Below are 131,805 nucleotides of genomic sequence, written 5' to 3'. Positions count from 1 at the left end.
TCTATGAAACTTAATATCAAATATTAATGATGACATTGTAATCCAAGAAGTCATTGGTCAATCAAGGGATTCCTAATTTTTGTCAGGTGTCGAAACATGTATTTCAACTATAATATAATACAATTCACACAATATTTTGCAAAATGATTAACGTAACCAGTAGGCAAACATTGTCTGTAGTGAAACAAGAGTCTCCGTTTTGAAGGAAATAGAGTCCGTGGTGGACTAAGGGACCCATGTTTTAATGTTTTAGCAAGGTCAAAAAAAGTATTACAATTTTTTCCACAATTCATCAAAGTGCAGATCCTAACCATTATTATGTAATTAATCCGATTTTGCTTGTACAACACAACACAATGGTGTTGTTGGATTCTCGATAGATTCCTTTGTGCGTAAAAAAATCTTGCATACTGGAAACTAGTGGGAATCATTATGAAGCATGATTTATAAAGGGCTCCCTTAATCAGTTCTGCAGAGAGGCCCAAAGCTGTTGTTAGTCATCAATTAACATTATCGACCTGTAAATATCAAGTAGGGTGAAGGCACATAATGGTTCGGATCCCACTTTAAACTGTAGGTCCAGTTCCAATTAGCCTTAGTGTGCATAAAGTGGATGTAAAACACCAAATCAATCAATTACAATATCCAGTAGGTACAGTCCCTACTAGCCTATTTATGTTAAACTTTATATTCTTTGGCAACTTGGAAAGGTCATTATCGAAATATCGCTATTTGATGTTGCTCGAAGGTTTTTTTTTTGTTCGTTGCAGTTTCAAGATACTATCCCTTTTCTGTTACTTATAGCTTTTGGGGGAGGGGGGCAAGTGCCTCTGTGTACCCTACCATAATATGTGCCAATGCGACACAATATATTAAAAATTTGCCCCCTCTAGGATTGACTTCGCCCCCCCCCCCACAAAGAATTCCTGGCTACGGGCCTGATTGAATAGCTTCTTTGGTTATTATTTACATGACAGCTCTTCTCATTGATTGACGAGAAGATTGAAAGGATGTGCAGGGGAGAAACGCCTGTCCTGTAAGTCGTACATTATATTTTCAGCACAATTTCTTAACACACGCACATAAAGTAAAGTAACAGTGCAATTGTTAATTAGTGTTGGCTACCTACGAGATGTTCAAAGTATTATTTTCGCGGACGATGTTTCAACTTCAAAGCTAATAAATCTTATCTTGCACTCAATATTCAGTGAAGCAATACTTAGAAACTGAGTTCCGATTGTGTAAAGGTTTTTGCAAGTTGCATACGTGATGATACGGAAGGCGAGTGTGGAAGATAAGGCTGGAGGTGCAACCACAATTTTTTATCTGGAGGGAGAAAGTACCAGGATAAACGTACCAACAATAGTAATAGTAATAATAATATCATTAATAATGGCATTGTTATTACTAGTGGTAGTAGTATCAAAGACGTTATTATCCTCATAAATTACGCAAAAGGGAGGTAGATGTCTGTGCTAAAGCATTTATTTGGAACAAACGATTTGAAATATTTTTTCAACACCAGAAATTTTACATTAGCTAATAATTGAAAACAAGCACACAAACTGTATTTTTGAATGGCACAAAATGAATGATAAATACATGCCTAAGATATTTTTTTGTACATATAACATGTATAACTCTCATATGTTTTACGCATATGCAACATGGAGCGACATAAAATAAGAAAATACATATGCAAGATGCTAACACTAAATTATGTACGTATTCAAAGTTTTTTCATTACATATATACAAAACATATTATTTCAATACATCACATTATAAAAAACAATTATATTGCGAGCGAAGCGAGAAATAAAATTTTTTGATCCAATTTTTGCAATTTAAAACAATATTGATTTAATAAGGAACAAATAATATCACATGGCGCCAAGGCATTTTCTCTTTCACATTTTTTTTAAAAATTAGATTATTTGGCGCCCATGGCCGACTCCCGACGCCCCCTAGCTACGTCTCTGAACTTGACGAGACTGAGAAAAGCTGGCACTGCAAGCAAAGCGAGCAAGAAAATTTTACGAAATGTATTTTTATTTGTATAAAATTTGAAATAGAAGGGGGCAATTTCTCCTCTGTGCCCCCTGCAGGTGCCTTTGGCCATCAATGTTTGACCCTCCTAGAATTGACTTCCGTCGAAGGTTGGGGGACAATGCCCCTGCCCTCCCCTGTGGTTGCACCACTGAGTAAGTCCGAAATTTGGAGGAACAAATTGAATCAATCCTGCTACAGCAACTTTTTGGGAAGCGATTATCACTTTATTCCAGGCGATTTTCTTCTATTATTATTGCACGTGGCAAGAGCACAAACAGGTTGATTTGTTCTCATTCTACCGGCATTCAAGAAAAAGTGTGTATAAGTAAATAATCGACCAATTTATCTCAAGCTTCCGTATACGATAACGAAGTAAGTTCCATTCTGTCCTCTTAATGACGTCATAGCGCGCACAGAATCATGGGAGAAAATCTCGGAACCTCGGGAATGGCCTACCTTATAAAGGTACCTTGTGACCAACTGATCACTTCACGTCAATATTTTGCGATAGAGTGGCCCATAGACATACTACTACAGAAGTCACATAAGTATGCGGCGGCGCGTCCACTTCTCACGGGTCTTCCACAGATTAATAAGATCGCTTACTTCCTATCTCTCCTTTGTAATCTGTGCGTATATCAAACCGGGAATGTGGAGCCAGCATATTCGCGGATCCCACTCAGTTCAGCATAGGAGGAACAATTCTTGCTTTTGATTGGTCGACTTGGCGGAAGTGACCTAACACTTGTCTTCTGCTGGTATTTTGAAAGGAAGACACGTATTCTGCAGCCACACGATGTATTTGTCGAAAATGTAGCCTAATGAGAATTGTAAAATGTACACTATTTTCTAAAAATTTAATGAAAGTGCGTATTTTTATTCTGATTGTACGTTCATCGGAAGATAACTGTAGCTAGTAGAAAATAAAATCCATTCATTTAAGTCGTAAAATGTATCTTTAAATATTCCAACTTAGTGAAGCTTTGTAAGCAAAATAATTCTTGTACGTCCTTTGATTTGCGTTTCATTTTTCTATCTGCGAGAAAGCAACATAAATATACTTGGAATATTTTATCAATGAGTAGTACTGTAAATTACTGGAATAATGCCTGCTTCTGGCAAATTTGAATATTTTGCAATTCCAATGCCAAGACACCTACAATGTAAATGAAATCAACTGATTACAAGTTTCAATGTAAATCGTGAGATGGTACATAATTATTTGTACATTTTTAAAAATCAGCGACTTCAAAATATTTATAGAAACCTTGTATAAAAATGTTCCTAAAATTTAATGAAGTTTATTTAGTGAATTCTTATTCAGAATTTGTACACAATGGATAAAAACTATCAAATACAAATGTGAGCATAGCTCATAAGTTGTATGTTTCATTTGTAGGAGAAATCTTACACATGCATCTGACTACTTATATTTCTCCTTGAAAGTGATAGCTATATGTAAAACAACAAATTCAAAATGAATAAAAAATGAGCATGTCAAAGATGCTAGTGAATTAAAAATCATTTCTTGGTAATATATGAGAAAGATCAGCTTGTTAGACATATGACCTGAACGCTAATAAATAAATAAATAAATACGAAAATTCAGCGTGAATGTTTTCAAGATTTCACTTTCCATTTTGTGTTTTTTTCACTACTTTGTATTAATTAAAAACTTCCAGCAGCCCTAAGAGCTCTCGAGTGTCTTTTTCAAATGTTGATTTAAAGCTCAGACTGGCTAATCGTCACTGAAATTGGCGTTCCTTTTTGGATCTTTAAGTCCACTTTATGCACAGTAAGGCTAATCAGATCGGGACTGGACCTACAGTTTAAAGTGGAATCCGAACCACTATGTGCCTCCACCGGGTATTGAAATCGGGTGGTGACGCTACCACTGCACCATCAGGGAGGCCCTGTACCTAGCAGGAATCTTACCTGAGACCATTTGATTACTACACGTATCTATTGATTGATTGATTTGGTGTTTTAAGTCCACTTTATGCACAGTAAGGCTAATCGGGACTGGACCTACAGTTTAAAGTGGGACCCGAACCACTTGTGCCTCCACCGGGTATCGAACCTGGGACCCCTTGATTACAAGGCGACGATGCTACCACTGCGCCACAAATATCTATTATTTGTCCTAAGTATGACATAGCATAATATGTTTGCAAACACAAACATTATTTATTTCATGTTATCAGTTGTTTGAAGATGTAAACAAAAATAATTATGGTTTCCAACATAGCCTGCCCAAAAATCAAGTAATGAAATCCCTATCCACTGAGATATTATTGTTCAATATCCAAATCAGAATATCAATAATAATTAATCATGATAGGGCTTGTACACTTCATAGAAGACAAATTTTAAAAAAGAAAATGTGTTTTAAAAGAAACATATGTAGAAGAATTTTTGTATTAATACTTTGTAATTACTTGTAGAGGGATTTTAAGCAAACTAATTTGTTTATATATGGACATGCACATTGAACAGTGCTCTTAGAATGAATAATTTTTGTTACACCTTTGCTTCATGTGCAATGACAATCATGTCAGGCATCTTCCTCCAAATATGTAATGATGATACGTTAACATCTCAGCATCATGTGCTACCAAGTAGTAGTGGAAAGAAAAGTCTTATGGAAGTAATCGCAACCTTTGGAATCGATTCACTTTTATGTAGCTATAGTTCGTTACAGAGTTCCCTCATTACACAATCTTTCAACACTGCATCTCTTCTTGTGTTTAAACTTAGAGACTCCCTATCAGCACCATTTGCAGAATGACATCAAATATCTATACAAAATTGTCAATGGCAAAATTCCTTGCAACACACACCTTCAGGAATTCCACTTTCGAGTGCCTATGCACATAGGACGTATCACAAATATATTTTACACAGAAAAACCTACACTAGATATACCTTTCAGTCTTCCATCACGTGACATGCTTGTAAATAATCAAGTAGTGTTACTTATTTTTTGATAATTTGTCAATCATTTTTGTGATATCCTTAATTTTGCTCTTTAAATTGTTGACAATTTCAGTGTAAAATGGCTATCCATGCTGTATCGAAAATTTTCTCAGTAAATAAATAAATATGTATTAAATAGCATTTCCCACATAATTGTAAACAAATTTAACATTTGAACTGGATTAAAACAGGGCCTCCACAATGGCACAGTGGTAGCGTCGTTGCCTTGTAATCAAAGGATCCCTGGTTTGATACCTGATGGAGGCACATAGTGGTTCGGATCCCACTTTAAACTGTAAGTCCAGTACAAATTAGCCATACTGTGCATAAATGGACTTAAAACACAAAATCATAGATTAAAACAGAACAGTCATATTTCAACAACTTGAATATTATCTCTGCCTCTTTAGGTTAAATATTGTTATGTGAGGACTCAGTCTGCTTTTCCTTTAAAAGTAGACCATGTCCCGGTATAAAAGTACAGTTCAATTTTTCTTTATATATTTCTGCATATGTAAAATTGCAAGTTCAAGAAGTGGCAGAGGTTACAGACAGAACTTTATATATATATATAAACCTCACTTTATGTATTAAATCAGGGTGGCTACTCTACGGGAATTATGCATGAATTCTGCTTGAATTTTTCACCGCAGATGTGAAAAATTGTAATTTGTATTAATCCAAATCCCATTCAATTTATACTAATTTATAAATGCCCTGAGGCAAGTTTCACCGTTCATCTTTATCGAGGAAGGGGGAAAAATATGCATGGAAAATAGAACAGAATTCTCTCAATCCATTTACTTTGTTAGTGTCCTTTGCAGAATGACCTATGTGACAGATGAAAGATTATTGCAAGATATCTTTAAGTTTATTAGGTAATTCGAGTTTGAAATTCTCATACAACTAACAATTTCTGGTAGGTTACTATATCTTGTAACATTTGTGACTTGTGTTTGTAGATGTATTTCAAGTCTGAGTATGTGAAATAGCAAATGTAAATTATTTTAAATGTATATAAACCATTTAATTGAATTAGACTTTTTGGATAAGTTTGAATCACACGGACTCTTTGTATTGTTAATATATTTGTGTGGATGGTGAGAGGCGGTAATACGTAACGTTGAAATAGAGAAAACATCTTCTTGTATACCCCTGAATTTTTTGAAAGTTCGTCTTGAAAACTGGCAATTATAATTGAATTTTATCATGTTCCCAGAGTAGCCACCCTGTAAATGTATCCATGTTATAGCTTGTTAATTATTTATTTTTTTTACTTGTTCAACATACCAGCGACCATTACCTTACATACCAAGATTGAGAATGGTTTCTCCAGAGTGTCTGACATGCCACTGTTGATTTCTATTTTGCAACTGCAACTACATAATTTCAGAATGTCCACAAGTACTGGAGGTTTATTACCTTCGTATTTCATAAATTTTTGTTTTTGAATAAAAAAAACTGATCTGGAGTCTTATACAGAATCTATTTGGTGAACAAATAATACCATGAAAAGAAGCATGCTAACGGTAACGAATGTTAATATTCAAATATCCTGCTTCATCGATTTGAACTTAGAAATGATTCTTATCTTGGATAAAAATGATTGATTTTAATGTGATACTTTAAGTGGTTCTGCTGTCTTCACTATATTTTATTTTTTACACTTGTTCATTAACTGAAAAACTCCCACCTAAAGTTTAAAAGAGATAATAGCAAAGAAATTGCATTTTTTCGATGGTAATACAATGTGTGTGTTAATGATGAACATCTTGAAAATACTAAGCCATGCAGAAAAGGCATGAGGATGGAGAGCACAGAAGATTTTATATAAAGAAACTTCAAAAGATAACAAACTCTACAGACCAATAAACTTCATTATACATTCTTCATATATTTACATATGACTTAATTTAGCCTCTTCATGAAGCAAAGTTAAGTTGACTCATGATCCACCACCAAACGTTCCAGTCAAGTGGTCAGGAGTGGCATGTTGAATTGTTTCTACATGTAACCACTGACTTTAGTGTTTGTATATGCCTATGTTTCAGAGAATGGTTCTGTCTCACTCTTACATGGGACAAGATGGAAGCAAATACAGTACACTACCCAGAAAACGGGAGCAGAACCAGTTTCTGAAACATTGGTACATATGGAAACTAAAGAGAGACTTCACACTAAAATGATGTGTCACTTGGAATGAATAGCAACAATTCACACTGATCCACTGCAAAAGCCACCATTGGATTGCCTCATCCTCAATTGACACATGTTGCTTCAGTGTAAAAAATATCCCTAAAAAAACAAGCAATGCAAAGTCCCAACCAACTTTGTCTTGGTTGTTTTTATGGTGTTAATATGTGATGTACAACCTTTTTGAAATAAATTCCCCATGCCCGTCCGTAGCTTCCATCACAAGGAACAATGCCTTGCCATCCTGAATGCCCTTTTCCACAGGGCAGTAACATAAAAGCCCATAGTGCCCATCTCAAAGCACATCATCTCGCCCGCAAGGTCGACACACACACACAGAAAGTTGGTATCTATATTTATTTTCTACATCTCCTGCAAACCAGAAGAAACATGCATGCCTTGTCCAGGTTTGAAAGTCAGCATCCCTGGTTTCACAGTGCAGAATAGAAGAAACAGCATGCCAAATACAATTTGCTGGTATTACAAACATATGTATTGTTTAACTGCTTGCTCTTTTAATGCACTGATTTCTAGTGCTGCTTGTAGACATACCTTCATGACCAGTGCTTTAAGTGGTTTCAGTCAATAGCCAGAATGTCAACCCCAAATGAATCAACATGAGTACTACTACTAATGATGACAATAAATATGGTGATTGGTATTGTTATTATTATTGCATACAAAGTAAATATAAACACAAACTCGCACATCTGTTATTTCAGAAAATTTAAGTTGTCATTTGGATTATAAAAGACAGCACTTGCTATTTATAATATTTTTTCCAAAATTTCCACACTGCTTACTGACGAGAGACAAATTTAGTACAAGAACTTTCTCTTCATCTATTGTTTGCAAAATATAATGTAACAATAGACAGACTTTTGTAGTGTAGTAAATAAATAAAATGGATGACCAGCAGGAACCGAGTTCTGGCACAAAAGTGATTTACCAGAATGGAGTTCCAGCTCACTTTAAGCCCTGTTCATGACATGGCATTGTAAAAGACTTTCTAGATTTGTATGCATCCATCATTGATTTCAAATTTGAAGCATTATGCTTAAGTAAGAAAAACACATGTTTCTGTAACTCAATACAAAAGAGGATCATTTGCACTACTTTCATTTACAACCTAACAAGACTGTTGCATGGGTGTATTTAATCCAGGATCACTTGTGTGTATAATTGTTACAAGTGCTCAAAGTGTAACATGGAAAAATTTCCATAAAGCATCCCTCAGTTTGGATAATTTGCACAGGCATCTTTCCACCTATTGCATTGTTTCCATGTTGGTTCATACAAGCACCCTCCTATCCCCAAGCATTGAACCAACCCAGCTATTAATTTCCACTTCAAGCATTGATGATAGGGAGACTCAGGAGGACCACTAGTGGCAAGATATTTTCTATCTTATTTTCCATCAATCTTTGTTTCTATGATTACAATTATTATGAATGGGAATGAACGGCAATTTATAGTAGATTTGATTGCTGAATATATTAGGTGATCACATTTCAAAAGTGTCACTGAAATTCCCAGGTTTGAGTCCCAACCTGTTCATAGATGTTCATTGTGGGTGTGTCATCATCAGTTTCATCCAATAATCACTTATATATATATACACACACACCTAACGGCGAAAGAAACAGTAGGCAAATTGTCCACCACCATTTTCATTCGGTCTGAATTACACAATGTGATGACAATGAATTGAAATAATGACTTCAATAAGCAATGCCTGCTTCGAACCAACATAGTTTCATTCCTTAAAACAACACAGGATGTAGAATAAAGAAGTAATGAAAATGGCAGTGGACAATTTGTCTACCATGACTTTGCCGTTGACTGTACATGTAATGTATATGTATCGCTAGTAACAACCTACCAGCTGGGACCACATGCTATATAAGCAAAGAACAAAAAAATGTAGAACTAAGTAAACTTTTCCCCAAAAATATTATAATGTTTAAGAAGAGTGGATGTACATTTTATGCATAAGTTCAGGATGCACTTATTTTTTGGTTGTTTTTTTATTTTCGTTAGTAGTGTGAATTGGAATAGGGGTATGGGTAAAAAGGTAAAGTGCTCCCCTGTGCATAGCACCATGCCATGAAGGCGTATAGGGGGTGTGGGGGTAATGCCTCACACTTTCTTGATCCGGTCGTAAGTGGGGGTGATGTGAACAGCATCACGCCCCTGACCACCTTTACCCCCCAGGGTTTCCTCCAGGTACCCATGTTATTCGACGCTGGGTGGGCGCCGCGGCCGCTTCCATCGTTAGAAAAGTTCCCGGATTTAAACCGGCCGAGGATGGAACATGGGACCTTTAGCATGATAGTCAGACACGTTACCGACTGAGCCACCGCGGCCACAGTCTACAGTAATGGGGAATTAATTATTTTATTGGGTTATATTTATCAACGTGCGAACGTAAGACATTTCAAGGTGACAAAAATTAGCATTTTAAGTTAGGTATACACTTATACTAAAATTCTAACACACATTGACACAATCACCAAAGCCGCTGAAATGCTAACATTTTATCCACCCCTTGACAAATGACCATCCTAATTAACACACCCAAAGAACATGAGACGGAACCCTTTAACTGGTTTATTGGACTTCGCATACATGACCCCCTGTAGTTTATCTTTATTTCTTGATTTGGTTTCACTTTGTTTATTTTACGTCACTTTCATCCACAACTTTGGCTAATCACAAAGGTGGAGATAAAGCAATAAAGGGAAACTTCTGGAAACACATACCTGTTATCACATATTCTGAAGTGTAATTGTTTGGTTTGCAATAGCGAATTTCTTCACTCGACAAATGCATACCAAATGAAATTAAAAAGATGATAATGAATATATAATAAAAAATATAATACTACATCTCCTCATTTTAAGAGAACAAATTTTGTCAAGGAGACCAGGAGATACTCCCAGCTGTTCCGGGAGCAAGCCTATTCATCTCATGACACATTATCATTGTTTTCACACTCAATGTGTTAAACACCAAACCATTACACCAGGATAGCATACACTAACCCTGGGTATATGGAGTGTTCACCACTGCTGTTTAAATCAGAAATCTATTGAAAATTAAAGTTCTTGTCTTTGTTAATTTAAAAATATTGACTGGATTTAATGAGATCTGTCAAATGTAGTTCTTTTATATATATATTTGGAAATAGATTAGTTTTTCCAATGGTAACACTTATAATAATCTTTTAACTAGGTAAAAATAAATTGTATGACTGCTTTTTTATTTGCACAATTTATGACATCATTTGTAAACAAAATACCATTCTTGTTCTAATGTTAGTTTGGTATGATATATTTAACCATAATATTCAAAATTAAGAGCATGCCTAATTTAGAAATTGAAACCAGACTTGAATACCACACTGTTAAAACAGATAACGGATAGAACTGGTATGTGTGTAATAAATATATCCTTTGCGGCAGTTTATCTGGCAATGGCTATGGTAACATGAATGAAATGCTGTTTAAACCTTCATCCTATTTTATACTTTGTACTTTATATTTCCTACCACCTAGGTAGCTATGCATGGTGAGCAGTCAAATCACAGCCTCGCTACCAAACTTCCCTTGCTCGAGATCTAGCCTGCAGATGGAAGTTACTTTGTATTCCTTAATCTTTTTCATGTGATCACCATTTCATCTTCATCACCACTATTAGCCAAAAGCGACAGAAAATCATTATCAAGTGAGAAAAATAAAACTACAATGCATTTATGTTCCCTATCTGTATTGTGACTGTGACCAATAAATGTTAAATACTGAAATACACAATGAACACACATTAAGAAACAATCATGTCTTATATTTGTTGAGAATTGTAAGGAAGAATTCCTGGCTTCACAGCCCACAGTGGAAGAAACAACTCTCCTAATGGGATTTGGTAGTGCACCATTAAACTTAAAACTCTTATTTTGCACCATTTCATGGTGTTTCACATTGTAGACATGCACACAACATGAATAGGCATTGTCTATGCATAATAATATAATAACATTTTTTTGGTGGTTTTCATTTTTCCTGCAATGTTTCGTCTGGTTTCCCTGAACATTTTCAAGCTTACATCAAAATTAAATAAACACACACACATTGCTAGCCATTCTACACTTCTACATAGTGTGCTACACTGTGTATCAGAAGAACTTTCCATGTACAATGTTTTCACATCAAAACACAACAGTGATGTTTATTTTTTTACTTAGAATTAAATTTTTAAGTGGTTTTTATTTTTCCTGCAATGTTTCGTCTGGTTTCCCAGAACATTTTCAAGCTTACACCAAAATTAAATACACACACACACATGGCTAGCCATTCTACACTTCTACATAGTGTGCTACACCGTGTATCAGAAGAACTTTCCATGTACAATTTTTTCACATCAAAACACAACAGTGATGTTTAGTTTTTTTACTTAGAATTAAATAACAAAGCTCCCCACACGCATGCATGAACTGAAGCTAAAACCACGGTACTAATCTGATATTCCCCGGACAGATTTCTTCATTTTTACACAAGAAACTACTTACAATAATAAGTTCCTGTAGCATTGTCTAACATCTGGAAGGTGTTTTGTGTGATGTAACGGATTCCCCGGACAGATTTCTTCATTTTTACACAAGAAACTACTTACAATAATAAGTTCCTGTAGCATTGTCTAACATCTGGAAGGTGTTTTGTGTGATGTAACGGATTTCTTCAAATTTAAAAGTTTTGGGGCTCATTTGAGGGCAGGTGACTCCGGCCAATGTCTAACATGTCTTTAACAGGGATTCTAGATAAAGCCGGGGAGCCGGGGCTGCGGTAGGTCAACTACCCCAGGGGCGGAGCCCAGAATTGGTGGGAAATTTGGACTCAAAAATTTCAAACAAAAATAATTTTTTAGTTTAAATTTCCCACCGATTCCGCGACGAAAAATGTGAATACACCTTAAAGAATGTTCTGCGAAGCAGATAGGTAAGTACACATGTCAAAAATTAACAAAACGAAGAAGTTATAAGTGTCCGGGGAATATCAGATTTTACCAAAACTGCCTATCAGGCATATACTGAACAAATTAGCAAATTGCTTTTTCCAAACTTGAAGCTTACTTCTGCACACATTTCCAATATTCTAAATGAAGTGACCAGGTTTCTAAACTCCACATGTGCATAATCTACCTAACCTGGCCTGTTATATGCATACCTGCACTCTCTAGTTGTTAGCACGTATCAAGCTTACGTCAGTTTGCATTTATTTTTGTTTGGGTCACAAGTACTTCTACTTCTGCACACCATGGGTTTGGAAAAATTGCCACAAGGTGTTCCGACATTCACTGCTACTGCTAATATGTCACTTGACGTAGGTATGAACGTGTACTTAACACATTCCCAAATGCTTTTGTTGTTAGGTTAGACAGGTCAGGTTTAGAGTTATTAGCGTTAAAAATACTTCTGTAAATACTTCCAATACCTGATAATCATAATGAGATTTGCGGTATTCAGCACTTTCCACTGCCCCATATGTTATTCTCAGAAACTGGTGAAAATAGCTCCACATGCTATCCTCACAACCTGGTGGCAGTAGCCTCATATACTATTCTCACCACCTGGTGAAAATAGTCGCGACCTATGTAAATGCATTTTCCATCCTTCTATAAAAATTGTTAAAATGATTACACAGTCAAAACTTGGACGCATTTTAGTGTAAAAATAGCAAGAAAGAAATATTTAAAGGATAAAATTAAAGTTATCAAGAATACTGCTTCGTACTTAACGTGTTTTTATTTTCTGCACATTACACCATTACAATATTTCTCTGCTGTATGAAACTAAAATTTAGCAGGTGATAAAGAATTTCATGGTTCACTTCAAATGTCTACGTTTTCGCTTGTATTGATTTTTTTTAAACTGATATATGCTGCAATTTTTCCAAAAAAATCGACAAACACCTTTCGTCATTATTGTAAACTATTATGTTAAAAATACATACAGATATCCTTCTCGCTTTCATTTGCTCTTAACTCAACTAGCACTATAGTTTGTTATATCTCCTGTTTACAGTACGAAAGTGACTTTTTTTGTACACACTACACACAATGTCCACCGTTGTTACATTAATATATATATATTTTTAATGCATACACGCATGTTTGTTGTTTATCAATTCGCATTATCCATTCAATTGTTTTTTGTGTTGGTGTGACGTCACATCCGCAAAATCAGCCAATCGGAGAGGAGAATCAAATCACCTATGCTGAACTGAGTGGGATTGGCATATATGCGTGGAGCCATCCTACGGCTGTTTCGAAACGTAAAGCGTTGTCATAGCAACCTCTCCGCCAATCATATCTTACTCTTGGCAGTGACAGTTGAATGCGTCTCAGCGCAATGATCCGCTCACCCCACCCTTCCATTCCTGCTTTTATTTTCTGCTAATAATTCGGGACATATCTCGTAAGGTCGTATTAATTATTTTATTTAAGTGCATAGAAATGTTCTACAAGGATAAATACCATTGTTCAATTAATGCATGTTACGTTTGAATGATTTCTACATCTAAGTTACGAGATATACAGAATTAGTAGCCCAGAAGCACAACATAGGAAAATAATTTCAAGTTCCTGAAATTCCAACACGTAAATCATTCCGTTGTGCATGAAAAATGGTCCGTGTATTATCTGTGGTAATAAGTATCTTTATTTCGTATTCTCCCTATTATGCGTTATTTTTCTGATATTTTGGGCAAATCGCGATTTTATCTACGGCGATTACTTTGTTCGTAGATCAATGCGTTTTACCCCTCCCTCGTCGTTGTTTATTTAGCGTCGCAGTTTTCCAATTTTAGGCTAATCGCGACGATGCTATGAAAAATTGATAACACAAAGAAAGCTCTAACAGGGATTCGAACCCAGGACACCTGCATTAACTGAACAATGGTATTTATGATTGTAGAACATTTTTATGCACTTAAATAAAATAAATACTACGACCTTACGAGATATGTCCGAATTATTAGCAGAAAATAAAAGCAGGAATGGAAAGGTGGGGTGAGCGGATCATTGCGCTACCAAAAGTGTTCTAAAGGGCGCTCGAGCCATGTTGCAACATTTCCCAAATTGTCTCATTCTCTTCATAACAATTGCTGCACAGTTTAACGTGGGTGGCAATGTGCAGGATACAGCACACTTAATATCAGCAACTGTTTCTGGTGCTGTCACTGTAATTTTCTCTCTTCTGTAGGCCTACCATATTCAATCGCTAGATGTAGACACTTCTGATTTACCAACGTAGAAAATTCCATTCATCTGTCTATGGCACCATAAAACGAAAGACAAATGCATTCACTTTCTCTGCAATTGATATCAGTGGAGTACCCTGAGAGGGGGGAGATTTGATGCTGAAAATGCCAGGGATACAAAAGACAGAATTTGAAGGTTATGTCTCAGGAAATAAGAATAAATCATAAAACGTATATTAAGAACTACTGATGGAACATTAGCGCTATTCATCTAACGAAACCATTACAAATCGGCTGGCGGCTTGTAGGTATGAAATACACTGGAATAAAAGATATATACGTAAATATAGTCAGTACTTGTTTTCCAAACTTAACCACCATCCTAAGAAAATTGGGGACCTACAAGTGAGTAGCGTAACCCAGTCTGGGAAATCTCCTATAACAGCTGAGGGTTCGATGTGCTGACCCCACGTCACCCCATTACTGGCTGAAAATCTCCACACCTCTAGGTACGGTTGTGGGAGGCAGAATGGCAGTCAGTTGATAGGCCAAGGACCTTCCAGGGCTGTAGAGCAGTGGATCTCAACCTTTTTCAGTCGGGGACCCACCTTGAAGGATATTACACTTCATGGAACCCATAAGATGGGAACAAGCGGAATTACTTTGTAGGCGTGTGCACCCAGTTTATAATCATATATTTGCTCTTTTACAACAACACGGCCTGAATTTATATTGTTAAAACAATATATCTAAGTAATTTAATGTAATAGGTTTTTAAGACCCAGTTAACAAAGTTTCGAACCCCACTTCGTATCGAACATAGGTGTCTCACTCATGATAATTTGCTGCAAGGGCTAGACCATCCAATGCGCAATGTCTAAATGTTAAGTGATTGGCTTATTCCTACCTAATGTGTAGATTATACTTTCCTCAAACTTTTGATCTTACCAATTATTGACCAGGTTGGGAGATAATGACAGCACTTTAACAAATGTAATTACCTTTTTGAGAAGAGCAGGGCTCTTATACTGTCTCTGAGGAAGTTCGTAGTTTTGTGTATGTCCTTTGCAAGTCTTTATAACATTCAACTTTTCTCAAGGGGCTCTTCACACCCATTTTTTAACTCAGGTATGGGTACGATACCTGGTGGAGACCCATAGTGTTTCGATCCCACTTTAAACTATATGTTCAACCCAATTAGCCTTTCTGTGCATAAAGTAGACCTAAAAGAACAGTTCAAACTCGAGTAAGGTTATTAGATATGAGGATTCTTCCTCACATACCTTGAATGGCTCAATATAGTCATATATGCCTACAAGTCCCAAAATTCATTTCAAGCATCTTACTTCCAATTACATATTGATTTGATTGATAGATTTGTTGTTTTAAGTCTACTTTATGCACAGTAAGGCTAATCGGGACTGGACCTACAGTTTAAAGTGGGATCCGAACCACTTGTGCCTCCACCGGGTATCGAACCCGGGACCCCTTGATTACAAGGCGAAGACGCTACCACTGTGCAATCGGGGAGGCCCCACTTCCAATTATATATATATATAAATCATATTGTTAGCATTAAACATATGGAATATAGAGTAAAAGACTATAAGAAACCCTACATCAATTAATTTCCACTGTATTGAATATTATCGTAATATTTTTAATGACATTTCATGAGACAAACCATTGATAGTCATACTGATAGGTTTCTTGGTCGGACACTCACTATGGTGACATGTTATACTTCACCAAGAATGAATTTACTGTTGAAATACTCCAGAAGAAGAGAACAGTTTCAGAGTAAGTACATTACTCTTAATGATTTAGTACCCATACTGTAAAAATGTAAAACATTATATTCCATTGATAATAACAAATGTAAGGGAAAATAAACAAACATTGTTATTTAGGTATACATATATTTATTGAATCACTAGTAATTAATATATTTTGCATAAGGTATGATGATCTCATTGAGGTTCTACAGACTTTCACTGGAATAAAAGTTACTGAAATTATTGAAGCATCATTAACACACTCAACAAACATTTCCATAGTAGGTTCACATATGTACAGTCTCAAACAGAAAAATGTGTGCATTTTATTTCCTTTAATCAAACTGTTCAAATATTTTACAGGACTGTTTAGATGAAAATCATATCATCTTTTTTCATCCACCCTGCTTGGAATATTTAGTGAAACATTAAATACATTTGTTTCTAACATCCTCAAGCAATGTATTGTGTTGTTAGGTGTTATGTACTTTAAGCAAAATTTATCTCTAAAGCATATATTTTTTTAATCAAGAAAAGGGAAAATACCATTTCTTATGCATGAGCCATAACTGATGACAATGTTATTCCATAAGAAATGCGATATACTTACTTGGTTCTACATCTGGGTATGCATCATGCACTAACTTATTTCTATTACAATTCATAAACATTTTCTCCGAAAAATTGTCTCTACAAACTCTGTAACTTTTGTATGTTTTGTGCCTCAAGTCCTTTCGTCATATTTTCTCGAACCATATCTCAGCTCTACAAGAGAAATAAAAGATGAAAAAATATTTTAGAAACATATAACTATGCAAGACAAAGCATTCTGCATTTTATGTCACTCAAGAAAGATAAATTCCATGATGCAAGAACTGTTTGTGAGCTAAGGACGAAGCGTGTCATCACAAAGAAAAGATACTGAAAATGAATATGCATTAGATCACTATCTGTATCTGTTGAATAGAGTAGTGTCAAATGTATAAGGGTCCATTCTATGATAGCTCCTTCAACTATTGCGGAAAAATCTTATGTGCTTGCCACCATTCAATTGATTTATTTTTACTTAATTCTCATTCTTATGGTACCATACAATGTGTGGCAATGCAAATAAAAACATATTATAGATATTGCACTAAACTTCCTAACATATGAAGCAAAGTTTTACCACATTATTTTTTAGAAAGAGTCACTGAAGCTTACTGCCTAACCTACAAATGGCTAAAAATGCAATTTTTGTCATTGAATGGATCATGGAATCTACTCCCGGGAGTGCTTCCAAGAAAAATGTTATGACACAACATATTTCTGAAGAAGATTAACTACAGGTATAATTAGATGATTCCATCAACAAAATACATTATTATTAATAATAGGAGCAACATCCATAAATCTGTAGTGTTGGACTAAAGCACATAGATTAAAATGTGATTTGAAACACAAAATCTTCCTTCCGTGGCACCAGTGAGAAAGGATTGTTCTTTACATAACACATGTGTAAATGTTGGTAAAATATTTTAAGTATTTTAAATATATATAAAAGGTTCAAATTTCGTGTGACAATGATTGCTAAAATTCTACGATAGGAACAGTTACCTTAGGTTTCATCGCTTTAATATTTACACGTTTTTTTTTATCTCCTGTACATGTTGACAAAGTTTCATATGCTAGATGAAATAAACTTCATGCAGTAGCGAATAGGAGCGCGATAACTTGCAACTTTCTGCATTATAACATTCACAAATGAGCTTTTCTGAACCTCAAATAAACTTCAAGTTATTCCCACTATTCTCGTTGTCTTCCTATCATCTTATGTAACTTATAAATTGCATTAAGTTACAAAATCGAACCTTTACCCTTTCAGAAGTTTTTTTTAACACATGGCCTTTATTTAAATGAAGCAAAATACAGAATACGAAGACATGCTAGGAATTATTCTCCGTGGAAATCATAGGTGGAAACTAAATTCATGTAAATGATTTTTACATAAATAGCGAGCATAATTCATAAATAACTAACCTTTTAGGATTTGACGGAACACGAAAAAAAGACAGCTCTGGATTCCACTTCTGACAGTTTTTATAATAAAAATCTGCACAATAAGCCATTGTTTTTATTTTTTGTTCTTCTACATTCTTATTAAAATAGTTAGTGTACGTCCATGACAGATCATATGGAACGATGTTACGTCATGTAGAACTAGTGACTTTAAAAATACGATTTTTCTTATACATGTTTAAGAAGGGAAAGGCATTTAATAAAATACAAAATCACGTACAAGTGATCATCATTGATTAATAGATACATAAACTAAATTTTTAATGAGAAAATTATGATTTAGCATCGATGGTGGTGCCGACTGGTAGCTGGTTAATTCATTCATGAACAAATGAATTCCGAAATTAACCTTGTTCGGATTTTTGCACCAGTGCGGGGGCCTGGGTCTTCTGTATTACATACAATACAAGACCAACTTCGTGTTCTGTCATCATATGAGCAATTGTGTACGTTGCTAGTTTGATTCCCCTAGCATAAATACACAGTATATATATTATATATGCCAGTGACGTGCGGTGATGTCGACACTTGGAGTAGCAATCAGTGGCAATCAGCACGCGTTAATCCCACCCACTTTCGAAAATCCAAAACAAGTTAATTTGACTATTAAGCCAGAGATCCCGCGTTCGAACCCCGACCTGAGCATGGGTGTTGTTTGTGTTTGTCCCTTCATCAATTTTTTCGTACCATCTTGACGATTAGCCAAAAGTGTAGGAAAAGCGAAGTAAAACAAACCATATGAAATAATCAATCAATGATTTGATTTATGCTACTTAGCGTCGCTGTCACATTTGGTTAATCGCGAAGATGGTACAATACAATTAATGAAGAGACAAACACACAAAAAAACACCCACGGTCGGGGTTCGAACCCGGAACTCCTGCAGGGCGATTCACGAAAATGACTACAAAATCGAGTCTACAACGAAGTAGTAGTTTTTAGTAGTAAAAGATGTAGTAAAGTGCGATTCACGAAACCGTCTACTAAGAATCGACTACATCTTTAATTGTCTACAGAGCACGGCTACAAGGAAAGTGGTGAACTTGGCGAAACTAAGCAATATCTATGGAAATAATCGATATTTTAATCGATTGTTGTGCTATTTCCTTAACATTATCGATGCATGTCGTACTTCGAGATTCCGAAAGTTGTTTGTTTACGCAGAATGCACAGAAAACTAGTTTAGTTTGTTAAAACTGCGAAGTAATCGTAATGTACGCGTAACCGAAAAGTAATTTGTATAAAGTGAAAATACTCGTTGAATTAAAGCAATGGACATTTCCACTCATTTTTTTTTACAACAATTTTAAAAACTACACCCTGGAAAAATGACCCCTGCAAGTTCTCGCGTTTCTCTGCGTCCAGTTTAAGGCAGAAACGAGACTTCCAAAGTTGCGAGGCTAGCGTTGCGCTGAAAACACGCCGCCGCCATGTTACTACGTCACTCCTTAGGGAGAGCTAGTTTGTCGTCTGCTTCGAGCGTCCAGTTCCGGATGGGTAACCCACGGTGAGCGAACACGTGCAGCAGCAGTTTTACAAATCTGTACCGATTTAAATAATGGAAGAAGGAGCGATAGGAGAAAGGAAAGCTATGCTTTGTAATGATCATTCTTCTATGAAATATCCGATCTGCTCACGTGCAAGATAAATGAAAGGGTTCAGCTGTGTGTGTGTTCTCAGGCCATGTAAAAATATTGCTTATAAAATTGGTTGCTGACCAGACACTCAAAAATATTTTTTGAACTTATATTTATCGATATTTACCGTTACCTATGTAGTGCAAAATAAGAATTTTCACATTCTTCACTTTATTTATAAAACCTATTTAACTTTCTTTTCCATAAAGCAATTTCAGTTTGTGTTCCATTTCTCTTGCGCAAATTATGATCAAATATTTTTGTGCAGATAAGAGAATACACTGAGAAGATTACATTAGTTGCACAGTACATATCTATACTTAGTTTATGTATAATTATTACAAGGAAATAATGTGTTTAACCATGGGCGTATTTAAGGGGCATTCAACGGGTCCAACCCCCCCTCTTTTTTTTGGTTCACTAAAATTACCAGTTTCCTTGTTCTATCCGCTTGTTCATAAAAAAAAAATCCTTCGGACTTATTTCATTCTCTTAATTAGAGACGTATAGGACGGGATACGGATGGGAAGGAAATTTTGTAATTCCACACACCAGATGGGACTGCAGACTAATATCTGCAATTTCCTGATAGTTTCGGAATTTCTGCGATAAGAAACTGCATTGAGACTGTCAAATCAGTTATTTTTCACCCTCGAATCATATTAAAGAAATTTGGTTCTTAAAAACGTAGTGACACAAGATGAACAGAAAAGTATCAATACTAATAAGTAGTGTGACTACGTACACACAACTTTGTCGAGTCCAGCACCCCTCCCCCCGCTGCTCCCCAACAAGCTTCCCGCCAGCAGTGTCCTGGATTTTTCACTTACGAAATAAAGCAATCCTAATCCCAAAAGTTGATCCATCCCTCCCCCCCCCCCATGAACTATATATACGCCCATAACAATATCCCATACTGAAATGGTACGATATAATTATTTTGAATTTTGTACTGCGAAAAAAGCCGCCTCATCTAGTTACCCCGAACGCATTAATTGGTTGGTTCACAACTTCACCACTAAGGATCCTATCGAGACGAGACATGGCAGCCTTGGTCTCGTTCTCGTTGAGAGTTGTAAATGTCTGTCTCGTGTTTATTTGTAAATGTCTCATTGACAGTCTCGTCTCAATTTATAAACATCCGTCTCTGTTTGAGAGGGCAATTCTCGTTTTCGTCTCAAGTCTCGAAAAATATAGAATTAACAATGTATGCAAATACTTATCATTATAAATACAAAGAAAATAACTTTCTCAATATTTTTTATTATTATTATTATTATTTTGACTCCTCGTTTCGACGGTACAGCCCTCGAAAACTGAATATTATTCTGCTTATATATGCAAACCAAACTGCAGATTCAGAATTACCAGGAATGAACTGGCGTTGTAATTATTATACACAAAATTCATGACTTATCTGAGGGAGTCGCATGTTCCAGGTTTGACTCAGGACCTGGACATGACTGTTTCCTTGTGAGTGACAGTTCATTGAACTGGAAATTATTACATGGGAGGATGTTTGCTCGAGACTTTGGGGACAGCTAGAGGGATGCTTCTATTGTTAATGTTAGTGTTGCTCACGACACGAGGCATGTTCCGTCTCGTCTCATAAAAGGAGATGGGACAAGTGAATGTTTTCGAAATGAGATGGGACAGAAGAAAAAGTTCGTCTCTTATCGTGGCAGGTTGGGTGATACTTTAGATTGTGCAGTTGGTGGTAGTGTGTGTGTGGGGAGGGAGGGTGTACTCCTGCACCCCGACTTCGAATACAGCTTGTAGTTATTCATCTTCATTGTAGCGATTAGCCAAAAGTGGGTAGAAATGTGATCTTAGAGATGATACATAATAAATTAAGCATGCGTTCTCATCGTTGCGGTTAAACAAAGTTAACGGAAAAGCGACGTAAAAGTAGGCTAAATACAAACATTTGCAATATATATATTAACTGAAGAAAACTGTCATTTACTGCAGGAAATTTAAAAACTCACCGTACCTTTTTATACCGTATCACCTCTTATATTGCAGAAATTGGTGTTTAAACCAGTGTGTTCTAAAAGTATTATCTTAAAATTTGTGAAGAAAATATTATGACGAAAATAATTGTAATTCCAGAAAAGGCATTCCTATAACATTAAGTTAGAACGAACCTATGTATTCGCAATAAACAAGGCTGTTCACGTGTTCAGCCATTGACTGTTACAAGGTTTGCTTTGTCACCCTAATGGGGAAAACCCTCTACCGAGTGGCTGAATTATAGTAAATACTGCTATACTGCTAGGGCATAATTCATCTCCAAGAAATGGAGCACAGATTTTTGCACTGGAAGTTGTAAGATACTTGTATTACACAGTAACAAGTGACTTTGCTGTCGCTTCCGCGGCTCATGCTAAGTTGACGGGACGAGCAGAAGCCCCGCCTGCACGCATTTCTAACGTAGCCGACGAAAAAGACCGGCCCCGAAACACAACCGTGACGTCAGCAAGTGAGTCTTGTAGTAGGAAATATGGCGCGTGTAGTTTCAAATGCCAGGAATTCAGTATCTCATTAATTCATTTCTTCAGTAGTAATAAGGTAAGTTATTTGTATTTTGATATTTTTTACGTATTCTTAAAGCATCATAGAGCATTAACATTTATGTAATTGTAGAAAATTCAAACATGTTGAAATTATATATTTGTAGAAAAAGCCAACACGTTGGCTACCACGTTATTTCACGTTTGGCCCTAGAATGTGTTGTAAATATTTAAAGAAATGTTGTTAATATTTAAAGTAATATTTTCTCTACCTAGTTGGAACACATTCCAAAATGACAATTACGAGTGTAAACGATAATTCCCCCAGTTATCGATATTTTTGTACTCCTAAGAAATGCATTTAGGGTACACACTGTATGACAGAGATAGATAGTGGTTTGTGTAAAAATTTAGTAGTCCTACATGACACAAAAATGCTCTATAGCTACTATGAATTTTATGCAATTGCACTACGTGTTTTCATTTATATTAGTGAATTTTTTTAGTAAGTTTGTGTTTAATATATCTAAATGTCTGTGAAAATATACATTACATGGCTAGGCATAAAATGATCACATCTACTCTGTTCCATAATGGTCCACCCCAGAAAATTACATATTTGATAATTCTTTAATGTATCAAGAAATGTGTCTCCGATGTATGAAACTGTTACCCTTTAATGTTGTTGTTCAGCAATAGTTTACAACTGTTCATGGAAATATAAACATTTGTTACAATTTGTCATTACTCAAGACTAGAATTAACATGTGATGGATTCCATGTCAAATCACGCAGGCCATGACACCCACTGATTCAGACTTGTATCTGTTCAAGGTTTGAACACATGCAAATATTTTATTCACAGTCCTCATAGTTACTGAGAAACAGGAGGCTAAAGTTTCAGAATTTTGGACATATCAGCCATTGCCGAGGTCATAGCAGCAAAATGCAGTGCTTAACGTGAGAAGTCATATCTTAGTGAAATCGACTTCTCGCTAAGACATTTTTTCTGAAGTCCATAGATATGTGTGTATGTATTTCATAAAAAAAGTCCCCAAGATTCCTTTGCTGAGAGTGTCAATATATATTGTATAGCATATAGTGTTTATCTATTGTTTTTTCGGAGTGACTTTCATCACCAGGTGGTGAAGCTAGCTTTTGAGCTATTTTCACCAGATTTTAAATTGCCCATGTGCATGATCTACGGTACTAATTTACTATAATTCAAACAGAATTTTACACAAGAAACTACTTACCGTAATAAGTTCCTGTAGCATTGTCTAACATCTGAAAGGTGTTTTCGGTCATGTTTGAATATCATAGTGGAAATATTTTTTTTTTAACTATGTTTGCCTAACCTAACTAAACCTAACCTAACCTTACATAATGCTTCTTGGGGATGGAACGAATTTTACCAAGAAACATTACGTAATGTTAGGTTAGGCAAACATAGTTTAAAAAAACAAAAACAATTTCTGCTTTGATACATACAGACATGACAGAAAACACCTTCCAGATGTTAGACAATGCTACAGGAACTTATTACGGTAAGTAGTTTCTTCTGTAGAAATTAAGAAATCTGATAGTCCCCGGACACCTATAACTTTTTCGTTTTGTGAATTTTTGACATTCGTACTTACCCATCTGCTTCGCTGAACATTCTTGAAGGTGCATTCACGTTTTTTTGATGAAAGTAATTGCAATTTTTTTTTTAACAAAAAAAGTGTTTTTGGAACTGAAGAACGTACGTTTCCGCAAATAATTTGTGGGGCTGTGTGTCAATGGTTCGTGGGGCTATGCAAGAATGGTGTGTGGGGCTACGCATATTTTTTTCGAAACCAATTTTTAACTATTGTAACCTATACGTGACCCTACCTAACCTTACCGGAAATGGTTCGTGGGGCTATGCGTCAATGGTTGAATTTCCGCTATGAAACATTCCCACATCACACAAAACACCTTCCAGATGTTAGACAATACTACAGGAACTTATTATCGTAAGTAGTTTCTTCTGTAAAAATGAAGAAATCTGTCTGGGGAATATCAGATTAGTACCCATTTATTTTCATGCAGGAGACTGGTACTTTTTTCTGCATGCCATGGAGTTGGAAAAAGACCACAAGGCAAGGGGGGCCCCTCCTCATAATTCTGGAAATAGTTAATGAAATTCGAATGAGGAAATTGTGACTATATTTTACAACACAATATGTTGTTTTCTATGACTTACAGGCCACAAGTTACAGCAATTATTAATATTATTATTATTTGTATCAGGGGTACATTTAAGCTTAGTTATTTTCACATGGATTTAACTATAAAAAACAGCTATTTTGACCAAGAATTAATGTTAGGTGTACTGTTATGCAGAGTATATGTAGATATACAGAATATGGACATTTCAAAGGTATGTAATTTTTTTAAAATAACATAAGTAGTAGTAGTAGTAGTAATAATTACAAAAGTAAAAGCAGTAATAATAAAAGTTGCTATGACTGCCCCCCCCCCCCCCCCCAGAGGAAAAAATCCTGTGGGTGCCCTTGCCAGAAGGTGTTATGATATGGGATACTAATATGTCACATGACACAAGTATGAAGGGGTATTATGTTTGTAACTGCTTTTGTTGTTAGGTTAGGTTGGGCAGGACAAGTTTAGGGCTATTAGCATTAAAATCACTTCTGTAAGTACTTCACACCTGATCATGTAGTCTGTTCTTCAGCACTTTCTGCTATTCTCATTAGGTGGTGACAGTAATAATAGCACCCACTTTTCATTTAAAACATCTTCTTACCAGTAATTTCAGCAACACTGCCAACTAATATAATAAAGTACAATGTTGTGGTACGATTAGGGTAATGACTTTTGCTAGTGAAAATAGCCACATAAGTTGTTCTCAACACCTGGTGAAAATAGTCGCAGCCTTTTTTTTTCTCACATTACTAAATTTGCATTAACAGCATACGGCACATCAGTTACCATGCCAGTGCTGTTTTTAACTGATGCTTAAAGCTTGTTCTGAAAAGTTATGAAATAAAAGTAGTACGGTTTGCATTGCTTATCTTAGTAAATATTTAAAGAAGTTTTATGTACATGAATATGTGAATCACGTGATCAGAATCTGAGAGAGGAAAAAGTAAGTTACGTGCCTAAACATACTTTTGTAATGAAACATCATTTTGAAAGCACGTTTATCTTAATTAAAATTATACAGCATATAAAATACCATACACATATATCAGTCAAATAAGATGAGGCCCATGTGGAGATAGTTCTGTTTCTCTGTTGTTGTTCTTTTAATTTACAAATGAGTCAAGCTTTTTGTGCTTCAACAGCACAAAAGAATTGTCCATAACTGTTCTTTTTTAGACTGAATGAACTTCAAACGACACTTTTAAAATTAATTCTTGGTTTGCATGCATGGAAAACAGTTTTTTTAAATTATATATATATATATATTTGATATCCCAATATCACTAATTTTGCCAAAATAATGCTTAAATACAAAGTCTTTTCGGAAAAGTAAAATGGTAATAATGGTAAAAAGTAATAATGGTTGATCCTGGAACATGACATACATCTTCATTTTCTTCAGGAGGCCAGTGAAAGGATCGTATTAATCCAAAGGAGTGCATAAATTTGACTTCAACATCATTTTCTGCTGCAACTTTGGAGAATGCTAATCCAAGAAACTGACTGTGATCATGCACACACTCAACATAAGAGTTCGTGGTGATAAAAAAATCTGGATCAGCACCATTTGTTTTGTTTCAATTAAATTTTGGCCCGGCGCCTACCCAGCGTCGAATAACATGGGTACCTGGGGGAAACCCTGGGGGGTAAAGGCGGTCAGGGGCGTGATGCTGATCACATGACCCCCACTCACGACCGGATCAAGAAAGTGTGGGGCGTTACCCCCACACCCCCTATACGCCTTCATGGCGTGGTGCTATGCACAGGGGAACACTTTACCTTCTTTACTTTACTCTGGGGAGAGTAGTGATAAAAACCTTTTGTTTCATGGATTGTTTTTGCAATAGAAATTCTGTTGTGTAGTTGTTTTGTGTGTATGTTAGGGTTTCCTTTTTGCCAGTCAGAGTTGTATGTTTTCAGTTCTACATTTACAGAAACTGAAACATCTTTCTGCTGTATTAAATACATCACCATGCCATCTTGGAAGGCTTTCTTTGGTTTCTAAATGCTTAACCACCCCACGAATGCCATCTCTTATTAGAGAAAAATGATGATGCACTTGAAGAAGAATTCTCACTGTGAAAGCATATTTTTTTGCAATTATTTACTGTCCAGCACATTCAACACTGAAATAACATAGTTTTCGCCACTTGGAAAATGGCCTCGGTGCAAAATTAAAAAAAAATTAGTCTCCTGTTTCTCAGTAACTACAAGGTCTGCAGAAGAAAATTATTGCATGTGTGCATACCTCGGTAGTGTTAACAAATATACAAAATTTAATTTAAATCTGAACCTGTGCATCATTCCTCAGATTTTGCTGGGTGATTTGATTTGGAATATGCCATATGAATTTGTGAATGAATCTGAATCTGCACACCATTCTGCACATAGCCTAAGTTAATTAAATTGAATGTTACTGGAATTTCAATTCCTGTGCAATGGTAAAATGACCATTAAGATGGTGTCCAAATGTTGTTTTTTTTTTTAAATATTATGAGTTCTTTGAAAGAGAGTCTTTTCATGAGCTGTAGGTGGATAGTTTGATTACTCAGAACAAGGAATATTAGCCCCGTCTACTTGGCTGCACTTTTTGACTGTTTGCACCGAAGCATCTAGTTGGTTGCACAGTGCAACACCGAGTCATCTAGTTCATTGATTTGGAGTCAAGTAGTGTATTTGGTGTCTGCACTACCGTCTGGACCGGTGTATGTTTGGTGTATGGTCACGTGGTGCATGCTATCTAATAAAATTACCGTTTAAAGTAGCAGACAGGCATTTGTTGAATATTCTGAACTTGAACACCGCTTTCCGTCTAGTTGGTTGAATGTCATATCCTTGCACCACCATTACACCAACCTGACACTGGATACACCTGAACTGCACAGAGTGTCAAAAAGTGCAGCCAACTAGATTGTATGATTCATGTGCCATGTAACAGTTCTTGCTTCTAAAACTACGTAATGTATATTTCGAAGCTACATATGAGCATTTATTTTTGCTCTCGGCCTGACCTCTTTTGTTAGGTTAGGCATGTGAGTTTAAATTCTGTTATGGATTTGTTTTGTAGTGTACTCCGGTTTCACAGTGTTAGTATGTGTTTGTTGTATGTGTTTGCATGTAATGAGATACTCATGAGTAAAGAAACAGTGGAACTACTCCAGGTTACATGAGGGTTATTTAAGTGGCCACATTTCAGGACCAAATGTCTTATTTGTGATTTTATGCACCTGTACACAAAGCATTAAGATCTGACAATTAAAGGAAAAAGATAAGAAATGTTAAGTTGTATACTCGGTCACAGGCTCCACTGGAAATGAGTTCCTTGAACTGTAGCAAGATATATTTACATTAAAGACAGTTAGCTACTTCATATCATAGCATTCAACTTTAGGTTTACACATGTGAATGTCCAGGAATACATGATTAAATGCAGTGTGATAGAACTATGGATCATTTTTACCTTAATCACCATTACTGGGTGTACTGTCTGGAGTCACAGGGTACACAACATGATACCCCACGAGGGGACAAGAATTCACAAGGCACCAGTGGTGCAGCAAAGATTGTATGTATATTACTTTTTATTTGTTTCATGATACTCCTCCTTATGTGTACCTCAAAATTTTATTATTTCGCGCGCAGTGTGAATTAGGGGGGGGGGATTCCGTGGGATTTCCAACCACAAATAATTTTATACCCGACTAAAAACAACAACTTATTTTTATCCCTGCCAGACATGTTTATATCCCCCTTAGTTTATTTTAATGGCTTGTAAGGTATACAAATTTGCATACCCCCCCTCCCCAAATCTACCCTCTAAAGTGAAATTACAAATATGTCACTCAGTGGCAGGCATATTGAAATTGACATCAAAATTCATACTGAGTTGCATCCCCCCAAAGATTATAGCTTCATTCGCAAAGTGGTTTCTAGTATATATTAAGTTCATCTACTTTCATCAAAATTAGCCATACAAAAGGTTTCACCAGCACTGAAAATGAACCCTCTCTAACTCTTAAAACTAGATTTAATTTTATTATTTGACCACCTGTAGTGGGTTTGTTGCTCATATATGTGGAGATGTGGCTTTATAGGCACTTTTGAAATTTATATGCAGAATTAAATGCCCATTAATGGTAATTTTGTAGTGGTGGTGTATTTCAGGCAGAAATCATGGTATACTTATTGGTTTCTTTCAAGCATGATAATATTTGCAGTACTTATAGTTTTTAAGCACTACCATTCAATATCGCACATCCAATAGTAATTTTATATTCTGCATTATACACCAAGAACTTGTGCTTCTCTTTTTCTTGTCTGCCACACCGACACCTTTTGCGTGGCAGAGAATCACTATTCAAACATATGTTATTAATTATATTTAATGCGTGTCATTTTCAATATTGTGCAAATTAATTAAAATTTTCATAAGTTATGCCATATGAGGCCACAAATTTTGGAAGAAATCCTAGAAGGAATTGTTTTCACATTTCTACAACATAGGCATTTTATTTTGTGTGCAGTTATAATACCATTTATTGGAAATGTGAAAATTCATTCCAAGTGAACATTTTTATCTTTTGCTAGATTGTTTATGATTAATATGAATGTTTCAACTTAATGCCTGCTATCTTCTGCAGGTTTGCATCAATTATGCCTAGACGTTGTAGTGTGGCTGGGTGCAGATCAAATTATGATGGTGAAGGAGAACATGTAACAACATTTGTTGTCCCAAAGACTGAACCACTTCACAGCCAATGGCTACGGAAAATTCCTACAGACTTAACCAAATTAAAGTATCCAGTGGTGTGCTCAAAACATTTCCACGACTCCTGTATTGTGAGGGTAGATAAATTTTTAGTCAACGGTGAAATTAAAGAATTTGAAAGGAAAATACCAAAACTGATAGATGGAGCATTACCTACAATCTTTCCCAATCTACCTTCATATCTCACATCCAACCCAAGTTGTAGTCGCCGACTTGTTGATGCAGAAGAAGAAAACTTTCAACGAGCAGTTCAAGAGAGTTTGGTTGATTACAGGGTACATATGGAGCAAACCACATTTCATACCCTATCAGACATAGTTTCATATCTTAATTCACAAGAAAACAAGCTGCAACAGAAATGGCTCAGTGTCACACAAAATTCCAAACTGCATGTGTGTTTGTACAAAATTTGTGATACTTATCCAATTATTGTTGGTTGTATAGTTATTGAAACAGACCTTACATTTGACTTGTATGTCAATAAGGTAAAACTCAAGAGACATAAATTGCCCAAACACTGTGATAAGATCTGCAATGTGTCAACACTTGAAGTTGTTATGGGATATGTGGAAGAACATATAAATGATCCTTCGAAGACAGAAACTCTCATTGCATTGATATCTGAACTGGAATCAAGGGAAACATTTTGTGAAAGTACTGAGTTGCAATTCATTGTTGAACAACTAAAATTTTCCATGCAGGATAAATATCAAAGATGGTATTCCAACCAGACACTAATTTTTGCAGCAGCAGTATATGTTCATTCTAGTACAGCATATAATGCATTGTTGAAATCTCGGTGTTTATTTCTACCACACATTCGCACACTGCAGTCAATGGTTAGTCAGTACTCTTTAAATGGAAATACAATTTCAGGCAGTATCAAGTATTTGAAGACAAAAATGAAACATATGAAAGATCACGAGTTGCTTGTAAATTTACTGATTGATGAAATATACATTGATCCTCAACTCAGTTTCAAAGCGGGCTCGTTATATGGCTATAGTAACTCCAACCCTGAAAAAATGGCAACAACTGCTCAAATTTTTATGATTTCATCTTTAGTCTCATCATACAATGACGTGGTTTGCATTGTGCCAGTGTACAATTTAACAGCAGATTTTCTGAAACCGTTATTACTCTCAGTCATAACAGAAATTGAAGGCATTGGTTTCAGGATTATATCTATAATATCAGACAACAATGCAGTCAACAGAAAAACTTTTGAACTGTTTGATGACAACAAAACTTTACAGCCATATATTAAGCATCCTTTAGATGAAAGTAGGCTACTTTTCTTCATATTCGATAGTGTGCACATAATTAAATGTGTTAGGAATAATTGGATAAATAAAAAGGAGGAGAAGACCTTTTTATTTCCTGACATGGAAGATGAACAAACTCTCCGCAGAGCACAATTCAAGCACCTTGAAGTGTTGTATGACATGGAGAAGAATTCCTTATTGAAATATGGCCATCTGCTGTCAAACAAGGTTTTGTACCCTTCAAGCATACAGAAGCAAAATGTGAAACTTGCCTTAAGCATTTTCCATGAAAAAAACATTGCTGCTTTGAAGTGTGTGGCTAACGATCATCCAGCAAGATTTCCAGACTTTGAAGACACTTGTATATTGCTACAAATATTTGTGACATGGTGGAAAATTGTCAATGTTAAAAGTGCATTTGAAGGAAAACGCTTCAATGATGTGTATCGTGAACCCATCAGGCAAGGTAATGATATGCCTATTTCATTTTTGAAGAAAATGTCATTGTGGCTAAAGAAGTGGAGGCTATCTGTCCCCATTGCAAATGCCTTAACCTCCCTGACATTCCAGTCTCTAATAACCACAAATGATGCTTTTGTTGCCATGATATCATACATGTTTCAGCGATACAGACTGGATTATTTGCTGTTAGCAAGTTTCAAAATGATGATTTGGAGGGTCGCTTCGGGATGTATCGCCAAATGTCAGGATCAAATTACTACATCCAGTATGTGCAAGTATTGGAGAATGAACGGAAACTTCGATTTAGAAGCAATGTTCTACTTTCCAGCAAAGAAGGAAATGTCTCTCTCAGATCTTTGGCACCAGGTGAAGAAGAACATAGATGTGATGTAGTAGATGTTGATATTTTCTTGGATGTTCTGCATGAAGATTTGTCACTTGAAGTTGTCCCAGATGATCTGATGCCTGTTATTACATACATTGCTGGCTATACAGTGAAGAAGAAAACCATGGGGAAGAAATGTGCTACTTGTACATCTTGGCTACAAATGGATGGAAGTGTTGAAGTTCCCGAGGTCCCATTTTCTCTTCTACATGCATTGGACCGTGGGAAATTAAGGCTTCCAACAGAAAATGTGGTGCTTGCTGTGTCTATTGTGTGGTTTCTACTTCAACAAATAATGTTGAATCATCATGATGATTTTTGGAGGTGTGAAAGACAGATGGCTGTTTTACATAAACTATCCTGTATTCAGATAACTCGCTCCAACTTGCCTGTGCATGACACATGTGACTGCAAATTGTCATTAGGTGTACGTCTTGAGAATGTTTGTTTAGTAACATGTAAAATTTTGTTAAACAATTATGTAAAAATGGAAAATAATAAGAGTTGTAAGAAATCTCAGTGTGGGAGAAAGATACAGAAATTGTGTCCAGTATGAATTTTGATAACTTTTGTTATGTAATTCATGAAGTGTAAGTGAAAATTTTTATGTACTTATGTCTTGTGACCTACAAGAATTGTCATATTTGTATTGTATTCTACTTTGTTAGTTATTTGTAGTTTTATTAAGGGACTGTATGCTTTTTTTTCGGTTTGCACTTAATTTCTCCCAACATAGAAAGTGAAAATGCTCACATATATTAGATACAAATTTAGGTTATACATCCAATAATGTATTCTATTTTATGTACAGTAAACCTATAAAGTGCAATATTCATAATTGAAGTACAATATTAAATCACAGTATTGAACTACGTGTCCAACAACTTTATAAGAGACTGAGAGAAATTACTTTCAAGATTCTCACATAATGTGAGTAATAACTCTCATCAACTTGTGCATACCTCAGTTTAGTTTATTTAATGTTTAATTTTGAACTGAATGTAAAAGTATTGTTAACTGCAGCACACCTTTTTTATTGATGCATGTATTCTGTTTCTCTTTCGATCATAATGTATAGTATTTTGATTTTGGTAGTATCGTTTGAGATGTTTCAGGTATGAATGTTTAGAAAACTACTGTGTAGCCAAATGGTAACTAGTTTGCTTTACTTGCTAACTTTCTCTTTATTTTGGGGTTTTTGAATAATTTTAATATTGAGAATATAATTGTCAGTGGTAATATTATGCAATTCATTTAACATCTTTTGTTATTCTTTTTCTGTGGATTTTGAACAAATTTAAATTTCAGAACGAAGTTTCGAGATGTCACCAATGGCATTCAGTTTGAATTTAATTTCTTTTATTTAAATGAGAGTTTTTCTCTTCCATTCTGACATCAATATATGTAATGTGTATATTAATTAAGATGAATATAAAATAATATAATTTTGCACATGTTTTCTTTAATGTATTGATACCCTCTTCTACATTCTGTCCAACATTTGAAATCAAGAAAACTTTTGGAAATCATTCATGTCAAGTACATCTGCACTATGTGGAAGTAAAGATGTTATTCACTGGACGTACATGCTTTCATGAATATTAATAGTTTTTATTTTAGTGTGTGTACATGTTGAAACCTCAATAAGTTTGTCATTTACCATTTTGTGTATCCCCTCCCTCAAAAGGCCATATATCATTAGGGGTAAAAATTGAACATTTGCAGAATATATTGCCTAGTATTCATTTACATCTAGGTGTAACAACCTTTCTGTTTCAGGTTCTTATAAATTTCAGCCCCCATCAGATTGAAAATATTTTAAGTGAAAATTCACATGTGGCTCTTAGTCTATGAAAATGTTAATATGAAGCCAGAGATGTTGCTATAATCTGTATCAACTATCTCTGGAGCAAGGCTGCACATAGCAGCAGAGAAGGGAGTGAGCAGAGCGAAGCAGTACATGCTGCTGGGAAGCCTTGTAACTGCAGCCACTTTCCCCCCCTCCATACAATTCTGTTCCTGTCACATGTTCATTGGTCTTGTGCATAAATTTGTTTTTCATTTGCCTGCTCCAGAGATAGCTGGGACAGGGTGTAGGTTAGGTTCAAATATCAGCATGGGTATTCTTTGAGTGTCCCATCATCAAACTCCACATATCACATTGCAATCGACACGATTAGCAAAAAGTTACAGGAAAGTTATGCAAAAAATCAATTGTATGGTTTCAATAGTATTTTTTTGAAGTACTTTGAAACATTAATCATTCATCCTTAAATTAAATCTCATGCTTTAAAAAAATAACTTTCAAGTAGAATCTCAAATTTAATAGCCTCTTTGCAGTCAGAACTTTGACATGACTGTCTTGAGATGTCCATAATTTCAGCACTTGACTTGGTAATTCTGATTTGTGCATAGAAAATTCCATTTTTTCCTCAGAGTAGGTAAGTAATTTTGAATTTTACAGATTATATGGAACACTTCCATGACATATTTGCACTTTGATATTTGTATAGATCTTTTACAAGCATATAACTGGCTGGTTCAAAACTACTTTTTATTAATGTTAATTTTCTTCATTTGTGAACATGATTATTTTCCACAAGTCATTTTCCCAAGAATGAGTTTTAACTTGCCTGTGTGTACACCCAACAGCGAAAGAAACAGTAGGCAAATTGTTCACCACCATCTTCATTCAGTCTGAATTACACAATATGATGCCAATGAATTGAAATAAAGATGTCAATAAACAGAGAACTATGCCTGCTTCAAACCAGCATAGTTTCATTCCTTATAACAACACAGGATGTAGAATAAAAAGTAGCAAAAATAGCGGTGGAAAATTTGCCTATCATTATCTTTGCTGTTGACTGTACCAAAGTGCATAGGCTCAAGTTGCAAGATGCAATTTGTATGTATTTATTTTTACAAGGGACAGCTAGTGCAAGAAATTAGTGTGTATTCCATAGAATGCCACAAAATTGAATGTAGCTGACAAGCAGGGCTGGTGTTGAAAGGGTAAATTGCAGCCAAAATGACCAAAATTGGGGGGGATGGGTTTCACTGCTGGGTCATTCCATGTCCAATCAACCAATGGTCTGAACTTTGACTTCTCAGAAATGCATATTTTTTGGTGCAGTGATAGTACCCGAAAAGTAAAGAAAAATAGCAAAAAATCTGAAATTTTAGTTAACTTTCAAAAACTCAACAATCGCAAAAATTTAACATTTTGGAATTTTTAAACAGCTGTAGAAAAAAACCTATTTGACCTAGACGGCTCAAATTTATGCCATTCTCTTTTGTTTTAATGAGCTTTGACTTGAAATGCAACATGACTGGTATTTGAATTTTGTAGTTTTTCAAAATCTCAAGAACCCCCTTTGAATTTTTTTGAAAAGTATAGAAGTTTCAAAGATATTAATTGACTGTGTGTGAAATTTTATAATGGGACGACAATGGGTTTGTATGGAAATTAATTTTATATTGTGTATTAAATTTCCTAAATTGTTGACTTCCAGGTTAAAACTGTTACTTAAGCCGAGACGTTGATGGAAAGGTCTTTATAATAATTAATTAAACAATTTTTGGACTACAAATAACATGAAAATATCTCATATTTATCAATTTTAATGCTTGGTAAGCAAATTGAAAACTGCATATGTGTGTTGATATATTAGAATAGGTTCATGGACGTCCGCAGGATTTTTTCCAAGGGGGGGGGGGGAGGGCAACTTGGCATATTTTCCCCAATAATAGTGTTCATCCCTCAAAAAGTATTGCTTAAATTTGAATTTATCATGTTCGTGCAATAATTAAAACACATTATTGTGGCTGAAATTAAATTATATATGTGAAATACGTAATTTTTGGTTGACTTTCGTTTTCCAGGGGGTGCACGCCCCCCCCCCCTTGCCCCCCTTCCGGACGCCCATGAATAGGTTCTCGATTTCTTGCAATTGTTGAGTTTTTGAAAGTCAATACCTCAAAAACCAAGAGCCCCGAAAATCTATTTTTTTATCATTTTGATATGTGTAATGTATAAACAAAAAAATCTTTAAAAATCCGAATACTAAAGGTTCAAAATTATTTTTGTATAGGTTGCTTTGACATGGAATGCACATCTCACGTTTGTGTCATTATCTGTAAAATGAATGGATTTAAAACGTTTTTCATGTCAAAGTGGAAATGTCCATTGTGTGTAAATACACGAAATTTAATAACATATGCTATGTTTTACCTTACCTTCTACTGTATGTCACTGTTGAAACATATGCGGCAGAACTAAGGAATACTATTTATCTTATGTGTTGCAATTGAATGATGCAAAATGTAAAGGCAGCTGATTTTTCATGATTGATTGATTTAGATTATTGGTAACACTTTACTATACCGGAGACGGATTTCTTCAAATTTACAGGAGAAAGTACTTACGCAAATCATTTTCTGTAGCGTTGTTGATGTTCGGGAATGTAGTTTTGATCCATTTTAATGCGAAAGCATGTGGTTTTCTACGAAAATCTATTTTCGACGCGCTATTGCTGCTGCCGCCATTTGCTTTCTGCACGAGAGCACAATACGCTCTCGTATTTTCCGTATATGCTAAATTGAACGAAAGGAGTGCTAATGGAACCTAACCTAACAGGCCTAACCTAACCTAGTAGGCATACCTCGTCCCCGTGATGGTTCGTGAGGCTATCGTGAATTTTTGGGGCTGCCAGTGAAAGTTTGTGGGGAAATAAGGAACAACAGTAAGGACTCGTTATTGTAAGAATAGACATTATTTTCGTTAGAAATTCATTATTTCACCTAAAGAAATGTTCCGCAATGCAGAATAGTACGTTAGCAATGTAAAAAATTGCAAAATAAAACATTGATAGGTGTCTCCGGTATAGTAAAGTAGTACCAGTTTATTTTACTTTGCGTTTTGTGCCTCTTGGCTAATTTGCGAAGATGGGATGAGTGATGAAATAGATGAATGGACATTCACAAACAACAAAGCCCGACCGGGATTCGAACCCGGGACCCTTGGCGTCGCAGCACGATGTGCTAACCACTCGGCCACAGGATCGGGCAGCTGATTTTTCATGCTTTGCCATTATTCGTAGCAGGAACGTCTACGTTTTCTTAACCTGTTCAAACCCATTAAGATTAACGTTGCCAGTTTCGTACGAACTGTTTCTCTTTACTCAACTTTATGCACAAATAGCCCTGCTGAGCAGCCATCATCTTATGCTAAGCACATTACATACACATTAAAAATAATACTAAAGAAATGATTTACACTTTTAGTGTCTCTTCTGTACTGTTTTCAGTACATCAACAGGTGTTTTGAAACATCTACTGTGTGTAGATTTTCAAGCAGATATGAAAACAAATCATTTATCATGAGGAATGACAATTTATATTTACAGCCAATATGTTAAAGAAATGGTAGGCGAGTTGTCCATAACAGTTTTTATTTGGTCTGTTCTACACAATGTGAAATTTAAATGAAAATGTAAAAAAAGTGGAGGACAATATGTGCTTCACTTCAACAGAATTCCATTATTTAAAGCAACATATGATGTGGAATAAAAAAAATGAAAAGATATGAACTATTTGCCTATTATTTTTTCTTTGCTTTACATTAGATCTACTGTAGGTGTTTGGTAGAAAACCATTCAGTTTCAGTAGATTTCCAAGAAAACAGTAGAGTACAATTGATAACAGTTGTAAATAGAAATTCCCAGCTAATCGGGCCACTATGTACCTCCACTGAGTATCGAACCTAGTAAAGTAGAATCTGAACAATTGGAATCACTAGCGAAAATGAAGTTCACGGATTACAAATGTCACTAATTATTAGAACAAACTTTTGAATGTTTTTGTGCTCAAAAATTGTTCATGCCTTGAACTTGGCCAAACTTTTAATTGATGAATAAAATATTGTCATGTTACAAGCTACATTTGTACATATGAATTTGATTTCTGACTGAATGCTCATACTACGGAAACATAAAAGATAGGCCTACATGTTACTTCTTTTTTCTTTAAGGACGATTTTCATGTCCCATGTTATACTGTATGGAATTCTCAGCAGACAGTCATTCATTGTTTGTTGCCAAGAAGATGGACTAGTACTGCTACCACCTGGCAAAAAAACAACAACATACATTTGCATTATCTATAAGCAGCTAGTGACAGCAACTTGGAGTATGGTAAAAGCACCAAACCGTGACGTACCTAACCTACTCACACCTGCATCTGAGATCAGAAATAAATCAAACTTAACCAGCCTAACCTTTTCAGATGTTTGTTTTTGCTATCAGATGCATATGCTAGTAGGTTTGGTGTTTTTAGCATGTAACACCAAGCTGTCGTTAGCTGCTCATGTAATATCTATGTATAAGACAACCACTCACATCACATTTGCTTACACCTCAAATTTACAGAAATTTCATTCAATGAGAATGTCAAGAAATTCTTAAAAGTTACACACATCACAATTTGATACACTCCAGAATATACCTTGCATTCCTGTTGATAACAAAAAAGAAATGTTGACATTTGTAACAATTTGGATTAGAAATCACGGAACGACTTGAGATGACCGGACCCCTCTCCGATTTTCTTCACACTTGGCATACTCACTAATTGAGGCCTCCTAATCACGAATCTGAAGTTAAAATTTGTCGGAAACGTCTAGAAATTGCAAAATAAGCGAAAATAAGGCGTTAGTTTTCGGAATGGAAACTGTCGATTTTCGAGAATTTTTTTTGTTTCACAAACAAATATATATATTCCTGATACTACCACGACACCAAATTTTAACTATGTTTGCCTAACCTAACAACGCGCCAATGGTTCGCAATTATTTCCAATTTCTAGATCCTGATACTACCACGACACCAAATTTTAACTATGTTTGCCTAACCTAACCAAAACTAACCTAATCACGTGCCAATGGTTTGTGAGACTAGCGTCAATGGTTCGCAATTTCTAGACGTGACCAATAAATTTTAACTTCATTGCAGATTCGTGTTTAGGAGACCTCAATTAGTGAGTATGTCAAATATGAAGAAAATCGGAGAGGGGTCCGTTCATCTCAAGTCATACCTAAAATCACACAATAATGAAAGAACCAACCATATGGGATTATAGATTTAAAATAAAAATGCTCTGTTCACATTTTTTTAACCTATTTATTGATTTATTTATTGGATTGGTCTTCTGCTACTTTTGACTAATCATGAAGATGGGGATGAGGAATGACATGTTTAAATTGACGAAAGGACACTCACAATAACATCCATGTCCTGGGAAGGATTTGAACCCTTAACTCCTGGCATCATAGCAAACTTTGCTAACCTCGATAACAGTTCGTTATATCGGAGACACATTTCTTCATTTTTACAGAAGAAACTACTTACAACGTTCATCGAGGTATTTTCTTTCATCCTGGAATCTATTTCACCGGGAAATCATGTATTTTTCAAGAGAAACATCTCAGCGATGCACAAGTGCCATTGCTTTCGCTACGTGAACTGGATGCTACATACGTTTGATGATGTAATCCCCTGTCAGTTTCCAACCCCCCTTTTTTTAACTATGCTTGCCTAACCTTACCTTATCAGAAATGGTTTGTGGGGCTATCCGTCAGCTACCAATGCATAATGTACAATTTGCACACGTGACGAACACGATAGTAGGTATTTTTCGGTAAAGAAGGTTGGAAACACTGCATACCTACAACCGTAGTCAACCTCTGCCCACCATATTGTGTGTTACGGAAGCGAAAAAAGGAATAATAAAAACTACTCTCTATATGAAAAATTGTGTTTGTTTTTGTGTAAAAAGCATAATGGGCCCTTGAACTATGTTTCACAATACACAATTGGTAAGTACGAACCATGCGAAACACAAAACATCCAATTTTAATGTGTCTCCGATATAACGAACTGTTACACTAACCTCTTTACCTATTTACACTAGAATGCTTTGGTGCACCTAATTAATTTTTAAAAAAATCATGTTCTAATGCAATTTCCTCTCATTGTTTAAAAAATTACTAACCATTGTTATAACTGTATCTTTAGTCAAAACGAAAATAAATGTCTGATGAAAGAAGCGTGTGTTCTCCTGAAACGTCACAAAGAAAAACTGTTTTCTTATGCTTGTAATAACCGTAAACTACAGGAAAATATTTCCTCTCATGTATTAACTATTTTGAAAGTTATGTTGTTTTACAATAATTGCTACCACAATTTTTTAACTGTTAAAAGATAAGTAATGTTACATAATTAAACATGAATTTGCTGAGGGGTTGCCAATAGAGGAAATATAGTGCTTCTTGTTTATAATAGTGATATCCCTAATATTTTATATGCATCGAAAGATGTTTTATGCTGGCTGATACAGGATTTGAACTGAGAAGTTTATGTACAATACACTCCCCAAGCACAAATCCCATACCGTGCCTTGCATTAATGCTCCTGAGTCTGGATCCCAGGGAAGCCAGAATGAACTTGGAACCTGAGAAAAATAAAAAATATATATATAGTTTGCACATGGTAATGAACACATAATCGTCACAACAAACTCTAAATGTTTACATGTGTTTGTGTCAGTACAGTGTACTGTTTTGTTCTAGCAGATAATATGTGCTCTATCTTCACTATACCCTAAGTATACGACGTGCTCTATCTACATTATGTCCTAAGTATACAATGTGTAAATAAAACCTGCTGTAAAGTACAATTTTTATCCACATCTAATTTTTAAATGACATATGTTTCAACAATTTGTATTAATGCATGATCATTATAAAAATTATTTCATAATAAATGCATAATTATTGTGCTGTGAATTTTATTTATAAATTAAGTAAATGCTTAATAAATTTATGTAAAACTATATTTCACACAAATCTTGAGCACTGCACAAAGAAGAAAAATAGCTCTCATGGGACTTCATTGAAGCCCATTTTAACAATTGAGACGGTTAGGTTGATTTGATTTGATTTGCTTTATTTTGCTTCACTTTTGGCTAATTTGCGAAGATGGGAATGAGGGATGATATGATGAAATTGATGGATGGACACTCAGAAACAGCCATGCCCAGGTCAGGATTCGAACCCGGGACCCCTAGCATCATAGCACGATGTGCTAACCACATCGCTGGCAATTGAGAAGGCGAATGGAATGGCATGGATAAATAACAATAATAAAAACATCATCACAACGATTGTACATAACTGGCAAAAATATAGGCTGCTATAAGTGGTGTGTGTACTGTGAACATTTTCGATGCATGCGTTTGTATGATTTAGCAACCTTAAGTAGCCTATCAAGAGTTTTCATTTTTTTCAGAAATGTTTTCACTATTTACTTTTGTCCTGTTACAGCCATCGATAACCTATGCACATTTTTTTTTTCACTTAAGTTTGTGCTGCTGCTTCTCATCCGCCTGCCTGCAAGCACGTTCGTACAAAACCAAACTGCATACTGTTGGGACTTGACTTCCGTATAATTACGATTTTGGCATGGTTTATGGGATGCATAAGATTCAAAATGAGTGGTTATTATTTATGGTCTGTAGAAGATGAAATTGCTGTTTTTAAATCGCATGAAATCCTAGGTAACAGTTCCGAATGTTTCATGATTTTTCACAAATTTTATAGGAGTATTAGGAAGTGTTTACAAAACTGGAAATGATTGTGAGAGTAAGTTCGAAACTTGGAGAAACTAATTAGCACAGTTAAAAGTTGCACAAAGTATTAATTACAAGATAAATTATGTTTTGAAATGTATTGTGCACGAGCAGGAATGCCTGCAAAGAGGTGCTAACAAATTATGCCTACCAAACTTAATCTGCTCGTGGAAGTGTATTTTCATATAAATTAGTGCAAGATATGGATAATTATTATTATTACTAACTTGGATTACAGGAGGTTGAGAGAAACAATCCTTTTGTTGGGAAAATGAGGTTCCACAATTTTGATCAATCCGGCAGCTCCTGTTCAGTGACAAATTACTATGAAGATATTTTCGAAACAGAAAAAGGATTTCCGATATCTCTAAGATGTGTTTTAAGTACACGCAAATGCCCACTGTCATTTCCTTCTGCTTTTCGAAAACGTGAAAACACAGATTAGGGGCCATTTTGGTAGCTCTATTTTCTTCTTTGAAGTTGGATGTCATACACAAACACAGAATATGACGAATGTAGTTCGCTGTAGCCCGCTCTAGGAGGGTTAAAAAGGGTCCTACAAGAACTGTCTACAACTGTAGCCGGATATGTAGTCGACTGTAGCCTGTAGACCGCTGTAGACAGTTTCAAGAATCGCAAATTCAGGAAATGGCTACAAATTTGACCACAAGCCTGACGTGGCTACATATTAGACTACATATCGGACTACTAACAGTTCGTGAATCGCGCCGCTGGTGTCATAGCATGCAGTGATAACCACTCCCTCGGTTGGTTGATTTGGTGCTTAAGTCTACTTTATGTACATAAAAGCTAATCGGGACTAGACCAACAGCTTAAAGTGGGATCCGAACCACTATGTGCCTCCACCTGGTACCGATCCGGGGCGCGAAATTTCTTTTTCCACATAGGACAGGACTAGCACCGGAAGTGATGATGAAATCCTAATTAAGGGGCCTCGCGCAATCGTCATGTAAACAAATGAAGATCAGATACCGAAGCGTGTTGTTTGTTGTTGTCTTATTCTGTATATCAATTGAATATATGTTAATTATAAAGAAGTGTGTGAATAATTTGTCGGATTGATATCATTTTCAGGTGAAATCCTTTTACAAACTCCCGAAAGTTAGTAGACAGTTGAATCAATAATGATAATAATGCAATAACTGGAGTATAAAATTATATTGAAAACTGCAAGATACAAACTCGCCGAAAGTGAGTAGACAAGACAGTTGAATCAATAATGCGATAACTAGAGTATAAAATTATGATACTGAAAAATGGAAGAGGAGCTGTGACGAAAGAAATGTCTGTAAGAGAAACCTTAGCATTGGCGTAATGATCGTTTAGTGCAAGATTCCAGCAATATGCAACATGTTAATATGGGTATGTACTGCGAGGCAGTGATTTATCAGCACAAACCCCACATTTTTTCACAAATGCCCAATTTACAGTTACTTTGGCTGTAAATTTACCCCTACACCCCTCTAAATGCAATGTTAGACCTAGCCAGATTAATATTTCTCAATAAACCTCTTCTGTGAGGGGTTGTAATTAATGCACTGTTTTTTTTTACATTAAATAGTTAATGATATTTTAGTGCAAGCTTCTTGAAACATGTTGATATGAGTGTGTTATGTGAGGCAGTGATATATCCGTATAACCCCCACATTTTTTCATAAATACCCAATTTATAGTGATTTTGGGGCCCAAGTTCCTTTTGTTTTATTGCGATTTCATCATGCTACGTACGTAATTTTTACATGGTTCGATTTCGATTTACGTCTGTTAACACATACTGTGGAGTTTGGCACCCTTGACCCTGTGTACACCCTCTATAGAATGTGAAAGGTTTTGCATGGTATATGAATATTTTGTTGTTTGTGAACGTTTTCAGTTGATTTTAGCTCGCGAAAATGTGCCACTGTGAAATAAAGTGTTCCTTTACCAATAAGAGCCTGAAAGTTTTGCGCAATTGAATCTAGCACCCAAAACGACATTCTACAACAGCAAGTATAATTTTACATAGTTAGGTTAGGTTTGGTACCAATAGTTATTATCGACTTGTTCTTTTGCTATTTGAGTGTGCATACAAAGGGTTTTAATAATAACAAGCAGCGGAAGCACTCCAAAATGGCAGGTTTTTGCTTTTGCTGGTCATACTTTATGATCGAATATCTCAGTTATTTGTGTTTTCCGCACGCTGCAACTAATTTTATATTATGCAAAACATCAAAATCTGTCGATTACTATAAATGTCAATGTAATTCAGGAGGGGTATGGTGGGTAAACGGCCCCATGTGCTTGACACCAGTCATTCGTGTATCAAAATGTTTGAAGATTTTGTTCAATAAGCTTCTACAGGTGCCATGATTGCCAAAATACTGCAATTTAAAGGTGTTGAAAAAATTGCACATTTTGCACTCATACTTTCGTAGTTAGGTGGGTCAGGTTTAGTTCTTTAAGCATTTTCACATGGAATGACCCTGTTTAGAATTTGATGATAAATTACAGAACACAAAGTTAAAATGCCATTACGTCCATGATGAAAAGGACCAAAATATATACTTTAGGAAATGAGTTCATGTTAATGCTAGTATAAATTCTGCTTTTGGTAACAGTTAGATATAGTGAAAACAGAATTCTTCAAATTTACAGGAGAAATGATGGGAAAGTACTTACGGAATTGAGTTCCTGTGGACTTTTGGAAGCTGGGAATAGTGTTCTTTCAATTCGTGCAACTTATTCGGCCGGTAAATAATGTCATTTTCGACATTAATGTATCTCCGTTGCACGATAGCTCGTGCCACCATTACCGTCGACTACGTGAATCAAATGTTCCGTGCATTCGAATATGTAACCCCCTGTCAGTGTAGCAACCACGCAGTCGTTTTACAAGATGACGTATGAGCGAGTTTTTTTTTCCAATTTAATTTTCTATTTTTGCCTAACCGAACTGAACCTAACCTAACCTTCTGTGAATGGTTTGTGGATCAGTGTTAGCCTAAAAACTATCTTTTTTCGGTTAATAAGTGTTAGTGTAGCAACCACACTGTAGTTTTACAAGATGACGTGTGAGCGGTTTTTTCCCCCAATTTAATTTTCTATTTTTGCCTAACCTAACTGAACCTAACTTAACCTTCCATGAATGGTTTGTGGATCAATTTTCACTTAAAAACCTTTTGTGAATAGTTTGTGCGGCATTTTTCGGTTCATAAGTTTGGAAACACTGCATATCAGCTGACGATAGACAACGTGAGTCAAGATTTGCCCGCCATATTGTGTGTAACGAAAGCGAATTAGCAACGACCAATAAATACTTGTAATCTGAAAAATTACACTTTTTTCAGTGAAAAAAAACATAATCCCAAGTTGAAAAATGTTCCGCTATGCATATAAGGTAAGTACAAATGTAAATTATTCGGAGTTAAATGTGTTTTCACTATATCTAACTGGTACCCTGCTTTTTATACAGTAATGCACAGGTTTCTGAAAATTTGATCTAGTGTACCAGATATAGGCCTATGTAATAGATGTAATATATGTAATAGAAGAAAAACACTAATGAAGGCATGCAAGTAAATAAAAGAAAATGGAAATCCAACAACTTCAAATTTTCTGCTTTTTTTAAATTTTTCATAAAATTCAATCTTTACCTACAATTGGACATAGGTTTCCCTGTAGCAAGATAAATTTCCCTTCACATAACAACATTGTCTCTGCCAAGCACCCTGAAGCCTCATGTTTTTAAATAACCACTCTCCTACTTTCTTTTCGTCTCCCTTACCTACAATCTGGGAGGAAACCTGGTCATCAGAAGGGTGTGATGGAGACCAGTTTTTAAGTTTTTGTAAATAATTTACTTAAATTCTGGTTTAGAGGCTTGTTTTCGTAGCTTGCAGAATATATAATGAGCAATAAACCATACTTTAAATGAAATACAATATGAAAAAAGTTGGTTTACTAGCTGTAATCGTGGTAATTGGAGAATGTGCCACTGTAATTTACATACACAGATATGGACATCCGAAAGGAGCCAAGGAAAATGACTGTCCACTTAAAAATTACATATTTCACACATAATTTCATTTTAGTCACGGTAATTCATGTTATTTATTATAAATTCATTGAAGAAACATGATAATTTCAGACTGAAATAGTGTTTTTTGAGGGGTAAAAATATTCCTGCCCACCCCCCTCGAAAAGATCCTGGAGATGTCCATGTACACAGAAGTAAGACAACTTATAGTAAACTTTATTTATATAAAAAGGCTAGGCAATTCCAAATTCAAAAAGTTACATATATTTTCAACCAGATATGATGCATCATATACATAGCTTAAACAGTTTTTAAATATCAGTAAAGTAAAGTGCTCCCCTGTGTTATGCACCATGCCATGATGGCGTATAGGGGGTGTGAGGTTAGGTCCCCACAATTTCTTGATCACAGCCAAAGGTGGAGGTGATGTGATCAGCACCATGCCCCTGGCTGCCTTTACCCCCCCCTGAGTTTTCTCTAGGTACCAACTTTATACGATGCTGGGTGGGTACCGGAGCTGCTTGAACAGGTGGAAAAATTCCTGGTTCTCACCCGCCGGTGATCGAACCCGGATCTCTCACATGGTAGTCAGACGCCTTAATGACTGAGCTACCGCAACTACATTTAAATATCAGTAAAGAAATTATATGGGTCATTCCTTGTCAGACCAATTTCAGAAAGTCTTGGATATTAGGTTTCTCTGAGAAATAGTTCTAAAGCTATAGCCTGTGGAAGAATGTGGTGCACAACAAAAATTGTGACCCATATTTGATCAATAAGTATTGTAGCTAACTGCAAGGTTCAATAACTTTGGAACTATTGATCAATCACAGCTTGTTTAGCAAATACAAAGTCAAAATATGTGTTAAAAGGTCTTGCATGCCATAACAGGCATATTTTGTGAGCATAAAGTTACAACTGTGATCCACCCAGGAACATGGTATTAATAGTAACACTGATGTCGGCTGAATAGACACACATTAGATTATTTCAATATCTATCACATGTGGCTGAATGTACTAGAAATGGAAGAATCACTGGAAACTGTCGTATTTTCAAAGTTGATGCTCCGATCCCATCAATTTTTCTCGCAGATATCATCCTATTTTTTCAACTTTAAACATTAATTAATATGTACCCTTGAAATTTAACATTAATACATGAATTATGGAATATTCAAAGAGAGTATCAGGCCGTGTCCAAAAGATGCAAGACCGTACTTGAAGCGAGTATACTTCGAGAATAATCTTGCAGTGTGGTCTTGAAGGTGTTGACTGGAAGTGTAAATCTTTCAAACTGCACTTCGACTGCAGTGCCAAATACGATCAGTAGATATAACCGAGAACACGTTGCTTTTCCACATTTTAAACACTTGTGTTTCACCACAGAAATCACATAGTAAATGTTCTTATACATACATTTCCACACATTTGAAGAACTGCAACAAACAACTTGCTGGCTTTCTACCTCTGCAATTTCTAACAAATGAACAACAACTCCACTTGTCATGTGACCAAGCCTGTAACTTGGCGTGCTCTTTAAAATCTCTGTGTACGCCACTTGCGGCTCCACCTTGAATAACACACAATAGGTTATAAATGATGGTATTTTCCCTCAGGTTTTTTATCACCCTGTCTCTGAACCGCCCATTCCAATTCTTCCATCAGGCATTAGTACACACTCCGAGCTACCCACATATAAAATTGGTGGGAAATTGAAGGGGGGGGGGGGTATTGCACGAAATTCGCTATTGAAGTAAGTAATTTAGTCTTCTAAAAATTACATGGAACTATACATAAAAATACATGGTTATTAATACATTCATCTGAAAGCTTATTTGAATGAAAGCTTACACCATTTTTAACAAAAGAAAAGAAACTTGAAGTTTCTACGACAAACCTGAGGGAAGATACCATCATTTATAACCTAATGCGTGTCATTCAAAGTGGATCTGCAAGTGGCGTACACGGAGATTTTAGAAAGTGCGTTAACTTCTGAACCCCTAGACCAATCTAAAAAATATTGTTTTTGTAATCAGCATTAAAAATTGTATAAGTATACTGAATTTAGTCAAAATTGGGGATGGTGGGTGACATGACCTGGATGAATTGACATCCAATGACCCCGAAGCAAGTGTCACTTGTTACTTGGCCTGTACTATTTTCTCAGGGAACTTTCAGACCGAAGCAACAAGTGACATGTGTCAGTCACTTGGAAGCAGACTCTCAGTAAACCATTCAACCTTTTAAAACAAAGTGTGACAACGACCTAAACATGTCACTTGCATGTTGCTCGGACTACACTGTTTTCTCAATGGTATGCACGGTGAATGTTTTGCTTTATACTGAATGAGACTGTGTCGCTCGTCATCTGTGACTTCAGTCTGAAATCTCCTTCAATGGCGCACATCCTTTCACCTCGGTCTTGCTTGTGCATGCATGGTGGATGTTTGCTTACAGACTGAAGGGGCCCATGTCAGTTGTCATGGCCCCCCACTGTCATGTGTTGCTTTGGTCTGAATATTCTCTAAACTTAACAAGATTGTTAGTTACATCATCAGACATTAAGATTTAATTTAGCCTGTAAATCACAGAGAACAAATTGCTAGTACTATTGTTGTAAAAAGGCCGGCTTTTTGATAGAAGTTTCCTTTTATAATCACGAATGGGCCTCTGGAGTGGAATAAATTATTAATGTTGCCTTGTAACAAGAAGATCGAACCTCAGTGGTCAGAGTGCCTCGGATCTCATTTCAATCTGTAGGTCCAGTCCAGAGTTGTAAAATAGGATTTTTTTGCTTGACATTTTCGACCAGTCTTATTTGCTTCTGCTTCAGTTTTAGTGCCAGTGTTTTTCAACTGCTGGGCCGCAAAAATCCATTGCACCCAGGGATTGACAACAAATTTAAATCTAATTTTATATTTTACAGCAAGTCTATACATAATTGAACCATGATTATGCCAGAGTTGATATATAAATATTAATTAAGGGTGCATATTAATTTCCATATAAACTTTAAAGATCAGAAATGTATTTATCAGTGAAATTGTTGGGATCAGGGCATCGACTTGTAAGAAATAAATTTACTGGGCTGAGGTCTCACAAATATTGAGAATTTTGCAACAAGCAGCGAAAATACACCACTAGTTGCTCTGTGACCAGGTTTAGCAGCCATTTATCCAAATTATGCATGATGTACTGGAAAGCCAGAATACAAATATACATATTTTACTGAACACAAAATTTAATGTAAAGAGATTTGATACTAGACTTTCTAAAGGTAGAGCAGTATTTTCTTTTTTGCTTCATGTACGTGTTCGTATAACAAATTCAAACATTGTAAATAGTATCTTACTGATCATACTATTAGGTTATATTAAAAAAAAAAAAAAAAAACATACAAAACTACTCTAATTACATGAATATGTTTATACTACATAGATTTATTTAATAAGCCAACCAAAATATGAAGATAACACTCGGTAGGAACCGTTTCAACAATGTTTATGTCTATCTACGAATTTCATATTGTAAATTGTATTTTATATTATGAAATGAGTGTCCACTTTACAGTAGAGAGCTAAACGAAAACAATGAAACAGGAAAAATACTGCCAACTCCTGTATTTTCATTGATTTGACACACTTTTGTGAAAAAAGCTGCAGAAAGCCATTTTTTCCCCGACCATTTCCAATTCTAATTCTGCATGGATTTTTCTCTGTGCACGTGAAAATAGCAACTTTTGTGAATCAAAATTCCATTGAATTTATACATGTCTATAAATTCACTGAGGCACGTTTTTCACAGTTCAGCTTTATTTTTATCAAAGAAGGAAAAGAAAGCTGCGTGGAAAATAGAACAGAATTCTCTCAATCTGTTTACTTTGTTAGTATCCTTTGCAGAACAATCTATCTGACAGATGGAAGATTATTGCAAGATAAAATATCTCGAAGTTGATGTTAAATTGAGTTTGAAATTTTTATACAATTAGCAATCTTTCATAGATTAGTATATGCCGTAACATTTGCGATTTATGTTTGTAGATGCATTTCGAGTCTTAGTATGTTAAATGGCAAACGTAAACTCTGCACCATAAATTAAATATTTTTTTAAGTATGTACACCATTTAATTGAATTAGAATTTTTGGATCCATTGGAATGACTCAGACCCTTTATATTGTTACTATATCTGTGTGTGGGTGGAGAGAGACGGTACTAATATCTAGGATTGAAAGAGAGAGAACATCTATCTGCATGTACCCTTGAATTTTTGGAAAATTCGCCTTTAAAACTGGGAATTATACTTGAATATTACCATGGTCCTAAAGTTGCCATCCTGCAAGATCACTTAAACAAAAAAACAAATGTATTTTTGTTTAGTATCACTTTTCTGTCACTTTTGTCTATTCATGATGATGAGAATGAGTGATGATATGGTGAAGAGACAGTCATAAAGAACACCCATATCCAGACTGGGATTCGAAACCTGGGACACCCGCCATCTTAGCACACTGTGGTCACCCGCTGTCACAGAGGTCAACTAAACAAATAATGAATACTATTTAGGAACAACACAGGAATAGAATTATCCAAAGGCACCCAGAAAATTCAATAGTGGTTCTTTGCAAACATTTTTTGTCAGACAACAAAGAACAAGGAAAAGCATGTTATGGTGAATGATGCAATGGCTAAATGTAATGAAGACAACAGTATTGAGCCATGAGAGATAACACAGGTCAATATAAAAGAAGTAAAATAGAGGTTTGTGATAAGGGATGGAGTTCAATCCAAACTTAAAAATTGTAATGTGGTACAAAGGTGTCCGCAGGATTTTTTCTCAGGGAGACTCAAAGTAAGATTTCATATCTTGACCCTCAGTTACAGAAGTTGTTACCTTGTTATTATTATTTTACAAATTATAAAATTGAAATTGAGTGAAAATACCTTGGCGCTGTTGACAAATTCCAACTTGAGTCCACTATTTAAAAAGAATTTGGATTCGCCTTGCTTCCTTTCCATAAATATCTATCACTTTGATGATGAACAATTCTTTATCATTTTGAAATTTTTCATGATGCATTGATATCAAGCAGAGAGCACTTAATCTGCTCTCCATCGTAGCACCAATGATCAATGTTTTTATGCATCAAAGGTTACTGTATAAAAGAAAAGTAATTCAAAGTGACAGCATGTGAATTGCCAACTTGGGGAAATGATTTTCGACTTTTCGAGATCCCGACAAATCAAGAAATTCCAAAGGATTGTGTTGGGAAATGGTTATTTCTTGGTATTTTTTCTGCTAAAAGTGTCTAAATTTTTTGAAATTAATGTTTTTTTATTCCAGAAATGCAAAAACAATCACTTAAGAGGGAGGGGGATAGTGTGTAGAATTCAAGATTTTCACCATGAGATCTCTTCGTCAAGATGGGGGAGGATTTTCTCTTTATCGTTAATCAAATAGACATGTGTGCCAATTGTAGCGAAAATAGTCGCATACTCACAGCCAATGACTCCAGCTCCTACAGTTCACAAATTTTGTAAGTTTCCCAAAACATGATTGGGGAGGGAAATCCTATCATACGGAACTGATAAAATTTGCCATTTCTGGACCAGTTTCGGGATGGGGAACTTGCAAAATTTGTGAACATGGTGAAAATCTTGAATTTTACACATGTTCTCATCACAAATTTTTATCCTTGGACACCCCTAGTTATGGCAGTCAAATGTTCTTCCCTTACTTTGTTCGACATGGCAGTAATTGCTATAACTTACAGTTTGCAAGTCACAAAAAAATATTATTCCCTCTGTCCCATAATTATTGTCCGGTACAACTTTGTTTGTTGTCTCGTAATAATTGCCCCATATTCAAACTGTGACATTGATGTAGGCAGAAGAACATGAAACAAGGGAATGAGTCATACAACTTTACTACTCAAGGATCAGTACAAATTGTACTTTTCATCTGCCTCTTCGGCTGTCATTTTGGTATACCGGACTATAATTATGGGACAGAGGGAGTAGTAGTTATCATAAAATGTCACCACTTGAATTACATGGTATTTTCTCATATCTTAGCTTTTAACAAGTCAGAATATTTTAATAGTTTAGTAAAACAACATTGCAATTATGCTATTTTAGTTATGGCAAGGGCTGGATCCTGTATAACGTGACAGGTGCAAAATAGCCTAGGTGCTGACGCACCCAAAATTTTAAGTTCAAATTCAAATAAATGTATCTCCAGAGTTTTTTACTCCTTAAACCACTCTATTCTTGTGAACAAATTGTTGCGATTGCTGTACAGAAATCTGAACAATTTGATTGAGTTGGTGTTTTAAGTCCACTTTATGCATATTAAGGCTAATTGGGACTGGACCTGCAGTTTAAAGTGGGATCCGAACCACTATGTGCCTCCACCGGGTATCGAACCTGGGACCTCTTGATTACAAGGTGACAATGCCATCGGGGAGGCCAGAAATCTGAACAAGAATTCATAAAAACAGTAGGACGGAGCCATGTTGGTATCGATAAGTATCTTTTGAATTTTCTCCACTGTTGTCAATGATCTTGAGTGACTAGACGAGCAGCCAAGAGAAACAACTCTTTAGTCAAGATATGTCATTTTCAAAGGTTCATTCACCTTTGTGACTTGGGGGTCCAACACAAGAAGTTCCACATAGATTTTCGAGAAATGCTGTACCCTTTTGGAAAGCAGATGACAAGAACCAAGGCAGAACTGATGTGCTGCACCCAAATGTGACATCGAAGGCATGTAACTGCCTAGTGGTCAATGCTATGTGGAAAAATGAAACAAATCATCCATTGCCAATTCTTGCTTGCAAACTCTTGGGTAAGAACGTGGACATTTTCAAAACCACCATTATCATCATGCTGGGCCGATTCCAGAGTTCTTGGGAAAGGAATGAATGTCACTGTGTGGAGGGAGGGTTGTGGATTCCTACCCTTCTGTGTAAGTCTTTTGTGGGACTGCTGACTGACTGCAGCGACTTGTTTGTGTTGCATATGACAGAAAAGAATGGGCAGCAGGGGTATAAACAGAGCTGGTCAAATTAGCATTATTATTTTTCCATATTTGTATATATTTCTATGCCATTTTCCTCCCTCTCCAGGTTAACCCAAACAACAAGAATCTTGATTACATCAAATTGAAGTAGGGACGCTCATAATAATCCACTGCAACACTTTAAAAAGGCTTGCAAACTTTCAAAAACTTCTTCTTTTTGCATCCTGTGTGTCTAGAAAGAAGTTCACATAAAATGTCACAAGACATTTTAAAGTGCTATAATGCTACATGAGAACAATTTACGAGTTATTTAATGTGATGTGATGAGTTGTCATAACTCAGTAACTAGACTTTCTTATTTTAAACTGCTGCAATTATATAATCACACAGCCCTCCATTTTGGGGGAAAAATTTGGATGGTTTCAAATCAGTAGGCGATTCTGAAAGTATAATAGTATTTTGAGTGCAGATCACAGAAATGGCATCCATTTTTTTCCCCATCATGTGAGGATTTTTCAAAATTAAAATTCTCACATTCACCATTCCATTACACTTATTACAGACTGCAATAAACTAAATTTAAACATGGGAAATTTTGGTTGTTTACAAACCAATAGGCTATTCTGGAAGTATTTTGAATGCTGATGGAGGATATGACAAATTTCTTCCCATCATGTCAGATTTTTCTCCATGTCATTAGGTTCAATTAAGCGCCACCGTATTATAACATTCTGTTTTCAACACCTTCCCAAACACTCAATGTGTAATGAGAAGAAAGTAACACATGCCAATAATATTTTCTCTTTCGAACAGTTCTTCATGTTATGAATTGGGTATAATATAACATCTTTTTTATTTGGTGCTCTTCATCTTGTTTCATTTATACATACGTGTATACATCTCTCTCTCTCTCTCTCTCTCTGTGTGTGTGTGTGGTGAGAGAGAGAGAGAGAGATGAAGGAATTGGGAGCATAAAAATTGAAATCTCCATTTGTTAAAGCATAGCTCTGAAACTCATTGGTAGAAAGCTCATTCACCCCAATTTCTACCGGATGCAGAGTCTAGTAATAAGAAATTTCCACTCGGCTCTGCACAGTCAGCAAGGCAATGGCCCTTACCAGCAGTGATTGCACCTCCACTATAACTTTCCACCAGCATCAAGGGATACCCCTGGTGAATATCTTCAGGTGCAAAGTCCACCACATCTCAAAGGAATTCTGAAGTATAAAAATAAACCTGGAGATGGTAAATAGACACCATCGACGCTGATTGACAAGATCACATCATCACGAGGTCGCAACAAGCGTGCGGTACGATGTAGCAGTCTGGACTACAGAGAGCCAGAAGCCAAGAAGCCAGCCCAAGTCCGGAGAAGTAGCGGTCCAGCGATAAGCCACCAAAACTCCTGCCGCCTCCTATCGCTGTCAATATCTAAGCCAGCAGTCTCCAGCATCTCCCGCCATCTCCAGTGCACCCATCTCTGCCCAACTGTCGCCGACGCCAATAGCCGAGGGCCAAATCATCACGCAAGTGGTGAGTATCATTCAACCGACTAAGGCTACCAACATCCTTAGTCCACACCATTCAGGGTAGAGGTGGTCAAGGGTGACCCAAACTGAAATCTTATGTTTATTTAATTGAGCTACGTCCCGGCATGACTCGATCCCATAATTAACCAGATGCCACACACACGTGTATGTGTGTGTGTGACACACACACACACTCACACTCTTCAGATTGACCCTGCAAAGAAATAGTCGAATCTCATTAAAGAACGTTACAGGAGGCAAAATATTTTTTGCTATTTTAATGTTTCAAAGGTATTATACTAAAATTCTGTGCAAAGAAGCTGTTTAACAACATCTGGTACGAGTATTTTTTTGGTATACTCAATGTAAAATTTTGTGTCAAGACATTCTTCTGAGGACGACAACTACCATCTTTCTTTAGATGACTCATGCACTGTAAGTAGACTTCTGTCACAATATCTTCTCAACTTTCTAAACCCAATCCTTAGACTTATTTATGCACAACCATAATTCCTATTTTCCATATAAGGAAGGGGGAACACTAAAATTTTGTTGAAATTCAGTTGAAATAGCCATGCTTACAAAGGGTTTGTGGTTCTTTGCATGAACAACATGAGTATGATGATAAAATACAGTTATGTGCCCAGTTTCTTCATTTACTGTGGCTTCAATTCTTGCTGGACAGTTTACACGTTCGATTGCTAGTTGACGAACATACCACTGTTTTATGCATCCATCCTGAAATGTTTTTTGTCCTGATCTGTTGAAATACTTGGTTCTATTCAGTTCCTGTTTCCACTTCAAAAATTCTACAAGAATTGTACATGCTTGCAGTTGTAAGAAATGTAATCAGTGCATTAAAATCTCATGGTAATAGAAGAACCATCACATCAGATAATAAATACTTGCAGTAGTGGAGTGTCAATAGAGATGGGAGACAGTGTCTATCTCAAACTTTTCATTAGTAAATGCAAATAAAATATATATTGATTTCTTTAAATGCTGTATCTGGCAAAAGGATGAGTGTAGCGAGTTCATAATCTGACAGTAAAAACAGAACACTAATCCAAAACAAACCAAACCATACCTCGTCGGAGGCTGCAGCAGGAATGGGATGAGTACTGATGGATGATGTCTGGTTTCTATTTAGACAGGTTTCTATTTGCTATGCAGAAGTAAACTAGCTGATTGGAAGAATTTATTTAATTACAAGTATCGACACCATCATTCTTGACTGATCCTCTATTGCTTGACCAGAAGTTTTGTGGAATGAACAAATGATGTGATTGATTATTCAGTTTGTGTCCTTGATTTCTTTGTTTTGAGCTTCCTCCATTGTTTGTGAATCCACTAGGTTTGGAAAACAATGTGTATCTTTTCTTGTTAGGCACAGTGCCAATCATTATTGACTTCAGTAGTAAACATGGTATCCCCCAGCTAGCAAAATTTTCCCAAAGCATCCTTCAACAGTCCCATTGTCACCATGTCAAACCATAAGAGCATCTCCCACAGGGTGTTTACCACAATAACATCCAAAATTCTTGACTTTTCCATGACTTTACATTTTCTTGACCCTCATTTTTTTCTTAACATTTATTTAATTGTCCTCTAATTAGGTGTAGTAAAGAAAATATATATTTTTATTCAATGAAAAACCCCTACCGCAAGGTCAGTTAAGATGGAAATTGAAGCTCTACTTTAAAAAGAGATTTAGACTTGCTTTAATTATTAATACATGTAAAACTTAATGCTTCAGACTTCATCCTGGATGGGGAATGGCCACATTACTTTAATAGTTTTACAAAACTTCACACATAGAAGAATGTAATTCTTGAGAAACAGAGTGAACAAATCTTTACCACAACTCAATACAATTTATCAAATCCCAGTACAATGTACATTCACTATACTGTAAAAAAAAATTAGCAACAATTCTTGACTACAAGCATAATTTTGTGACTTTTTCTTGACTTTCTTGGCCTACTTGCTTGACTTCCTTCACATTCCTAACTGATCGACACCCTGCCCCAGATACAATTTTCAACTTCAGGTGCTAGTGTAATGCAAATATTACATCAAACTGCAAGTTACACCTGCAGGCTTCATTGCCAACAATTTTTTCTGGCCTTCACTACATGCATATTTATCATATTGGCAGGGCCTCCCTGATGGTGTAGTGGTAACCATCTTGTAATCAAGGTGTCCCAGGTTTGATACCCAGTGGAGGTACATACTGGTTCAAATTTCACATTAAACAGTAGATTCAGTCGCGATTAGCCTTACTGTGAATAAAGTGGGCTTAAACTCAAACTCTTAGTGGGTATTGTCGATGTTAGATACAAGCCTTTTGATCATATAAGCAAATATCAGGAAGTAGTTTGGCCCCAAGCAATATCATTAGCTCAGGAGCTTGACAGTCAACATGTTAAAGGATCCCACATTCAATTTGCAATGGAGATACATTACTCAGTGGTTCAGATCCAAAGAGGCCTGAAAACAAAAATTTGGAGACCTTGTATTATTCTGTAATACTGTTTACCATCAAATCGAACATGGCCTCATCACGAATATTTGTTTTAATTGTTTTTACTAATATGCATTTTAGCTTAGTGGGTCCATACACATGGTTTAAATTCATGTAGCAATAAAACTAATACATTGTGCGAGAGATTTGCATCCTTCAAGACTCTTATTCGTTTCTCAGACAGTGTATCCACATAAAGTTATTGTGTTAAAATGATAACATAGGTTCCCTTGAGTTTGTTCTGAATAATAATCCACATTTTTGAGAGATCTTAGGGAGAATTCACACCATTTCATCATTTCGAAGTGACACCAAACTGACAAGTGATGGGAGACACTTGTAACTTGATGATTTCACCAATGAAATGTAGCCTGCAATGGTGCTATGGCTTGGAAATCTCCCTCAGTCTCATCTTAATGGACTTAATCACAGTACACCCAATCTGATTAATTTATCATTGCACAACAACTATTCCCCACAGTACCAGACAGTGTTTGCTTCATCTCTACTTGTGGTTATTTACCTTCTGTTATTGAAGGCTTTGTAATTTTTCAAGTGTACGCGAATGTCTATAATCATATACAGGGGCATATCCAGAAATAGAATCTTAGGGGGGATCCAGCCAGGGGTGCCCATTCCCAATGGCATGCCCCCCCCCACCCTACTTCAAGTATTTAATGATGACAGCGTATCTATTATTATTATTAATAATAAAATTTACTACATACGAAGTGAATCATGTTTTGCTTAAAATCATGTTTCACACACTAACAAATAGTGTTTAATAGAACGAAGAAGAAAAAACAGTTTTGCGGATAAAGTGAGTATTAGTTTCTCTGTATTTAAATAGTGTTTCTTACTGCCTGGTAGTAATGCAATATATTGTTTTTAGGAATTCACCACTGCATGTATTATTCTGACGAAAAAAAAAACAACTTTACTTACTGTACCAGAACAGTTACTCACGGTGGAGTTCGACATGGCTGAAGATAGGGATACATTTACAGTATGACTGGCACAGTGGGCACACATGCCTTTTGGGTATTGTTGATTTATTCACGATTGAACACACCTGCCACTCACATCATAACCTTGACCTGTGATTTTTTTCCATGTCAAGACCAAGTTTGTGACATTGTTAAAAAAGAACTGATGTCAGATTTTCAGCTGACATATCACCACCCAGTGTGAAACTTGTAAACTTTTAGTGGATATTATTCTCAGAATCCACAAACCATGCACACAGAAAGAATTTTTCTATACCTGCTACATCGTGTCTCATCGGGAAGTATTATGAATCAACCATAGTATTTTCCAAATTTGGGGGGTATGGAGTTCCAGACCCCCTGATCACATACACACATGTATGCATGAAACAATATTAACTAATAATAAGCATGGTAATTTGAAATGTTGTGTGTTCATTTATAAGAAAGTGATTAGGGTGGAGGCACCAGGGCATGAGTTTACAATACCGGACCACTCTCCAATTTCTATAAAATTTCGCCTACTTACTAATTTCGGTGTCCTGATGATGTAACTGTAGTTCATATTTGGCAGTCACTTGTTAATATTGTACATTTATGTCTAGAAATTGTAAAATAACATTGCGATTTACCACGGTGATTGTCCCTACACAGCAATTCGGAACTATCTTTCTTTCGCATTTCATTCATGGTGTTCCTTTATGCACAACAATCTTGCTGACGTAACGAGGAATGCCTATGAGGTTAGGTTAGGTTCCATTAGCATAAATACAAAGAAAAATTAATATTTTAACTACGAGAACTATACCTTGTCTTGCCTGTTGATTTATTCATGTTGGGAAAATGGCATCTTCCGTGGAGCTATTGTTCTTATGGTAGGGTTACGTTACGTTAAGAAAACATAGTTTATTTAGTTTTTTCCTCGATTTCCATACTTGACCGCCAATTATTACATGCAGATTCGTGTTTAGGAGTTCACAATTAGTGAGTAGGCAACATTTCATAGAAATTGGAGAGTGGTCCGGTATTGTAAACTCTTTCCGGCAATGGTTATGGTCACCTTAAGACATTTTTGTACTGTAGATGTAATTTTGTATCATAAAAAAATTGATATTGATTTTGGAAGATTTGAAATGTATAGTTTGAAGTTTTGTGAATCTTGTCATATGGTCAAATTTATTCTATACATAATTCCCAAAAGATGAAAACATTTTAAATTTTTGATGACATGTTTTCCCACTTTTGGCCACTCTGTATCTAGTTATGGGCATCACTTTCTCCATCTCTAGATTTTAGAAATTTCTTTCATAGGGGAGCTACTTTATCTGTGCCTTCACTGCCCCTGTTGCAGCCTCCCGTTTAGACAGAAATCTGTGAATTTGACCTTGATGTCATAATCCACATTCCTTCCACATCTGCGTCAAAGGTCAACAGCTCACAGGTTTTGGGAAGGAAGAGCTGGAATACATGGTAGGCACTATGATTGAATATTGTGCATTCATTTTGTATAATGTATATATCTGTATCATCAAAATTGTTTTAGTAGTCAAGTGTGTAGTAGAGGATGATGTCAGTAGCAGTCAATTAACACCTCAAGAAATGTTTTAGAAGATACATAGAAAAACTAGTTTTACAACACACACATTTAATACTGTTAAATTTTGTTAATTTTAAATACATTTAAATTTTGAATGATTTTCATCTTTTTTATATTTTTTTCCTTGCTGTAGAGGATATTGAAACGATGAGATGAAATAGAACGGTCTCACTGCAGTACATGGGCTGCTTTTTTCCTCTAAATAGACGAACAAAATTTATATCCCCTGAAAGTACGTACCTTCTACATCCATTTTCCGGTGGTACTTTTCCGATTACTATTATATTACTACGCATAAAAAAAGTTTTTCCTACTACTAAAAGCAATGCATTTCTCCATTTGTTCACGTCCATATTGTTTACACACAGTTGCTGTCATTTGTTTTGGGGTCTTCCTCTCCGCACAAGAGTTTTGCTACCTTGTCTTCCAATGTCAGACGAGGAATGCTTGCAAGGTTAGGTTCCATTAGCATAAATACAATGAAAAATTATTCTTTGGGCTAAGAGAACTAACCCTAACTACCTATCAACGTAGGCACTTTTTGCTTTAACTAGATTTGTGCAGAAATGTGTGCCACCATGTCACTTTTTCCCCCAACCTGGATACGAATTTCTCGTTTCTTTCAAAGAAAATTTGGTAAATGTCTGTTATATCGGAGACACATTTCTTCATTTTTACAGAAGAAACTACTTACGGAAATGAGTTTCTGTACCATTTGGAAAGTTCATGGAGGTATTTTCTCACCGTAGAATGCTGCACAACAAGAAACAAGCACTTTTGATATAATAAACTTGCATTTTGTGCAAAGCGACAACATTATGCTGTTGTTTCCATTATGTACCTGCAGATGGCGCAAGCGTCGAAAGTCACGCGGTCTCGCCAGTGTTTCCAAAGGTGCCTTTTTTTATGAGAATTTTTTTTAACTATGCTTACCTAACCTAACCTTGCCGGAAATGGTGGGGCTATCGTGAATGGTTTTTGGGGCTATCCGTCAATGGTTCGTGGGGCTATCATGAACGATTTTTGGGGCTATCCGGCAATGGTTTGTGGGGCTATCCGTCAATGGTTTGGATGACATAATGAACACGAAAGTAGGCATTTTTCGGTTAAGAAGGTTGAAACACTGCATACCCACTCCAAATTGACAAAACACAAGCACGACGCGCAATGATCCACAGCTGTGCGTGGCACATTGTATGTTCCGCAACGGAAGAAAGGAACCAAAAGAATTACTCGTAATGTGAAAAATCTATGTTATTTTTGTGTAAAAAGCATAATGGCACCTTTAACTATGTTCCCCAATACATAATTGGTAAGTACGAACCATCCGAAACACAAAATATCCGATTTTAATGTGTCTCCGATATAACATACATTTACCGAAAAACAGTTTCATACATCGGAGACACATTTCTTCATTTTTACAGAAGAAACTACTTACGGAAATGAGTTTCTCTAAGCATAGAACGGTAAAACTGCCCTTGCCTTGGCTAGGGTTCGAAGCCCAGACTTTCGGCAACAAGATCGTGAGTTTCATGAAACAATTTCCCTTCCAAAGAATCGAATTCACCAAATCTTTCTTACGTGAATAACTTCCTCCAAATTTCCAAGCACTTTATACTGGTGTCATTTCAAGCTGCAGCAATCCACTGACATGTAATATTACCTTAATTTGTTGTACATTTATGAGCTCATTTGGCATGTGCATTCAATGACTCTTTATATTTATTTGTAGGTTTTTTGGACAAATGTCGCAGAGAAAAATTTCCAGAAGCAAATGCGACATCTTTGCCACGAAGTTTGTATTTGTGTTTGCTTGTGCCCCTAATCCGCCCTAATCTGCTTGTGCCTTTCAGTCGCAATGTTGCTAACTAACAACTCTCATTTTTGTTAAAGAAAACGGCATATTCGCATATGTCCGTAGCTTCTTTCTAAAGCTATTTCTTTTTCTGGGTTGGCATCTCTGATTTTGTGAGGCCCCGGAATCTGGATTTCATTATCACTTCCGGTGCGGGTCCTGGGATATGTGGAAAAAGAAATTTCGCGAACCGGATCACAGATTAGATAAAGTAAAGAAGAAAACGACGTGTAATCTGTGGTTGTAGAATGGGAGGGGTTAAAATTTGTCAGTGTACAAAATAAAAGTTTGCAGTATACGAAGGACAACCTAAATTGCCTAGTTTATCAAGTGATGTATTAATATGTAAGTATTGCACAGGTATCTATAACTAAAAACGCAGGAATTGTAGTAAATACATAGGTTTCATACTTAATCCTCATAAAATTTTGGGTCATTGTAAGATGTCAAGGCTGATAAAAATTGATCATGATCATGACTCATGCAATGAGGATACTTCTAGCCGGCTTTACTAAGATAAAATATCAGCACACATCAAAAGGTACGGTATTCAGGGAGAATATTCATTCTAACATATCGGGAATGACTCGCTTCGAAGATAAAGGTGAAGCCACTATTGAAACTTAATGAAGGTATTAATAATTGCAGTAGTTAAGGGAAATTGTGTATTCTGTAATGTTCTTTCAATATTTTGTAAGGAAGTATACAACATGACTGTTTAGCTGTCACCTAATTTTTGCCTGGTCTGTACGTGACTGTATGTATACTAGCTATTGTTTTAATTCCAAACCTTGGTGTCAATATGAAATTAAATCGATTCGTCTAATAATATTAATAGATGAATAAATGTGTTGTATATCAGAGGCATAATTAGCTTGTACCTGCAGAGTAGAATAATTCGGTAACAGTTTCATTCATTGGAGACACATTTCTTCAATTTTACACAAGAAACTACTTACGGAAATGAGTTTCTCCAAGTTTACAATGTTCGTCGAGGTATTTTATTTCATCGTGGAATATTGGACCGGGAAGTCATGTATTTTTCAAGAGAAATATCTCACTGACGCACAATTGACATTGGTTTCGTTTGCATGCCGTACGACAACTGGATGCTGCGTACGTTTGACGACTTAAGCCCCTGTCATTGTTTCAACCCCTTTTTTTACTATTCTTGGTATGACTTGAGATGACCGGACCCCTCTCCGATTTTCTTCAAATTTGACATAGTCACTAATTGAGGCCTGCTAATCACGAATCTGAAGTTAAAATTTGTCGGAAATGTCTAGAAATTGCAAACTATTGACGCTAGCCTCACAAACCATTGACGCTAGCATCACGAACCATTGGCACGTGGTTAGGTTAGGCAAACTACCATTTTGGTAACATTATCGTATGGGTAAAACGGATTCCTTCAAATTTCCTTCAAATTTACAGGAGAAAGTACTTACGGAAATCATTTTCTTGAGCGTTTTGGAAGTTCCTGAATGTAGATTTGATCCATTTTAATGTGAATGCATTTTGTTTTCTGCGAAAATCTCTGTCCGACACGCTGTTTCTGCTCCCACCATTTGCTTTTTGCATGAGAACATTGCACTCTCATGCAAAAAGCAAATGGCGGGAGCAGAAACAGCGTGTCGGACAGAGATTTTCGCAGAAAACAAAACGCATTCACATTAAAATGGATCAAATCTACATTCAGGAACTTCCAAAACGCTCAAGAAAATGATTTCCGTAAGTACTTTCTCCTGTAAATTTGAAGGAAATTTGAAGGAATCCGTTTTACCCATACGATAATGTTACCTGGTTCTAGTGAAAACACGGCGAGGCTGAAACACTGGCTACGGGGTTGCATCGTCTTAACACACAGAACATTGCACTCTCATGCAAAAAGCAAATGGCGGGAGCAGAAACAGCGTGTCGGACAGAGATTTTCACAGAAAACAAAACGCATTCACATTAAAATGGATCAAATGTACATTCAGGAACTTCCAAAATGCTCAAGAAAATGATTTCCGTAAGTAGTTTCTCCTGTAAATTTGAAGGAATCCGTTTTACCCATACGATAATGTTACCTTTAAAATTTTGTGTCGTGGTAGTATCAGGAATATATATATTTGCTTGTGAAACAAAATAATTTGCGAAAATTGATGGTTTCCATTCCGAAAACTAACGCCTTATTTTAGCTTATCTATACGTTTCCAACAAATTTTAATTTCAGATTAGTGATTAGGAGACCTCAATTAGTGAGTATGCCAAATATGAACAAAATCGGAGAGGGGTCTGGTCATCTCAAGTCTTTCCCAATTCTTGCCTAACGTAACCAAACCTAACCTAACCTTATCGGAAATGGTTTGTGGGGCTATCGGTCAGCTACTGTGCATAATGGTTCTTGGGGCTATACGTCAGCTACCCGTACATAATGTATAATTTCAACTGCTGACGAACACGAATGTAGGTATTTTTTGGTGAAGAAGGTTGAAACACTGCATACCCACAACGTGAGTCAAGATGTGCCCGCCATATTGTGTGTTCCAGAAGCGAAGAAAGGAATAAAAAAAAGCACTCAGAATGTGTAAAATTGTGTTTGTTTTCGTGTAAAAAGCATAATGGCACCTTGAACTATGTTCCGCAATACACAATTGGTAAGTACGAACCATGCAAAACACAAAATATCCGATTTTAATGTCTCTGATCTATGAAACTGTTACTGATTAATTCCTTCCTGGGAACTTCTAGGAAAACTAAATGAATACATTGAACAGTGTGAAGTTATCTATCAATTAATTTTGGCATGAGTTTACAATACAGGACCACTCTCAAATTTCTATGAAATTTCGCACACTCACTAATTGAGACGTCCTAATCATGAATCTGCATCTAATAATTGGCGGTCAAGCATGGAAATTGTAAAATAACATGTAGAAGTTATAGAATAACCTTGTTAAATACCACGATGATTCTCCATACAAAGCAATTGACAACCATGTTTCTTTCGGAATTCTTGTCGCACAACAGTTCTCCTACCTTTTGTTCTGACATCAGACGAGGAATGCTTACGACGAGAAATGCTTACAAGGTTAGGTTAGGTTCCATTAGCATAAATACAACGAAAAATTATTATTTATGCTAAGAGAACTAAACACACTAAAATTGAAATGCTTTTTGCCTTGACATCAGAACACAATGTTGGTCAAGTGTTGTGCGATAAGTGAGACACAATTCGTTATGCTGTATTCAGCGTTGCCACATTGTTGCGTTCTCAGTTACATTGTGTTCAGCATGAAAGAATGGCAGGAGACACGCACAACAGTTTTCCTACCTTGTGTTCCAGAAATGCCTACGAGGTTAGGTTAGAACTGTTACGAGAGGTTCCATTAGCATAAATACAATGAAAAATTATTATTTAGGAATGTAGACTCGTTTGATTAGGTATGTTTGGCAATGGTGTATTGCACATTGATTTTTTCATGTTGGGAAAATGGCATCTTCCATGGACCTATTGTTCTTACGGTAGCGTTACGTTACATTAGGAAAACATAGTTTATTTCGTTTTTCTCTACATTTCCATACTTGACCGCCAATTATTACATGCAGATTCGTGATTAGGAGATCTCAATTAGTGAGTAGGCGAAATTTCATTGCAATTGGAGACTGGTCCGGTATTGTAAACTCGTTCCTTAATTTTCATAATATCTAATACTTCTAAGGCTATTTTTAAACAGTTACAGTCAATACTTTTCAATTTATGTCCATTGATACATTATGTAACATTGTTATTCGTAAACATAGAATTTCCGAGAAAAAATGTCATATCTACTAGCAAATATAATCATTTTCATATGTACCTGGAAATTAATGTTAATGAAGGTTTCACCAACAAATGTCAATAAAAATGTATGGGTACTACTTATGGGTGTGACACCTATAAATAATTTATTTCGCACTTTGTTACATTGCTAACATACTATTCTGCATTGTGGAACACTTCTTTAGGTGAAATAAGTTTCTAACGAAAATAATGTCTATTTTTTACATTTATGGGTACTTACTGTTACTCGTTATTTTGATTCTGTAACGCACATTATGGCGATAACGTACTGGTTCATAGTGCGTTGTGCGAGTGTGTTTTATTTATGTGTGTCGATTTATGCAGTGTTGCAACCTTGTTCACTGAAAAATACCTACTTTCGTGTCCGGATTTGAAATTATGCTAATACCTCACAAACTATTGACTTAGCCCCACAAACCATTCACGTTAGCCCTGTTAGCCCCGAAAACCATTCACGTTAGCCCCACAAACCATTTTCCGATAGGTCAGGTTAGGTTTGGCAAGCATAGTTTAAAATTTTTTTTAAAAAAATACTCGACACGTCATGTTATAGTGAAAACACGGCAAGGTTTGAAATGCTGACTACCTAGTTTATGTCATCTAAGACACGGAACATTGGGCCCGTTCCAAAAGTTGCATGAGTTTAACGCGTTAAACGAGTTATGGTAACTGGCTGTCCCATAAGTGCTTCCGTGCGTTTCGAGAGTTTCATTATGGTATCCCAAAAGTCGCATTCCGTGCGTTACGTGCATGAACGAGATTCACCAAACGCATGGACCAGGAAGCTGGTTTGTTCCGTGAGAATCGTCTGATCCTTGCAGACAAAGCACGTGCTGATGGATTCAAACTGCAGTAGTTTGGAAAATGTATTATAATTTTAAGAGAGACCGATATGAAGCAACATGCACAAGATGAGTATGCCTTGATTGTTCTTAGAATGTGATTGAAATGAGTAGCAGTGTCCACAGTAGAGTTTATTTTTGCCATAAGGACATTCCTTCTGCTTACGCCTTGCGGAAACTTTCTCTAAACAAAATGCTGCAACTGTGCTTTCGCCTAGAGTGTCCCATAAGTCTGTAAAATAACTGGTTTCACCAGATTCACGAGCCCAGTTATTTTCGTTGAATGCGTTCATTTCGTTAAGACTTTCGGAACACACCCATTGTGCTCTCGTGCAGAAAGCAAATGGCAGAATCAGCAATAGTGTGTCGGACAGAGATTTTCGCAGAAATCAACATGCATTCGCATTAAAATGGATCAAAACTACAAGGGTAGTTCAAGGTTGACCGGGATTTTCGTACGTAAAAAATCGATGAATATCCGGATCATGATGAAACGTGCAGGTGACGTAATGTATTCCTTCGCGAGTAACTAGCACCCGGCATGACGTATTTCGCGCATGCGCAGCAGTTGCAGCGAACATGGCGGCAAGCAGTGTGTCTGTGGCTGTGGAGCAGCGGTGTGTAATCAAATTTCTCGTGGAGAAGAAAGTGAAACCAGCTGAGATTTTCAGACGATTGCAAGCACAGTATGGTGAACAAACGATGTCGCGGACTAGAGTGTACGAATGGTGTGAGCAGTTTCGCGAAGGATGGGAGCTGGTGACAAATGAAGCGCATGGACACATTCGCCCGACTGCATTCACACCAGTGAATTTCACACGTGTTGAGCAAATGATTCTTGAGAACTGGCGAGTAACAGTGCGGGATATTGCTGCCGAGGTGAATATCAGTGTCGGGAGTGTTGAGACAATCATTCACGACCACTTACGCTTCCGCAAAATCTGTGCAAGGTTTGTACCCCGCCAGCTGACATTCGATCAGAAGTGGACACGCAGGACGGTCTGTGAACAGCTTCTGAATCGGTTTCGAGCAGAAGGTGATGAATTGTTGAAACATGGTTGCGCAATTCAACCCCAGAGACCAAAAGACGCAGCATGGAGTGGCAGCATAAAGGTTCCCCGCCCCCCAAGAAAAGCAAAATGCAGCCGTCCGCTGGAAAGCTCATGGCAAGTGTCTTCTGGGACATGAAGGGCGTTATCCATGTGGATTTTCTGGACAAAGGGAGCACGATTAATGTGCAGTATTACTTAACATTGTTGAGTGGTGCTGTACGAAAGTCCATTCACAAGAAAAGACCTGGGATGTTGTCTGGAAATGTCATTCTTCTCCATGACAATGCCCGCCCTCACACGGCCAATGTGACAACAACAACTCTGGCCGACATGCGCTGGGAAGTTCTGCCCCATCCCCCCTACAGTCCGGATTTAGCCCCCAGTGATTATCATTTGTTTGCACCCCTTAAAGACCATCTGGGAGGGAAGAAATTCATGACAGACGAAGCACTGCGGTGCGATGCCCTCCAGTGGCTACGACAACAACCAAGTTCTTTCTACGCCAAAGGAATTCGGGAGCTGCCAGAACGATGGCAACGGTGCCTCGGCGTGCACGGAGAATACTTTGAAAAACTGACATAGTTTGGTGTTTCTTCTGCTACCTATTTCCTCTGCAGAAATGAAAGTCCCGGTCAACCTTGAACGACCCTTGTACATTCACGAACTTCCACAACACTACAGATAATGATTTGCGTAAGTACTTTCTCCTGTAAAAGGTAAGAAATCCGTCACACCTATATGAAAGTGTTACCAATGTATGTTCAAAGTGTATAAACAGAGCATACAATTTGTGTGAAAAGAGAAAAACACGCTGTTTCATGCAACATTGTTATTCGTACAGGCAAGAGTTCCTCGCATACAGCACCACCACTATTCGGGCGATTTTGTGCAGTTTGCAACTTCGTAACAAGTTTGAACATGCAGGTGCGCTCCCCATCAAGCGGAATGCTGGCGTAGGTATTGTTGTAGGCCTATCGTCTATCTATCAGTGTGTTCGAAATGGGCAAGGTGAAGGAACTTAGTTCCAATCTGAAGGATGTTATTATAAATTTTTCTCTTAGAGGTATGCGTTAAGAAAAATTGGACAAACAGTCAATAAATCACACTCCGCAGTTCAATACATAGTAAACAAATTTAGAGAGAAAGGTTCAACACAGAATGTGCCGAGAAAACCAAAAGAGAGACGGTTGAATAAACGTGATGAACGCTTTATTTTAAAAAGAGAATGAGAAAACCCCCGACTAATTGTTTTTCAGTTACGACCATTAGTAGAAAATGTTGCTGGCAAGATGATGTCCGACGTTCCTTGTGGAAGCATGGATATCATGGTAGAATACCACGAAAGAGGCCTTATGTAAATAAGGTGAATCGCAGGAGTAGACTTTCATTCGCGAAAGAGCACATCCACAAGGACCAGGAATTTTGGGATAGTGTCATATGGTCAGACGAGTCCAAGATTAATATATACAGGTCAGATGGGATAAATAGGGTCTTAAGTGAGCAAGGGGGGTGGGGGGCAAGGATAGTTTACGTTCTACTGACTGCAATTAGAGAGAAGCATATTGAAAATGGAATTCGGGCAGATGATTTTGTTTCACATCCACTGGTAGACAAGGCATAAACTATGAAATGACCCATTGTGCTTCTGGCTATGGATTTTTTGGATTTACTTGATTTGTTTTAGTTTATATTAGGTCGTTTTCCTACCACTTTTGGCTAATCACGAAGATAATTCATTGATTGAGTTGGTGTTGGAAGTCCACTTTATGCATAGTAAGGCTAATCGGGACTGGACCTACAGTTTAAAGTGGGATCCGAACCACTGTGCAAAGTGCCTCCACCAGGTATAGAACCCGGAACCAAATTATTATAAGACCACAACACTACCACTGCGTCAATCACGAAGATAAGGATGAATGAATGGACAATCACAAACATATATGGACGACACAACACGAGTTCTTCTGTGGCAGGTCCTGCGGCAAATAAACGTAAAAGGTGATCGTGCAGGGAAACCAGCGATTTCTTTACTTCCAGATATGCATTCAATCCGTACTGCACTGTATTTGTGGGCAATCAAAGAGGTAAATCACATAAACATCATCACATTTGATCATCCAATATTTCTGAAAGCACTCTGTATCGTAGTCTGTGAGAACTCTGATAGTCCTCTCAAGTAGCCCATACTAAGGCTGGGTGGTCTTCATGTCAAGATGAGTTTCCTGAGATGTGATGTTTATCTATTGGCAGATTCAGGTCTTCAACAAATCCTTGAGATCATCTACGGTGGTAATACTGTTAAACCTATGATCACAGGAAAAGCTCCTCACGTCCAAGCAGTACACCTTAGACTGCATTTTTAAGACGAGCGAGGCTCTGGGGTCTGGATTCACAGTCAGTATAATCCTCTGTGGGGCTCGTCTTGTCCGTATTGTCCCTTCATCCATATCACCTTATAATCAGTCTTAGTCTTCGCAATTAGCCAAATGTGGCAGAAAATGATAATATAAACCAAAACAATTGAAGGCAATCTGAAAAATCCATAGCCAGAGGAACAAGGGCTCATTTCATAGTTTATGCAACACTCTTCTAGGTACTTAAAGAAACAAAGTGCATTGCAAATGAACATATTTCTAACATACGTTCAATAAATCGTTGGCCTGCTAAATTCAGAAGTAGACTCTAATGTAAGTTTAAGCTCTGAGGTGCTGAAAAATCTCTATCTACATTCGGTTCAACTCTGAAAGATAACAGGACACTGCAGCTCTGTGGCTGCAATACATTGTTAGAGTGCTCGATATTCGTCTGAATTTCATTAAAGCCAAGCGTATTGGGAAGTGCGGTTTACATCTTGAATCAGTTATGCAAATGTTCTCCTTTTGCTGCATGTGGGGAAAACACCTGTGCTACAAATGCACATCTGTATGTAGAGGAAATGATTAAATTTAACATGTTAACACCAGGTATCTGCAATTCTGCAATGGACTCTAAGGCATAGTGACCGGTTTAGAACCGTATTTTACCATATCATATTAGTTCAATGTATTGACAGTGGCGGTGATTATGGTGGGGGGGCAAGGGGAGCAGTCCCCCCCTCCATACACACTTTTTGTTCCCGCACTATGGACTCTCAATGCTAACCCTTGTCTACCAGTGGATTTGACCCAAAATCATTTGCCCGAATTCAATTTTCAATACGCTTCTCTCTAATTGCAGTCAGTAGAAAGTAAACTATCATTGCCCTCCCCCCCAACTCCCCACTCACTTAAGACACCTAATCGCTGCCACTATGTGCATACATTCTTAAACAACAAAAACAACATGTAAGTTACAAACTCCTCGTGAACGAAACACTGCATACAACGATGTATTACGTTCTCATCAATATCATAATTGTACTATGATGCCAGGGGTCTCTGATTTGAATCCCGGCCTGGCACAAAATTGAAGTGAAGTGAAGTAAAGCAAATCAATCAATAAACCAATAGCATAGGAGATGGAACATGTATATTTAGGGAAACACATGACTCTGCATTAAACTACATATCTCCTCAACCCCTGACTCTAAAGGCACAAAAAAAAAACAATATCTAGAGGAAATCATATGCTATGAATTTGGTTCAGTGACTTTAGGACTTAAATTACATAGTTTCGTATACAGTATATTTTCTGTTTTTTGTGTCGGAAACCAACTTTTACGCTAATTCTAAAAATCGTGAATATTAGAATCTTTCTAATTCAGTTAATATTTATGATAGCTGTATGAAACCAAAAACCATAATTTAGCAAATTTTCTGTTCTTTCAATTTGGTTATCTTCACTTTTTGTGTACAATGCACCGTTTTCGAGGGCCATTTTGCCAAATCTCTGCATAATCAAGGTAGATACATACAGGTTGGTCGATTAGGGTACTCGATTTGAGATGATGCCATATTGGTTAAAGGAAAATGATAATCATGAGATTTTAGTTACATGTTCTTATTAGAGAAATAAGCAATATATCATTAGTGGAAGGTAGTAATAGTCGAAATATTAATATAAAATCCGTTGTTTAAATTAAGTATTTATTGTAATATTTAGAACGCATAGAAGAAAATACAATTATAACTGTAGTTAATTCAAACACGAAACGGGCCGAGTGAGGACAGTAATTGAAGTAAATGAAAACATTTTGTGAATTCGTTTGAAGCAAATGCTGCGATGACTGTACACTTCATTTTGTATGACAGTGCTTTCTAACTTTGGTCGGAGATTTTATACTCTGTCCCGATTATCTCTGCTGCAGAAAGGCTGCACATTACTGCAGAGAAGGTGGGGGGAAATCAAGTGTACAGACGAAGCAGTACACGATGGTGCAAAAGCTGGTAATTACAGCTGCTTTTCCCCGTTCCACGCAATCCCGTTGCGCAGAGACATAATTTCATTCGCTTGATCCAGCGAAGTTCTTTTCTTACGTATGGAGTGACCGTTCAAAATATTCTTGGGTAGAACGCAACGCACAGTGCTTTCATTGTTGAAACGTCGTTGCAAGGTATTATTTTCCACACCCTGTATTAGTAAAATGAAGCTAGAGATTAAATAGATTTTCAGTTTTTTCAATTATAAACATTGTTGAAAAATAAAAAAGATTAGTAATGTTAATTTTTCCACAAGTCCCTAATTTTCAGTTTCTTAATGTATTTTTCTTGCTGAATTCCAATTTATACAAAAAAGTGTTCCATTTTCTCATGATGACGATAAGACCAAATAATCTTAGTTTATAATATTTTCGGGTATATTAAAATATGCAAAAGTTCTTATTCGCAATATTGGAAGAAAACTGAAGATGGAAATTAATGTTCAAATTACTATACCATAAGGAAATTATTCATTTGAGAATCTTGAATTGATGTTTTAAGTTCTTTTTATGCACAGATAGGCTAATCAGGACTCAACCTACAGTTTAAAAGTTGGATCCGAACCACTGTGCAATGTGCCTCCACCATGTATCGAACCCCTTGATTACAAGGTGAGGACGTTACCACTACGCCATCGGGGAGGCCTTTATTTGAAAAATGGAAATAAAGGTAAAGAAGCAGCAGAGTGATTATTTGTTCGTTTCATAATACTTAAGTACAAAGTACAATTTTACACACGTTGCCTTCGCACAATGTCCAAAGTCCTGTTTCACAGTTCTTCACGAATTATACTGGTTTGTTCTGCAGCTGTCTTTGGATGTAACAGTAACATTTTCGAATAACAGTAACTGTAAACTACTTAACGTTATGAAATTAGTACCTGAATCTCAGTTATGTTTCCACCTAACTTGTAACTAAATTGAAAGTTAGTTGTACACTCCTGTTTACATAAAGTGTCTCTCATTATAGGGTTGAACAGTTGAAGTATTTCGACTTGATCTGAACAGAAGAGTACACTACTATTTTTTTGCATAGAAATAAATTTTCTTCTGTTCCATTTTTACAATTTGTTGATTCATATGCTCGCCTGAAAGAATGGATGAATTAGTGATTATTGAAATCGTGAGACCATGAGAACAATCTTATTTATTGCCAAGAACAAGAATGTATCTATTCAAAGCATATTTTAATTAGAATAATTTCGACATAGGGCTATATAATCTTCAACAATCCTCATTGGTATACCACAGTTCAACAGTAATTCTAAATAATATATTGTTTGCTCAACAAAAATACAATAACATATTATTTTTTCATCTTTAAGTAAAAGATGTGCATTTTATTGCCTCTGTATTTGGATGTTATAATATATGGTTGATTCATTTAGTTTATTTTACTACACTTTCCTGCCATTTTTGTCTAATCGCGAAGATGAGAATGAGTGATAAGATGATGAAACTTATGAAGGATTACATACAAAGACACCCATGCCGGGATTCGAACCAGAGACTCTTAGCGCCATAATGTGCTGTGCTAACCATTCCAACATGGAGACCAGTAGTTACAATTATATATGAAACTTAATGCTAAGTTCTTGGTGGTCGGTCATCTGTGATGAAATAAATAGCATGCTTTCATATCATGTTTTGAACCTATGATTCAACACTGTTGAACTCCTCTAAGATTTGGGCAAATACCCTTAAAAATTGGAACTAGAAAAAAATTCAAGGAATCTGTGATACAACTTTACAGACAAGACAGACAAAAGCTTGTTGTTCGATATGATAAGTACCTTAATATTGGTGGCAATTATGTGGAAAAGTAGATAAAAGTGTGGTCTTTCATGTAACAATAAAATTGTTACAAAAAGTTTACTTGTTTTTTTATCATATCAAAACGGTACTTACTTAAAAAATACATCTCGTACGTAGATTCGCAAATGTTCATCTGCAAAAGGAACATATAAAAATATTGTTAATATGGTGTATGAGACTATGAACTGAACAAAGATAAGAAGAAAAAAAACATTTACATTACATTGTTACAACCTCAGGCAAGTTGATTTAATAATAAAATAAAAACAGCTTAGAGATGTTGTGTAAGTGGATGTGAATATAATTGATCTAAACTTCACTATAATGGTTAAGGAAGTGGTCCTGTTATAACAGAATTATTAAAGGTTTGATTCACGGTATCAGTTAGGGTGACCAGACGTCCTCTTTTATCCAGACATGTCCTCATTTTTAGGTGTCTGTCCAGCATCCGGGTGGATTTTTTAAAAATCCATAAATGTCCTCCTTTTTTGGAAAGAGTATACAGCATCGGCCATAGCGAATGTGCTGCACAGAGAATGTATCAATGCATAAAGATCATCATTTGTCATTTTACACCTAAAGCACGTAAAATATTTGAGCAATGCTCACTAAACATCTGCGAGCTGATCTACCATCACTTTATCCAAACATATATCATCAGTATTATAGGAGAGTTTACTATCATAAAGTGTCTGCATTTCTGTTACGAGTCATATGTATGCGAAGTGAGAATTTCATTTATTGAGTAATATTTACTTTTATGAAATACCGAAGCGAAAGTGTAAATTCAACAATGAAAGCAAGAAAATGTTAAGGTAAGGATGGAGAAACGAATATGAGGCAGGGTGTAAAGTAGTCAGTCACTCTCCCCTGTTGAGGAAAGAGTGCCACAAAGCCAGAAATATTCACGGCAATGAAATTATATTTCTTGTCCAACCTAAGCTACATAAAATATTAATTCAGTTTTGGAAAAGGTTAAACTGAAAAAAAATCCCATCCCGAACCCGAAAAGTCAGAATTCCAAATGGACATTTTAAAAAGTGATAAATTCTTGATGTTTTCTGCATGTAAGTGTCTGAAATTTCTCAGAATTTATTTTCTTATTTCAGAAATATAAGAAGAAGAGAAAAGCGATCATTCAATTTTAAACATTTTGCTGTCCCGAACACAGGGTTTAAAAACATTTCCCAAGCCGCTCCCATCCTGACAAAAAAATTCTGTCCGGCACAGCCTAGGGTTCAAAATGGAAATTTGCTCAAAACAGAATGCTTTACATTCATTATCTTGCTGTTGTCTGTTTTTTATCTCCGATTACAACAGTGATGATACGGAACGGTAAAGGTTTCAGATATTCATGAAACCAGAATGCCGTTTCAGTCAGCTCGGGTCCATTTCGGGAACAACCCCTCCCCCCTTTCCACCTCTTGTCGGGTAAACTAGGGTTAAGAGTAATAATTGCAAATCTGGTTCGATTTTTTTTTTGCGGTGTCTTCTATTTTTGGGCTTTGTCCTCCTTTTTCGCCAGGCACTGTCGTCTTTTTTTGAATGTACCTGTCTGGTCACCCTAGTATCGGTTCACTTCAGTGACTCAGGTCTATTTTTACAGAGCATGTTATATATGACTCTGACTTCAGTAGCTTATTGAATCAAATATTCGAAACATAATCAGGACAAATTATGATTTCTCTGAAAATCAATCGTACCCACAAATAAATGATTGGCCTTGCACTTGTAAAATATATGAACTAGTAATCTTTACTAATCTATACTAATTTGTAAATTCTCAGTAAACATGCAAACTATTGTTTGGTAGATGGTTAAGATTTTACTCTTTTAGCTGTTAGGGTGTTCTTGTACACTTTAAATACATAAAGCATGAACTTATTTGAAATGATGCACTATCGTTACAAGGCGTTCAAAATTATGAAAGATGGAGAAAACCTAAGAGTTTTATACAGATTACAAAACCAATTTTCTGACCTGATTCTGTGAAAGAAGAAAGCAGAATGTTGTGCAGAACTTGTGGCCTACAAAATTCGGGGATCTCGCATTAAATCTTTTCCAATCCAACCTAACTTAGCTTAACCTATTTAATGCATTTAACATTTGTGAGCTTTATGAACTGTGTTCAAGTTTTAAAAACAAAAAGGAGATAAATCGTGTTCAAAACAGGTCAGAAACGACTCATTCCAACCATGTACAAGGGCAAAGCTAAACTTTAATGAACTACTGATTTGTAGTACAAATTCCGATGTACGCACATTTGAATAGCACCATTGAAATACGAAAATAATCTCACAGGAACGATAGTAGAGCATTTTGTGCAATATCGATTTAATGCCAGAATATAATTTATATCAAGGTATTTCATGCTCTACAAATAATCACAAAACTGTAATTATCTGCATTACGTCTAATTTAAAATAACATTCTCTTCTGATGTTACAATTGCAAATAATTATCATCTTCGTTTGTAAGGGAAAATGCATGCTGCATTGAAAAGGTAGACAAGTTGAAGCGATATTCTCACAAAAATTATATCGGAAGGTATTTCCTCAACATATAAATATATCATACATTCTGCATCACTCGTGCATATTACAAACGTTTTGCTTTTGATGGATTAAGCAACAAGCATTTTTTAATATAAGACTGACCTTTGAGTTTGAGTTTTTTCAGATGTTCCCTTCTTCCAGCATGTACTGGATTCGTTATTCTCTGGTAACGGGGTTTAACTTTTACGATTTCGAAGTGCTCGTATTGATCATATCGGTAGAAAACACTGAGTGAAATCTCGGCAACAGTGTTGGCTAAAATCTCCACCTCGGAGTGTATTGCGACGAAACGCCACTTTAAAAATTTTAATGATAACACCTACTTTCCGAAGGAACAAAATGTTTTCATTTCTTCACATAGTATTTCAGATAATTGCGGAAAGAGCATGTGATCCTTGTTTTACCACAAATCTTCCATACTAGTCATAAAAGAAAAAAAATGCACCGGTATTGACAAAACTACCACTTCAGCGCCATCTGTACGCAGCAGATTGAACATGACGGAGACCTTATATTTTCTGTTATTTACTTAAATACAGTCAATCGTAACAAAATTATAAGGATCACAGGTTCTAGTGAATAAAACAATCTTTTATTTCGGAAAATTTATTCCTTACCGTATCTATATTAGTTGTACGGTTATCCTTTGAAATTTCGGCCTATGCTTTAGCATGGCTTTAGATCCCCCTTAAGAAAAGAAAGTCTTTTAAGAATTTTAGGGCATCACTTAATCTATAGTTTGACCATAGCTCGCTACGATTCTACCAGCATCAGCGCTTTCGTCCTTACAAATATGATTTTCTGTGCTCGCTGAAATTCCATTTTTCTCCGCTAGAGGCACCTGTGCAGAGCGGATTTTGTATGTCCACCTGTGCGCATTTACTGTGCTATTGAGTAGATCCTTAATTGTTATTTTGTGGAAGTTATGCTTACTATTGCCACAAAGTAATAAAACCAATCATCTCTAAATACAGTACAAGTCAGAACAAGAACAGCCGTACATGTAAGCTATTTGGGAACAGTGGTTTAACTTCCAAGTGTTGAAACGCTGGATTGGATTGGGTTGATTTGGTGTTTTAAGTCTACTTTATGCACAGTAAGGCTTAAGGCTAATCGGGACTGGACCTACACTTTAAAGTGGGATCTGAACCACGATGTTTCTCCACCAGGAATCAAACCCAGGACCCCTTTGATTACAAGGCGATGATGCTATGCTATCACTGCGCCATTGGGAAGGCTGTTGAAACTCTGGAAAGTGCCTGATATCATGAAGAATAGTCCTGTTCACCTGAGATTTGTTATAAAAGAAACTTTGAATAATTATATCCAACTTTGCTGCTGGAAGTTGGCTAAGCAACAATGACCCATGTTTTCATAGCATGCCGAAAAGAACCACTCACATTCTACTACCACTGTGTAATCTATCAAAAGTAAGATAATGTCTTTCACCTTGCTGTGAATTTCGAATACTTTAATTAAGAAGGAAGTCTTTAGGGATTCAGGCTACGACGTGGGGGACCCGTTTCGATTCCCTGGGTAGTCATCCCAGGAAAGATTTTCCACCAGTTTTCCTGCACAAAAGGGTATCAGTTTGCTGCCTAGGATCAATGTCTGGCTAATACATTTGTCTGTGGTCTTGGTGTTACCCAGGTTGACATCACTGGATGAGAAAATGCTTCTGGATTGTGGTGCTGATCGCAAAACTTCCAATATCTCATAGATCGAGAATGTTTGAAGATCTAACTCCATACCCTAGGTACTTTCATTCTAGGGGGGAGGGGACAAAGTTATTTTCCAGCAGGAAAAACAAAAACCTTTTTTTGTTGAGGGGGCAAACAACGCTTTCCCAGTCAGGCAGTGAATATAAACTTCGATATTTATTTTACTTTTCACGTAAGAAACACTGAACTAAATTACATTTTTCATGCTTCATTTTCCAGGGGAATGCCCCTCCTTGCACCTCACTGGATATGCTAATGTGTCACACCATTTTGTACATATGTAACTTTCGTGGCAATTAGCCAAATTTTGGAAGAAAAATTATGTAAAACAATCTAATTCAATTAAGCATATATACGTTTTGATATTCAGAGCATAAATCATTCACTCTGTTATGTTATTATTATTGGCTTTCCTTTGAGCTCCTCGGCACCTATTTTCCCTTGCTTATTGATGAATTTATTTGTAACTAACAAAATTATAGAAATCATGCCTTGTTCTAAATGCAGTGCATAAATATCTACCTCATCCTGTAGTTCGGCACATATAGGCCTAAGTTTTAAAGTAACATAAATCGAATGATGCACTATCCATCTTGCACTTTCATTCGTGTTTTGTAGACTTTTCATAACATTCATCGAAAATTATGTGCCTCTCTTATTCAGTGTGTTTTAAAGCGAAACCTACAAGAACATACAGAACTTACTACCGGCTTTGAGAAAATGCAATGTGTTCCACGAATAATGATCATTCTGAAGACATAAGTGAACTTATTTGCAGATTCTTCATCCCAATTGTGTTGAAATTAATTGCTTCCTCATTGACAGAAATGTTTGAAAGACCTAAATACTTATATCACAAGTATCTCAGTTGCAAAGTTCACCTGCTTTTGAAGCGGCTTTGGTAGAAGTAGACGTGGTCTGGAATCAGCGCCATTTGGTGGGTTGCGGTAGAAATTGTACGTTCTTGGAATAACATGCGAACTGGTTGAGTGCCGGTCCTGGAAGGATCGTAGCGGGCTATGGTTTGACAATCAATGTTTTGAAATATAGTGCATGTTTGAGGAGCCTTGGGGACCAAATTGGGGGTCAAATGTTTTGACCATGGGAATTGTCATTTCCATAGCAGCCCAATATTTTGTACGAAATCAGCCAGACAATGTAATATGGCAGACTTATAATTTGTCATGGATAATACACTGAGGAGAAATAGAATGGGAAAACACAACTGTGATGAACTATGAACAAACTGTATTGAAGCAGATTTAACACATTGTGTTGTATAGTATTATTGGATTATTTAATGGTCTGTGGCAGCTTGTAAGGAAATTAAATAACTGAGATAAAAAAAAAGTGTTTGTAGCTCTAGCATAATTCATTCCAGCATTGGCACAACACTGCATTCACAATATTTTATTTCATAAACTGAAGTTCAGAATGGATTATTCACTAATATATTCGGAAAGTAAGTACCGAAAGGGTGTAAGAAATAAAGTAAAATAGTTTTGTACCTTTCTTTATTTACATTGCATTCTACAGACCTTAAACTACTTTTCTATGAAGTTTCCACCATTTTTCAAGCATTTGTCATAGCGTGGCACTGGGTTTTGTATCCCATTGTCATAGAATGTTCCCGCGTGTGATGAAAGCCATCCATCATCATCATCCTCGTCGTAACACTGACCGCAATTACAGGCGATCTGTCACAATTTCGTAGAGGACTTGTTTTCTTGAAATTTGTGGAAATTCCATGGAAAGTGACGACATTGTGAAGCGTCTGTTTTCACGAATTTCCGTGTCGACCGCACGCACCAAATCCTCGGTCACAACAGATGGCCGACCGCTCCTTGGCTCATCGTGAACTGTCTCACGACCTTCTTTAAACATAAAAAATAAAGATCTCTCTCAGTTGACGGTGGATGTCTACCGTTTTCATGTTTCATGCATTGAGAAAACGAATCACAGACTGGACTTCACAGTCGGCGGACCGATTGATTTTCTTGAACATTTCAAACCTTCATAAACCTACGAAGAAAAAGCATGACCTGCTCCCACGACTGTGTGTGGCTTACTAATGGATGAAGGACGTCAGCGAGAACTCACACGGTTGTAACTGCAGCGCTACAGCGGCAATATTTGCAAACGGTACTTACTTTACGAATACGCCTCGTTGTATTAATAGTACTAGTAGTATTTACTGGTAAATGTGCTGAATCTTGAAAAACATACACTTTAACATGCTTAAATTTGAGTATCGTTGCAGGGTAAAGAAAGTAACAAACCTGATTGATAAAATTAAAAGTCTCACTCTAAAAACATTAGTTATTGCTTTTTTTTCTGGGAAGAAAGGTTCCAGCACTATTCTAGTTGATTTGTTATGTTACTGTGTTGCTTGTGTTCATCATAACAACTACGTAGAATTGTGTTATGATCATAAACGATGGTGCATCCAAATACACACACACACACACACATTATGCATTTTTCTTGTTTGTTTGATTTTCTGCCACATTTGGCTAATCACGAAGATGAGAATGAGTGATGATATGATGAAATTGATGAAGGGACATACAAAGAATACCAATGCCTAGGCCAGGATTTGAACCTGGGACCTCTGCAATCACAGGCATTTCTCTTGTTAAAATTAAATGGTATTAGTCCTCGCCTATAATAAGGTGCCAGTATGGAGGACCGTTGTTGACTGCCAGAAAAGAAAAGCACTGGTTGTAACATATTTTGTAGCCCCTATCTGGTAAGTCAGATTGTTGGATACACCAAAATACACGTATGTGCCTCCTCAGGGAGTGCAACCCTGAGAACCGATCACAAAGCAACAGCATTAACTGTTACACCATCCAGGAAGAGGAGAATGAAGCTGTTGGACAAATATTTTAGGACATAAATAAGTTTTGATTCAGTCAACTGTACTCTGTTTCAACTATCTCTGGAGTAACTGCTGCAAAGGCTGGTAACTGCAGTTGCTCCACGCAATCCAGTTCCCTCTCACGTGTTCATTGGTGGAGCCATTTTGTGTCACTACTTGCGCAGAGACTTGTTTTCATATGCCTGATCCAAAGATAGCTGGGACAGGGTATAAAGCAATACAAATTGAATGTTACGATATATTACTACCAGGGAGAAAAAGTATTTCATTTTTAAAATATATATTTTTAAACATAACCTGTAATTTTTTTTTTAATTTAATTTTTTTTGTGTTGAAAAAACTGAGCAAAATGCCAAACCTGGAATATTGTCCTGGATCTCTCGCTGAGCTTAATTGTTAGCCTTCCTGCTTTTGGTGCAAGTTCGGATTCAATCCATGGTGAGAACTCCAAAATTTCCATGTTGACCTAGCATTTTGAAGACAATGTGGGGTCTACTTCAAGCAATATTAACAGATGCTGGTCATTAAACCAGAAAACTCAATATGCTGACCATACTTCACCCAGTGAAAAGATATGAGAGAACGTAACAAGTCGGAACCAGTATTTATACCTCCGACAAACGACCCACCCTCCAACCACCGGGGCACGGTCCTATTGTTACCTTTCAAACAGGGAAGCCATTGAGAAAACTCAACCATTGTCTTCCCGGACTACCTAGCAAAAAGCAACCTAGGCAGAGCATGAACACCGAAATACACTTTTACATAAATATTTCGCTTTTTGCAGCTGTGTGCGCAAAAGCCACACAGCAATTAACACATTCATTGATTACAATTAATCCTGGTTATTTGAAGAAATACATAATTAGGACACTTTTTTTAATAAGCTATTTATTACATACTCAATTACAATATGAAAAATAACTTTCTTCTTAATTGTAAGTTATTTTAATTATTGGTTTTGTTGTCGGTAAACAAATATTTCTTTGCTGAATCATAATTTCTGTTTCAGCAAAGATATATTTGTTCATATAACATGCACTACTTAAATGCAATATTTCACATTCAGAAAATTCATCAGACTTAGTTTCCATGAAAACAAGCAACAAAGAAAAAAATTGGAGAATTGTTTCTACAATATCCATGTGTACCGATTCTGTAATTCAATATGGATTTAATCATACACCAGTACTGAAAAGGCATACTGATTACTTAGTATGGCATCTTTTGTGTTGAGTGATATTTTTCTATCCATCTCTGATATGCTTGTGTGAGCAGGATTCGTGCTCTAATGTCACATGGTTACATTTTTACTAAATATACAGTTTTCAGTAATTAGAATTTTTAGGTTTGATTTCTTTCATATGTCGATGTTGTTTCCTCTCCTGCATGTGCATACAATGTTTTCTACATGATAAAAAGATTCTACTTGAAATTTGTTTTTTTTTTTCAACGTACTTCCAGTCTACCAATCTAATATTCAGTACTCGAAAAATCCTTCTTCACCCCACATCTTGTTAAAATAATTACACAGTTGGAAATTGGACTATGCAATCACCTGCCACCCACTACCATGGAAACTATAAGTTTCTTTCTGTAACACGTCACAAAACCTCATAGCAAACATTCTCAAAAATCAAGGATGGACAAATATATACTGGTCCTGCATAGGCATACTGAGGTTACAGTTGCTTTCATTTTTTACAGGTCTAGAGAATCATGAGAATATTTTTTGTCCTCTTCTATGTTGAAAGCAAGTGCACATTCATTTGTGTGGTTCATATTGATCCTGTTGAAAACTGTTCTTGGTGAAATAATTATTTTGCTCTTCTCTTGCAGGACACGGGTAAGGAACCACCTATGTCAGTACTAAGAACAAAGATAGAACCCTTTAAACATAAATCTTCAAAGTCAACCATGTGGCAGTATGTTGAATACCTCAAAGACCCAGCCTTAGTTGTGAAAGTGCAAGAATACTTTAGTGTCAGAGTGATCCATAATTCAAGCAATGGAATTCCACCATCCGATAAAGCTATCGAACAGAGACTTAACAGTGTAGCAAAGGGTCTTAGCAAGGATTGTAAATGTGGTCAGACTAACTGTAACGATGTGACATCCAGTGCGCAGCCTGTGAGGCAACGGAACAGTTACTCTCGCAATGCGGAGAAGTGTAGCCTTCATAGTTCGGAGCAACCTTCTAGTGAGTGTGAGGAAGATACCCAGTCCTCAGAGTCAGAGTCTGAAGGAAAGAACTATGTCATAGGCAACTGGTTCTGGTTCTATGTGTTCAGTGTTGGAGCAGCTCTAGGAGATGAGATTTTCTATGCAACTTTCATTCCCTTCTGGTTTTGGAATGTTGATGGTGCAGTTGGGAGGAGAATTGTTTTTGTGTGGACCATCATTATGTATATTGGTAAGTTGATGTATTTACATTCACCAATGTGGTTTGTTTCTCTGAGTTTTTAGTTGTGTAAGGGTTAAGGTGGACAATAAAAGTAGTAATGTTTGGAAGTTGTGACCCAGAGGCACTGATCGAAAGAATATGTCCTATGCCTAACCAATTACAAAGATTCTTTTGTTTGAGACAATGACGTGTTATTTGCACGTCGCCTCAGTCTCCTAAACGAGAACCATCAAACAGGGATATAATCTCTGATATCGAAACTTGTGAACTACGTATTGAGAACACGTTTTGGAACATTCACAATATTAAATGCTACCTTTTCTAATATTCAAACAATAGACGTCCTTGTTAGTGAGGGTAGTACTCGCTTACAATTTTACATAATATGAGTGTACAATCCAGCAAAGTACTTGTATTAAGTTTATAAAGTTTACACCATTTATCTTTGGTATCTAATTGGATTATCAAGCAACTTATTTTACAGCACAAATTATTATGCGGAAATGCAAGGTTTAACAATATAACACTTGGTTTAAGTTTGATTGCTAACATTTATTTCAATAGTCGCTGCAACAAAGTATTAACTATTGATTCACAACAAAATACAAACGTAATATCACAACAAAAGACGACCGGTGTCCAATGATATAAATATTAATATTAACCAACAACAATTAAAGATTACAGCCCTACATTTGGCACAACTTGACTGCGCATGGGCAATGGCAAATAACCTTGATGCAAGTTATACATGTGTATGCTTCATTAATCCAACGCGTCGATTTAGCATTGGTTTCGTCAAGAACATACATTCCATAAAACCTTAGCATCTAATTATAATTATGCTTTCTTTATCTTACTGGCTAATGGTGCTCTTCATAATTACTATTTTAATTTACTAGGCAAGGTCAAAAGTCTGTTAAGATCCACACATTGAATGCACAAGTGGTCTGAACACACTCAACAAATTCTAGTAGAGGGGTTTTGATCGGCATTAATACATGCTTGCAACTTGTACGTCAGTCAAATAATTCTTGAAATTAACGTTTGCATATTCAACCCTTCGTGCTCGTAATTGAGCTTAGTCATGAAACAAGGTAATATCTCAATCCAGTTACGTCAATCTATGCATAGATATATATACAGGGTGACTGGTAATTAGATGTATTCCCTGAAAGGGGTTAAAGTAGAGACAATTTGCAATAAATTTGACCATATGATACCCCATCCGAAAATTAGTAGTTTTCGAGATAATCGAGTTTCTATTGTTTTTTCTAAAAATGACAATTTTCCACATAAAAAGATGAATTGAGAAAAAAACTGATAATTGTAGGGAACTTATTTAAGCGTTTTCTGATAGCTAACAAACAAGTGGTTCGTTTAAAAAAAAGTTTTTTCCAAATAACAATCACATGTAAGTACCGGGTGGGTCTAAACTTACAAGTGATGATAAAAAAATGCACTCTTATAGTTTACTTGGCAACGTATTAATAACAAAAATGGTATGACACGAACCGTACAAATTACTTAAATTACTTCTTTGAGTCATCAGCTATCCAACAAGGTACAAATGTTGTTAACATTTACATTTGTGTACAAGAAATAATACTTCATTCATCTTCATGTGTATGGAATCAATGAACAATACAATTAAAGAACATTACACGTCTTGCTCTTGTGGGCACCTCCGTTACGAATGCAGGCATGTAAGTTTTTACGGACATTTGTTCTCTTAACTCGTGATGTGATGGTGGCCTTGACGTGTTGACCAGCTGTTAAGATCCTCTCCCTGAGCTCTTCTTGCGAGTTTACCGGTGCCTAGTCATGTGGCTCCAAATGTAAAAGTCGCAAGGCATCAAATCGATCGGGGGATCGAGCTGGACAGTCATCATGATGATAAATCATGTCATGTCTTGTAGCTCCTCCAACAACATTGCCATCCCGTTCCGCAAAAAATGTTCATAAGTGATGCCATTTAAGATTTGGGGCAGGAAAAATGGCTCGATGAAATGATTGTTGATTACGCCCATCCATACTTCTGCCTGGGCATACGACAGTGGCTGGATGAAAAGTACCCAAAGAAATGGATTGGCCGAGGCGGACCTATTCCCTGGCCGGCTCGATCCCCCGATTTGACGCCTTGCGACTTTTACATTTGGAGCCACATGACAAGGCACCGGTAAACTCGCAAGAAGAGCTCAGGGAGAGGATCTTAACAGCTGGTCAACACGTCAAGGCCACCATCACATCACGAGTTAAGAGAACAAATGTCCGTAAAAACTTACGTGCCTGCATTCGTAATTGAGGTGCCCACAAGAGCAAGACGTGTAATGTTCTTTAATTGTATTGTTCATTGATTCCATACACATGAAGATGAATGAAGTATTATTTCTTGTACACAAATGTAAATGTTAACAACATTTGTACCTTGTTGGATAGCTGATGACTCAAAGAAGTAATTTAAGTAATTTGTACGGTTCGTGTCATACCATTTTTGTTATTAATACGTTGCCAAGTAAACTAAGAGTGCATTTTTTTATCATCACTTGTAAGTTTAGACCCACCCGGTACTTACCTGTGATTGTTATTTGGAAAAAACTTTTTTTTAAACGAACCACTTGTTTGTTAGCTATCAGAAAACGCTTAAATAAGTTCCCTACAATTATCAGTTTTTTCTCAATTCATCTTTTTATGTGGACAATTGTCATTTTTAGAAAAAACAATAGAAACTCGATTATCTCGAAAACTATTAATTTTCGGACGGGGTATCATATGGTCAAATTTATTGCAAATTGTCTCTACTTTAACCCCTTTCAGGGAATACATCTAATTACCAATCACCCTGTATATATATAATATATATATATTCACTTCACTGACTTATCCAAACACAATCCCACTAGTATTCACTTTACATACCTGAAGAATATTCTTTTTGATTCCAAAAGGGGGAAGTTCGATTTTTGGTCGGAATACTTCATCTCAGTGCCTAACGTGACTACCTCTATAGCTTCGTCTGAGTAACTCCGTTCACTGGAGTCTCTCTTCAAATGGACATCACTGCTTGCAAAATCCACTTAACTTCGTCCCATTTAGTTACAGTTGTTGACTCGTTGATCCAAGATGAAAAATCTGGTTTACGCATACTTCCTACCAATTGGCCGTTTCCTTCACACAGACTAATCAATACGTAGTTTGATCCAAATAGCCCAATAATGTATGTCTGTCGTAATAATCACAATTTCAGAAATTATACTTATCATGCAACCTGTGATGGTGATAGTGTGACTGCATCACAAAGGGTATTTCGGCAGCATTGCCAGCTAAGATGACATGGTCGTGTCTCTCTGGCTCACGCGATTACAACCTGGGTGCGTAATTTCGAAGAAACTGTTTTAGCCATGAAGAGAAACACCCCAGGTGGCATTCGAGTGTTATGTACCCTAGAGAATATGGAATCAGTTTGAGTTGCCATTGAGAGGAGCCCTCGCTGCTCAGTTCGACAACATTCATCAGCGCTACAGTTGGGTCGAAGAAACGTACAAAGAATAATGCATGAATTACAGTTGCACACCTATAAGTTAGAGATTGTGCAGGAAATACATCCTCATGACCCTGTGTTGCATAACTGTTTTTGCTAACTGATGTTGGCTAAGGTTAACGAGGATGCCAATTTCCTTCACAATTTGTGGTGTCAGACGAAGCCAATTTCCACCTTAGCGGCTACGTTAACAAACAGAATTTCCATTACTGGGCAAAGGAAAATCCTTGTCAGCTTCACGAGCATTCATTACATATCACCATAGTATGGTGTGCAGTGTCATATCATGGTGTCATCGGCCCTTATTTTTTTGAAAGTGAGGAGGGCATTGCAACGACATCGGCTTGGTATGTTGCTATGCTTGAAACATTCTTTGTACCGAAGTTGCAGAAAACCCGCTATAAATATATCTTATGGCTTTCATTATATACATTTTCAAAGTTTGGGTTGCATGACTTTTGAAACACACTGTATTATTTAGAGGGAGTACAGTTAGATTATTTTGAAAAATGAAAGTTTTAAAATTATGTCCACTCATTTAAATAGAAACAAGTTCATGAAAGTATAGTCGTGATTATTTCTGCTTTCCCACCTGATTCTGGGACATATAGCAACCCTGCTTTCAGCTGCTGTTTGTTCAATGTGGATGGCCAGTATGCTTTCATGCTTGCTGGAAGTGGTGGTTTATCTTTCGGAGCTTCAAGATCAATAGGATCAATTTTTCTTCTGTGGTCATCAGTCAATTCTTTTGATGCTTTTTCCACTGCAAAGATGAAAAGCATAGTGTATGCATGTATTATGTCGTGCAATCAGTAGAATCTTTTTCCATATCAAATTTTATTATTATTATCTGTCTAGCTTGGGTCATGAAGTCAATCACTACTGTAGTCTGGGGACTACATGGGAGACTCATAGGTCCCCGGGACAGACTACTCAAGTGGGGCTCCCCTTTTACCACTATATATTATAGTGGCTGGATCCACCAGTAAAAAAAACATAACTTTGGCATGTCGGGTGTAAGTAAATATAATTCTCTTGCTTTGATTAAATATTTGTTACAGATGATAGAAACAATAACAACAAAGTATGGGTACAAAATAACTAATAAAATAGATTCTGTAAAGATTAATTATAATTAATCAATAATTATTGATTACAGTGCTTACATTATTGATTATTATTTACAATGTTAGACTAAAGAAAAGACTTATATGATTTATTTCTTGATTTTTTTGTCTGCAAAAAAGCATCGATTACTTTGTTAATATTATTTTTTTTTGTTCTGTAATTTCCAATTAAAATTAAAGTGAGACCACTAAAGCGTTCCTGGCTCATAATACTGCATAAATAGCATTTTCTTTTCTTTTATTAATTTTCAATTTAAAAACTATCTCTCTGCGTTTGCAACAGGAACACTAAGTGACACGAGAAAAGCTCTGCATACATCAGGGGATAACTGGAAGTCAACAAACCATGTTGTATCACAATGAGATCAGCAAGCTCTTTCAAATAATTCGTGTCCTTTATTTTGTGTTTGAAATAACTTCTAACTGATAATATTGTGACTTAATAAAGGTTTTTGCAAATTTTCCAGATTCGTTAGGAAGTTCAATGTCACTTTCTACGTGTTTTCAACAACTTTTATTTCTTTAAAACGATTGTCCAGTTGTGAGCAAATTGTGTCTATCACGGGTAAAATATCAATACTTTGAATCAGCTCTTTCGGTTGGTTCTGACAGAATTCGTAAGTGTGCTACTTTATCTTTTTGGAATCTCCCACTTGGCATATATTTTTCTTCGTTTCCTCTACAAGTAATTCAAATATTGATCCTCAAAGCTCTGGTATCTCTAAGATAGCATTCCGTAAGAGATCATGTGCAGCCATAATATCAAGAGATTCTGCTTGTGATGACTTGGAAGTGATATCTATCTGCTCCAAGACATTACATTGAACACTTGGTAATAAAATTACACTTCCTCTTAAAACCAAGAATCTCACTTGTTTCATTTGGCCTCCTGCTTGTTAATATTATATCAGGAAACACTTTCAAAACATCATAAAACTTCTCTTTTAGACCACACACAGCTTCTTATATTCCGGCCCATCGTGTTGGATTAAGCCTTTGAAAGTTGGGTTGTCCTTATTTCTTGATCAAGATTTTAAATATTGCCATCGCAGAACTTCCTTACAATACACACATGCACACACACATCATGACTAGCGCAGTGTGCATAATAAGATTGAAGCACTGCCCAGGGGGAGCCGAAATTTTGAGAAAATAAAAATTTTCAAATGAAAGCAGTGAACTTGGGAAAACCAGAAGTGCTAAGTGCAACCCCCTTGAAATGATACCCGATTACCATTTTTGTCTTTGAAGAACTTTTAAAACTAATTTTTAAAAGAGTATTTATAAAATATTATTTTTGCATACCGCCCGCGGTGGCTCAGTCGGTAACGCGTCTGACTACCATGCTAAAGGTCCCGGGTTCGATCCCCGGCCGGTTCAAATCCGGGAACTTTTCTAACGGTGGAAGCGGCCCTGCGCCTACCCAGCGTCGAATAACATGGGTACCTGGGGGAAACCCTGGGGGGTAAAGGTGGTCAGGGGCGTGATGCTGATAACATCACCCCCACTCACGACCGGATCAAGAAAGTGTGGGGCGTTACCCCCACACCCCCTATACGCCTTCATGGCGTGGTGCTATGCACAGGGGAACACTTTACTTTTTTTTTTCTTTACTTTGCATACAGCCTTTACTACAATGCAGCTATTAGTATTCCAGCCCCCTCTGAAAAAAATCCTACATATGCTAGGAGCTTGAGGTGCAGGTTGATGGGTTCTTTTTTGTACATACACAAATTTTCCGGCCAGCGTTGTATTCCTAGCTTAATTGTGTTAAAATTGTATAGTTTTACCCCACTAGCATTCTTTGCTTAGCATAGTGGGAAATGGCAGCATAATTACTGCAGATGTGCACCTATACGAGGCCACCAGGCTTGGTTTTCTCACATCATTATAAGGTGAATGCAATGGGCCAGTCTAAAAAAAAGATAAGTCAAAAAAATCCATTGCAGTATTTCGGCCTCTTGTGGCCCTCATATCTCTGGAGCCCCGGGGCACAGCCTCGTCTGCCCCATCCTAGTTACGCCCATGACTGTAGTCTCTTAATTCTGATGCTGGAAGGTCCTTTGGAGATGGTTCACGAACCAACTTTTCATGTTAATGCTGAGTTTGTACTTCACACTTTTCTTGAAAGATATTTTTTACCCAGAAAGAAATATGTTCGTGATAGATCATATGAAAGCAGTTTCTGAATTCCGTATCTCCTTTTTGTAGGTATCTCAATGTATGTACTCCTGTGTAGTTGCATTATCTGTTTGCATGTTGATAAGCAGCTGACTTTTTTCTTAATCTTCTCAGCTTTCAAAAGGGGACCATGCATGATTTTATATCAAAGAAAATATGTCTCTAATAAGGGAAAAGTATGTTTCTTGATCTAACTCAGAACATTTAACTTACATTCACTATCTTCTGGTGTGAAATCTTTCTTTGTGATCATCTTATGAAGACTGTTGGCTTGTTCCTTGTTGCATAACGTAGAATGTCTTATCGGTGCAGGTATGAGTGTCTCAACTCAAAGATGATGAGACAGGAGTTTCTCAGGTAAATGTCTGGTCACTGCCGGGATGAACGCAATGCGATTGCGAAGTACAACAGGACAAAATGGGCCGGGAGTGATGGAAAAGGGGTCAGATCACTTTGAGAGAGAGTAGAAGTGGAGGTTTTGAGAGAGAGGGGTTCGAGACTGCATGCCCGAACAGTGTAAGTTTAAGCTTCCCTTGTGTCATTTTGTTTGTCATTCTCAATCACGACATCTATGGGTTCATAAACATATTTCATTTCGTTTATTTAATCTGGTCAAGTGTGTACCTACCCTTTTGGTTGACATGTGCTAAGCGAGTAGCGAGCCGTTAGGGCTATGTTACGATAAGGTGAATGGATTCCCTTACTGCTCAATGTAGTCTACCATAATTTTGTTGTTGATTTCATCTTGAGAGGTGGTACTGTAGGGAACATTCATCATCTTTGACTAGCCTGCATACTTGTTTCAAAACTTGAGATATTTGTATTTTCTCATGCTTTAGAAGGTTATGTTGTGCTTCTGTTTCCTTTCTTATGGTGATGCCGATATTTCTTCCATGATGTTTAGCTGGCTGATTTAGTTTTGCTCCAGGGCGTGAGCCATGGGCACACTACTAAAGGGTCCACTTGAAGTGGTGACTAAACCCAGAGAAAAACTGATGGTATAGCTCAGCGAAGTTTCATAAGCAGCTTCAAGCAATCTTGAACAAACAAAGGACCCCATTGTGATCGTTTATCTTATCAAACCCAATGAGCATTGCCATTGAGCTTTCTACAGAACTTATTTAAAGCTCTGTTTCCATCTTGAAGAGAGCATGCGAGTTCTGAGCACTGGAATGAATTGGTGATGTTCTCTTGCAGTATACAACAGCGGCACCCAAATATTTTTTTACATGCGGGACCAATAACTATTTGAGTAATTGGTCACAAACTATATTGCAGCATATTTACACTAAAGTCAATGCCTCAAAATAAAATTAAAGGCTTTGGAAGTACTAAGGCAGGCCATGTAAGATGACAGACCTGATGTGACCCACGGGCCATACTTTGGGTGGTCCTGGCATACATTATATTGTATAATCCTATCTTTTCATATGTGCCAGCATTTTGGTAAAATTATGAAAGCAGCTGGTTTTCTCTTTAGAACCAGTGAAATGTCCGAGACCCAGAATCAGTTGTGCAGTTGTGTAAAGTTTGTTACGTTCCCCGGATTATTCTCAATGGAAGAACTTACGTTTATTCCTGAACGGTGAGCCTGAGACCTATCAGCCTACTATGAAGCCCTCAGGTTGTGGGAAATCAGATAAGGATATGTTAACGTAAACCTGGCTAACTCTCGCACACCAAAAATATATTTAGATGTCAGTTAATGTAAATATATAACACTTGAACTCACAATTAAACTTCTTATTACAAACAAAAGTGTATTTAGATCATAATACTTCTTCACTACACAAATTAACACATTCACATTTCCAAAATCACTTCCATTATTCCAGCAACATCCATAATATCCCTCTCCTAACAACTCACAATCGAATGTTTGTAAGGTTAGTCCATAACCATAACAGACTACTCATTTGAAGAAAACAAATTATGTCATCACAGACAATTAACATCTTAAACATATTAAACACTTAAAATGATACAATAAGTGGGTGCGTATCATGGCATCCTCCCACAAACAAAAAGAAAATTAACAAAATGAAAATGGAGTAAATTTTCTTTTTCAAACTCTGGGGCCACCCACTCAACTCCACAACTGCTTCTCAGTTTCTTGGAGTGTAGGACGGGGCAGACATATTCCAAGTGGTAACATCTAATTGTTTAACACTAGTTTCTCCACTATCGAAATCTTCCGTCTGTGTAGCACTTTCTTTCTTCCTCCAATTGTAGTTACCTCTATACCGGTTATCTCGATGTGGGGAGAAATTATTATTACCATACGATCTTCTTCTTCGGAATGGCGTTCTTCTTTCTTCTCCAGAAGATCGCTGCGATCCCTCGCAGTTCCTTCTTCTGTAGAACCAACTTCTATTTTCTTTCTTGTTCATTTCTTATCCTTTCCTGTTCCTCTTTATCTTCTCTTCTTATTCTTTCTTGTTCATTTCTTATCCTTTCCTGTTCTTCTTTATCTTCTTTTCTTATCCTTTCCAGTTCCTCTTTATCTTCTCTTCTGATTCTTTCTTGTTCATTTCTTATCCTTTCCTGTTCCTCTTTATCTTCTTTTCTTGCCATTTCCATTTTCTCCATCAGGGTTTAAACAACTGTTCCAAACAAGGACTTCCTTTGTTACCCTTCTCTTTACAAATAAGACATTTCAATTCTTCTCCCTTATACTGCGATTTCGGCAAAGGATAACCAGCACAACGTAAGTGAAAGCTTCTTTTACAATCGTTGCACTCAACCTCTTCATCATCAGCTTTCCCTTTATCGGAACAGCAACTTAAAGTATCCATTTTTAACTTACGACGATCACTTCTTAAATTACGCTTCTGCATACCCTACTCAAACACATTTATCGAGTCCCGCGTTGCGGCGTCAAAAAGTTTACACCTGTTACGTTCCCCGGATTATTCTCAATGGAACAACTTACGTTTATTCCTGAACGGCGAGCCTGAGACCTATCAGCCTACTATGAAGCCCTCAGGTTGAGGGAAATCAGATAAGGATATGTTAACGTTAACCTGGCTAACTCTCGCACACCAAAAATATATTTAGATGTCAGTTAATGTAAATATATAACACTTGAACTCACAATTAAACTTCTTATTACAAACAAAAGTGTATTTAGATCATAATACTTCTTCACTACACAATATCATACTGGTAATGTGCGAATTACTCACAATTAAATATAAATTTTAGGCTAAAAGATTAAAAAATCGGCAACTTACGTGTGTGAGTATGAGATTTTTTCGTACTACGTTTCGGAGGTTACACTACCTCCTTCTTCAGGTTGAAACGATGCTATTCAGACACCTGACATGGTGCCTCGTCGTGAAAGTGAAGGTTAAGGATTTAGGTTAAAAAGTTGCTTGAAGGACACTTTCTAAAAAAGAATATAAATTACACATCTAAAACCGCGCAATACTATAAAAACAAAAGAACATCCAAGGTGAAGTCGGCGAACTACCGGTCAATGCTCAGGGTAGGCGAATGCACAGTGTCAGCCCGTACCTGGGGAAAGAGAACTTCCCCTCCTCGATCCTTCCAAACTGGGGCTCGGGAGTCACCAATCCAAGGAGAAGTCGACCTCCACCTCGGCGGCTTTCCTAACCTCAGGAGTGACATGGAAGCCCATTTCGTCCCTAAACGCTGCGGCTTTATCCCATTTTTTAAAGAAATTAACCCAGCCGTCTTCTAAATTCCCATCGTCCCTATTAAGTTTATTCCAATTTTTCGCGCATATGTAGGCAGCTTCATATACGTTTCTGTCCAATTTATTGTTAACCTCCCTAATAACCTCCCTTTTAGCAATTTTATGTCGGTTAACCAATATGTGTTCAGACAATCCAGTTTTGGGTATGCCCTCCTTAACGTCCTTATCATGTTCTCCCCACCTAACTTGCATACTTCTCCCGGTTTGTCCCACATATTCCTTTCCGCATTCACATACTATCCTGTACACTCCCTTCCGCTCTTCAGGGTTATTGCGCCTATCCCCCCTCCCTTTCTTATAGGATGTAAAGTGCTTTTCAATACTTCGGGGGCGCTCTTACCCCCACATCTTATTCCGTAACCCCTCACGGACTTTTCAATTTTCTCTGAGACCCCCTTAAAATACGGGATCCCGACGTAACATGTGTTTTTTTTCACCGTTACCTATCTCAGTTTCTTTACCCTCTTTGCCATTTTACAACAGATCGTAACAGGGGTCTTCCATAAACCGTTAGCTGGAGAGCTGTACCTCCATAAGAGATCCCAACATTCGAATAGGACTAAATTAAATGTTTTTCTTAACTTTTTCATTCGGGCCGAAAGACTATGCAATGACGAGAAAGAGAAAGAGAAAGAAGGGGAATGGATAAGGAAGGTGGGGATAAAGAATGGGTACACTATCCGCGACCTGGAAAAAGTAGCTAGGAAAGCCAAAAGGATTATTAGGCAAGAAACATCGCAAAATGGCAAAGAGGGTAAAGAAACTGAGATAGGTAACGGTGAAAAAAACACATGTTACGTCGGGATCCCGTATTTTAAGGGGGTCTCAGAGAAAATTGAAAAGTCCGTGAGGGGTTACGGAATAAGATGTGGGGTAAGAGCGCCCCGAAGTATTGAAAAGCACTTTACATCCTATAAGAAAGGGAGGGGGGATAGGCGCAATAACCCTGAAGAGCGGAAGGGAGTGTACAGGATAGTATGTGAATGCGGAAAGGAATATGTGGGACAAACCGGGAGAAGTATGCAAGTTAGGTGGGGAGAACATGATAAGGACGTTAAGGAGGGCATACCCAAAACTGGATTGTCTGAACACATATTGGTTAACCGACATAAAATTGCTAAAAGGGAGGTTATTAGGGAGGTTAACAATAAATTGGACAGAAACGTATATGAAGCTGCCTACATATGCGCGAAAAATTGGAATAAACTTAATAGGGACGATGGGAATTTAGAAGACGGCTGGGTTAATTTCTTTAAAAAATGGGATAAAGCCGCAGCGTTTAGGGACGAAATGGGCTTCCATGTCACTCCTGAGGTTAGGAAAGCCGCCGAGGTGGAGGTCGACTTCTCCTTGGATTGGTGACTCCCGAGCCCCAGTTTGGAAGGATCGAGGAGGGGAAGTTCTCTTTCCCCAGGTACGGGCTGACACTGTGCATTCGCCTACCCTGAGCATTGACCGGTAGTTCGCCGACTTCACCTTGGATGTTCTTTTGTTTTTATAGTATTGCGCGGTTTTAGATGTGTAATTTATATTCTTTTTTAGAAAGTGTCCTTCAAGCAACTTTATAACCTAAATCCTTAACCTTCACTTTCACGACGAGGCACCATGTCAGGTGTCTGAATAGCATCGTTTCAACCTGAAGAAGGAGGTAGTGTAACCTCCGAAACGTAGTACGAAAAAATCTCATACTCACACACGTAAGTTGCCGATTTTTTAATCTTTTAGCCTAAAGTTTATATTCACTACACAAATTAACACATTCACATTTCCAAAACCACTTCCATTATTCCAGCAACATCCATAATATCTCTCTCCTAACAACTCACAATCGAATGTTTTTAAGGTTAGTCCATAACATAACAGACTACTCATTTGAAGAAAACAAATTACGTCATCACAGACAATTAACATCTTAAACATATTAAACACTTAAAATGATACAATAAGTGGGTGCATATCAAGTTGGACAAAAATGCTTTAAAAGGCCAGATCCCGTAACATAAAAACTGAATTTCTCCCATAAAGAATAAATTTGACTATGCTACTTGTAAAATTTATATTTTTCAAACTTCTAGCTGTATTATTGATTTAATGAAAAGTGATAAGAATAGCAATTGAAGGTCTTATTTAGAGCATTCAAACGAGAATAAAAGAGGAATGTAAATCCTTTGAGAAATAGCTCAGAAATAAGTTATTTGAAAACATGAATTCTGCCATTTTGAATCAAATATGTTGGCTAAGTGATCAAGAAGCGAGTCATGCCCATTTTTTTTTCTGTGTGCTATGACCTCCTATTAAAAAGTCTGCAGGGTGGCGACAGACCTGGAAAACCTGGAAAACCGGGAATAGTCAGGGAATTTGAGGTGTCAAAAAAAGTCAGGGAAATGTCAGGGAATTTCGTGTTCATTGATTTTTTAATTTTTTTTTAAATTTTATTTAAAGATATCGTTATGGAACTCTGCACGGGAACAGGAAATCTCGTTCGCAAGTTTCGGCCTCAACTTTTAGGCCCCTTTTATGCGCAACACAACTACGGCGCCAGAAACCAGTGATGGCAGGAGGAGAGAGAGAGAGAGAGAGAGAGAGAGAGAGAGAGAGAGTGAGAGAGAGAGTGAGAGAGAGAGAGAGAGAGAGAGAGAGAGAGAGAGAGAGAGAGAGAGAGAGAGAGAGAAATTTCTCTCACGCGGGCTTCTCGGCGGGAATTTTTAATTCGAACACTCTTTAGAGGAAAATTGTTATAACTCGGGCACTATGGGAGCAATCTACTTCGGGTAACTTTTGTTTTGCAGCTAAAACATCAGAGAATGCAACCGTGGACAATTCAGAACGCCGGACTGAGGAAGGAGGCTTGGGGGCACGACCCCCGAATTTCAGTGGAAAAGAAACCGTAAAAATCTGTAGTTTGCCCCTTCTTGATTCGCTATTTTGGGGAGAGGTCGCGAACATTAGTATTCTTTTCAAAGAATGGACATTTCTCAAGAGAATGAAACATATTTCATGTTCTTGTGTGCCATACAAGTTGAATAATAAGCCAAAATGTGTTTTTTTTTACGAAAAATAGGTAATTTGCATTTTTGGAGGAAAATTGTTATAACTCGGGCACTATGTGAGCAATCTACTTCGGATAAGTTTTGTTTTTCAGCTAAAACATCAGAGCATGCAACCGTGCACAATTCAGGACGCCGGACCGAGGAAGGGGGCTTTGGGGCACGTCCCCCGAATTACAATGAAAAAGAAAATCTGGAGTTTGCCCACTCTTCTCCCACTATTTTTGAAATAAGGCGCAAACTTTAGTATTATTTTCAAAGAATGGACATTTCTCAAGAGAATAAAACATATTTTATGTTCTTGGGTGCCATACAAGTTTAATAATAAGCCAAAATGTGATATTTTTTTTTACGAAAAATGGGTAATTTGCATTTTTGAAGGAAAATTGTTATAAGTCGACCACTATGTGAGCAATCTACTTCGGATAAGTTTTGTTTTTCAGCTAAAACATCAGAGCATGCAACCGTGTACAACTCAGAATGCCGAGCCAAGGAAGGGGGGTTTGGGGGGTCGCGATCTCCGATTTTGAATGGAAAAAAATAAGTATTTGGACTTTGCCCCTTCTTCTCCCACTATTTTGGGGAGAAGCCGCGAACTTTGTATTCTTTTCAAAGAATGGACATTTTACAAAAGAATGAAACATATTTCATGTTCTTGGGTGTCATACAAGTTGAATAATAAGCCCAAATGTGATTTTGTTTTTTTTACGAAAAATAGGTAATTTGTATTTTTGGAGGAAAATTGTTACAACTTGGGCACTATTGGAGCAATCTACTTCGGATAACTTTCGTTTTGCAGCTAAAACATCAGAGCATGCAACCGTGTACAATTCAGAACACCGTACCGAGGAAGTGTTTGGGGGGGGGGGGGGCGACCACCGAATTTCAATGAAAAAAAAGCATAAAAATCTGTAGTTTGCCCCTCTTCTCCCGCTATTTTGGGGAGAAGGCGCAAACCTTAGTATTCTCTTCAAGGAATGGATGTTTCCAAAGAGAAGGAAACATGTTTCTTCATATTCCTGGGTGCCGTACAAGTTGAATAATGAGCCAAAATGTGAAACTCTGTTCGGAAATGTGGCATTGATATGTTGCGGAGAGGGGGCGAGGTTGGTCATCAATATGAATTTCCAGGCTTGCCCCAGACCTGTGTCAGAGTTTCCACCCAAACATAAGAGTACGAAGGTCCAGAAAGCACATTCATTTCGTAATCAGCACCATGATACCATATGGTATCATCGGGCGAGTTCGACCTTACTCGGATGATACTGGTATCATCGGGGAGTAACGGTTAAGCCTCTGAATATTACGTGGAAAATGCATTGAATTACCATTTTTTCTTGTCCGTATGGGAGTAGTAACGGGACTTGTCAACAGATGGGGGTATAAGAGCGGGTGGCGACGTCCGATAGTAAGGCATTTAGTTGGGCAAACTGAAGGAACATGGAAAAAAATAGGTTCTAATGATACATACTATTTTTGTCGAATATCGCCAACCGACAAAGTATCTCACTACAACATGCGACAGAAATTGCATGGACTGCAACATCCAACAAAAATCGCATGCATAAACAAGAAGAGCTTTAGACTGAAAATATGCTGCTGGAATTTGATTACTCTTGTGGCTCACTTCACCTTATTTAATGTAGCAGTGCTTACGAAGGTTTTCTTTCATCATCCTGACGTATTACTGGTTTCACACAAGTTAACATACGTTTACAATGACATTGCACTATTTTTAGATATCAAGAAGAATCCAACCAAACGGAATATATATTGAATACTATCACGAAAAAGTTAAACACAAATCTGCATTGCTGAACGTTATAAAAATTGGCAAGTACATGCTCGCAACCTCAATTTTACTGCAACACTAGTATTGCAATGAAATTAACGCCACTCTCTGTCCTGTCTGTTTAAACTCGTGAGAGGTGGTCATTAATCTCTCACTGAGTGAAGTTAATGTCCAATATTATGAAATAAAATACTAATAATAAATAAGTAAATATCTTAATATCATATTTAGTCGAATCATTCAATCATAAAAGCAAATCACTTTCTTCAAGAATTGACTTTTCTCTGTCAGCCCTGCTAAATTTTCACTTTACATCTACTGATTTATACAAGGGGTGGCCAGAAGGTAATTTCCGATTAGTAGGGAACCGCAAATGCCAAAACCGTGAAAAATGGTAATTGCTGCGAAGTTATGTTTAGGAATGTGCAGTGATTGTCTGGACACATTTTTCGCCCGTTAGAAATATAGAAATAATGCGAATTTGGCATAAAATGCGAATTGTTGGCGTTTTTAGCGATTTTTTTTTAAAGAAATGTCCTAAAACAACGAAAAATTCCATGAAATCCAACATTCTTGTCTTTTCTAGGCCATGTTTGTGTACATAGAACATGCAAGTTTTCCAACATTTTACTCAAGAGTAAACTATCGAGTTATACTACTTATACGTACATGAAATAATTCCGACAGCCACATTAAATCATGTATTTGCCACGATTTTTTCAACTTCTATCGAAACCAATAGCATCACAGAGCAAAGTGGCAGGGTTCTAACAGGAGATCGAGTGCGTATCTACCGTCACACGAGAGCCACATCTTCGTATTTGTCGCACGAGATATGCTTTGAATTACCAAGCTAAGTGCGCACCATCGGCATTTGTCAAGCGAGTAATAATGGAGCTCAGTCGTTAGGGCATGTGACTACTATGCGAGAGACCCGGGGTCGATCCCCTGCAGGGGAGAACCGGGATGTTTTCCACCTATTCAACTGCTCCGGCATCCACCCAGCATCATATGAATCTGGTACCTTGAGGAAACTTTGAGGGATAAATGTAGCCAGGAGCGTGGTGCTGATCACATCACCCCCACCTTCGGCCGTGATCAAGAAAGTGTGGGACCCTAACTCCACACCCCTATACACCTTCATAGAAAAGTGCAGGCGAGCACTTTACTTTTACTTCCTCAAAAATCTGTTCCAACATATCAAACTCTCATGAAAATATGTAGACCATGTGACCTACAATTTAAAATAATAGTTTAAAAGCACAATGGAGTATTAAGTTTCGGTATATCTGGCAGATAAATGTTCTAAAACAAAAACGCGAATTTTGGGAAACTTAACACTAACAAGTCAAAAAAAGATAATGCCAATTTTTGGTGCCATAATATATCGCTATCTGTCACGTGAGATTGATTGATTTTAATTTTTTGGGTGCGTCGCCACTTATGGTCATTATGCACCCTTCAGTATATACGGGGAAAATTCCATTATCTAAAATTCTTACCTTAAAATTAAAAAAGGGGTATGGAAAATAACTTTCACAAAATAACTTTCAAGATATCAAACTCTCACGAAGAGGCATAAGCCATGTGACTTACAATTTGAAACAGTAGTTTTAAAACACCATGAAGGTATAATTTCAGATATTTGCCAGAAAATGCACTAAAATAAAAATGTGAATTTTGGGAAAAATAACACCGTATAGTAAAAAATAAAAAAAATAAGATAATACACCAATTTAAAAAAAAATAACAAAATATCAAAGAGTCTGCCGATTAGGTATAAATAAAACAAGAATATCAGTTGTAATTTATTGCATTAGTAACAGTGAGTCCTAACATAATTTTCGGCATAATCACCACCGTTGTTCTGGCATTTGTCGTAGCATGGCACTAAATTTTGTATATCCATGATATATGTCTCGGACAGCAAAGACTGGAACTATCTCTACCGTAGTGTAGCTGTCAAATCCTTGCCCTGCCAGAAACCTCTTCAGTTAAACGAAGAGATGAAAGTCGGTACATTCAAGGCCAGGGCTGTTCAGGAAGTGGTCCAAGATCTCTCACCTGAAGTGATGCAAAGGGCCCGTGTGTACTCAGCTGTATGGGGTTGTGCACATTCGATTGGCCTTCCGTGAATTGTCTGCACCATCGTCTGACCATACTATCACTCACGACGTCCGGTCTGCACACCTCACACGATTGCTGGTGGCTCTGTGCCAGATTTTGAGCTGCAATGTAGGCTACATCGCAGTCGGTGGGAGACTGTGTGAGAGCTGCAATCTTTAACCTAGAGCTGTCCTAAAACGGCTGCATTGCAACTGTACCAGATTACAGGTACATGCCACTTCTTCCTGCCTGCATGTGTGTGTGTCGCTCTCCGACCACTAGTGCTGTGTATAGGCACCATTGGAGCTTTTTTCAGGATGCCCCTCGTATATGAACTTTCAGAAGCTTTTATTATTAGTGTTTTCCTGTTTTAATGTGTGGTTAGCTAAATCAGGTACCTATACAATGCAATTCTATAAATTACTTGCGTTAAATTTCTAATACCTACATGTCCTTTTCGTCAGCATTAATGGTATAACTGCATGTTGTCAGTTTCACAGTACTTCACTTGGATATACTGTACTGTAGCAGAAATCCCATTGATAATGTAAGGAAATATGACACTTTATTTTGTTCGATTCAATTGTTTCACTTATATGCAAGAGTTAAGTTGTTTGCTTTACAGAGAAAAGAGAAGTAGCTTTATGCATTGAAAAATGAGTCCGCACTCATGGTTTTTGCAAGCAGAGGGTTCCAAACCTCAGTGAAAATATCAACATATAATACCGAGAATGTATAAGGAGACTGGTAAATTACAAATTGTATTTCTTAATCAATCTCTCTTCACTCTTTTCTCATTTAGTCGTAACTTTAAAAATAATCAAGTATTTTATTTTAAACTTACTGCGTATGACAAAATTCCGTAATCCTTCCGTAGCTTGTGAATTGTAATAATTTTCCAAATTCACTATTTTGCAGTTTGAATTCAAATCATAGAGAATAGAGAAATTAAGTCAATTTCATAGAAGATAATATTGGTACTTAACAAAACCATATGTGGATCTGTATGAGTTTATTATTTCCATTTGCAAAAACATCGATTTTGTTTAGTTTGTAATTGTCAGGGAAAAATGTAAATTTTGTCCTGGAAAACCTGGAAAAGTCAGGGAATTTAATTTCTGCTTGTTTGTAGCCACCCTGGTCTGTTAAGTCAAACTAAGGGTACATTTTAGTGCAAACAAAACTGGAGCTGGCTCTATGACTAAAGGAAGCAGAAGCATGCCCTAAATGTACATTGTAAGGGAATGAAAATTTTGATGGACAATTAGCCTACTGATTATCTTTGCCACCAACTGCGTACAAACTGAATGAAGTACCCAAATTAGTCTGCATGGATCCAGCAATTGTTTTTACAGTTGAATCCACTTCTTCCAAAGAAAGAAAACACATTATATTACATCATTCATATTTCATGTTAATTATCTTAATTATGTTCTTGTTTATGTAACAGTGTCATCCTATATTAAACACTGTAATTGGACATGCGCCTGTTGTGTTCCAAATAAACAATTAAAGTAACATATTTTTGAAAATATAGTATTGCCATTGTCTGTGGCAGAGCGATTAGTATATTGTGCTTTGATGCCAGAGGTCCTAGATTCCATTACTGGCTAAGATTTAATTTTTGTCCCATTATTTATTTCGTTAGTTCATTATTTATTCTTATCGTTGGCAGAGGTAGAGAAGTTCAAGAAAGAAAAGTATCGTTATTTATTAAATGAAATGTTGATTATGAACTGGAAACTGATTATTTGTTTTTCCTATTTTTAGGTCAAGGTATAAAAGACATTGTCTGTTGGCCGAGACCATCGTCTCCTCCAGTGATTCGCCTCGAGAAGAAGTGGGCACAGGAATATGGCATGCCTTCTACACATGCCATGGTTGGAGTGTCCATACCTCTGTCTGTGATTTTGTATACTATGAATAGATATCAAGTAAGTAGCCGTGCTCTTCTTAAAGGTTCGCATAAACACTTTTTGTAGATGCAAAATAATATGATACAGTTATTTTTAGTGGTTGTTTATTTCCTTCCATGTTTCGTCCTGGTTTCCCAGAACCTTTTCAAACTTCCACCAAGATAAACGCACACACAACATGCAACCTTACATGGCTAGTCACTGCACTTCAGAAGTGTAGAGTGACTCGCCATGTAAGATTTGTGTGATGTGTTTGTGTTTATCTTGGTGCAAGCTTGAAAAGGTTCTGGGAAACCAGGACAAAACATGGCAGAAAATATAAAACCACTAAATATAACTGTATTATATTATTTTGCAACCAAGTAAGTAGCTACTTGAATAGAAGATGCATTTTGTATGTTTCATAACACTGTTCAACACACAAAATGTTATGGAAACAAACTAGCTAATCTTTGCTAATTCAGGGCCACAATGAATAACATTGACATTTTTAGTTATGCTCTTACTTTCATGTTATGAGCATGGTCTGAAATTATGATTTTTACTCCACTAATTGTTGTATCTGCACCTTTAACAGTTTGGAAACACTGCAGCTGGGTAGCATAGTACTCCTAGCACGATGTTATCATATGATCAGCTTCTGTAGCAGCATTTGTTCCCATTTGTCCATTAAGTAATCATTACAATTGTTGTCTGGTAACGGTTTTCAGTTCTTGTAAAGTGTGGCATGAAAGGGGTCACATTGTTGATATTTCTCCAAATCTGCAGATCTGAAGTGTGGAGCAAGGGGAAGATCCGAAATGAGTTAGGTTATTTTATGTAGATTTTCTGATGCTCTTAGCTAATCACGACGATGAGGATGAGTGATGATATGATGAAATTGATAAAGGAACACTCACAAAGATCAACACCCATGCCCAGCTTGGGATTCAAACCTGTGACCCATGGCATCGTAGCATGTTAGACTAACCACTCCATCACGGTGAAATACTGTTGGAGTATTAGATGTGACCACCAATGTTATAGTACTATTGCAGCTAGTGCTAAGTGTACAAGCAACAGCAAAAGTAATAGGCTATGTCCATTTATTATTATTCAGTCTGTTTTCCACAGTGTGATGATAGTGGATAGTGGATTGAACTGAAAATACCAGCCAGCAGATGTCAACATCAGCTTCGAATCAAAAGAATTACATTTCTTGGAACAACACAAAATATAGAGTAAAATCAGAATGAAAATAGTGATGAGCAATTTGCCTATTATCTTTGCTATTAGTTGTACAATTGTAGAGTTGCAATGTTATGGTCCAAAGGAAAGGGGAAAGAATGAACTCACCGATAGCCCCCCCCCCCTTCCCCAATTCGATAATCGCCAACACAGTAGCTTACAGACAACAGTTGTCACATGGCATACAGGTTGGTGCTTATTGTTTACATTCAATTCGCAGAAGAATTCGAATTGTACTGTGTTTTACAAATTATCATTGTTTTCATTTAATTTTCTTTATACCAGCACCATTGAACAGCCATGATAATTATATGGTTAGAAAATAATATATTTATAAATGATATGTATTAGCAATGATTTTTAAAATGAAGAAAATGTCTAAATGTGAGTTAACCAAAAAACAAAACATTTTTGCAACATGACTGCAGTTTGAAACAGTGGGGACAAGGAATTAGAATGAATGGACTGTCCCTGCTAAATAAGGATGTCTTGTAGACTTGCATCAATGTTATAAAACAAAAATTACTCAATGTTGCAGACTGCAGATTTCTGGAGCTTGCCTCTCTCCCCAAACAACCCATTCATATATGCAAGGATAAAATCGTAATTATTACACAATCTGAAAAATCACCAAGATTATTTTCGAAAGTTCTTTTATCTTCACATTATATCATCTCATAGTTTAAGGGGAATCATGGCCCCCCCATAGCCCCTCCCCTGGATACGAGCCTCTCCTACAGCTTCAGATTTCAGCTCCCTGAAAACACAGGGGCATACATTTTTAGGGTGAGTGAAATTATTAAATATAATTTTCGTCAGTAATTTATAATTATTATTTAAATATGATCATTTGCTGAGGTATCCCTGAAGATTTTGTATCGATTCACATTGAGATTTCAAATTTAATGAACGGATGGGGCCTGTCTGTCTAATCTTGCCCAGGGCCTCGCGATATGTTGCTACGCCACTGATTAGGAGTAGGTTTTAGCATGTGGGTAGCGTGACGAAAGTAGTACTGAAAATAGTGTCTTGACCATAATTTGTCTCATTTTTTTAATGTTAATTTTAAAATAGGAGAAATTTGAAAGGGAATTAGTTCCAAAAATAAAACTATTTTTAAATTTACGAGTGTAGTTACAGTTTCTCTCTGACATTGATTGAGTGCACTTTTTCTTCTTTTCCAGTACTCAGTGTTACTAGGAGCGATAGTTGCCATTGTTTGGTGCTCTGTGATTTGTCTCAGCCGGTTATACCTTGGGATGCATTCTGTTTTGGTAAGTTCTGTGCCTGTTACATCTATCATGGAGATATTATTTTGCTTGTTGAGGCTATTAAAATTATTTTTGCTGCTGTAAGTGATTTCTTCTGTAATTAGATCTTATTCATGGCATAATCATGGTTAAAATTAATTGCTTACTCAAATATATGTTAATTCCATAAGTTGCAAAGAAATATAATTTATTTGCATAATGATATTGTCATTTCGCTCTTACCATTCACAGAAAGCTGTTGGTCAACATTCTGTCTGTTCTGTAGAAGATTGTACAATTATCTAAGTGGTCAATTTTGCCCAAATTTGTTACTCTTAACTTGATATCGAACTGATAAAATATCAGTCAGGAGTCTTCCTGTGAATGACGGCAGAGTAAAAAAAATTGATAGCTGAATAAATTGTATGTGTTTTGCAAATTACATATATTGATGTAAGCAAATTTATTTATCATGGAACAAGGAAACATGAACATTTTAAATACTGTTGCCCAGTTATCATGCACAAGGGCAGCAAAAGCTGCATCCAGTAATAATGTTGAGTCACATATACACAAATTCATTTGTACCACTTGTGTGCCCCAGCTTATAAGATGGAGGCGCATTGCACAGTGGTTTGGATCTCACTTTAAACTGCAGGTCCACTCCCGATTAGCCTATATGTGCATAAAGTGGACTTCAAATACAATTCAAACAAGCAAGCTTATAAGAGCATGTGTATTTTTGAAATTGATGTAAATTCTTTGCAGTAGCAGGAATGGAACATATTGTATTTTTTCACAGGATTCGTTTGATATATGTTGTCATATTTGAAATGGTCATACTACTAACAATGTTAATGTGCCTTTGCACTTGGTCTACACAGTCTTGACGTATGATAGCTTTGAAACCTGCAGTTATATATTTCCTGTAAGTCAAATTCATTAGTATTAATGGCTGTTATGTGGATCCAACCTGGACTACTGTTGCCACCCACACAAACTGCCATAATACGTAATGCCACCTTCCCAACAACTGCATGCAGGTAGCTATCATCCAATTTTTACTCCAATCCACCAACACTTGTGTATGCAAATGCTGGGAGAGAGCTTATGTATCAGCCATATTCGCCCTCTACCCCATCTGGCCTGAACAAGACTGCCTAGCAACTCTGGAACTTTCCCATACCAACCAAACCTCTGCTCCAACCCCTCATTCTATTTCTTTGCCCCCCCCCCCCCTGCACATCATCTTGCCTTTTCACAGCAGCTGACTCCACCGTGCATTTGCTGTAATAATCCCGGCTAGAGGACCACCCTACTTTGTCCCGTCTTTCATCTTCCTTCTTGTCCTCCAACCTGACACGTCCAGTGTTTGTTTACGAATGCATCATCTTTTTTTCTATCACTGATGATGCTGACTGTTGCTGTAAAACTTTTGAAGTTGTTCGTTGTCTGCTCAGTGTTTTCCATTTTGCTTCTCATTATAAATATAATCTAAATTTTGTTTTCAGCATGCGAAAACAATGCTCCTTGGACATTGTTGATGTTGACTGAGTTCACCAGGTTCATTGGGGAGACCAGCTGACATCATGCAACGTCCAAGATACAATTTGCGGAAAGCTAAACTTTGGGAATGAAATATGCACACTAGTGAGCCCTGCTGAATGACTTGTGGTACTGATTGGAAAATAAATTTCTGATTACTTTCTTTGTTGTTGTTTTGCAGGATATAATAGCAGGTCTGGTGCTAGCTTGTTTGCTTTTGGTGCCAGTTGTACCCTTGGTTGATTGGCTTGACAGCTTTTTCCTCACAAGCAGATCTTCGCCATTTGTCCTGTTTCCCTTGGCTACGTTCCTGGTGGTTTTTTACCCCTCCAGAGGAAAGTGGACACCTACTAGGTAAGCCTTTCAGCAACTAGTCTCAAAAATCACTTTAGATATTGTAAAGAAGATCAATTAACTAAAGTATTTTGTTTACACAAAGGATGAAACCAGAATTCTGCTTTGTTGCATAAGTTCTTGCTGCTAACTTTGGTGTTCTTTGTTGTCAACACATGGAAGAGAAATGCACAGAAGTTAAACAATTATGTACAGGGTGGTCCTCAGAAAATTGTACAACAACTGGGAAGCCTAGAGATAGGAATGTGTTTTTGTGCCACCTAGCATTCTCAACTAGGACACATACGTATGTCATTTAGCTGTGGAGTCGAACATACGTGTGAAAAGTGTTATAACTGTGCAGCATGATTTGTGCCACAGAAACTATCACGGAGAGGTATAGGGACATGACTGACAATTTTCTTTTGCCACATCTGCAAAGAAAAAGGTGTTCACAACATGGTTCCAGGAAGATGCAGCTTCAGCCCCCGCAGCCTGCATCACAATGGCCAAATTGAGGCACTTCTTTCCAAATCAACAGATAAAGATTTGAGAATGTTCCTTCTTCAGGCAGGCCTCCAGATGTTCCAGACTTTTTCTTTTGGGATATCTCGAAGACCAAGTTTTGCTCTTAGCAGCTACAGGTAAAGCTATGAAAACTATACAGCGACCACAAGAAAAAAAAACCTTGGACGAAAAGTTCCCGTGCACTTTCCCTTCTTCCGTTCAGCTCGGGCCATAAGGAAGCATGGTCCACTCTCCCCCTCCCCTCCTTGCAGGAGTAAGATGCACAGGAGTTGCGGGTCTGTGCAGGTTGTTTTGCTTGTGGTACCACTAAAGTTACAATTTTCCACTCCTTTATTTGAAATTTCATATCCAATATCTATAAAACCCCAATCCCACCACTCTCACTCACTCACTCACTCACTCACTCACTCACTCACTCACTCACTCACTCACTCACTCACTCACTCACTCACTCACTCACTCACTCACTCACTCACTCACTCACTCACTCACACTCACTCACTCACTCACTCACTCACTTACTCACTCACTCACTCACTCACTCACTCACTCACATAAATGTTCTACATGAAGGAAGCCCCGGAGCCTAAAAATGCCTGATTATGACCCCCCATGAAATTGTCCCAAAGGGCCAAGAAAATTAAAAAATTGCTCACTTTGCCCTTTTTTAAGGGTGAAAATGCACTTTTTCATGTCCTTAGCAACCCGTTGCCACAGGCATTATTTGCAACACACATTGTTTCCTTCAATTCTTAATTGTCTAGCTACATTATTTCTCACAGATCAACAACAGATGAATCAACTCCTGGTTAAAAAGGTGCCTCAAACAAGACTGACATCTACATAGGGAGTTTCAGTCCAGGTACAATTATGTATATCTTGGTAAACTCAGTGCGAAAATAATTATATCATGGCTGTTTTAATTAAATGTGTACAGGTATAATAACAAACAGTTATTTAGAGAGTTTGCTGTGCTTGTTGTTCACCATGGAAATGGACATTGCTAGGGAACTAAAAGAAAGTTTATTTTCACCCCGAAAACTACTGTATGTGAATTATACTAGACTTTTCGTAATTCAAAATATGAGCGTCAGAATTTATTACAGGGGCAAAGTAGGAATTTGAGATAATTTATATAATATATTAGTAGACTTTGGAATACCTAAGAAGCTTGTTAATATGATAAAAGTATGCACCAGTGAAACAGAAAGTAAAATTCATGTGAGTATTAATGTGCCTGACAAATTTACAATTCATGATGGGTTAAAACAAGGAGATGCATTATCTCCATTGCTATTTAATTTTGCCTTAGAATACGCTGTTAGGAAGGTAAAAGAAACTAACGAAGGACTAAAATTAAATGGTGTGACTCAGTTGTTTGCATATGCAGATGTAGACTTGTTAGGGGATGATATAAATACAATTAAGAATAATGCTAAAATATTTTTCAAAGAAGCTAAAGAGATAGGTTTGGAAGTTAACAAAGAGAAAACTAAATATATGTGTACAGGCCGAAATCAAGTGTTAGGTAATAATCAAAATCTAATTATTGATAACTCGTTTGAAGCAGTTTCCAAATTCAAGTACTTAGGAGTAATACTAACAAATGAGAATGATATTAAAAAGGAAATAAAAAGTAGGCTTAATTCAGGAAATGCATGTTACTTTTCTCTTCATAAACTTTTGTCTTCTCCTTTAATATCTAAGAAACTAAAAGTTAAAATATACAAAACAGTAATTTTGCCTGTATTATTATATGAATGCAAAACTTGGCCCCTTACATTAAAAGAGGAACATAAATTGAGAGTTTTTGAAAATAAGATTCTTAGGAAAATCTTTGGACCTTGAAGGGATGAGGAGACAGGTGAGTGGAGAAGGTTACATAATTTAGAACTACATAATTTGTATTCATGTCCAGATATTATGAGAATAATTAAATCAAGAAGACTTAGGTGGCTAGGCCATGTGACATGAATGGGAGAGGAAAGAAGAGTTTACAGGATTCTTGTTGAGAAATCTGATGGTAAGAGACCTGTAGGAAAGTCAAGACGAAGATGGAGGAATAACGTTGAGATGGACCTAAAGGAAGTCGGTAGGGATGGAAAAGTGTATATAGATTTTGCTCAGGATAGGGACAGGTGGAAGGTCTGTGTTGCTGCAGCCATGAACCTTCAGGTTTAAGAAGGCTAGAGAGTTAGTTAGTTAGTTAGGTAGGAAATTGAGGGGAATGACAGAAAACAATTATTTTCCAATTACTTTTAAAAATCTGAAAATGACAAAAGACGTAAATATTGCATTTCCAATTTAGTATTGCTATTGAATTTATTTGGCAAGACATCCAACTAATTACCTTTGAACAGTCATTACTAGGGCTGAGCGAGATAATCGTGTCATCCTGCCCCCACCCCAATGTTGAAAAATGAGATAATGCCTCTTCAAACTCCTCTAAAACTAAGGGATCAATCTTCCCAAACTAACATTAAATCATCCGGGAACACAAGAATATTTGGCGATTTACCAGCCCCGGCCACACACGTCGTCTAAAAGTAACAGTAAAGCTGTAATGTAAAACCAATCTCGTCTCTTTTTTGTCCTTTAACAAAGGTAATAAAAATTTGTAAACGAAATAAAGGAGAGAATGATAACTAACCAGTCTCTTGCTTCTATATCAGGCAATTGATTTCAGTACAGTGATGTTCCGACGTGACTTTGCTATCGACATATATACTTTCGGCAAATGATTTCTAAAAAAAAAAAAGTGTGTGCATAGTTCTATCCATTGGCATGGAGGAAAATCCAAACCCATCACTACACATTTCAGAAAGTACCTGCCATTATCTGTCGTTCAAAAAGCATTATTTCCGTGCCGTGTCCCTGTGTCGAAACATGCATGCTGAAACCCAGTTATCTAGGTCGGGAGAAACAAAAGTCTAAAAGTTGGAAAGGAAAAGGGAATTAGCCCAGGTATTTGAATTTCCATCAATATGCTATGTACTATGTCTGAGACATGTCCACCATGTGGGTGATGAATATTTTGATTGCTGGAGGTCTCTAAGGAGAGATATGTCCACAATTCACCAGATGCCTTGTTGCCACCGGAACCTTATTGGGATTATTGTTAGATGAGACCGCATCTGTGGGAACAAAGCCTGCTAGACTTTGAAGGAACTCCTATGGGGATAATTTCACGTTACCCTTGAATTGCAAGATACTTGACCGCGAGTTTTATCTCATATTTGAGGCTTGTGTGACTTACTCACGTTATGAATATTAGAAGTACAATATAAAAATATATATACTATGAAATACTTACGTTTCGTGAGTATCTGCTTTGCGAAAAATTAATTGACTCGGCTATGTAAGTGATCATACTGGCCTAGATGAAAGCCTGAAGAAGGGAACAGTAGGGTTCCGAAACTTAAGTATTTCATAGTATATATATATATATATATATATATATATATATATATATCATACTTCTAAGAGTCTTATCTGCGTATGGATTCTTTGTCACGTACTTGCCGTTCACGGAACTTGAGTCCACATTCAACTAACGAATGGACAAATACGTATTTTTCAGTTCAAAGCCAAAGGTAAGTTGGAAAAGGTGAATGGACCTTTGAAAAAGAACAAATTTTGGGTTTGGCCATGCTTCTAGCAACTCATAGACAATGATATTGACTAGTATCGGTGCAAAAATATCAACCGATACTTTCCAATACCGATACCCTTGGTATCAGTATCGGTTCAGTTTATTATTAAGAAATTAGACAATACTATTTTGAATATTTGTACCTTATTAGAGCCCATACACACACAAAGTTACTTTCTAAACTTTTCAAATTAGCGAACTTATACACTTTTTCCCCTTCATCCAATACAACATGCAGACATTTTACCCCATCTATAATATGATTACGCCCACAACGTGCCGAAGGTCACGCATGCGAGTGTACAAGATGTAGCCAGGCCACGTCGAAATTACAGAAGTTCAATATCTATAAAATCCTAATCCCACCACTCACTCACTCACTCACACTCACTCACTCGCTCACTCACTGACATAAATGTTCCCTATGAAGGAAGTCCCGGAGGCAAAAAATGCTCGATTACAAACCCCATGAAATTGTTCCAAAAGGCCAATAAAATTAAGAAATCGCTCAATCGGCCCTTTTTTAAGGGTTAAAATGCCCTTTTTCATATCCTTAGCAACCTGTTGCCATTTGCATTTTTTGCAGCACACATTGTTTTCTTCAATTCTTAATTGTCTAGCTGTATTATTTCTCACAAATCTCACACAGATGAATCAACTCGTGGTTTTGAAAAGCTGCCTCAAACAAGGGTGACATCTACATAAGGAGTTACAGTCCAGATATAATTAGATATAGGTATACTCAATACAAAAATATCTACATCATGGTTGTTTTAACTGAATGTTTAGAGGTATAATAAACAATTGTTTAGAGTTTGCCGTGCTTGTTGTTGACCATGGAAACTGACGTTGCTAGGGAACTTAAAAAAAGTTTGTCACCCCGAAAACTACTGCTAGTGATTTATACTTGGCTTTTCGAATTTCAAAATATGAGCATCAGAATTTATTACAGAGGAGAGAGAGGAATTAGAGGGGAACAATAGAAAACAAATATTTTTCAAATTACATTTACAAATGTGAAAATGACAAGAGACGTAAAATATTGCTTTTCCAATTTGATGTCACTATTGAATTCGTTTATACAACAAATCTAACTTATTATTTTTAAACGAATATTACTTACCCAATTTAATATTAAGAAAATGGACAATTTTGAATATTTGTACCATATTGGAGCTCATACACACATAATGTTACATTGAATACTTTTCAAATAAGCAAACCATGTGAGCGAAGCCACGTCAAAAGTGCACAGGTCCAATATATAAAAAGCCCCAATCCCACCACTCTGACATAAATGTTCACCATGAAGGAAGCCCCGGAGGCTAGAAATGCCCGATTACAACACCCCATGAAATTGTCCCAAGCCGAGAAAATTAAAAAAATCACTCACTTGACCCTTTTTTAAGGGTGAAAATGCCCTTTCTCATGTCCTTAGCAACCCATTTCCATGGGCATTTTTTTTGCACACATTGTTTGATTCTCTCTTCATTGTCAAGCTACATTATTTCTCACAGATCACACACAGATGGATCAACTACTGGTTAGAAAAGGTGCTTCAAACAAGAGTGACATCTACATAAGGAGTTACAGTCCAGATATAATTATGTATTGGATTGGTATACTCAATGTGAAAATATCTACATCGTGGTTGTTTTAACTAAATGTTTAGAGGTATAATGAAAACAATTCTTTAGAGTTTGCCGTGCTTGTTGTTGACCATGGAAAGGGACGTTGCTAGGGAAGTTAAAGAAAGTTTATTTTTGCCACGAAAGTGAAATTATACTAGACTTTTCGAATTTGAAAATATGAGCATCAGAATTTATTACAGAGGAGAGGTAGGAATTTGAGGGTAATGACGGAAAACAATTATTTTTCGATTACATTTAAATAATGACAAAGTATGTAAATATTGCTTTTCTAATTTAGTGTCGGTGTTGAATTCGTTGATACAAAACGTCCAAGTAACTATATTGAAACCGTTATTGCTTACTCAGTTTAGTTTTAAGAAAATAGACAATTTTGAATATTTTGTACATTTGTACAATATTAAAGCCTGTGCATTAGAGTGCTGCAATGAGCGTTTTTCGCTCGAGTGGCAAATAGTTCGCATTGGCAACGCTAGATGGCACACAGAATTGATAGTTCTTCCGCTTGAGCGAAAAACGACCGAAGAAGAGAAATACACTCAAACTCTCGAACCCTATTAGTACACATATTTCCATAATTTGTCTATGGTAGTGGGCCCTTAAATATGGATTGTGAAGTAAAAGACGAAGTGAAATTGAGAAGTAAGTGAACATAATCAACATAATCATGCTTAGGCAGGCCTATCTGCATGTGTATCTATTTTACGTTTTGGTCTGTAGATATTGCATACCTTCATATGTGCTGTATTTGAGTCTTACATAATGTAAAAGGTGTTTTTTTAAGTGATAGAACTTTCGATAGGGATAGCTGTCATTTGTTTTGTTTTGATGACATGTTGTTTTGTCATTTCATATCAGTGATCATTGGCAAATTATCATGGAAAGACTGACGCCGCAACAATGTTTACAAATTGTGAAAATATATTTCCAAAATCAATGTTCTGTTCGCCAAACGTATAGAGCACTTCGGAAATATCAGTGCTGTCAGTGAATTGGCCTCCAAGATCATGTGACCTAACGCCACTGGATTATTTTCTTTGGCGATATGTAAATTCTCTGGTTTATGCTGATAAACCAGCAACAATTGACGCTTTAGAAGCCAACGTAACTCGTGTTATTAACGACATACGTCCCCAATTGAAAAAGTGGTTCAAAATTGGACTGATCGAATCCGGTTCATCACAGTTAGTCGTGGTGGACATATGCCGGAAATTATTTTCAAGAAGTAAATGTCAGAAAGTTATCTTTCAAATAAAAACACAATTGGCTTCAAACTTAATTTTTTGTGTGTTTTATTTCAATTAAAAGTTCTATCACTCTAAAAAAACACCCTATACAAAGTTATTATTTAGAATTGTAATTGCATAGAGTGGTTTCCTTCCATGTATGGGTTTTAGGTTGACAGTGCTGCTTATTAGGATCTGAAATACGGGATGATGCCAATCATTCCACTACGAGCGTGTGATGTTCGAGTGTAGCTTGCACGAGTGTGGGAGATTTGAACGAGTTTGAGCGAGCGAAAGTGGTCCGATGCAGTACTCTTACCATACATACATAATGTTATGTTCTAAACCCTTTAATAAGAGAACATACTAGTTTCCCTTCCTCAAATAATACACCGGATATTTTCAAGGGTGTTAAGAGCATTGAGGAATTCAATACGCTGCCAAAGGGACATTTGACTCGTCATAGTTCATATAATGGGACTTTTATCAGTCACATAGTTACACATATTATTTTGTATCTTCTGATCCCATTGCAGTCCCTGAATGATTTTTTGATATGTTTTAGAGTATGGTATGAGGGACCAAATATATTTTTTTCACTATTTTTGGTGATGACATTTTGAGATATTCAAGGTCAAAGGTCAAGCTCACGTGACAAAATTACATTACAAAGGTAGGCGTGTTAAATATCACAGGAAAGCTTGTTCAATTCCCTGTACAACAAGCTTTATTTGAGCTTCCTAGGTGAAAGAGGGGCGGAGTTACAGCAGATTTAGTATAGCTAAGCGGGCTCAAAAAGGGCAATTTATGCTAACTTTGACCTTGAATAATTTAACAATTACAAGACGCACAAAACTAAAAATTTTCATAGTTACTAAATTCCATTCATAGTTTCAACTCCCCAAATTTCATAAAGATCGGAGATGGTCAGGTTGGGGGCTGTGTTGATTTCATATGGAATGAATCATATGCTACATTCAGTGAACACCTTATAGTCTAGTAAAGTAATGACGTTTTGGGAACTAATTGCAACAGAAATGAAACCAACTGCCTCTATAGTAAAAAAATGTGAAGAACTTACCACTCTCTGACATGAAGGATCGCCGTCATCTTGAAAAAATGGTGCCAAAATTCACCTTTAAAATTAAAAAAAGAAAAATCTCAAATGGTGAATTGTACACAAAAAGTGAAGATAACCGAAATGTTACAGCAGAAAATTTGCTAAATTATGGTTTTTGTTTGATGGAGCTACCTTGATTCCTAATTAAATTAGAAAGCTCCAATTATTTACTTATATTTTAGAATTTGCGTATAAGTACAGAGAGTGATTTTCTTGCCACACTCTGTACATCTTCACTATACTGGAACGGGTGCATCCTACCAGTGTTGCTGCCTGGGTTATTGATGCACCTGCTGCTTAGGCATCCACAATCATGCCTCTTTGGGACGATGTTAAATCCTGACCACCTCCCATTTTAACGTGTGCTGTTCGACTAACATGTAGCGTTGTGTATACATTCACCAAAATACTTCCAGTCGGGGTGGTCATGTGATCAGAGCAGCTGCTGTATCGTTCCTTGTTGTTTGGATTGTTGGTCGCAATTCAGTGAATGTTCAGTGCATAGTACCCCAATTACACCACTCTCTCACTCACTAACATAAATGTTCTCCATGAAGAAAGCCCCGGAGGAAAAAAATGGTCCATTACAACCCCTCACAAAATTGCATCAAATCAACAAGAAAATTTTAAAAAATTACTCACCTGCTTTTTAAGGGTGAAAGTGCCCTTTCTTGACGTCCATTTCCAGGGGTGAAATCTGACATTTTCCCTCATATTTTATTCTTGAGATCAACAATAATGCAGATGATTCAATTACAACTTAGAAAATGTGCATAAACAAGAGTGACATCTACGTAAGAAGATTCAGTCTAGAGATTACATAAACAGTTATATCTTACTAGTCAATACAGAAACATCTCAATGTAGCTTTTTATTATGTTTAGAGATGTAACAATACTTTTGTGTTTGCCCTAGAAATGGATTTTGCTAAGGAATTTGCAGAAAGGGTATTTTCGCCCCGATAACTACAGTGAGTGAATGATACTTGCATTTTAGTATTTCAAAATATGAGCCTATTGAATTTGTTTATGTAAAACATCTCACTATTGAGAAATGGACAGTACTTACCCAGTTTATTATTACAAATATAAGACAAAAATATTTTTAGTATCAGGTGTACCGGTTAATAATTCTTAATTTCATTGCTGGATGGCGCTGGAAGCAAGGGTTGGTGCACAGTCTCAACTGTTATGTCACTGTGTTGCCAGGACAGTACCTGTCAAAATGCCGTGGATGTGCAACCGAGTGCGAGAGATCGTGATGTTGGGTTTGTGTGGGAAACATGTTGACCTTCAAACCAAATAAGGAGCATGTGTGGCACTTCCTGCTTTTCTTGTTTAATCAAAAGAAAAACGCGAGTGAAAGCCATCGTATCCTTGTGGAAACGTACGGTGACAATGTCCTAACGCAAGATGTGTGTGTGCGTTGGTTTCAACGATTCAAAAGTGGTGATTTCAACTTGAAAGACAAAGATCGCCCGGGCCAGCCGATAAATGCCATGGGAAAGATCCAGAAGGCAGGAAAATGGGACCCACATCATCTGAACGACAGACAAATGGAAAAACGAAAAACGGTGTGTGAAGTGTTGCTTTCTCGGCATGAAAGAAAGTCTTTCTTGCATCGGATAGTGACTGGGGACGAAAAATGGATCTACTTTGAGAACCCAAAATCCAAATAGTCATGGGTTGACCCAGGACAACCTTCAACATCGACCACAAAACCGAATCGCTTCGGAAGGAAGACAAAGCTGTGCATTTGGTGGGATCAGAAGGGTGTGGTGTACCATGAGCTTCTAAAACCAGGTGAAACAGTGAATGCCGTTCGCTACCGTCGACAACTCATCATTTTGAACCATGCATTGATCGAAAAGCACCCAGATTGGACGACATGACACGGAAAAGTGATTTTGCAACACGATAATGCATCATCACACACAGCGAAAGGCATAAGAGACACCATTTCTGAACTTGGCCTTGGAATTCTTGCCCCACCCACCATACTCACCAGACTTAGCCCCTTCGAACTACCACTTGTTTTCATCGATGTCTCACTCACTTTCCCAGCAACACTTCAACAATTACGAAGATGTCGAACAATGGCATGCTGACTGGATCACCATAAAATGTGAACTATTCTTCTGGAAGGGCATCCACAATTTTAAGGACAGATGGGCACAATGTATAGCTAGCGATGGTACATACTTTGAATAAAGCATTTGTTACCTTTCTCCCCGGATACACTTGTTTTCTTTCGGATCAATTAAGAATTATTAACCGGCACACCTGGTATTTGTTCAATATTAGAGCATGTACACACACAGCGTTGCATTCTAAACTTTTTCCAAATAAGTGAACGTATTCACTTGTATCCCTTCCTCCTATTGAAACATTAAGACCATCGATGAACCCATCTCTAACATGATAGGGCACAAAATGTGGTCAAAGATCACGTCAAAAGTGCAAGAGTCTTTGTAATATATATAAAAAAACAATAGTTAGAACAAAGGTTTCTTGACCTGTGTGGTATGAAGACAGTCATTTCATGAGGCTGCTTAACACTGTCACCAATACAAGTTATAATGGTGAATGTCTTGGCACAAAGCACAAAAAAAATCGTAGCTCAAGAACTAATTGTCATAGGGATAAATTATATTTTTGGGGGGAGGGGAATAACAGGGTTTTTAGCAGAGGTGAAATTTTATATACTTTGCCTCCTAATAACGAAAGTTAAAAGAAGAAGAAAATAAAAATGTTACAAAAAAAATAGGTATCTGCATACCCCTGTGCCTGCCACAATAGACCAAAGTGAATGGAAAACTAGTGCATTCCAAAAACATGCAAAGTAGTCTGCTAAATGTTAATATACCGGAAAGTAGAATACAAAATCATAGAGAATCCTGGATTGGATAATTTTGGATTTTGGGTGATTTCATATTTTCAAACATCTGCTATTTTATCTCACACGTACTCAAAAGAAAATCGCAGCAAGTGGGACTTACTGAAGGGATGCATGTTAATACACCCTGAATGCCTACAATGTGCGCTCAGTTCATAAGCCTCTTCATGATATAGGGGAAATAGGAGGAATGTGACCACCTTAAGAATAAATTGCTAATAACTTAGATTTAGAATAATATATTTTTTACATATGGCTAGCTCTTTGTAGAACACATGAGCTAAATTCTCTTTTTGTCAATAAGTAAAATAAGGAAACAAAAGATCTTCAGAACTCATTTCACCTGGACAAGTGGGAGTACTATGAGCAGGCTGCTGGGGAATAGATGTACTGGTTATTTACGAGGTTCATTTCAAAAGAAAGGGCCGATTACTTATACAAAGTGAGTGGCAACAGTGATCGGATCACACCTGTGTAGTAACATCAACTGGTCCATTGGTAACCCAGCAATCATATTTTCACTAGTGAGCTGTTGGTTGGTTATCCTTTGAGTTAGAGCATATTAAAATGGTTGCGCGATTACACAATCCCACCAGTTGGTAGTATGGTTTCAATTTCTTAATGCCAAAGGTCATAATGCTGCCGAATTCACTGAGAATTACATCAAGTATGTTGTCCGAGTGTATTGAGTGAAGAAGAAGCACAGCAATGATGTCATATGTTCACACCCACCAATGGTGAAAAAGTTGAAGCAAACTCCATCTGCACAAAAAGTCATGGCAATTGTTTACTTTGACCAACAAGGTGTTGTTTTTTTTTTGGTGAATTTCATTGAGTTGGGCAAAAGAAATAACACCACAAGCATACTGTGAAACACTATAAAAAACTAAGATGTGCCATACAAAACAGACGAAGTGAAATGCTGTGCTCAGGAACTGTTCTATTTTACATGTGGTATACTATTATATGATCATATAACATTTCAGCACTCCTAACTTAAGTTTTTACCTAAGTTCATTGCCCTCAAAAATATAAAGCAAACCGATATTGTCACTTTAAGAAAAATGTTTAACTTGTAATGAAAAATGGTTTTCTTGGATGTTTTCAGGTTTACTTTACTACAAAAATATAACAAAGTGTGATAGTGGTAAAGGTTGTGTCTATAATGTATTGAGCATAAGCATGGGTGGAAACTCCTGTTGTGGATTTTTTTTATTATTATTTCCGTCACTTTTGGCTAATCATGATGATGAGGATGAGTTATTATATATATGATGGAACTGATGAAGGAACACTTACAAAGAGCACCCATGCCCAGGCCAGGATTCAAACCTGGAACCCCTGCCATTGTAACATTCTGTGCTAACTGCTTGTGGAGAAAATAAAACAAGCACACCTAAGATGGTCAGAAACATGGAGTCCTGTTTTGTGTCCTTTTGAGTGTGTGGCATGTTTTCTTAAATAATAAGTGTATATGTAAACACTTACTGTTTTTATTTACATTTTTGGTTTAAACACTCCTCGTGTAAGTGAAATAATAATGAAGTGCTTGCCATTTGGATAATCACCCAAAGTAGGGTTTTACTATGGTGCCCAAAGCCAAACAAATAAGACAACACTTGAAGAAAGACAAAAATCAGCGAGCTTCAACACCAACGAAGCAGTCGAGATTGCCTGTGGGTCATTCCATGCCAAACCATCCAATGGTGGTTGCATGACCATTTTAGAAAAAAAAACATGTTTAGTACATAGGTTTGTACATGTTTCTAGATATCAAAACCAATGTTCAAAAAAAAATATTGTCTTTAGTAGTTCTCCTGGGGCAGCCATTTTTCCAACATGGCACATGACTTTTTTTTTTTTTTGCTCATGTAGCAGTATACAAAAACCTTAATATCTCAAAAACCATTAAAGCTAGAGACCTGAAACAAAATTAATTTTGTAGCTAATGAAGTATACTTCCTATGATATTCAGGTATGTTTTGCTTGAAATTGCATCCTAAGTACGAAAATTATGGTGGAAAATTGGGTAACAACAGTTAAAAAATTGCATTTTTAAACCAATAAGTTGCTGACCAAGGCAGTTTATTAAGGTAAAAACACTTAACACGTAACGTTTCGACCCTGTATCAGGGTCTTCCTCAGACGAAGAACTAAACTAAAATGATGAAATAAACTACACACAGAAAGATTTCAAACACATAGCAGGGTCACAAGCCACACAACAACAAATCAAATTGACAGTCCTTATCTAGGAAGATTTCTACAAAGGAATTAAACATATCACCTCCTGACAGTTGTTGACTAATGGGTCTACTACACTGACAGGTGATTGGCAGGTCAAGATCAGCAAGAGTCTAAGAACCACCTGCTCACCACTCCCCCACCCCTCCTGCCTTTCTGGTTATGGGTGAATACCTCCTCCTCTGGTCTTCTTCTTTTCTCTTTTTTCTTCATTCCTTTTCTTCATCCTTTCAACTTTCTCTAACACACTCTTCCATTCCTTGTTTATCTTGAGCCCTCCATTCCAATTCATGATGTCTTCTCCTTTCTTTTCTATTTCTTTGGCCTCCTTCCATTTTCTCACTAGTTCTCTCTTCTCTTTTCCTATTCGCCTAGCCGAATCCCATTCAACTTCATGTCCTGTTTCTCTAGTGTGTTTGAATATGGCATTCCTGTCTCTTCAATCTCACATCATCCATGTGTTGCTTTAACCTGTCTTTAAGTCTCTTCTTCGTTTCCCCTATATATACACTTTCACATCCTCTGCACTTCACCTCGTAGATAACCCCTTCCTCTTCCTCCTCTCTCCTTTCTTCATTCTTCTTGCTGGCTATACTTAAAATAGTGCGTCCTCCCTTCCTGTAAGTTCTTATACCCACTTTCCTCAGCACTTTGCATATCTTCTCTGTGGCATCGCCCATACTTCTTATACCAAACCATCTCTCTTTTTCTTTTTCTTCCTTCTCTTCCAGTCCTCTCTCTTTTATCTCTTTCCTCCTTCTGTTGATGTTGTGTCTGTCTTTCTTTTCATAGCCATTCTCTTCTAGTTGTTCCCACAGGCTATTAATCTTGGTTTCTTCTTCCCCTTTCTCTGTGCATATCTTCTTTATTCGGTCTTCCATATTCCTTATAAAATTACGTTTAGTTCCATCACCCACATCACTTCTTTTGTGGCAGAACACTCCTGCCGAACACTTCTTTTGATACCATGTAGCCACTATCCCCATTCCTCTCTTCTTTTTCATCTCAATATCCAAGAAATTTAATGTTCCTTCCTGTTCCGTTTCGAGCTCAAGGAATATCCCTGCTTTCTCATCTTCTACATCTTTAACAAGCTTACTCAGCTGCCTTTTTGTTCCTTTCCATATCCCAAAACAATCATGCACATATCTACAAAATAGACTTAACTTATCTCCTCCTTTCACTATCACTTCCTTCTCCCATTCATTCATAACTAATTCCGCCAGCACAGGGCTCAAGCAAGAGCCTATATTTAGACCTTCACTAATCTTGATGATTTTACTCCCCACTCTGCTGAGCAGGTGGTGGACCTTATAAAAGGTCTGAAGGAGTCTGGGGATAAAATCACAATGTTTAGCCTAGACGTGAGAAGCATGTTCCCGAGCATCAAAAGGGGACACGTAGTGGATATAGTGAGGAAAAAAGTTGGGAAAAGCATTATAGGAGAATGGGATAGTGAGAGAGTGGTACAAGCGCTGGAAACCATTTGGGACAATAGCTACAGCAGAGTGGGGAGTAAAATCATCAAGATTAGTGAAGGTCTAAATATAGGCTCTTGCTTGAGCCCTGTGCTGGCGGAATTAGTTATGAATGAATGGGAGAAGGAAGTGATAGTGAAAGGAGGAGATAAGTTAAGTCTATTTTGTAGATATGTGGATGATTGTTTTGGGATATGGAAAGGAACAAAAAGGCAGCTGAGTAAGCTTGTTAAAGATGTAGAAGATGAGAAAGCAGGGATATTCCTTGAGCTCGAAACGGAACAGGAAGGAACATTAAATTTCTTGGATATTGAGATGAAAAAGAAGAGAGGAATGGGGATAGTGGCTACATGGTATCAAAAGAAGTGTTCGGCAGGAGTGTTCTGCCACAAAAGAAGTGATGTGGGTGATGGAACTAAACGTAATTTTATAAGGAATATGGAAGACCGAATAAAGAAGATATGCACAGAGAAAGGGGAAGAAGAAACCAAGATTAATAGCCTGTGGGAACAACTAGAAGAGAATGGCTATGAAAAGAAAGACAGACACAACATCAACAGAAGGAGGAAAGAGATAAAAGAGAGAGGACTGGAAGAGAAGGAAGAAAAAGAAAAAGAGAGATGGTTTGGTATAAGAAGTATGGGCGATGCCACAGAGAAGATATGCAAAGTGCTGAGGAAAGTGGGTATAAGAACTTACAGGAAGGGAGGACGCACTATTTTAAGTATAGCCAGCAAGAAGAATGAAGAAAAGAGAGAGGAGGAAGAGGAAGGGGTTATCTACGAGGTGAAGTGCAGAGGATGTGAAAGTGTATATATAGGGGAAACGAAGAAGAGACTTAAAGACAGGTTAAAGCAACACATGGATGATGTGAGATTGAAGAGAGACAGGAATGCCATATTCAAACACACTAGAGAAACAGGACATGAAGTTGAATGGGATTCGGCTAGGCGAATAGGAAAAGAGAAGAGAGAACTAGTGAGAAAATGGAAGGAGGCCAAAGAAATAGAAAAGAAAGGAGAAGACATCATGAATTGGAATGGAGGGCTCAAGATAAACAAGGAATGGAAGAGTGTGTTAGAGAAAGTTGAAAGGATGAAGAAAAGGAATGAAGAAAAAAGAAGTATGAAGAAGGAAGAAAGAAGAGAAAAGAAGAAGACCAGAGGAGGAGGTATTCACCCATAACCAGAAAGGCAGGAGGGGTGGGGGAGTGGTGAGCAGGTGGTTCTTAGACTCTTGCTGATCTTGACCTGCCAATCACCTGTCAGTGTAGTAGACCCATTAGTCAACAACTGTCAGGAGGTGATATGTTTAATTCCTTTGTAGAAATCTTCCTAGATAAGGACTGTCAATTTGATTTGTTGTTGTGTGGCTTGTGACCCTGCTATGTGTATGAAATCTTTCTGTGTGTAGTTTATTTCATCATTTTAGGTTAGTTCTTCGTCTGAGGAAGACCCTGATACAGGGTCGAAACGTTACGTGTTAAGTGTTTTTACCTTAATAAACTGCCTTGGTCAGCAACTTATTGGTTTCAATATGGAAACAAGGCTTAATTATATTGCATTTTTAAGCCCGATTTTTTAATGAAGGGGTTTAGTCTAAGGCATGATTTTTTTTTCATGTGTAGACCTACCTGCAGGGTGTCTGTAAATAAAATATCAGTGCTTAGAAATGCACCCCTTTTGTACAGCATGGGCTGGCTCAAACATGGCCGTTCATTGAATTTTGACAGTTTTCGGGTTTAAATATCTCAGATGGGTCCCCTTTAAAAAATCTGAAATTTGGCACATAGGAAGCCCTTCATGAACCTAACTCATAGTAAAAGTCTCAACTTTTAGATTCAACTCATTTTGGTCAATATGAGGTAACATATGTCACCTAATTTCTGACGTTGCAAAGTAAGGTTAAACTACATCCCATACTTAGAAAATTGAAGTTTTTTCTTTTTCTTTTTTAAAGTTGGGTTAAATAAAGGCTCAGAAAATGTAGTAACATAAGGTTTCAATACTTGACTTACCAGAAATTGAAATTACAAGGTATGACAATTGAAAATCTGCGAAATTTCATTGCGAAAGGTTTGATTTATTAGGTACCCACGGCCAGTTTTAAGATGATTTCCTTGAATGCTCCAAGGAAAATTCTAAACACATGTAATTTTTCAGAATTTTTAATGTGATTTGGTTCTTCAAAATGTGTCAATTTTTTTAAAAATTTCTTTCTGGGACATAGTTCAGTAGAACAAGTGATGCAAGTATGCCATCATGATTTTATTGTAATATTCTTATTTTTTTTTGTCTTGAGTTCTTGTCCCTCTGAGTGTGACACATGTTTTCTTAAATAATAAATATAATATATATATATATATATATATATATATATATATATAAAAACCCTTTCTGTGTTTTATTTACATTTCTGGCAAATAACATTTTTTACACAGTATTTTGTCTGCATGAAACTGTCTTCAGGCGAGCTTTGTGATTCCTTACTTGGTGAAAACTGTATGTACAGTCAAAATCTTGTGTAGAAAATTAATTTATAAATATAAATAAAACACACACAGACTTTATTAATTATTTATAATAATTAATGCAATTGAATATAATAAATCATGTTGGCACGAGGCATAAGCCATGTTGTAGCATACTTTTCTTTAATATTTTCAGAGGAGACACAACAGTTATTTTGGGAGTGTGTGTTGGTGTTCAAGTTGGAGCTTGGGTAAATTACCAACTGGGTGCAATGGAAGAATCCAGCCTACCTCCTCCATATCACATCATCTGGCCATCATATGAAATGTTTGGCCTCGCAGTTTTACGAACGGTTATTGGCCTAAGCTGCATTGTAGCTACTCGTGCTGTGTTCAAGTCTGCATCATATGCAACAGTGTGTGCACTGCTACGATTAAATTCCAAAGAGCTTAAGAAAACTAAAGATTGTAAAGAAAACAAACCTAAAATAATTGTTGAATTGAGCTACAAATTTATTACTTACATTGCAGTTGGCTTTATTACACTGTACTTGCTACCTAGCGTTTTTAGGCTCATTGGAATTGAACGCCCAACGTTCTACACAGAAATTTGAAGTTGCTTTTAGGAAAATAATGAAAATGTTTGTGTGCGTGTGTGTTTACGTCCACAATATTCGTAAGTTGATTACTGTATCTACATTCCTACTTTTCACACATGTTTATGCATGCATTACAAGTCTAATGCAAGTAAATGCAATTGAATATGCAAAACTTTATGAGAGTTTTTGATATTGTTACACCAAAATGTATTTATATCTTTCTTTTATACAAGTGTTAATTTTTAAAGTTCAAAGAGATGAATGTAAGTTCTGGTATAATTCTGTAGTATGTACTGTTATGAAAGCTCCCATGTAGTGTTTGTTGTTTTTGATTTATGTTTGACAGTGAATATGTGTGTAATAGAAACAAATAATTATTGATGATAATGTTTACAATGGAATCTCGATTATACATTTTCCAAGGAACTGTCTACAGTTTATATTGTGGGGAAAAAATAATCTAGGAATTTTTTAATTTTTTTTTTTTTTGTTCATTGGGGATGGGGAAGGTAAAATAGGGATTCCATTTAAAGTCATTGCACTCATTCTGTTTAATTTTCCCAATTTTGTTAGCCTTGAATGGGATTACAAATTTTTGTTATGATGAAGTGAGAAAACATTCTTCTTCTCTGTTTAAATCACAAAAATACCTACTTTGAAGAGTAGAATCACTATCATGTTGAAATTACTTGGTTAAGTTTATATTGTTTAGATGATTGTCTTTGAAGATATTATGTTTGTAATTGATGCAGCAACTAGATATGAGGCTGCTATTGTAGATATATGCAGCTAATTGCAAATTACTTGAAAAGATTAATAAAAAGGTTAACAAATATCCAAATTTTCTTGTGTTCAGACATTAGCAGTAATGTTCAAACACCATTAAAATAGTTTGATATGTGTAAATCTGTTTGCTCAGTCTAGTTTTCCTATCTAAATAAATAGTAATTATCCAAATAACCCAATTTCAAACAAATAATGATGATTACCCTTTTACTTGATGTCTCCGGGGAACATGTAGTGGCGCTAGTAGTGCGATAGCAGACCATTGCAGGAGCAAGGTAGGAATCATACTTGTCCAGGAAATGCACGTTTTGTGTGGATTTGGATCCATGAAAACTGTTTAGGCAAGTGGGGTATGACACATCACACCCATCTGCATGATGTTGGACAAGGTGGGATCGTCAGCCAATTTGAACTGTGTGTAACACAATGTGCAGTGGCCCAGGTAGTTCACGTTCCAGGAAGTAACTTTGCAAGACCTGGCGAAAGGTTCCACGAGACTCTAAATGTCACCTGGCTATAACAGGGACTGCAAGTTTTCCATGGAATGCAGTGCATGCACAAGACTACTACCAGGGATGATTTGCCAGAAGGCAACTGGGTAGTACGGCAAGGAACCTGAGCAGAGATCTTGCAGTAAAGACCGGAGTACATATGTCCCAGTAAATCACTGCTCGACTACTGCATGAACGTGGTATGTATCCTGGCCATGTTAGAGCCTGCCTTGCATGATGTAGGGAGCATAGTGCATGGACTCACAACCAGTGGTGCTGTGTCCTCAGGTGAGTCCACGTTCTCATTGCAGAGTAACTCACAACATGTGTACATGTGGTGGACACGTGGAAGTTCATATAACCAGGAAAACATAATTGAACATGATCATTTCGAAGGTGCTGGGATTCTTGTGTGGGCTGCCACTATGCTGGGCTCTCATACACTTCTCCGTGTCTTTTCTAGGGGTGCCATCACTGGCCAGACATACTGGGATGTGATTATCCAACAATACACCAGTCTCTTCAGGGGCGCAATGGGACGTGATTACCTATTTATGGATGATAATGCATGTCTTCATACAGCAGACCTTGTCAATGAGTCTCTGGAATCAGAGGATATCCGGTGCATAAATTGGCCAATGAGGTTCCCTAATCTCAACCCAATAGAACATGCATGGGTTGACACATTTTAGGACAGAATCCCCCTCCTCTTTATGGAAATCAGTAACATCAGTGTTATACTCTAATCACAACAACACGATAGATTATTTCGTGTTTGACTTTGGAAGGCTGAATGGAGCAACGGGATGCATCATAAACAAGATAAAAATGGTCTCTTCTTGGTTTACTCTCGACATACAGTTGTGGTCTACTCTTGACTTACACATATCTGTCTCATTCTCAGTTTATTCTCAACTTACACTGTATTAAGTGTGGGAAAATATTTAAATTCTGTTATGTCATAATTGATTATCAATATTTGATTGATTGTAAAGTTGTTTGTATGTGAAAATTGGAAATTCAGACATCTTGAAATAAGTATATAAATAATATATTAAATCTGTGTTACTGTAAATTCTTGTAATGATCTTTATTCCAAGAAGAACCTACATGTACGTAAATTAACCTCGCTACATATACAACAGTGCCTGCCTTTTTCTCTGTGTTATTAACTTACAATGCCTGATTTGTTGTTGGTTTCTTCTCGACAGCAAATTCTTCTCTTGTTCTCACTCTATTCTCGATTTACAGTTCCTTACTTTTTCTTGTGTAAAAGTTTGTCTTGTTTGCAGTATATTCTGTCTCATTATTTCTCCTGTAGTTTACCGTTCTTACAAGCACATAAACATAATTTTTGATGTAACATTTTGGGCTTGCTCCCTTTATGAGAAATTTATTCTTACATGAAGATTTGGCACACAAAGGAGATGTACTACAAGGAATTTTCAGTGAAAAATGCAAGCTTGACCAGGACTCGAACCAGGGACTCTGGCATACTGTGCCATTGCTGTACCAATGAGGTACCGAACCAGCCTGGCTTTGTCTGATTTTTTGCTGGTGCTGTTTTACCTGTATGGAATTGTGTCTGCTAGTGCTACCATGACGTTGCCTGGATCCTCCCAGCGTAGAGATGTAAATTACATTAAGATTTGACACACACCGGAGATGTACTACGTAGATTTTTCAGTGAAAAATGTAGGCTTGACCAGGACTTGAACCCAGGTGTCTGGCATAACGTGCCATTGCTCAACGACTGAGCTACTGACAAGGGAGGTTATCTAAGTGTCCCCCTCCGATTTCCATGAAACTTGGCAGGTGTATAGAGGGGCCCAAAGGAAGAAATACGTGTTGTTTTTTTTTGTTTCGGCTAAAAAACTGTTTTAGGGGGCAAAAACCTCCCCTCTAATGTCAAGATGAGGACAAATTGAAGTGGGGATCTGACCCCTGTGTCCCCCTCAGATTTCCATGAAACTTGGCAGGTGCATAGAGGGGCCCAAAGGAAGAAATACGTATTTTTTTGTTTTGGCTAAAAAACTGTTTTAGGGGGCAAAACCCTCCCTGAAATGTCAAAATGAAGTGGGGATCTGACCCCTGTGCCCAACTTCAATTTCCATGAAACTTGGCAGGTGTATAGAGGGGCCCAGAGGAAGAAATATGTGTTTTCTTGTTTCGGCTAAAAAACTGTTTTAGGGGGGCCAAACCCCACTCTAATGTCAAGATGAGGACAAATTGAAGTGGGGATCTCTTACCTTTGAAACACTGCAGACGTCGACGTTGCCTGATTCCTCCCAGCATAAAGATGTCAATTCCGTAAATTAGGCTCACACAGGAGATGTACTTACGTAGATTTTTCAGCGAAAAATGCAGGCTCGACCAGGACTCGAGCTCTGGTCTCTGGCATACTGTACCATTGATGCACTATTGAGCTACCGAGCCAGCCTGGCTTTGCCTGGTTGTTTTACCTGGGTAGAATTGTCTCTGCTAGTACTACAGCAACAGGATCTTTTGCCTTTGAAACACCCCAGACATCAACGTTGCCTGGTTCCTCCCAGCGTAGAGTTGTAAATTACATGAAGATTTGGCTCTCACAGGAGTTGTACTGCATAGAATTTTCTGTGAAAAATTCTTAGTTTAATTTAATGTTACAGTTCATTCTTACTTTTTGGACTTTTAACCAGTGTGTTAATTTTAAAATACCAACATTTTGGAGGATGAATGTGCCTCAGTCTTCAGGGTAGCGTGTAGTCTGTTAAATCATATGGTGTGTATAAATGGTTGCCCTGAAGGATTATTCTCGGTGGCCAAAGCTCCACTTTGTCTGTCAGTCACAAGGACCATCTATGTACATGAAGTTGCCAGTGAGGATAATCAGTGGCCCAGGCTCCACTTCATCAGGTCGCCACATCAAGACCTGTTTTTGTATATACATGTATGTATATATGTATGTACATACAAAAATAGGTCTTGACGTGGCCTATATACATAGGTGTGGCTAGAAAGAAACTGGATTGATATTGCTGTCTACTAACAGCAAGCACGTCAAGGATAAGCGGTGCATGGGTGTATAACGTGATATCTTGCCTATCGGCCGTGTGATTGCCCAAGATGTGCGGCACTCAGTTCTTCTGTAGTTTGTGGACGAAATGAACCGCACATCTGTGCTCCGTCAGAAAAGAAATTAAGTGTGAAAGTGGAACAGCGTATCAATCTGAAGTTTCTTATCAAACTGAAAATCCACCACAGAAACTTGTGGTTTGTTGAAGGAAGTGTACGGAAATGTGTGTTTATCACGCACTCAAGTATTTGAGTGGTTTCAAAGGTTTAGAGAGGGACGAGAAATGATCGTGAATGACAAGCGTCCTGGACGGTCTTGCACATCAAAAACTGAATCAAACATTGCAAATATCAGTGAATTGATTCGAATTATGTACCCGAAGGTCAAACTGTCAACCAACAATATTTCATTACAATGCTGACGACCTTTCGTGGGCGAGTAAGAAGACGACAACCTAATTTGTGGAAAAGCAAGTCATGGATTCTTCATGAGGACAATGTTTCTGCCCACCCGGAATTGTCAGTCAAGGCTTTATTGGCCAAGTATGGTATCCCAGTGTTAGAACATCCACCCTATTTGTCGGATCTTGCTCCGTGTGACCTTTTTTTATTCCCAAAGGTCAAATCAGCACTGAAAGGAACCAGATTTAAGATCATAGAATGTGTGAAAACAAAAGCGACGGTGGTCATGAACATGGTTTCGGAAAATGATTTCCAGCAATGGAAGATTCGTATGGAGCGGTGTATTGATAGTGCAGGGGAGTACTTTGAAGGGGATGATGTTCATATTGTACAAAATAACCAATAAAAGATTTTGTAGCAACAGTCCAGTTTTTTTCTAGCCACGCCTCTTATTTTGTGGTTAAAATGCTGATCAGACGTATAATGACATATTGCTAGTAATATCAATTCAATAAAGACTACAGAGAGAAAATTTTGTGTAATGAATTTGGTTTCACATGCTTAGTAAATATGATATAAATTATTCCATTAGCAATTCAATGAAAATGTATATTAATCAATAAAACAGGGGTGTATACCAATATACTGATTACTCTCATTGAGGATATCAAGGTTCATCCAAGTATAGACCAGTGCATCTTGCATCTACTGTCAGATTAAAAATTATATATATTTGAGTTTGGACTCCAATTAAAAATGAACAAAGCAATATCTGTTGAACCATGGAAACTACAGGCTGGCACTGGGAGTCAGTGCTTATGGTGTTGCCACGTTCCAAGTACATCTTTACTCTGCTGAATAAATAATCTGCATAAAATTGGTTTCGCAATGTGAATTCACAATGACAATGGATTTTAAAAACAGATGTGAAGAGCTTCAAAACAAAACAAATATTGTTGTTTCGCAAAATTGATAAGAACTTTTTTTGATAAATTTTAAAAGTCTTGGAATTAAGAATTGTATTAAAACCTTTCTGCCTGCATCGTACTAAAATTTCATCATGATCAGACCACCTGTTTTTTTTATTTATAGAATTTCAAAGGCGGCGATCATTTAAAAAAAAAAAAAAACTTTTGTTCTCGCGACGATACAAAATAGAATGCATGCTCAAAAAATAAATTGTTTAGCGTAGATTCATGCAGAATATAACAAGCTAAATTTTGATGTAACTCGTTTTTGTGTAGGTCTTCTGGTTAATTTTTAATTGGGAGTCCAAACTCTAGTACCTTATCTATAATGTGCAATCAGTGCTAGTAGTATCTTTAAATTAATTTGTCCTTTGCACATGCAAGTTTCTTTCTATTTACTCCTGGAGGGTAATATGCATGCTTAGTCTCCAACATGTCGATGCTGGAAACAAAAAATTACTGCCACTGTAGGCAATCCAGTTGTAACTTCTATTACTCATATCTTGCATCAATAAGCAATAAGACAAGGAGAGATTTGTCATTTTTTTTAGAGATTTTAACTATAATACAAAATACGAGGGTAAGTCATTAAATAACAGGAATTTTATTCTAAACTCCATGGAGATTTATACACAACGAAAATTTGTTTTTCGGGACTCTGAATGGTTCCTTAGCAACATGCCATAAAGGTAGGGTGACAATAATATTTTTATCCAAAAAATGGGACATCCCAAAGAGGTCAGTTTATCCCCCCCTGAAGAATTGGTTAGGTCTAATTACAAAATTATTGCTGTTATTAACATGTTATTATTATTTATTAAAGTATGGATTACATAAATGATACATCATAAACGATAAATGAGATGTAATCTCCCGTTGTCAAAAGGTATTAATAATTATAATCTCTGTGTGACATTGTGTTTTTGGCACTTTCTGATCAACTTTTGGTGTTAGTCCTATGCTGAAGTTGAGGAATGCCAGAAGTACGAGGCGCATCCAGAAAGTAAGTTTCCCTATTTTTTTTTTAAAAAAAAAAATCCAACACAGTTTCAGGAAACCATTTATTGGCAACAGGTACAGCAAAGGTTCAGCTATTTTTCAACATAGCAACCACCAGAATTGAGACACTTGTCGTATCGTGGTATCAACTTTTGGATCCCACTGTCGTAGAACTCTGCCGCCTGTGAATGGAACCAGCGTGTGACAGACGTCTTCAGCTCTTCGTCGTTGCCAAAATGCTCACTGGAGGACAGGAATTTCTTGAGGTGCAAGAAAACGTGAAAATCGCTGGGAGCCAGATCAGGACTGTAAGGTGGATGATCAAACAACTCCCAGCCAAATTCCGTCAAAACAGCTGCTGTGCGCCGAGCCGTATGTGGACGAGCATTGTCATGGAGGAGCACAACACCTGCAATAAGCATGCCACGCCTCTTGTTTTGAATGGCACGTCGCAATTTCCTTAGTGTTTCACAGTAATGGTCACCGTTTCACCTCTGGGGAGGAAGTCAATGAGCAAAATGCCCTTCCTGTCCCAAAACACGATGCACATCACTTTCTGTACCGACAGCGTCTGTTTGAATTTCTTCTTGACCGGAGATCCACTATGCCGCCAATGCATTGACTGCTGCTTGATTTCCGGGGTGAAGTGCAAAATCCACATCTCATCGCCCGTGACGATCCTGTCGAGGAAATCATCGCCGTCATCATGGTACCATTGCAGGAATGTCAGTGCTGATCCTGAACGTTTCATTTTGTGTTCGGGTGTCAGGTTTTTCGGCACCCACCTGGCACACAATTTTTTGAACAGCAGGCGCTGCATGACAATCTCATGCAACACGGATCGCTATATCTGCGGAAAAAGGCTATTCAACTCCGTAATCATGAAGCGACGGTTCTCTACGATGCGGTTCTCTCAGCTCAACCAGATCATCAGTGATGAGGGATGGACGCCCACTGCGCTCTTCATCATGGACACTTTGACGACCTTCCGAAAACTGCTGACACCAGCGACGCACCATCTGCTTACTCATAATGTTCGGCCCATAGACCTCACAGAGCTGACGATGAATGTCAATTGGCGCAATGCTTTGTGCATTCAGGAACTTTATCACCGACCGAACCTCGCATGCGGCGGGAGAAGGAATATGAGCTTCCATTTCGGACCACTGCTGCCTCGCTACTGGCATGCGGCGGGAGAAGGAATACGAG

General features: G+C 37.0%; 1 protein-coding gene across 1 annotated transcript; it reads left to right on the top strand.

Annotated features, from left to right (window-relative positions):
- The first annotated feature begins 60,952 nt into the window (after window positions 1-60,952).
- LOC145985043 (sphingosine-1-phosphate phosphatase 2-like) lies at window positions 60,953-124,731 on the top strand. The gene is made up of 6 exons (XM_083118558.1): window positions 60,953-61,102; window positions 81,688-82,261; window positions 101,535-101,698; window positions 104,092-104,181; window positions 105,884-106,056; window positions 123,494-124,731. The coding sequence occupies exons 2-6, from the start codon at window positions 81,709-81,711 to the stop codon at window positions 123,909-123,911; spliced, it is 1,398 nt and encodes a 465-aa protein (XP_082974684.1). The 5' UTR covers window positions 60,953-61,102; window positions 81,688-81,708; the 3' UTR covers window positions 123,912-124,731.
- Window positions 124,732-131,805: the final 7,074 nt, after the last annotated feature.

Source organism: Lepisma saccharinum, chromosome 3 (genome assembly GCF_977018435.1).
Source record: "Lepisma saccharinum chromosome 3, izLepSacc3.1, whole genome shotgun sequence".
Lineage (NCBI taxonomy): Eukaryota > Metazoa > Arthropoda > Insecta > Zygentoma > Lepismatidae > Lepisma > Lepisma saccharinum.
Note: the sequence above shows the minus strand (reverse complement) of the source record. Positions and strands in the feature narration are given on the sequence as shown.

What these genes read in the sequence shown, in the direction of transcription:
- LOC145985043 (XM_083118558.1), top strand. Translation starts at nt 81,709, where the DNA reads ATGTCAGTACTAAGAACAAAGATAGAACCCTTTAAACATAAATCTTCA. An exon ending in ATACTATGAATAGATATCAA is followed by an intron (nt 101,699 to 104,091) that starts GTAAGTAGCCGT and finishes CTTCTTTTCCAG; the next exon opens with TACTCAGTGTTACTAGGAGC. An exon ending in TTGGGATGCATTCTGTTTTG is followed by an intron (nt 104,182 to 105,883) that starts GTAAGTTCTGTG and finishes GTTGTTTTGCAG; the next exon opens with GATATAATAGCAGGTCTGGT.